This window comes from Oreochromis niloticus, linkage group LG23 (genome assembly GCF_001858045.2).
Source record: "Oreochromis niloticus isolate F11D_XX linkage group LG23, O_niloticus_UMD_NMBU, whole genome shotgun sequence".
NCBI lineage: Eukaryota > Metazoa > Chordata > Actinopteri > Cichliformes > Cichlidae > Oreochromis > Oreochromis niloticus.
Window position 1 is genome coordinate 28,768,268 of NC_031986.2, and position 144,179 is coordinate 28,912,446.

Below are 144,179 nucleotides of genomic sequence, written 5' to 3' on the forward strand. Positions count from 1 at the left end.
TTACTTCCTTTTTCCTTTCCTTCTTTAATTGTATGCTTTCTATTTGGACACAATCATGTATTTGTTCGTTTAGTAAAGTTCATTATCTGTACTTGTAACACTGTTACAAATCTGTAACACTTTTTTCTTCACTTATTTTTCAAAATCTTTTAAAATGTGTCAAAATTGAATGAAGTCGGTGGAAACGTCTCTACGTCAGGTTTTGGGGATGCTGTCCACGCTGTCGCTGGGCAGAGCCTCATCTCATCATTCTCCATGGAAACCGAGGCATCCGTAAGAGATGAAGCTATAGCCTATAACACAACAAGTAAGAGTATAAAGCAAAAAACAGCTGATTGACTTTGTTAAAGTTGTATCATTTATTAAGATTGAAATTTGGGAATTCTTTGTTTTGACTTTTAAACTAAATTTGACTCTGTGAACTTTTTGATTTAAAAGAGCAGATGAAAAGTGAAACTTATAAAAAGCTCTTTAATTCTGCTCATTTTGCTGTGAAACAAATGTTCAGAATACTGATAAATATGTTTTTATGGTTTTGGGCTTTAATGATAATGTGATGATAAACATGACTGAGAAATGACAGGTTCTTCCTTTCTGCTGATAATAATCAAAATCATAATAAATGTTGCTTTCCTCATCGGGACTCTAAGCAGGTCAATAATAAATGGACTTGCTAAGCTAAGCTTCCTGCTTTGATGAAAGATAAACATGAAGTTGGACTTGATGTTAAGGAGACTCTGAATGGGCCTTATGATCTATAATTGTCCTCAGTTTCTTTCAGACAGTCAAATTGTCTTTGTAATGAATATTATATATCTATACTTTGCTGCATCAGCTCACTGATGAGATAGCTGACTTTAAACACACATCCAGTTTGGCTTACCTGCTGCTTCTAGGCAGGGAGCAACCAGGATCCCCATATTTATCAACTAGAGTCATCTGGGCTGGGCCTTGGAATTAATGAATGAATGTTTTTGATACTATCAATTCTATTTATCCCAAGCAGACACACATATGTATGAAAGAAAACAATACACCATTACTATTATTGTAGCTGTGGACTGTGAAGACCATCAAAGTTAAAGTCACGGCAGCTTTGTTTGACAGTGTGTAGAACAAACCTGATGACACCTACTCCCAGAAAGCTTCAAGTCAACCAAACACATCCAAAGTCTGAGTTTTTTTTTTCCAAAGCTAGTGTGAAGCCCCAAAACAGCTGAAACCTTGTGTGCTGATCACAACAACCACAGCAGTGTTTTCTCACTAGATTTTAGACATGAGTCTGAATTACTGAATTACTGAGCAGCTGAAACAGCCTCAAGTGTGTAATCAGAGGGAGGAAAAAAGTATTTGCTGAAACACACTTTCTTCTCCCCAGAGTGTGCTATGAGCATTAAAGTCTCCACATCTTCTGCGCATCCGAGCGTCCTGCAATGTAATTAATTTGCATAATTTTTTGTAGACATTTTCCTTGTTGCCAGGTTTCAAAAATGTTTGTTTTGATTTTTGTGAATGAATTGCTTTCATGACTTATCCAGTGACGCTACTGACCAGCCATTCGGTGGCATGCAGAGGCAGACGCACCTGGACGGATGTCCACAATCATGCCTCGCCACCATAAAAAGTCTGGGGTGGTTGTTGGTATGTGCCCGGCCGTGAGCCGCAGAGCTATTGCCGAGTTGTGTGTAATAGCGACTGTAGTTACTAAAAGTATGCTCAAAAGCAAGAGTATGTAGACGGGTCTGTTGTGGATCTTTCACAAGGTACAATGACCTAATGGAAAACCGTGAAAATTGTGGCGACTGTGTCGAGTCAATCCAACTAGGTAATTGACAAGGGGCTATTAGCATCAAAATGATTCGGTCTCAGTATTTCATTCTGATAAATCAAATGTGTCAGGGTTTAAATCAAAGCAATCGAACTAAACTCATGTGATTAAACTGTAAGCTGTCTGAACCTTTTCATCTTTCAGTGAAAACTAGATGGAGTTCCAGGTCTCAGTATGGCCGCCTGTCAAAAAAGCTGAATAAATTCAATTCAAATTTAGATCTTTGAATTCATACATACTGTAAAATGAACCATCAACACAAAAGTAAGTAAGACCCACTACAGGAATGTTTAGTCATATCTGGAACTGTCCCCTTTAAACCACTGACGGGGAGCCTTGGCCTTCCCTGACACTCTGTGACAAACAAAAGGAAAAAGCAGAACCTTTCATCCGTACAGTAAGGAGATCTGGTGGCTCTGTTCTGCTGTTGCTGCAATAAAGACCGCCATAAACTGGTATTTTTAAAAAGCTTGGATTGAAATACAAACAGCAACATATGATAGAGATTAATGAAGTCATCAAAAATAGGAATTACATCAAACATCACCTGGTAAACTCAGTGATGTGTACTCCAGAAGGCAGAAGGTAGCTTAAAAGGCTCTTTAGAGGGGAAACTTTCCTTTATGGACAAAAAAACCGTCAGTCATCAATTCCTCTTCGTTTTCGATGCAATGTTTTATTACAACCCCCCACCCCACAAAAAAAACACTAATGTCTATCACCAAATTACACCAGATTCACCACCAGAACCCTTTGTATCAAACATGAAAACTATCACAAACTAAACAGATACACAACATATGCAATTCTATACAGGCATATTTATATATTTCTATAAATATCATAATCAAGCTGTTACCTACATAGTGTACCAAATTCTACCTCGATATGTCTCTGAGAAAAAGGCGAGACTAGTTTCAATAAGTTAATGAAGTCTTTGCAATGTATTAGATATGTTATTATAATGCATGCCTCTTAATACAAACATATTATGGTCAAAACCCCATTAAAAACTACTTAGCCAATATTTTCCCCTTATGCCTGAAACATTTTCAAAAATGATTGAAACAGTAAGACCACATGGACAGTGTGGGAAAAAAAAAAATCACACTCAGAAAGAGAAATCAAACATTTGGATTCATTTTCATGAGCTCAGACTTGTTGAAAATGCAGAGTTCACATTGTGAACTAAGCTTCAGAAACAAACATTATACTAATATTCACCGTAAAGACAGAAAAACAACATGTGGATCCTGGAATAATAGTAGCTTCCATCTTTAAAGGACTGAAGAGGAAGAAGTTTACAAGGAATCATTTAGAACAGTTTAAAACATCAACGGATTGAATCTGTGAATCTGAAAACATCTGAGTAAAAGAGACAGACATGTACACACTGAACTATCTGTTCAACAGTCAGAGCGTTTCTCTAACAGGAGGACACTCTTTACACTCAACTTGGCAAAGAGACACTGAAGCACCAGGCCAAACATAAAAACCAGGATAAAGAGGTTCAGTGAATGTGGTGTTGAAGGTGTGGAGGTGGATCAGAGTGTGAGAGGAGACTATGTAGTAGGACAGAGTGCCAGCAGGACAGTCCACATACACTCCTACTCTGTTAGAGACGGAGGGGGAGGAGGAGATGGACTTTGATTTGTTATTATGCCAGATATGACGAGGACCATCATCAGAGCACCTCAGACTCCAGGACTGATCATTAAATCCAAACAAACAATCTGTAGAGTCTCCTTTCCTTCCAATTCCTCTGTAACTCACTGATATATGAACGTTTCCTCTCCAGTCGACCTCCCAGTAACAGCGACCAGTCAAACCATTTTCACACAGCAACTCTGGGCGGATATCAAATCTGTCTGGATGATCCGGATATGAATGAACTTCATCCACACCTGTCACCTTCCTGTTGTTTTCAGACAGTTGGAGTTTTCTGTTTACTGTGTTTGTGTCGATTGTGAGTTGACAGGAATCTGATGGAGAGAACAAACACAATCCAGTTGCAGTTATTGATCCATCATCTGTTCATTGATTGACACTTTGATGATGACTCCTGACATCAGAGATGTGAATGAGTGATGTGACAGTTTGAAGATGGTTGAATGTGTGCTGCTTTGTTTTCATGAATTACATTAAAAACACACTTACACTTCCTCAGACCTGGTGTCAACCATCGGACTCCAGCAGGCTCCACCCTGAAAGGAGGAGGGGGGTCAGACCAGCACAGTCTCTTTCAGCATGCACACATGGACATTACATCGCTCTCATCCACGTACTGTTAGACACTGATAAAGGAACAGTCCAACATTTTCAGAAATACACTTCAATCCATATACGTGGATCAAATTCCTGATGATTTGGACTGATTCTGAATCTGTCGGTGCACCACTGTATTGAATAAAATATGACTGATTCAGACTGTGACCTTCATTATCTTTATATTCCTCTTCTGTTTAGCTGGAAAGGACACCTTCTGCCTTTGCTCTGATTCATGAACTTTAATCTGATTTAATTTATAGTGTTTAACAGGCCTTTTACAGTTGAGTAACAACAGTCACTACAATGCATCTAGAAAATACATTCCAATCAAAACTTTAAGACCACTTGAAAAATGGTAAAAAAAAATATCTTATTTTGCATGGTTGGATCTTAATAAGGTTCCAAGCAGAGCTTCAACATACAACAAGAAGAAATGGGAGTGATGGGAGTGAGACAAAACAATTTTTGCATGCAAGTTATTGAAAGAAAAAAAAAACTGAAATAAGCTGTTTTACAGCTGATCAAAAGTTTAGGACCACACCTCCAAAAAACCCGTAATGCCCAAAACAGAAATCAAAGTTCCAAATATGAACTCAGTAATGAGTAGCTCCACCGTTATTGTTGATCACTTCAAAAATTCATTGCGGCATGCTTGAGTTTCCATAAGGTCAGTGGGAACACTTCATTTTTTTCTTTTTTCTTTTTTTTTGCCTGTCCCGTTTGGCTCTTTTGCCATCAGAATTATTGTCTAAAGGCGAAGAAAGATGCCCAACGGATTTACTTTACCAAATGGACCATCCCAGCCTTGCCGTAATGGTCTATTTGATTCACCTTTTATTGTTTATTTTATTTTTTATTTTCACTTGCTAGATACGGGACAGACTTGAATGAGGAAAAGAAAAGGGAGAAAGAAAGAGGGAAAAAAAACAGCGGAGAAGAGGGACGGGGAAAAAGGGGCAAAAAACAAGAACCAACAAAATAAGCAGACAAAAAATACATATATCAATCACCTGGATCACCTGTTGAGAAAGAAAAAAGAAAACAAGCAGAAGAAAACGAGAGCAATAGAATAAACAACATCATGATGATCTATGGGAATATAACAGTAAATACTAAATGTTAAACATTATTGTGCAGCACGCAAGATTGACAGCGCACAGTGTGCTTTAAGGTAGGAGCCAAAAAGGGTGTCGTTTGTGTGTGTGAGCACCCGCGTGTACACCTGTGAGCATGAACGCGCTTGTTTTTAAAAGGTTCCTTCATGTAATGATCTGCTAGAGGGTGTGGGGGGCCACTGCCCCGTCCTCCAGTGCATGAAGCAGGTATGGAGGAGATCAAAACTCCAGACATCCAGAGGCCCTCAGAACACAAGAGACCAAGGAAGACCAACAGAGGGGCAGCCGCGCCACTATCCCCGAAAGAGCTGAGGAGAGTCCCAGATGAGGGGTCACTCAGCAGCCGCGGAGCATAAGCCAGGGGGGGGGGGTTGCAGTTACGTGCCCGGGAGCTCCGCCGGCAGCCAGCTGTGCCAGAGTGACCGAGCCCCAGGCCGAGAGGCATGAGGGCACCCCACCCCCGAAGTGGCCCGAGCAAGCCCCAGGCCCCAGGCCCTGATAAGCAGCCACCAAGGAGTGAGCCGGTGTGTACCTGGACGCCCATCCCTGGACACAAAGACCCACCAACACACCGATGTCTGAGGGCGTCTGCCACTGGCAGGGGAAGTGGTGGGGGGAAGTAGGCCTCCATACTCTGGAGGGTCTGAGATGTCCCCAGAGAGGTGGCGTCTGATACCCGACCTGACATATGGACACAAACAAACAGGCACACACAGATACAAACATCCATTCCCACCCTCATGCTCTCATAAGCAATTACTCAACACTCACCCAACGTGGAGACAGACGTAAAGAGACACTGTACACACAATCACAATCCCCAAGCGTACTCTAAGCCCTGGGTCTAGGAACCCTTGCCCGTGGAGGGGGAAACTGCACCCAGACCCAGGTGGTGTTACCCTTTTCCCTGCGGTGGGGAGATGCAGACCGCCCCAACTCCGCAGCAGCAGGGAGGCCCCACATTCCAGACCCCAGTCGGACGGCCAACTCCTCCTCCTAGCACCCCCGCTCCAGCAGGCCGCAGAGAACAGGGATGTAAGAAGACTCCAAACCTCCCTCCGCCCGCTCATATGTAGTGTTGATGCATGTGTGTTCTAAAGTGCCTTTAAAACCCAGGAGGGCATGGAGCTACCTGCCAGAGAGCAGCAGGTAAGCGCATAGCCCCTCCTGATAGCCCTCAATGTCTATGTGTATTTAAAATTGAGAGGTGGGCAGCGACACCAGGGGTGAGGTGTACACCCTGATGGTAATTTGGAGTCCGTGTAGCGTGCCCTATATATATGTGTTATGAGAGTGTGAGTAATGTGAATGTCTAAGTTGTGAGATAAAATTGAGGGACAGGCAGCGAGAAGGGGACAGAGGGGGGGGATGCCTCCCTTGCACCCTGGTGACACACCTTTACCCCAAGGCCCTGCATGTGTAGGTGATTGTGGTGGAGCGGGAAGAGGGAGGCAGCTGGAGATGGGGAGGGAAGGAAGGGAGGGGCAAGTGACCCCTCCCTGGGGCCAGCTCCCCCGCTGACCCCAGTAGGCACCCCCATACTCTGCAACCCGCCAGGGAAAGGGGGCCCAGGCCCATCCGGACCGGGGCCCAGTACAGCAGCGCCGCCTGGCCCCACAGAGCCCAGGACAGCCCACCCGACCCCACCACAGAGAAAACTGCACCCACCCCATCATCCACTCATCTTCCAGACTACACGAGACAATAGACTCCCAGGCTGAGGATCTTCCTCCACCTCTCCTGTATCTCCCCCTCCTGCAGAGTGAGTTCCTGAAGAGAGGAGAGCTCCTGCAAGATGTAACAACCTCCCCCACCAGTCGAAAAGCCCCCCAGGTGGCTTGATGCACTGGCGGCACCCTGCGCCAGGGCTGGGCCCCCATACACCCACCCGCCCACAACCCCGGCAACAAACCAACCAGGACCCAAGCCCCCGAGGCCCAGCCAGGGCCCCAGCTCGGAGACGGAGCACCCCCACAACCCCACGCCCGTCCCAGACCCACCCTGGGGCAGCCAGGCTACCAGGTCAGTGGTGAAGACGGCTGCACAAAGGGCATCTATTGCCTGGAACTGTTGTCCTTTTTTTTTTAAATAAACTTCCCTTGCCATCCATCCCGAAAGGTTTTCAGTTGGATTTAGATCAGGGGAATACACAGGGTAGTCCAAAAGAGAATGTTATTCTCCTGGAAGAAGAACCTTGTTCTGCAGGCATTGTGTACTGTAGCGTTGTCCTGTTGAAAAACCCAGTTGTTACCACACAGATTAGGGCCCTCAGTCATGAGGGATGCTCTCTGCAACATCTGGACATAGCCAGCGGCCGTTTGACGCCCCTGCAGCTCCTGAAGCTCCATTGTTTCACTCAAGAAAAAAAAAGCACCTCAGACCATTGGCACCCCCTCCACTGTGGCGTGTAGAAAACATCTTAGGTGGGATCTGTTAATCATGCCAGTTACGTTGGAAACCATCAGGACAAGATAAATTTTTTCTCATCAGAGAATAAAACTTTTTTTCCATCTTTGAATGTCCCATGTTTAGTGCCCTCTTGCAAAATCCAAATGGTCAGTTCTGTGGCGTTCAAGGAAACGAGGCCTTTGAAGACGTTTTCTGTTTTTGAAGCCCTTCACTCTCAGATGCCGTCTGATGGTTGAGGGGCTGCACCCGGCACCAACTGCCTTAATTTGGGTCAAGGATCTTCCGGTGTCTTTACGGACAGCCAATTGGATCATCCTTTTTCTTAAGCGATGATGAGTGCATTGGTTATTGTTTTTCTGTGAAACCATTGAACGTTCTGATTCGAAGTCTTTCTGTAGCTCTCCATAAGTGGTCCTTGGCTTTTAGACAACTATTCTGATCATTTTTTTCCCCCACTTTGTCTGAAATTTTGTGGGGAGCCACCTGTTCATAGTCAGTTTCTAGTGAAATGATGTTGTTTTCAACAATAAGATTGTAAAGGTCTTCAGAGAGCTTTTACCCATCATGAGATGTTTCTTTTGTGACACCTTAGCAATGAGACGCCATTTTATAGGCCATTAGTTGGGACTGAACCAGATGATATTAATTTGCATTAAGTGGTAGGACCGCTATGTTGTTATTGACAGATTTAGATTTCAGCTGGTGTCACAAATTTGCATGTCTTTTTGCACCTTCCTTTCTTCATGTGTTTCATACTTTTTCCCTCTGTAATTTCTCTTATTACATTTCGTCCATATTTACTGGCCTGTAAATAGACGTGGAGTCCTAGCCTGATGAGGTAGCTCTTCTGTGTTGTACCATCCATTTAGCCAGAGCAGTTTCATATTTTAATATTTATTTAATTTTGAACTTTGAATGTGTTCAGTTGTTTGTGTAGTTGTATATTAATATTGACATCATGATTTATTAACTCACTGATTACAGAGTAAATGACTTGCTAATGTGGAAATCATATCCACCAGAAGACGCTTATTTTTGTTTGAGCTCTGAGTTTACATAATGCCTAGTATGTACAGATAACAAAATTACATGGAAGCTGGTTTGACTGCAGTGAACTGCTGGTCTAGATCTTTCTGCTCCAAGTGAAAATTCTTTAATTTCACTCCATGGATTAAAATAACATTAAAAATATTTTAAATTCAAATCAAATAGTTTCCCCACAATGGAACCAGAGGAGGAACCACAGTGAGACAGTAAATAAAGCAAACATAAACCTTCTCAATCATCATGTTTTGATGAGAACAAAAAGTGGGATAACTGTACATAATAATGTAAAAAATCCTCAGCAGCACCAGAAGTTATGACTGTGCTAATACTAAGCTTAAATACTAAGCTAAGCTTAAAATGTGCCACAAACGCAGGTAAGGCTGCTATTAATACTAATCATTAACTATATTAAAGACAAGGAAAACTATAAAAATTTAACTACATTAAGATCTGTGTAGTATGAAAACTATTGTAGATAAATTCATTTATTTACACAGATCTGTCACCCTTTCAAACTGCTCATGAAGCACGTCATGACCTATTTGAAATCTGCATATATCATGTGGCGATGGTGCATTCTGAAACCCTATTTTTCTCTTACTTCTGAAAGGCTCTGGAATTAACAAAAGACAAATACAAATGCTTGAATTTGTTCCAGGAAACAGGTTTAGGAACATTTCAACTCATCTATGAAAGTGAAGAACAACAGCTGATTAAAGAATCAGTCATTGCTCTATATAATGCCATTGCTCTAACTAGAAAACTTAAAAACAGATAATTGATGACGGTCAGCAGACTTCCAAGATAACATGTTGTGGACATAACTGTGAAGTAGTTTGGGTAATTTGGGGTTGATTTTCTTCCCTACTGGTGGTGAGAGGATAAACTGCATGATACCTTTAATGTAAAGCCTAAATCTTTTAATGTGTATGAATTGGGTCCTGTTCCAGAAACGGGTTCAGTGAAAACTCACTCATTTTCTTTCGGACTCCTCCACTCCTCCTGCACCTGAACCAGCTTTGACTCTCGCATTCATTTTTTCATTTGTAAAGTCGCTATCAAAGCTGTGTGTCTGTGATTGTTCATGTCACATCTACAAAAAAATGTTTCCAGATCTTCCTCCTCTATCAGACATTCTCTCCATACCTGAGAGTGTCCAGTCTCCAGCGTGGATCCTTCAGTCCAACCGACAGCAGCTTCATTCCTGAGTCTCCTGGATGGTTGTAGCTCAGGTCAAGCTCTTTCAGATGGGAGGGGTTGGAGCTGAGAGCTGAAGCTAGTGAAGTACAGCCTTCCTCTGTGATCAGACAGCCTGACACACTACAGACACACAAAACAGCAAAACGCCTGTAAACACTTCACTGAATAATAACAATTATTATTATTATTATTATTATTATTACAACAATTATACTTTAATTACTGTTTTTTTTAATACAATAACATGTAGGCTGTAGAATGTTGTCGGCCATTAAGGACAGAAAGGAAAGAAATGCTAAGGCAAGGATTAAATGGTGAAAGTTGAGGAAGAAAGAATGTTGGAAAGGATTCAGGGGAGGAAATGAGTCCGGCTCTTGGTGGTAGGAAAGAGTTACCAGATAAGTATAAAAGCACAGCTGATGCTGTGAAGGAAACTCAGAAGAAGGTGGTTGGCGTATCCTCTGGACAGAAGAAATAAGACAAGAAGGCTTTATAATAGCTGATAAACAGTATCAGTATCAGTCCGATACTGACCTAAATTAGGCTACGTTCACACTGCAGGCGAAAGCGCATCAAATCCGATTTTTTTGACCCTATGCGACCCATATCTGATCATGGTATGACAGTGTGAACGGCACAAATCCGATATTTTCAAATCCGACCTGGGTCACTTTCGTATGTGGTACTGAATCCGATACATATCTGATGTTTTAGAAAGCGACTGCTGTTTGAATGGTCATGTCGCATTAAATCTGTCTTTTACGTCACTGACACAAGACAGACGCCAATTATCAGCGCCGGAGAAGTGCCCGATAAGACATCGCGAACGCTTCCTGGCCATCCAGTGAAACTGTTGGGAAGACAGCGTTGGAGAAACGTGAACATTTTATTTGTACTGTATAATCTGCAGATTCTGACAGAAATTTCCAACTATCCTTTGAAGCACCGCTCCTCTAAAACAGCAATAAGGATAATTATTAGGCCATATGTAAATAACAAAATAACTTTATAACTTAAAGCAAAATTGGGAAACGTGAAGTCCGAAACAAGTCTTTATATTAAGGGCCATCAGTCAAACAATACTGTTTGGTCTGGGTGTAAACAGAGCGTGCTGTGTGTGACGTCTTCTTTTGCGCATGCGGGGCGCTTTGAGGGTTCACACTAGAGCGCGTTTGCTGTCACATGTTATTTGTAGTGTGAACAAGCAGACAAAAAAAAATCGGATTTGATTAAAAAATCAGAATTGAGCATTAAGACCTGCAGTGTGAACGTAGCCTTACTGGATCGGATATGGGAGAGAAATAAAAAATGTAACGCAATCCATTAAATATCAGAAAAGCACCTCACAAAACTTGCGACATGGCGTAACCCAGGCAGTGACCTTAGCACGTCGGAGCAGTATTTGTCACATGATAGAGCGGCTGTTGAGTGCGAGACCTGTTGGCGGTGTGGAGTTACTTCACACTGAAAGCATTTGCAACCTCGCTACATGCTTTCAAACCGGCATTTCAGAAAGCTATCCAAGAGAAGTAAAGCAAGTGTGTAAGTTCATCTCTTAATGTTTGTGAAGCATTCCCACGTTAAGCTTAACAACCGATATGTGGAGCTCAGATATCTGTGCGTTGTGATTGACAATGGATAGACTCAAGTTTTACTTTGAAAATAACAGTGTTGCAGGTTAAACAGATTCGTGGTTTGAAAAAAAAAAAAAAACCTATGAAAAACACTTTTTTTCTCCCCATACTTGTGTTAAGTTTTGTATCGAACTTATATGTCTGTGAAGGTTCTCAGTCATCCAGGTCATCGTAGACTAAGGAGCTTGGAAAGAAAAGTGTCTGGACTTCTTTAAGTTGCTTGAAGACGTTTCACCTCTCATCCGAGAAGCTTCTTCAGTTCTAAGGTCAAATGGCAGAGAGTCACAGATTTAAACCCAGTGGGAGTTTCCCCCCCCGATACTGACCTAAATTACTGGATCGGATATTTAAACCCAGTGGGAGAATACCTACGAAGCCGTAAAGCGAGACCCCACAAGCAGCTACAAAAAGAAAGTTATAGCTTGCCTTCAAGACCTTGAAAGGGACAAAATCACTGACCGCCTCACATATCACCACCTTTACCCAGGGGATGCCATACCCTGCATTTACGGACTTCCTAAGATCCACAAGGAAGGTGTCCCACTCAGACCCATTGTCAGTAGCATAAACTCAGCCACTTACAACATCTCGAAACACCTTGCTACCGTCCTAGCACCTCTTGTGGGGAACACCCCACATCACATCAAGAACTCCACCGACTTCAGCGACAAGATCCAGAAACTTACCCTGGATCCAGAGGAAACCATGGTGTCCTTTGATGTAGTCTCCCTCTTCACTTGCATACCCACCACGGAGGCAGTGGAGACTGTCAGAAAACGACTACAAGAAGACAACTCCTTGGAAGACAGGACCAACTTCACACCCGACCAGATTTGCACACTGTTAGACCTCTGCCTCACCACTACATATTTCAAATACAACGAGGGTTTCTACAGACAAAAACATGGCTGTGCCATGGGCTCCCCCGTGTCACCTATTGTAGCCAACCTTTACATGGAGGAAGTGGAGAGAAAGGCTCTTGGCTCTTTTAAAGGGAGAGTACCCAGCCACTGGTACAGATATGTAGACGACACCTGGGTCAAAATCAAAAGACAAGAAGTGAAATCCTTCACTGCGCACATTAACGCCGTGGATAAAAACATCAAGTTCACCAGGGAAGACACAAAGGACAACTGTTTGCCTTTCCTGGACTGCGCTGTGCACATTGAAGAGAATGGCAACCTCAACATTGAAGTTTACCGGAAGCCCACACACACGGACCAGTACCTCCTCTTTGACTCCCATCACCCTCTGGAACACAAACTTGGGGTAATCAGGACCCTACACCACCGGGCAGAACATGTTCCCTCTAAGCCTGAAGGGAAAAAGAAGGAACACACACATGTAAAGGAAGTACTTAAAACATGTGGTTATCCTAATTGGGCGTTTATAAAGTCAGCAAAGATGCACAGATAAGAAGATCAGACACCAGCGAGGGAGGATAAGAAAGACAGACGCAACAACATTGTCATCCCCTATGTAGCCGGTGTATCAGAGAAACTCAGGAGAGTTTTCTCCAAGCACGACATCCCAGTGTACTTCAGACCCAGCAACACGCTCAGACAAAAACTGGTTCACCCGAAAGACAAAACTCCTAAACACAAACTTAACAATGTGGTGTATGCTGTACAGTGCAGCGAGGAATGCACAGACCTCTACATCGGAGAAACCAAACAGCCACTTCACAAGCGCATGGCACAACATAGAAGAGCCACCTCCACGGGACAAGACTCAGCAGTTCATCTGCATCTAAAGGACAAAGGTCACTCTTTCAAGGATGCCAACGTTCACATTTTGGACAGAGAGGACAGATGGTTTGAAAGAGGAGTGAAAGAAGCCATTTACGTCCACTGTGAGCAACCATCTTTGAACAGAGGCGGTGGTTTACGACACCAACTGTCTGCCATCTATAATCCAGTTTTGAGATCCCTTCCCAGACGCCTTAACGCCCACTCACATCCTGGGCCATCCGACCTCAGGAAATCACATGATAGGGTGGGGCCAGGTTTCACAATGAGCTCACCCAAAACCCTGGCTGATTAGGACCCCCACCCGCTTTCACACCTTGGCTCATGTGATTAGGTAGAGGATCACCAGGGGGTCCTTTGTCACTCTTTGGGGGGAAAACTCCCACTGGGTTTAAATCTGGGACTCTCTGCCATTTGACCTTAGAACTGAAGAAGCTTCTCGGATGAGAGGTGAAACGTCTTCAAGCAACTCAAAGTCCAGACGCTTTTCTTTCCAAGCTCCTTAGTCTATCAAAATTATACAAAATTCAATTTAAGGTTAAATGTGATAGAAGCAACTTACACTGACATTCATCTTGATAAAAGATGTCATGAAGCCGTGTTTGCATTGATTTGTACTGCTTTACACTCTGGATGTCTATTTATGTTAAACTTTAAGTATAGAAGGGTCCATTCTACAACTTCTTGTTTTTTTTTTAAGTTGTAAATTATAAACATTATTTTGTGCTGATATTGCACTTCTTTTTTTCAGAACCAAAGAATTTTTCAAATCTGCATAAAATTGCATTTTAAATTACTTTTTGAATATTACTTTAAATAGTTAGATTTAAAGTTCTGCTAAAGGTTTAAATGAAAAGATCAGTATTTCTGAACTGCGAAATATTTTGGGTGCAGTGTATTTTTTGCATACGAGTGTAATAGAATAGCTTTAGTGTTTTGTCTTTTTAAATTTGGGTATGAACTTATACAAAATGCAGCAAGATATAAAAAAAACCAAAACAGTTTTACTGATTATAAAATAGACTATCGGATTCATATCGGTATCGGCAGATATCCAAATTTATGATATCGGTATTGTATCGGACATTAAAAAGTGGTATCGTGCCATCTCTACTTCATAACGGAATTACAATATACACACAAATATTGAAAGAAAGAGGTTAACAAAGGAAAAGGGGGCTAGTTATAGAAATTAAGAAAGACAAAAGGTACAGGAAGGTGTACAGCAAAAAGAAAAATAGCAAAAGCAAAGGGAAAGACGTGTATGTGTGAGGAAGGATGAAAAAAAGGTTTTGTATCTTGATATAGTTTAGAATCAGGTAGTGCAGAGGATTAGTAAGGTAGAAGTGATGGCAACTAGAAAGAGGATCAAAGGCAGTCCAGATGACATACTCGTATCAGTATGGCGATATCTAGGAGACAGAGCAGTGAACTTTTTAACCAGACTATTTAAAACAATCTTACAGGGTTAGAGGTTGCTTGTTGAATGGAGTAGTAGTATACTGTACTATACTGAGTTGCGGGCGGTCTTTATCTTTCAATCTAAGGTACCCTACCAGAAGTAGCTTCAGTGTCCTGCACAGCATCTTTGCTGTTCCTAGAACTGTGCTCGTCTGGACAGAGATCTCGGATATTGTTCCTGGGATCTGCTGAAGCCAGCCGCCTAGCTCGCGAGTCACTTCATCAATTGCATTGAATACAACTGGGACCCCTGTTACCTTCACCCTACACATCTTCTCGAGCTCTTCTCCGAGCCCTTAGTATTTCACTAACTTCCTGTGTTCCTTCTTCCTGATGTTGCTGTCATTGGGTATTGCTATGTCTATCACAAGCTATCCTCTATCCTCGGCTTGTCTACCACTACTATGTCTGGTTGTTTAGACCTTACCATTTTTTCTGTCTGTATCTGGAAGTCCTGTTTTGATCTCGGGACTTCCAAGCCATACTCAGGACAGATGTTTCTGTATACTATGCCGGCCACTTGGTTATGGCGTTCCATGTCTGCCCTGCCTGCTAGCATCTTGCACCCTGCTGTTATGTGGTGGAATGTCTTAGGGGCATTTTTACACATTCTGCACCGGGGGTCTTGTCTGGTGCAGGTAGACCCCAGCCTCTATGGATTGTTCTGAGAGCTTGTTTTGTGCTGCCATGATTAGTACTTCCGTGCTGTCTTTCAATCCAGCCACTAGTAGAATTTCGGGATGTCAGCCTATTCCTCATCTGCCGGTGATACATACAGTGCCTATCCTTCAATGAGTGCTCCTCGTCTTGCTCCTCTTCCTTCTTGGGTTTTTGCTGCCTGAGGTATTCACTGAGCACATAGTTGGTTGGGGCCCATCTTCCTGATGTATTCATGGATGTTGACTGCCTCATCCTAGACTGTGGTGCTGACACTCACTAGTCCCCAGCCTCCTGGGTTCTGCTTAGCATACACCCTCAGGGTGCTGGGCTTGGTGTGAAACCCTCCATGCATGGTTGATGGAGCTTTCTTGTCTTGATGTCAGTGGCTTCTATCTCCTCCTTTGGCCAGCTTATTATCCTAGCAGGATACCTGATCATGGGCAGAGCATAGGTGTTGATAGCCTGAATCTTGTTCTTACCGTTCAGCTGACTCCTCAAGACTTGCCTGACCCTCTGCAGGTACTTGGTCGTTGCAGCTTTCCTAGCGGCCTCTTTGTGGTTCCCATTTGCCTGTGTGATTCGCAGGTACATGTAGCTCTCCTCATTGCCTGCGATGTTGCCTTCTGGTAGTTGGATCCCCTCAGTTCTGATTACCTGATGTCTCATTCACTCTTGGTATACAGCTTGATGTCATCCATGTTCAGAAGGTGGCTGACAACTGCTCCATTCCGTAGTCGGTATCCGTAGCCAGTCTTGATAATAAGCTCACTAAGGGGGTTCAGGCCTACGCAGAACAGCAGTGGGGAGAGAGCATCTCCTTGATGAGTTCCTGAAGAAGCTTAAAATGTACTAAGGGCTCAGAGAAGAGCTCATGAAGATGTGGAGGGTGAAGGCAATAGTGGTCCCAGTGGTAATTCGAGCACCTAGTGCAGTGACCCCCGAAGCTAGGCAAGTGGCTCAAGCAGATCTAAGTATCAACATCCAAGATCTCTGTCCAGAAGAGTGCAGTCCTAGAATTAGCAAAGATACTGCACAGGACCCTCAAGCTGCAGGCCTCTGGTAGAGGACCCAAGCTTGAAGGATAGAATGCCCGCAGGGGCGAGAAGAGAATTATTTATTTTTAAATTTTTTATATGCATAATGAAATCTGGATCATCATTTTACAATTTCTTCTCTTACTGGCCATATTATATTAGATTCAGTTTTTAGTTCAGTTTTAAAAAAATGCCTTCATAAACAAAAGGCGAATGAGGAATGGAAAGAATTTAACCAGGTGTGTTCACCTGGAGCTGAATTCGACAAAACACCCCAAAGCTGAGGCTGTTTAGTAGATGGTGATTAAAAGTCATAAAAGAATTCTTCACCCTCCTTACGCTAACACAGAGCAAAATCTGTTATGGTCTAGCACGTGGTCTCAGTTCTTGAGACTTTGAAATGCTGTGATAACTTTGTATATAAATCTCCTGATTTGTGAACATCAATTATTTTTCTCAAGTCTACACTGATTTCTTTTGGGGGAAATAATATTGACCATAATTTTTTTTCTGAAATAATAGTATGTGCAAATATAAATAATTTGTGCTTTTTAAACAACACTAGTATATTTAGAAATGCTATATTGAAAATTCCTTGCTCTGTTAACAAAAAGCAGTGAAAAGAAGGACAAAAACACCAAATGTAACTTTAACTGCCAATAGGTCACTAAACAATTCTATAATGGTTAGCTGTGAAACAATAAAAGTAACATTATAAACAATCCGTTAAAAATTCTGAATTCTGACCTGAGGGTTTCCAGTGTACATTGAGGACTATCCAGTCCAGCAGACAGAAGCTTCACTCCTGAATCCTGTAGGTCATTGTTACTCAGGTCCAGCTCTTTTAGAGAAGAGGAGTGGAAGTTGAGAACTGAGGACATAACTTCACAGCTTCTTTCCAAGAGGTTACAGCCACTCAGTCTGAAAAAAAAATCACTTTTATCATTAAAATATGGCAAGAATTGCTCTCTCTCTCTCTCTCTCTCTCTCTCTCTCTCTCATATGTGTGTGTCATTGTGCTCTAAAATTCATGGTTGACCAAAAACCTATAAATTCAAGCCTTGAGCAAAGTTAAACAAGCTCAATAAAAAGCTCAATAAAACAAAGTTGCTGAGTGAAGAGCATCATTCACTTCATTGTGTTGTTTGTACGCACACTCTCTGAGATTAAGTTTGTCTTTGACATCAGTCTCAGTCAGTGTAGAACAGGGGTTGACAACCCTAGGCACACGTGACACAGCTGGCATGCGAAGGGTTAACTGATGGCATAGCTGGACTGGCCATCGGGCATACCAGTGATGGAGATTTTTCGTTCTTATGGGCCGATGTTTTTGTTGTTGTTGTTGTTTTTGTAATGGTATAAACAATGATAGGTGTTGGATTGGCCAGATGCTGATCAATGTGTAAAAATAACTCAGTTGTTTGGTGGTGGCTGTGGTGGAGCTTTCACAGAGGCCAGCAGGTGGATGAGGGAAAGGGGAGGCAGTAGGAGGAGAGACCCGAGGCAGCCGCAGGTCCGAGTGTCAGGTGAACTGAACTTCAGGTAAGAAGTTATGACCTGCAGTCTATCTGGGTCAGATATAAACCAAGTTTAGGTGTAGTTTTTTTTCGTTGTGCTGACTTTTTACAGTCAGTTATAACAACTCATACTGTGCACTAGCTAGCATGATGGAGTTTCTATACAGCCAACGGCTGGGCGGGTGCTATGATGTTACTGATAGTGAACTTTATTTCATTCATAAGATTAGTTAGTAGAGTTGCCAACGGTCCTGTAAAAAGACGGAATCATCTCATATTCAGAGAAAATATTACATGTTTCGTATTGAGGTGAAAAGGAACGCACTTTGTCCCGTACTTCAGCTAGAATGGAAAAAGACACAAAGCTGAAGTTATTCTGTGTGTTTACGCTGCACAGCTGCCTCTTCTCTCATTCTCTCCTCCCTCTCCTGTTGCTACTTCCCCAAAGCTGAGGCTACTTGTTTGTTTATCGCCCACTTTGCACCAGAAACAGGAAACCAGCAGAGGTCGCGTTAAACAACAGCAGCACAAAAAAACAAAAGAAAAAAACAACAGCAGCACGTTTAAGCTTGATCAGCTGTTGTTAGAATTTATTTAATATTACTTTCTAGTATCAGCTGAGGTTTGCTGGAGCCACAACCGTAAGCTGCTGGCCATGATATAGGTTTGGATATGTGGTGAGAGCGAAACGGAGATGTCCTTAGTGAATTATCAGAGCTAAACAGGTGATGGGGAAACAGGTTTACCTTTTAGGTGACAAGAATGAGTTGAAGGGAAGTTATGAACTGTTTCTGAGAGACAAATAACACCAGGATCCTTTTCTAAGTAGCTGACAGCTGGTAACTGTGCAGGGGCGGGTCTAGCAAAGTTTTGCCAGGGGGCCAGATAGGGCATGAACAGGAAAAGGGGGGCACAAAGAAATACTTTTCTTTCTTATTCTCATTTAAAATTTCTAGCTTTTAATAAATAATTATCTGAATCTTATAACCAAAGTTTTTATCTGATGTAAAATGTATAGAAATCATACATATACCAACAAGACAGTGTACATCACTGTCACAACAGCGTTTGTTTTCATTCAAAGGCTTTATGGCTTTTCCTATAATATCTGGTGGGCCGGTCTCTAGTCAAAATGCCCCGGCTGATTTTTGTCCCAGTCCAGCCCTGGGCATGACACGCAGTAAATTAATCTGAGAAGGTGCATTACAAAAAAATAAATGGCCGGGCCAGCGGTGCACATCGCAAATTAACTCACATAGACACATTAGCTGTGCCGCTTCTTAATGACGGTATCTTAGCTAACAACCCCAACTGCCAGATTCAACTTGTAATTGGCTAAAAAAAAATTCAATATTCTGACACTTCAAATGCTTCAGGAGCTGTTCGCTCAGCGCAGCATCAACACCACGGAAATACAGGGATACATCCGTAGACTCGAGACAGAACTCGCACTCTGTGGGCGTCAAAGTTTGCAGAACTACGAACGCAGCTGGAATCCATAGCTGTGCGTGTTCATGGAGCTTGCATTTTCACCTGCTGGACATCACTGCCTGATAAGTTTAACTGTCTTCAGAACATTGCAGAGGCCTTATTGACAGTATTTGGCTCTACATATTTGTTTTAGCAGATTTTCTCTCACACGAAGAGAGTCCTCAGGTAACCATCTGAATGCTGGACACTTGGAGACCTGTGTCTCTGAGTGGGAGACCAGAGATCACATTAACATGTATATCTCTGTATTAACAAACATGCCATATTGGCCTAGTTTATTTTTCTTATCATTGTTGCGAGGAGACCATAAATAGCATTTGCATTTTCTGTTGTACAGTTCATTTGCTGTTATGGAGTTCTTGATATGGATAAAAAGTGTCCTTTTTTTTGCTTCAAAATACCTATACCTTATCTGATAGCTGCCAACATCAGCGAACAAATATAATTCTAGAAAGTTGGTCTATATAGTATGTAACTGTTAGTATAGAGCGTTATTAAATTTATTGCTAATGCAATCATATGGCACACTGACTTCTGAGGACATTTTAGATGGCACTCATCAGAAAGGTTGCCGACCCCTGGTGTAGAATCAGCCATTCCAAGGTTTTCATTCTATGTGATTTAAGGGCCACTGGTCTGTAGTCGTTTAGTTTATCTGGATACTTTATTTTTGGTACTGGCAAAACATGTATGTGTATGTAATACTGTTTTCCATAGTGCCTGCAGTAGTCCCCAGCTATATACTCGGGTTAAAGATCATATGGAGAAGCTGACATAGTTGGGCAGCTGTTTCTGTGATAGACCAGGTTGGAGGCATAGGTGTGAGAGAGGAAGTAGCTGCCACGTGGGAGATGCCAGATGCGAGTAGGGGAAGCTGTGGTGGAGAAGCACACTTGTGGAGGACAATTATGAGAAGCCAGCTGAGGAGAAGCAGTGGAAGTGGGTGTGGCCACGGAGTCAGAGGTGGTATAGAATCCTCTCCACACCTCACGGATGCTGCTGTATTGTAGATTCTATTCAATGTTCTTTTTGTATTCCACTTTTGCTATTTTTAATCTCTTTATCAGCTGATGTTGCACCTGTTTGAACCAATCTTTGTCACCACCTCTAAAAGTGACCTTTTCTGGTTGAGGATTTGTCTATATGTTACTTGTGTTCCAGGGTTTGTTATTGTGGAAACAGCATACACTCTTTGTTGGTACAATTGTGTCTCCACAGAAGTTGATGTACTCTGTTCTACAAAGTGGCGGCAAGGTAGTAACTTTGTCAGCTTTATTGACATTGGCATACTGCAGATTAAGGGTTTTATTTTCTCGTGTAGGACAGTCAACAAATGATGTATATCCAATCAGGTGGGACGAGAGGGAAACATGGTTGAAGTCTGTGATATTATGTTTAGTCTGTATCCTCGCAACAGTTTCAGGGTGGACTTCGCGTTACAATTCAGCTGTTGAGTTGGGTGAAACATAGGCAAATATTGGTATTGTATGACTGAATTTTCTTGGTATAATATAATCACATACCAACTGCCATCAAGATGTACATAGACGCCATTCCTAAAAGACTCGACAAAATTTAACCATTAATTAATGGTTAAATCTTAAAAATGATCAATTAACCTGCATCGATGGATAATGTACCAGACGCCTTTAAGATTTCCACAACTGAACCATTGCTGAAAAACCTTTTACTCGTCCCACCCGTCTAGGCTAATTCTAGGGCAATCTCAAACCTTTCATTTATTTCTAAAAGAGCAGTTAAACTGATCATCTTTATAAGAATGGTTTGTCTAAAGATTACAAATGGTCTTTTTATGAACTCTGACAGTAGACTCATCTTTATACTTGTCGTGTTTGACCCCAGTGCTGTGATATTTCACTATAGAAATTAGAATATGCCATAGGTATTGGACAGTGCTGCGCTGAAGGGGTTTGAATCACATCTATCTAATAAACTCAGATTTGTTCATGTGAAATTGGGAGTCTTCTTCACATTGAGTTCCACATGTTCTGTGCCGGGATCAGTTCTATTTACATTATTGGGCGATCGTGGCTCAAGAGTTGGGAGTTCGCCTTGTAATCGGAAGGTTGCCGGTTCGAGCCCCGTCTCGGACAGGCTCGGTCGTTGTGTCCTTGGGCAAGACACTTCACCCGTTGCCTACTGGTGGTGGTCAGAGGGCCCGGTGGCGCCAGTGTCCGGCAGCCTCGCCTCTGTCAGTGCGCCCCAGGGTGGCTGTGGCTACAACGTAGCTTGCCATCACCAGTGTGTGAATGTGTGTGTGAATGGGTGAATGACTGGATATGTAAAGCGCTTTGGGGTCCTTAGGGACTAGAAAGCGCTATATAAATACAGGCCATTTACCATTTACATTATCCATACCTTCCTTCGGCAGTATTATTATTAAAAAAAAAAAAAACATAAGATACATTTTTATTGTTATGCAGATGATATCCAGCTGTGTCTACTCATGAAGACAGAAGACACAAACCAATAAAGTTAAACTACATGAATGTCTTAAAGTCAAGTGTGTGAATTTAAAACCTGAGGCACAGGGGGCTGAGTGTTCAGACCTGTTCTTATTTTGGTAAAATGGCTTATGGAGGTGCTTGGTCTTGACAACTGAACTAATCTGAAGGAAATGTACCAAAGTGGTCTGGAGAAAGATAAAAATACTTCTCCAGGAGCACTATTGATAAAATTTCTTGATGACAGGGACAAAATTAATATATTGTATAATGAGTAGCTGGATAAATAGATTTTTTTTCCATGAATCAGTACATTTTTTTCTTAGATCCAACAACAGGAACCTTTAAATAGAAAAACAAATATGATTTTGTTCATCAGCCTGGGTGGGTCATATGGAGTACTTGCACTTTCTACTGTTATGAAACACTAGAACTAAAACTTACTTGACTGTGATTACATCATTATATTCAAACGTTTGAGATTTTTAACAGGATTAGATTTTGATTTGCATGACTTTCTTCTTAAATAGCTTTAACATTTTAGAAATAAAAAGAGGATATTTACTTACACAGCTTTGTTGGAGGCTTTGACCACTGGCAGCAGCCTTAGAAGAGCCTCCTCAGAGGCTGAGAATTTCTTTAAGTCAAATTCATCCAGATCTTTTTCTGATGACAGTAAGATGAAGACCAGAGCTGACCACTGAGCAGGAGACAGCTCATCTGTGGAGAGAAGTCCTGAACTCAGGGACTGTTGGATCTCCTCCACTAGAGAACTATCATTCAGTTCATTCAGACAGTGGAACAGATTGATGCTTTTCTCTGCAGACAGATTCTCATTGATCATCTTCTTGATGTACTGAACTGTTTCCTGATTGGTCTGTGAGCTGTTTTCTGTCTGTATCAGCAGGTCTCGCAGGAGACTTTGGTTGGTCTGGAGTGAAAAACCCAGGAGGAAGCGCAGGAACAAGTCCAGGTGTCCATTTGGACTATGTAAGGCCTTGTCCACAGCACTCTGGTATAAAAACGTCGGCTCGCTTGTTTCAGACTTCTGGGAGGTTGTTTGTTGTTTTTCCAGCAGATTTACTCCAGAGTTGATGAAGGTCAGTTGGACATGAAGAGCAGCCAGAAACTCCTGAACACTTAAATGAATGAAGCAAAACACCTTGTCTTGATACAGCCCTCTTTCCTCTTTAAATACTTGTGTGAACACTCCTGAGTACACCGAGGCTGCTCTGATATTGATGCCACACTCTGTCAGGTCTGATTCATAGAAGATCAGGTTTCCTTTCTGCAGCTGATCAAAAGCCAGTTTTCCCAGAGACTCAATCATCTTCCTGCTCTCTGGAGTCCAGTGTGGATCTGTCTCAGCTCCACCATCATATTTGACCTTCGTCACTTTGGTCTGAACCACCAGAAAGTGGATGTACATCTCAGTCAGGGTCTTGGGCAACCGTCCTCCCTCTCTGGTTTTCAGCACATCCTCCAGAACTGTAGCAGTGATCCAGCAGAAGACTGGGATGTGGCACATGATGTGGAGGCTTCGTGATGTCTTGATGTGTGAGATGATCCTTTTTCTCTGCTTCCTATCTCTAAATCTCTTCTTAAAGTACTCCTCCTTCTGTTGATCAGTGAACCCCCTGACATCTGTCACCATATCAACACACTGTGGAGGGATGAGATGGGCTGCTGCAGGTCGTGTGGTTATCCAGATGCGAGCAGAGGAAAAAAGGTTCCCCCTGATGAGATTTGCAAGCAGAACATTTACTGAAGTGTACTCTGTAATATCAGTCAGGGTTGCTGTGTTGTTGAAGTCCAAAGGAAGTCGACACTCATCCAAACCATCAAAGATGAACACAACCTGGTAGTCTTCAAACCTCCAGATTCCTGCTTCTTTGGTTTCAGTAAAGAAGTGATGAACAAGTTCCACCAAGCTAAACTTTTCCTCTTTCAGCACATTCAGCTCTCTGAAAGTGAATGGAAATATGAACTGGATGTCCTGGTTGGCTTTGCCTTCAGCCCAGTCTAGAGTAAACTTCTGTGTTAAGACTGTTTTCCCAATGCCAGCCACTCCCTTTGTCAGCACTGTTCTGATTGGTTTACCTCTTCCAGATGAAGGTTTAAAGATGTCTTCTTGTCTGACTGTTGTTTCTGGTCTGTCTGGTTTCCTGGATGCTGTTTCAATCTGTCTGACCTCATGTTCATCATTGACCTCTGCAGTCCCTCCCTCTGTGATGTAGAGCTCTGTGTAGATCTCATTCAGAAGGGTTGGGTTTCCTGCTTTAGCGATCCCCTCAAACACACACTGGAACTTCTTCTGCAGATTAGATTTAATTTCATGCTGGCTCCACTTATAATCCCTAGTGCAAGTTCCTGAAAGAAACAACAGATTAAAAAGAAAAAAAAATACACACACACACACACACACACACACACACACTCTTAAATAGAGGAATCTTCTTACGGCTCTGTAGATGATCAGCCAGCTTCTTATGTTTCATTTTCCTCAGGAAGTACATTGTGATCTCAACAAATGCCTTTCTGCTCGACTTCTGGTCATCATCTTCATCCTCCCTCTGACTCTCTAAGGCTTCCGTATAATCTGGACTCAGAACCTTCTGGATCTTCCCCAGCTCATTCTTCACAAAGCTGATGATGTTTTCCTCCAGAAGCTAGAAGAGAATGCTACATGAATCATCCAGTCACTCTGCAACCTCAATCAGGGTGAAGGGTAAGAGAAGAGAGACAACCCATAGAGACCCAGAAGCATCAAATCACATAAAACACAAACAGAAAAGATTAAAGGATTAAATTAAGTTAAGTGAGATGACATAGGTAGAGAAACACCTGTGGATTAAAAAGAAGGCAGTGAAGAACAAAAGCTCAGTGCATCAAATCCCCTTTCAGCCTGAGCTTATAGCAACACAATTAAGGGATAGTTTATGGTATCCATAAGTTGTCATGGTTGTGTGTTGGTTCACCTCTGCTGCATTTTTCCCCATTATTGTTCAGTGCAAACATTGGGCAAAACATCTTTAGATCACTGCAGTGCAGTGCAAGAACTAGAAACAACATGCAATACTCACAACTAACCAAAGAAAAAAAATACAGGTCCCTAACAGAAAAATAAAAATGAGTCATATTTCTATATGCCAGCTTCACAGTGTGAAGTTGGATGCCATCTCTCATAGGGATGGGTACTGATATCCGGTGCCATTATGGTTCTGACATAAACGGTAGTAACCAGACCGAAAAGCAGCGCACATTTCGGTGCTTTTTTTCCCTTGAGATGTCATACACTTGGATTCTAGCCAATCATTTTACCTTTCCAAGGATAGTAGGCGGGCCCAGGTGTACATTCTTTTAGAGCAGAGCTACAAATTAAAATTGCACAAGGCGAAGCGGTCAAAAGTCTGGCTGTACTTCACAGCAAAAGATGCAAACTCAGCAGCCTACAGCAAGTGCTTTAAGGTGATACTGTGATACTGTGCAAAGGAGGTAACACCTCAAATCTGATGAAACACCTGGCGACACATAGCGTTTTTTTAAAAGCCGAGAAATGCACCGTATTTGATAGCTTGCTGCAAGACCTCACACCGTGCACATCTACTGCGGGTGTGGTGCCTGTTATCGGACCCGGAGTTAGCAACATCCCCCAAGAACTTTCTGCTACCTGCCAGTGTAGCAGAAATGATGACGGACGATGATGGCAGCAGCAGCAGCCATTCTTCTCTGGGTGAGTAGCTTAAAGTTGTTCATTTGTAATTTGCGTTGAGTAGGCTAACCATGTTATTAAATTAATGCATGTAAGGTGAACTAGCAAACACCGTCGTAGTTACATGCGGCTGTCTTCTTGTTTGATGGCAGATACTCCCTTCACCCTGACTAAAAAGGCTAAAATGACCAAAGTGGAAAACAGCTAAACATGAGAGTTTTTTGGACAAAGTTTGTGTTTTTTCCATTGTTTAAGCACTGCTTCCAGCCAAGAGTGATACCATATATGCCCTATAGCTGCAGAAAAGGCTAACATTGTTATATTTTTACAAAAAAAAACAACTGGTAAACATGAGAGGTTTTAGGTATGTTGTATCAACAGAAAAGGCTAACTTGGTTATCATTTTGCAGAAAAAAAGTGCTAAAAAGTGCTAAAAATAAAAACATAAGAGGGTTTTGGACAAAGTTTGTGTTCTCCATTCTTTAAGCACCGGTTCGAGCACTGGTTCGAGCACCGTTTAAGCACCGGCACTCTTAAGCAAAACCAAACACTGACAGCTCTTCAAGTTTTAAAACATTTTATTTTCAAACAAGTAACAAGGTAAATATTGTGCTACTGGATCTGTTCCAGAGTTGCAGAGCAACAGATCTTGCCTGTTATCACTAACAGGCAAGATCTGTTAGTGATAAGGTGAATCTTGATGATCAAGGGGATCATTTTATTATTTATAAAGCACTTTAAAACAGCTCACCTGACACAAAGTGTTTTACATATAAATAAAAGCCAAATAAGAGAAAAAGCAAAATAATTAATAAAATAACTAATTTAATTACAAGTCTCAATGAGGTCAAAAGCTAAAGAATAAAAATGAGTTTTAAGACGTGTTTTAAAAGTGGAGAGTGAAGGGGTCTCTCTATTGTGCAAGGGCAAGTTATTCCATAATTTAGGAGCCACGATAGAAAAGGCCCTGTCCCCTCCAAGCTTCCTCCTGGATCTCGGTACTTCCAGGAGCAGCTGGTCAGCTGACCTAAGAGACTGACGGGGGGGGGGTGTCCAAATTCATGGACTGCATCCTCCTGAGGCCGCATTTGTAGGCCAATTACGTCACAGCGACGCGACAAAGGCTGTCCAAATTTGTAGATTCCTCCAGATGCGGTTGACAAATGCGTCCTCCTTTTCCCCAGATTTGAAAGATGGGTAGGGTGTATCCTTCATGGCCCACTATATCTCAGACTTCATAGCGCGGCCCAGGCAATTGCAGTTTCCAACAATGGCGGCAGCTAATTAGTTTTAATTTTACTCTTATTCTTTCTGGATCACAAATTACATTTTCAACATATTTTCAGGCGAGAGTGTAGCTGTGTAAACTTCAAATATCTGCTTGGTTTATCAAGACATCACATACTTGCAAAAGTGCTCCCAACATTTTGGAGACGTCTGTTACCCACTAGCTCCATAGCTAGCCAGCTCACTAAAGCCGGTGAAAACAGCGAGCTACCGGCACATCGTTTTCAAACCCCCCGCAATCTTTCGCTACTCAGCTTAAACATGATAAATATAGGTCATTTATAGAACTTAAAAATGTTATTGTTTGGCTTTTTTCAGTGTTTTATTTGTTTGTGAGTAAACCAGTTTGGCTGAGATTAAAAGTTCTAAAGTTTTCACACTGCTGAATAAAAGTCAAATGGAAAACTGATTAAACAGGGCACGATCGAGAATTTACGCCAGTGTCCTGTTGTATTTTAAATAGCAAAGAGCCGACGGCTGAGTTTCTTAAACTCCACCGAGACAGCTGGTGACGCGAATCTGAAGGCTAGACCGTCCAATTTCACAACTGCTCACTTCTGGCCAACCTGGCCTTCTGAGGACCCAGCCCACATAGACCGAAGGTTGGGTCCTTAGGAGGATGCACTCTATGAATTTGGACACCCCTAGGGTGTGTAGGGATTAGAGCAGGGCGATATGGCCAAAAATATTTATCACAATATATAATTGAAACTTTGCGATAACGATATAACTGACGACATAATTGATGCGAGACAAAATACGAAATACAACTTTACTAGCACAAAAAAACCCATCAATGTATTTTCCCTTATACAAGCAGCTGTTTTTTTATGTGCATTAAAGCTATCTAAAAATTTAACAGTGCAAATGCAAATTCTTTGCTCAAAGTTTAACCAAAAGGCATTTCCAGTGGAAATGGGCTGACATATCCTGAGCATAACCATATATAATATCCACTAAAGTTAAAAAGAGGTGCTTTGCAACATTAAACTGCAGTGCCAAATAAAAACGTCTAATACATATTTTTTTGGACCATAAGGTGCAAAGGATTATAAGGCAAATTAAGCAAAACAAAGCAGTCAGATAAGTCAAACTTTATTCAACTGAATCTTCTTGCTTCCTCCACTTCTGTACCATTAATTCCTTAATGCTGTATTCTATCACAGCTGCTCTATTCCCATGTTGCCGCAGTATATTTATGACAAACTTCGCATTGTGGATGGATTTTCTCAGTTGTTCTCCTGACTGAAGTTTGTTCTGTTTACAGCATCCTGCCATGCGATTGCATTTAGTTAAATTAGTTAACCATCAGGAACCCTCTCGTTAACTTTTATCGAGTGGAAAAAACTTAGTGTTCACCTTCCAGCTTCACTGTTTATGTTATGCTAAGATAGCTGTGTCGCTAGCGATCACATAGCAAATCAATATATACCAGCTAGCCCAACTTCAGTAACCCTACAAACGTCACTGCTGTTTAGTTTTCTGTCTTCATCTATGTTGGAAGTGATAGCAGAGCTGTACGTTTGAATTTTTTCAGAAATCTCTCAGTCAGAACAAGGTATATCATGCTTAGGTAACTAGCGAAACTAGCTTGCTAACTTCCGCTACCTTCTAACTCCATTAAATGTAATAAATTCTGTTTTCATGGATGCCTGGATGTTTAACTTAATTGTTACACCTGGTAAAGCAGCAATGCTGATCATTTTATCAAAGATAAAAGAATTTAGACAGTTTTTAACTCTCCGTGTGCAGCGGTGCTCGTTTGACTTCGGGACCTGAAGGGACGGAGTTTTGGACCCAGATTGCTCCGCGAGGCTCCTGACTATGGTAGCCGTAATGCTCAGACAATCCATCAAGCGGTGCTGCTTCATAGTTTACCAAAGTCGTACTAAAACATTTTTTGACAGATTTTTTAGCACTGTGTACCACATAAACTCGGCTCGAGGTCAGTAAACACAACCAGAATTCATACATAACACACACTAGATTATAAGGTGCACTGTCGAGTTTTGAGAAAATTGAAGGCTTTTACGAGCACCTGGTTCATTTTGAACCAGCTGCAGACGTGAGAGCAATAACTGACTGACCCGCACATAAAGTGAGTTACAGTAGTCCAGACGTGAAGAAATAAATGCATGGATCACTGTTTCAAGGTGCTGCCTAGAAAAATTTCACTCTTGCCAGTCGCCTTAAATGATAAAAGCTGGACTTCACTGCTCTAATTTGGCTGGCCAATTTAAAAAAAACAAAACAAAAACAACAACAACAACAACAAAACACTACTGTCCAACTTAAAACCTAGGTCAGAAACAACAGGCTTAAATTAATTAATTCTGTTGAAGAAAGATGTTGAATCTATTTAATTATTGTAGAAAAATAATTGATTTCTGTGCATTTGTTTTACACATGCATTAAAAAAAGTCGATTACATTGATTAAGCATCATGAGGCGGCGGGTGGGGAGGTGGTTCCCTATTTTCTTTGCTGGGAGTTTGCAACCCTATTAGTTAAGTTGTTTAGTATTTCTGCTAATCACTGTTTAGAATACCAGAACACAGAGGATGGTGTAGATTTAAGTTTATTAGATTGATCATTGATCATCATGCATTCAAGATGGCGTAGCGCACAGACGCAGCGGCTCTATGCTCTCCACTTAGGTGCCTTTCTTTTTCATTTCTCCTCTTTTTCTTCTTCTTTTGTTTTCCTTATTGTGAAGGCAAATTATCCTACAACCATCTGGAATTATACAAGATCGGATATAACAGACAGATCCCCATTACCAGTGATTATCAGAGGGTGCAAAACATTTCCCTGGAGATAGTGAGAACATCGGGTGCTCCGTGGATTGTTATCGGCTCTGCCAAGAAACGCAGGCGGCGGAAGGAACGCAAACAAAAGCGGGGATGCCGGTCGGGCCTGCTAGCCAGGCTAAAGAAGCAGCCTTTCAAACCACCGCTCCCGAGCATCTTTCTGACCAACGCACGGTTGGTCGACAACAAAATCGACGAACTGAACCTACTTCTCGCCACACAGCCAATCGTCCGCGACTGCTGTGTCCTGGTCGTCACAGAGACATGGCTACGAGAGGGAATTCCCGACGCCTCCATTCGGCTAGCGGGCCGCACAATGCACCGCAGCAACAGAAAGTCTACAGCGGGGAAAAGCAGAGGAGGAGGTTTGTGCATTTACACACATAACAACTGGTGCACAAACACTAAGATCATCACCACAGTCTGCTCCCCGGACATAGAGGCAATGTCTGTCATGTGCAGAGCTTTCTACTTGCCCAGAGAACTGCCTGCAGTTCTAATAACAGCAGTCTACATACCACCAGACGCTAATGCTAGCTCAGCCCTTGCATACCTGCACGACATGATCTCCGAACAGCAACGGACATACCCAGAGGGAGTACACATCATTGCAGGGGATTTCAACAGAGCATGCTTAAGAACTGTGCTGCCTAAATTTGTACAACATGTGAAATGCCCTACGAGAGGAAATAACACCTTGGATCATGTTTACTCAAATATTAAGCAAGCCTACAGATCTGTTCCCCTCCCCCACCTGAGCATGTCCGACCACCTCTCCCTACTCCTTGTCCCGGCATACACACCACTCAGGAAAAGGACAAAGCCCACCATCAGAACCATTAACACCTTTTCTGAGGAAGATCTCGCTAAATTGCAGAACTGTTTTGCTCTCACAGAGTGGAGTGTCTTTGAACAGGATGACCTAGAGACTCATACAACCGCAGTGCTGGGTTACATCAAACACTGCATGGACACTGTCACCACAGAAAAGCGTGTCTGGGTCTACCCCAACCGTAAACCCTGGATGACAAGCAAGGTTCAGGCACTGTTAAAGGCACGCAACTGTGCATACAAATCTGGGGACCAGGAGATGTACAGCAGAGCAAGAGCAGACCTTTAAAAAGGCATCAGAGCAGCAAAACTGGACTATTCAAACAAGCTATCAGATCACCTCTCTGATAACAACTCCAGGAAGGTATGGGAGGGCCTGAAACACATCACCAATTACAAAGCCAATGGGACAAATATAGATAACATGGACATCTCGTTAGCAGAGGAACTTAACCACGTTTTTGCCCGCTTCGAGAAAACCGCAGTCACCCCCACCATGCACACCGCCCTGCCCACAGCGTCCTCTGAGCACAGCCCCCACACATTTAGCCTTTAACAACATCAGGTCAGCAATGTGTTCAGAGCAGTAAATCAGAGGAAAGCTGCTAGCCCTGATGGATTCTACCTGGTAGAATGCTCAAAGCCTGTGCCGAACAGCTGGCTCCTGTGTTCGCCAGACTATTCAACCTCTCCCTGACACATGCCTCTGTCCCTCACTGCCTGAAATCATCAACAATAGTCCCAGTCCCCAAGTCCACCACCATTAGTAGCCTCAGTGACTACAGACCCATCGCACTGACTCCAGTGGATGCAATGTGCTTTGAGAAGGTCCTAAAACACATAAGGGACTGCCTCCCACCCAGCTTCGACCCCCACCAGTTTGCCTACAAGGCAAATAGGTCCACAGAGGATGCAATTTCCACCGCTCTCTAGGGCTGTGTGATATGACCAAAATCTCATATCCCGATATAAGAATTCTATCGTCGCGATAACGATATAAATGACAAAACATTTTCTGTAAATTCTGTGAATCTCGGGCAGCTCGACATGCGGGAAGAGTTTCCAGCTGCGTGTCATGTAGCTGGAGTCGGGTGTTTTAACCGATGCATGAAACGATAAATTTTTAGACATAAGTTGTAACGGCCACCGTTTTCTTTGTGAATATATATTACACGGCGTGCTGCGGGGAAAAGCCTGTTCTAACGTTTGAGTCTAAGGTTTATTTTTTAGCACCTGGCGGCTCTTTTTTACTTCTCATCCGTAAATAATCTGCTCTTTCATGTGATTCAGTTTATTTTGAAAAGTCTCAACAGGATCTTGAGCTTTATTGTGAAAGGTTTATGTGGAACATAAACAAGCGGACACGCAATGGTGTTACCGTCTTTGTTGCTAACGACAACGCATGAAAAACAGGCGCTTGTCCGTCTGTAGTGTGGTTATATGAAATATAAGAGAAAGAGAGAACTTTAAGACATTAATATAGCCACTACAGTGACCGTCAAAACGGTGAAAAAAAATATTGCCGTAAACAGTTTATTTTGCGACACCACGAAACAAACGATAGCGTAAAATGAAACGATAGACGTTTTTATATCGTCATCCGATATATATCGTTATATCGAACAGCCCTACCACTCTCCACTCCGCTCTGCATCACCTGGAGAATCCTGGGACATCAGTAAGGATGCTCATCGTTGATTTCAGCTTGGCCTTCAATACTATCATCCCAGACATTCTTATAGACAAGCTGGTAAACTTGGACTTCCCCTCCCCTCTACATGTGCATGGATCAAAAACTTCCTCACAGACCGTTCACAATCAGTCAAGGTTGGCAACCAGAGATCATCCACCCTGTCACTCAGCACTGGCTCACCACAGGGATGTGTGCTGAGTCCACTCTTATAGACCATCTACACCAGTGACTCCACCCCTACACACCCGTGCAACATCATCATCAAATTTGCAGATGACACCACTCTGATGGGGCTCATCACCAACGATGATGACACCCACCTACAGGGATGAGGTCCAGCGACTGTCAGAATGGTGTAACTACAATAACCTCACCCTAAACACCAAGAAAACAAAGGAAGTGGTCATGGACTTCCGCAAAACAAGAACTGATCCCCCTCCCCTATCCATAAAAGGTGACTATGTGGAGAGGGTGTCCTCCTTTAAGTTCCTCGGCACCCACATATCCGAGGACCTATCTTGGTCCACAAACACATCAGCCCTAGTAAAGAAAGCCCAGCAGCGCCTCCATTTCTTGAGGGTTCTGAGATGGAACAGGCTGCAGACTGAACTCCTAGTGTCCTTCTACCGTGCCACTATCGAGAGTGTGCTGATGCACGCCATCCCTGTGTGGTACACTGGTTGCACAACAGCTGACAAGAAGAGACTACAGAGGGTCATCAGAACTGCAGAGAAGGTGATCGGCTGTCCACTCCCCTCCCTGGACTTAACTGCCAGCTCAAGATGTCTCTCCAGAGCCAGGGCAATTATAAAGGACCACCTCCATCCTAACCACCACCTCTTCAACATCCTGCCCTCTGGCAAAAGGCTCAGATCCATCAGGTGCAAAACCGACTAAAGCACAGCCTCTTCCCGTGGGCTGTCAGAACTCTTAATGCAAACTAAGAGTGTGTAAAGACTTCCCCAAGACATATACTCTGACACTGCTGTTGATCATCTATGTGCAATATCTCAGTCTTTCCATGTTCTGTGCAATATTTTTGACTCGTGCAATTATTTTGGTCCCAGTCTGTTTCAATGCTCCTACACATACACCAATGTATATAGTTTCACTCACATATGTATACATATACACTGCTTTTTATTTTATTCTATTTACTTATTTATTTTTTCCCCCTTCGTTGTATATTGGTTTCTCTTCTTCTTACTTTAGCACCTTTGTGGTCCAGCTACCCAATTTCGCTGTGCAAGAAACTGCACAATGACAATAAAAAGCTCTAAGTCTAAGTCAGTATTGCTCAACTATGACATATTTTGGGTGCAGTGTTTTTTTGCATACAGGTATAAAGGTGCCATCTCTAGTCCTAACCAACCACTTCAGAAGCAAAAGGTGAGTGGAAAAGATATACCAAAGACCTGACAAGCCTGGGAACTACGAAACTTCTAATAACCAAAGTAAATCTATAGAGATGATTTCATTTATTATGGAAAAAAGTTCTGAAAGTTTCTAAGGCTGGTGACTCAGATGAATCTATCCTCAGGAGCAGAGGTGACTCGGTCTTCCTTTCCTGGGACGGTCCTCATGTGAGCCAGTCTTGTTGTAGCGCTTGATAATTTTTGCAACAGCTTCTTGGGGACACATTCAAAGTGTGAGTTCTTAAAGTAATGATGGACTGTTGTTCTCTATAATTAGAATTCATATTATGGCAAGAACTAATCAGCTATCAGTTTTCAAATAGGTTGGAACAATACCTGACAGCCTTAACTTCTACACAGCACAACTGATGGTCTCAACCCCATTAAGAAGGCAAGAAATTCCACAAATGAACCATGACAAGAAACAAGTGTAAGTGAAAACCTTACACAGGTGACTGAAGCTCACTGAGAAAAGACCAAGGGTTTATAGTGCCAAAGGGTGGACACTTTGACATATCTTTCTTCATATACAGTGGCTTGCAAAAGTATTCGGCCCCCTTGAACTTCCCCACATTTTGTCACATTACAGCCACAAACATGAATCAATTATATTGGAATTCCACGTGAAAGAACAATACAAAGTGATGTACATGTGAAAAGTGGAACGAAAATCATACATGATTCCAAATATTTTTTACAAATAAATAACTGCAAAGTGTCGTGTGCGTAATTATTCAGCCCCCTTTGGTCTGAGTGCAGTCAGTTGCCCATAGACATTGCCTGATGAGTGCTAATGACTAAATAGAGTGCACCTGTGTGTAATCTAATGTCAGTACAAATAAAGCTGCTCTGTGACGGCCTCAGAGGTTGTCAAAGAGAATATTGGGAGCAACAACACCATGAAGTCCAAAGAACACACCAGACAGGTCAGGGATAAAGTTATTGAGAAATTTAAAGCAGGCTTAGGCTACAAAAAGATTTCCCAAGCCTTGAACATCCCACGGAGCACTGTTCAAGCGACTATTCAGAAATGGAGGGAGTATGGCACAACTGTAAACCTACCAAGACAAGGCCGTCCACCTAAACTCACAGGCCGAACAAGGAGAGCGCTGATCAGAAATGCAGCCAAGAGGCCCATGGTGACTCTGGATGAGCTGCAGAGATCTACAGCTCAGGTGGGGGAATCTGTCCATAGAACAACTATTAGTCGTGCACTGCACAAGGTTGGCCTTTATGGAAGAGTGGCAAGAAGAAAGCCATTGTTAACAACTGGGGGTGCTTCTCTTCAGCAGGGACAGGGAAGCTGGTCAGAGTTGATGGAAAGATGCATGGAGCCAAATACAGGGCAATCTTGGAAGAAAACCTCTTGGAGTCTGCAAAAGACTTGAGACTGGGGCGGAGGTTCACCTTCCAGCAGGACAACGACCCTAAACATAAAGCCAGAGCAACAATGGGATGGTTTAAAACAAAACCTATCCATGTGTTAGAATGGTCCTGTCAAAGTCCAGATCTAAATCCAATCGAGAATCTGTGGCAAGATCTGAAAACTGCTGTTCACAAACGCTGTCCATCTAATCTGACTGAGCTGGAGCTGTTTTGCAAAGAAGAATGGGCAAGGATTTCAGTCTCTAGATGTGCAAAGCTGGTAGTGACACACCCTAAAAGACTGGCAGCTGTAATTGCAACAAAAGCTGGTTCTACAAAGTATTGACTCAGGGGGCTGAATAATTACGCACACTCCACTTTTCAGTTATTTATTTGTAAAAAATGTTTGGAATCATGTATGATTTTCGTTCCACTTCTCATGTGTACACCACTTTGTATTGGTCTTTCACGTGGAATTCCAATAAAAATGACTCGTGTTTGTGGCTGTATTGTGACAAAATGTGGAAAAGTTCAAGGGGGACGAATACTTTTGCAAGCCACTGTATTTGATGTCTTCAGTATATACCTGCAACGTAGAAAGTAGTAAAAATGAAGTAAAACCATTCAATGAGGTGTGTGTGTGTGTGTGTGTGGCTCTATAGGTCATGCCTGGTTGTTCATACAATTTTCTTCACCTCATCTCCACTACTGCAGACAACTAGGCAACTGGCTCTATCTCCTAAACCACAACACAATCCACACACCCAGCATAGAGATGACTAAACAGAAAAGAAGTTTAGTATTGTAGCAGTTGTACATGTACAGACCATAAATATGGAGTCCAGCTGTGTTTGATGCTGCTGGGCAGACTGATCACTGGGAACTTCTGAGCTCTGCTGGTCCAACCTGTGGAGGAATTGTAAAGAATGAATGACAAAACATAGAGCTGGCTATCCAGTATGCTAATGGTTCCCTGTGCCTTAAGAAAACATAAATAAATAAAAGCAACACAGCTGTCTCCTGCTAATGCTTGGGGCTCTAAAAGTGCCTTGTAGTATCTGATAGTTAAGTGAAGGTCAGTGGCTTTTTGCATTCTTTACAACTCGTGTTTTTCAAAACACTAACACAAAGTTCATGTCATGCTGTGCTGCCAAACATGGTATGGGTTGAGCAGCATAGTTGAGTATATGAGTGAAAAACTTACCAAGTCTTCTCTGCTAACTTCAAACAGGTTATTCTGCTATTGACTACCGTTTTGAGGTTTTGGTATCCCAGATACTGACAATCAGAAGCTGATTGGTGCCTGTGAGCATGGACCCTGCTACAGTGGTCAGTTGGGGTTGGCTAAAACCATGCCACGTTTGACTGATCTGGATTGGGCCCATGCCATAGGGCAACTTCAAAGGTCACCATAAAGTCAAGTTATCATTTTGACAAATTGATGGGAAATATTTTCTTTAGTAACAGCAGAAAGGCTGTTCTCTGTTGGCTCATTAACAGGAAACTGAATCAGAGTGAGTGACAACCCAAGAAAATCTACTAACTGATCTACCACAGAAACACATTCACAGAAATATAATTATCCGATAACTCGGGTAACCTGTGTAACTCATCGTTGGATATATTTACAGGTAACTATTCTAATTAGCCATTTCTTTTCTGTTAAAGCAGACAAACACATGAGTATCAACTTAGCTTCAGGGGATTAAGCTGCTAGAATAAAAGCCACTGAGGGGATGTACACGAAGGCTGGAAGTGAGGGACTTGCTGTACTATAGTACACCAGTTTCTAGACAAAACAAAGTCTAAACTTTTTTCTTCTGGTTTTAGATTAAAAGTTCTGTGCTCACAGTTCATGCTCTTGCTTGTATTTATTTTTTTTAAAAGCAGCTTAAGACTCATTTATTTAGATTGGCTTTTAATTAGATTTTTTGCTGTATGCTTGATTTTTGGTGTATTTTATGTATATCTGTTTTATATGACTGTGAAGCACTTTGTGGTTTTTATCCTGTGAAGAGTGCTATATAAATAAATTCAATTGAATTGCTCTTCATTTTATCCCTGCAAGAATCCACAAACCTCCATAAAAACAAACAAGTCAGCAGGACATCAAAGCAGCGCTCACTAAACTGTTTGTCCTCCTTTATCCAGCAACACCTGAAACACCTGAGTGGAAGCTCCTACCTACACTGTGTTTGAAGCAAAGCACAAAGGAGACACCTGCTGGAGCAGCTGGAGTCCTACAGACACTCAGCCTCTTCACTACAGAAACACCTCCTACAACATCCATTCTTTACACTCCGACTGCTGTGTTTGTGGAAACACTCCAACACACACCACTTCACATAAGATAGAAATGTGTGTAAGAAAGCGAGGAGCTGACATTAAACATGATGGAGGATTTATTCACAGACACCAACTCACCAAAAGCATTGAGACACACATTACCTCTCTGCATGAGAACAGCAGCCTTCTTTAAACTCAATATAAAAAGGCATCGACTGGTCACTCTTGAAGGAAAGACAGCTGGGTTCAGGTCCAGGTTGGTTCCTGTGAATAATGATGGAGCAGTGATGTGAGTGCTGATCTGTGACATGGAGAAGAGTCATGGACAGTTAGAGATGGTCATCTCACCTCTGAGCTTTGTCCTGGCTCTCTCTGTCTCTTTTAGAGGGAGGGACTCCCTCCTCTAGGTCCTCACACTGATCCATGCTGCTGAATTCACATCCACATCAGCTCACACACATTTTTTACCTTCACCTGCAGAGAAAACACAAATCATTCATGTGCACATCAATTGAAATCCTCCTTTTCATCGTGCGTGCTGTCCAAATACCAGCTGCTTCTTTTCTGCCACAGCTGGCCTTCTCAAGACAAGGAGGCCATTTACATGAAAAGGGAAAGTCCATCTCAAGGAGGGGGCCTAAGGGTACATCTTTCGCCATCTTACAATGTTGGGATTGCAGCCATTCCCCAACTCTCTGTGAATGGCACTCATGGCTATTTATCAATGGTCTTTGATCAATGATCATGACTGTTTGCATATTAATGATAGAGAAACTGACCTCACAGCCCATTGTTCATTCAGTGGGCTGGTTTCATTGTTTATGCAAATGTACTGTTTAAGGTTGGGGAAACCTGCGGTCACCTGAGACTTAAGAAGTCACTTGGTTGAAGTGACGAAACGTTTCTCCCAATGAAAACACTACGTCCAGATGAACAGAATCAAACTTTTAAATGTAGTGTTTAGGATCAGAAAAAATGAGGATTCATAAAACTGCTGATAGCAGCTCTGAGAACTTCTTCTGTAGAACTATTTATGATCAGAGATTAAGTCCTGATTTTGAACTGTTGTTAACTCCATGGACTCACGCGGAAAACTACAGTGACATTAATATTAGAGCACAGCCAAGAACTTATATGAGTATGTACGCATATAACGGAAGTCATACTCTAAATGCAGTAACACTTTAATTGAGTATTTCTAAAGTGTGGTGATATTTTAAACATTTTAAAACTTTTTGCAGCCTCAATGAAACATTTAGAGGATTTTATTGATCAACTTCAGTGGATTTATGATCAGACATAGAAGCTGTTTCTATTTGAGGTCTTCACCAAAACCATATTCAAATCATAGTTCAATTATAAACAAAGACTTGAAAGTGAGACACTCAGCTTTTGTTAAGCTGTGCACAAGTTGTTGGGGATATACTCTTACACTTACACTTTGACCTATGACATGTATGAGTGTGCATGTGTAATAAATTAAATTTAAAAAATCAAATTATGATGGCTGTGCCAACAGGTTATGGGTCCAGAAGGGAGCAGTTAACACAGATTATACATCTACAGAGATGATCAAAACTACGTGTTATGTGAGGCAAAGTTCCTGGGGCACCTCTAGAGCAGGGCTGGGGAACTCAAGGCCTCAAGGGCTGGTTTCCTGCAGGTTTTTCCCTGGGTCAAACAAATGATTAGCTCATTACAGGCCTCTGGAGAACTTCAAGACATGTTGAGGGAGTAATTTAGTCATTTAAATCAGCTGCGTTGGATCAAGGACACATCTAAAACCTGCAGGACACCGGCCCTTGAGGCTTGGAGTTCTCCACCCCTGTCTCTAAAGAATGAGAGAGGCCAATGAGGATTAAGACAATGAAAAAGATGACAAAAATGAAGAACACTATGGCAAAGTGTCCCAGTAAGAAGGACAGACAAAAAGAAGGACAGACTCCAAAGTAATGTTAACCTGATATAATTGTGGCCAAAAAAATAAATAAATAACCTGGCAAATCCAGAGGACAGAAATGGTGCTGCACTTTTTTTTCCTTCCACTCATAAAGATTCAAACTGGAGATGAAGAAAGAAAGCCAATGCAAAACAAACAACTGGCACTGAAGACAACACATTAGCATTCAAGACAGGTGAACTCTAAGTTTGCGGATTGAAACAAAGGACTTGTGGTTGATGTTAGGGCAATGTCACACATAATAACAGACATTGAGAAGTCTATAGACTTTAATGAGACCTAAACCATAACAGTATTTTCTGGAGTTTACTGGCAGAGTAAGAAGGACTGGCATTGCATTGAAGGGGGTGAATTGAAGGCATCAGGAGCTCTGAGACAAGTGGTGTACAATCATTGTTTTCATATCCACATCTTCTTGGTCAAAGCAGAAACAGCCATTGCAGCTTCAGTCACTCTCTGTGAGGGGTGCAATGAACGGGTGCATCCACAAGAACAAGTGTATGACAGACTTTACTATCTAAACACTATAAGTTTAGATATTAATGATGGGTATCATTCTTGCAATAAAAAATGTGTAGTACAAACGCCATACTATACACTAAGAGGGAGACAAGAAAAAAAAACAAGAAAAAGCTAGACTCGCAATGTGAAAAGTTTGTTTAATTTTTCTTAAAACAAGGTCTTCAAATCCTGAAGGTTTCGTGGAGCCTTTCCATGAACTCTGAGCTTTAGTTCTTTCCATAGATTTTGAGTTGGATTAAGGTAGGGCTGCACGATTAATCGTTAGAAAATCGCGATCTCGATTCATACTTATGTGCGATCTCATTTCCAAATGACAACGATTAAAAAAAAAAAAAAAAAGAAAAAAAAAAAAAAAAAGACGACGACGATTGTACCGCATTTTGATCCGGGACGTAATCTGCATGAAAACAAGCGCTCACCCTTCCTGCTCAACAAATGACATGGGCGGAGCCTTAGACCACGTGATACAGAAGCTGTGCCGTGATGCTCAAATTGGCAGGGAAAAAACAAGGGAGAGCACGTCAGGGATGACGAGAAAGTGACAGGAGAAAATTTGTGCCGGTCAACCACCCAAACATCAATAACGGGAACCTTATACAGCGCTTCCCTATACACGTCGAACTCCCGCAGGCTCAAAGAAATTACGGAGGCTATTACTTATCAGCTGACCAAAGATATATCAACACTGTGCAAAACGAGGGATTTAGGAAAATGATCAACACCCTAGACAAACGCTACACAGTGCCGTCCCGCAACTATTTTTCTATTGTTGCACTACCTGCTCTATACATGCAGTGTCGAGCAACGGTGGAGACAGAATTTCAAGCAGTACAACATTTTGCAGCAACCACAAAATGTGAGGCATTTATTGTTTTTATTTTTATTTATTGTTTTTATGTTCAGTTTCAACTGTTACGAAGTTGATGTGCAGTTAATAAGTGCAATAAATATTTATATTGGAAAAGAAAATCGTGAGAGAATCGTGATCTCAATTCTAGGCAAAAAAATCGTGCAGCCCTAGATTAAGGTCAGGTGATTGGCTGGTTTATTCTAGCAGCTTAATTTTCTGTCTCCAAAACCAAATGACAGTTTCCTTGAATCTCTTTTTGGGATCATTGTCCTGGTGAAATGTTCACACTGGTTTCATCTTCATTATCCTGGTAGGCGGCAGCAGATTTTTTATCAAGAATGTCTCAATACATTTTCCAGACTTTATTCTTCCAGCATTTCACAGGCTTGTCTAAATGTTGATCAGTAAACTTCAAAAACACACTTCAACATGCTGTTTCTTCCGCTATGGCATCTTGTGTGGTGAGCATTCATACAGGCGATGGTGGTTGAGTGCATTGAAACACTTACACATGCTGATTCCTTTCTATAACTCTCCACAAGTGCTCCTTGGCTCTTGGACAACTATTCTGATAATGGATTGGAGGGCGTGTTACCCATATAAATAAAGAAAAGCAGAGATATTAGATATAAAATAGAAATAATCAAATGTATTTTTATCCTTATATATGAAATAGAAATAAAAACAGATTATTTTTTGTGCATACTGCCCAGCATTCTCACACAGTAAATCCAGAGAGTTCAGCGTAACTCAGTGCAACCGTCCTTAAGATATGCAGCCACATCAAAACAAACCAGGTAATAGCATTTCTGTTAAACATTTGTGGTGAAAACAAGAGTGTATCTATTCTATTGTTTAAAAAGGGCAACTGAATATTTTAAGACCGTTAAAAGAAGAGAAAACAAGCTGTAATATTTACAAAAAAATAATAAGCTAAGCAAGAAAAAAGTAAAAATTCTATTTTGAATATGTTGCATCTCAACATCTGAATTCTTCCATTGAGCTGTAAACTGCGAGTCGTATGCAGTCTTCTTTAAATGGTCTCAGTATACTCAATAACCTGTTTTGTTACAGGCTTCGCTGTCTGAAGGCAGTGTAATGTTTACTGTACTGTAGGTATCCGCGGTGCATAGACTCATGCCCCTGTGAGAGCAGAGGAAGCTAATTAGTTAACTGATACAGGACTGATAAAGTCCTGTTGACTTCGTGTTATGTCTCTCTGCATTTCTAAACTGTGCCAAGCTGACAGGAAAGCTAAGAGCCAAGCTAAGTAAGGGCATGTAAGGTCTACCAGAGGTCTCTTTACTACAGTCAGCAGCCACGAACTGCTGTTTGAAACATCATCAGCCTGAATAACTTTCTGCACACAGCTAATGTTAGCCAGGAAAGCATTACAGACTGCTAACATTACCTTCACACGGACACGATCATCAGACAGTAACCCCAGGAAGAAGAAACTTTGAGCAGGAAGGAAACACCTAGAGCGATTGCTGTTAGCATTATCTCAGCTGCCAAGGAACCCGCCCCTCCTGATGATGCACCGGTGTACGGAGGCACACTCTCGGGGAATTTTCACACATGTAGTTCGTTTACTGTGGTCCGAATCACCCGACGAGTTTGTAAACTTATAGCTTTATCCTGCGGTTTTCACACGGAGAAAAATCGAAATGAACTCCAAGCGAACCTAAACGCGTCACTGCAAACCACGTGAGAATGTTCAGCTCGCTGATTGGATGATGTAAATACAGGACGCAGGTAATGTTTTCTGTGTTAATAGTATACAGATGTAAAAGAAGTTATAGAAGTAAAGGGGAAAATGATGTAATTTCAAGAGTAAGATTTGATCATACAGGTTTAAATTTCTATTTGTACTTATTGCTTTAATCTGTGTTTGTTGTTGTTAGTGTCAAACAGACAGGATAATTGGAGAGATTACTGTACCAGCTTTTCGCTTCAGATCCATGAAGTAGCACGACAAGCCTCATAGTGTAAAAATAGGGCAGCACTGGTAATCTGACTGAGATCGACTTGAAGTGTTCTGATAGTTTGCAGTTCAAGCTGTTCAGTTTGTGCAAAATATGGCTTGATCACAGTAAGACCCCAAGACACTTGGCGTGTTTGTGATTGTTTTTATTTACAATTTTGTATTTTATTTATTTAGTTTCTTATCCTGACAGCTTTCCAGCTGTCTCGACCTGTTCCTCCTTCTGCCTGGTGTCAAGGTAAGAGGGAGAGCATAATTATTGAATTGCTTTCAGCTGCCCTGCCAGCCTCCCTGGCACTGCCCCTCAAGCCACCACCCTGCACCAATGACTGAAAATCACCCATCCCCAGGTAGTCCTCCACAATGCAGTTCCTGTAATTATGATGATGTGCAGGTGCTCCTGTGTGGCTTGCACATGGCAACCATGCAGTTGTTTTGCTGTTCCAGACAGCCCACTTCTCCCAGCTCAGTGTGCCAGTGGTTCCTCCGGTTTACACCTGTACTTAATCAGAACAGCAATGGCACAAACCTCGGACAGATGTAAGTTTTAAAGTGGTGCACATGTGTATGCTTCTTACTGGCTAGTTAATTTAAATGCCTGTCATACAATAATAGCTAGCTCTGAGCTACGTTTATTATATTGACAGCCCTCAAGTATGACTACAATGTATTTGTAAAAAAAAAAAAAAAAAATTACATTGCACCTTACCTTTACTCTGGATCTATAGTTCTCAACTTCACAGGGTATAAAACCAGGTCCACATGCAAAGATGCTGGTAGTTAAGCTTGTACAGGGCCAAGTCTGTAGAGAAGGATTAGAGTAAATATTGTCAACACAGATACTTTCTGCTGTTTTACTGCCTCACACATTGTGGTGTCAATATAATACGCTTGTGTGATATGTTTTATTCAAAGGAACACTTTCTTCAGAAGAATGATTAGCCCTCTTCCTGACCTGTCAGTGCTTCAGGTAGCAGAGGCATACAGTGACTTTGACCTGCTACATATGTCACCAGTGAAAACAATGGGCATGAGTATGGAGAAGCCACTTGTCGGATCTAAATTTGGACTAGTGCAGACAGGAAACGTATTGTCCTACAAGCAGCCTGGCAGGTACAAGGCCAGCTTCATGTTACTGGTCTTCAGTGGTATGACTTCTTTGTGTAGAGCCTGGACTCAGACATGGAAGTTCAAAAAAAAAAAAGATTAAACAAAAGTGTGATCACTTCTATTTTAACACTTACATATCAAAATACCTCTCAAAGAGACATGCACAAAAAATGTGTGAGCCTATCCTTCTATAAGCATAAGTACGTGTTTCATGAAATGTTAAAAGAACATGCTAGCACATTTGCACACCTCAACTGAAATTATGTAAAGTAATCAGCCAGTTATTATTTGTGTTGAGTTATTTATCAAAGTGCATTTCAAGCCTATACAAGTCAATTTTTAACAGCATTCATGAAAAAAACCCAATAACATTCTGAATGTAGAAAAAAAGTTAGAAGAATATTTTGAAATTTACATAAATATTTCTTTCCAGTAAAATAACAAGTTATGTATATAAGGGAAACCAACCTGCACTTGTATCAGCCCTATCCCGTAATTAGGCAAGTCACTGTAAAAGATTCATTAATGCGTCCGGCAATTGATAAAGTAAAACAGCCTATTTCTTTAATCCTTCAGATTACACACTCCACATGCGCTCTCAGATGTGTGCTGGCATTTGGCTTTTTTTCCTCAGGAAAGGGGGACAGTAAAAACTTTTTTACCCCTATGAGGAGAAAAGGTGTGATAGCTGAATGTGAGCTGTTTCACTGGTTATCCCTCCCCTTCCCGATACACCTGTTAAACATTAAAATAGTACGTCAGCACATGACTCTCATGATCACACGACTTTGTCCATAAACAGGTGTGACACAGCTATGAGAGTCCAGTGTTTATGTGAGAGCAGCTTAAAGCAAACAGTCTCCCTCAGATGTGTTATTCTGACTCCATTCAGAAATATTTTCACAGTGTGGGTTATTCAAAGCTCTGTTTTTGTAGGAGACCAACACAGCACCACAGAGAAGACTGCTGTTTTTAACTTCTAAACTGAGTTTGTGTTAAACGCTGCTGCTGAACTACATTTGTCATTTTCTGCTTTCACTACCATCCACGTCAAAACACTGATGTGATCTTATCACTTTAATCCTCTTTTCTTTTTTTTTCCTGGTATGAAGTTGTCATTTTCACTTTAAATAAACACAGTTCAAATGTCTGCATTGTTGCTAATGTACTGGAAGATCCCCATCATAACTGTGATGCTGTCATGTCTCTGAAGGATGTTTCCAGCACCTCATCGAATCTGAGCCATGAAGATTTAAGGCAGCTCTGAACGCAAAGTAGGTCTGACCATTTACTAGCAAGATGTGCCTCTTAAAGTGGCCAGTAAGTGTATGCACTGTGTAAATGGCTCAGCAATCACAAGAGCCAGCAGGGAGCAGCAGAGGAGCTGACCTCTGAGGTCACAGGAGGAAGAAAGAGCAGATCTGAGGTCAGAAATGAAACCAGACTCCATCATCGAAGGGTAAAATCGTCTGGCCACAGCACAGCTCAGAAGCTTCCACAGCACAGAGCAGTGTGAGGTGTTCACAAGAAGTCTGAGCGTGTGCGGAAACGTCCAAGCAAATGAGAGAATGCAGCCTTGTATCAGACTTTTTGCCAAAAGCCTCACTTTACATGAAACAAAGCAAAAAATGAAAATGAAAGGAAATGAAATAAAAATCAACACTGAAGATGAAAGCAGAAACTACGATGAAACATCTGGCACTCAAAGCAATGAAAGTTTGATCCCTCAGAGATATCACTTAGTACTGCTCCATCTATTCAATTCAATTCAATTTTATTTATATAGCGCCAAATCACAACAAAGTCGCCTCAAGGCGCTTTATATTGTACAGTAGATAGCACAATAATGTACAGTAGATAGCACATCTACTTCCTGTTTACAGCACGATGACAGGAAAATATACCCAGTGCTGTGAAAAGTATCTGCCCACTCCTCACTTACATGTTTAAGCTAAAATCATGATTCGGGCAGAGTGTCAGGTCATGGAGTGTTTTTCCCCTTCCTGTCCCTGAGTCCAGGCTCCGCCCTCTGTGTTCCCACTCAGTCCATCTGACTTGCAGGTCATCGTCATCACTTAGCACCCACTCTTCTCCAGGTCATCTGCTACCTCACAGCAGTAAGTCAGCTCCCGTGTTATTGCAAAGTGTTCTTGTCCACGTTCTGGTTCAATACTCACCTGTCTCTCACCTGGGCTACAAACGATGGCCAGCTCAGTCTCCACTTTTTCCTCAATCCACTTTTTCCTCTCCTGCAGTGAACTCGTCCCTCTATGACCTTTGCTTCCTGCAAAAAACTTTCCATTTAGATTCCTTAGTGAAATTAAAGAACTACGTTCAAGCCTTCTGTGCCTTTGACAGTGATAGCTTTTTTTCTTGGTATTAAATCAACCAATCAGCTGCTATCAGACAGACACAGTTTTTCTTTTTTTTAAAGGGCCGTCATGTCGAGTAGCTCTTGCAGTCAGAATCAGGATCTGACTTTACTGAGCTCGGTAGACTCTCCATAAGCTCTTCTTCTTTGTTTTCTTTCTTATTCATTTCTATTATTATTCACGAGTGCATGTGGGATATGTCAATGCCAGAGTTGAGAGTCAGGAAGAAAAAGAGTAAGAAAAGGGGAAAAACAGGTGAAAGGATGAGAATCATGTGGAAAAACACAGTGGGTCTCCACCTGCTGCACCTCTAAGAGAAAAGAACAAACACGGATACTCAAACTAAAAACATTGTTGTGTCTCTGAGTGTGACATATACTTCTGAGTCAGAAGTCTTACCCACACTATCCACATCTCAGAGAAAACACTGAATGTGTTACATAGATCATGTTTTCCAACCTGTTTTCAGGAAATCACAGATGCAGAGCTTGTACAGGCGTATGAGTCGTGTATGAGCTCCACAGTTTGGCGAAATGTCCTCCTAAACATGTGTTGATGACTTTGAGCACCATACAACAAAATTCAAAGTGAACCCAGCAACACTGTTTTCATAAAGAGAGTGGTCTTCATGATTCAGAGCAATAGAAGCTGTAGACTCTCATTTTCATAGGGTAGCTGGACAGCAAGGGTTAAATATGTTACTCTGATTCACAAAATGTCTCCACATCCACCCAACAAAGTCTTCAGAAAGGGGTTGTGTGAATAATGTGGTACAAGCCAGACAATGATAACCTGTACATCAGAGACTGACACACTTTGTCAGAGCTGCCATGTCTGAACAGGGAAAGCACGATAGTTACACACTTCTGTGGGCCTCAGTCACACAAACAAATGCAACATGGTGTATACTGTAAATCGTGTGGTCAAAGCCACATGACTCACAGTATATACCATGTTATACTGTGTGACTTATTCATACACCATGTTACATCCTATGTGACTTATTCATTAAATGAGACATTGCTCCAACTCCGAACTTTAATTCCTGCTGTTTATTCAGACTTTCTGCTTTAATGTGACAAATAAAAGAGTTTAGACAGACTTGAAACCAATTAAGCTGCTGTGAAAAGTAAATATGCAAATTTGACTGAAATTCAAGCCAACAAATTAACCTTCATTAAGAGCAGATAAAGAGTGTGAGTGATAAGGAGGAAAATGAGGAAGATAATTGAAGATCTGATCTAATAAAAGCCAGCAGGTAGTGTAACTTTTGAGATACATTCCTCAGGCAGACATGTACAGATTAAACTACCTGTTCAAAACAGTTTCTCTAATAGGAGGACACTCTTTACACTCAACTCAGCACAGACACACTGAGGCACCAGACCAGACATAAAAACCAGGATAAAGAGGTTCAGTGAATGTGGTGTTGAAGGTGTGGAGGTGGATCAGAATGTCAGAGGAGACTCTGTAAAAGGACAGCGTGCCAGCAGGAAAGTCCACATACACTGCTACTCTGTTAGGGACAGAGGAGGACGAGAAGGAGGAGGAGATGGATGTTTCTTTGTTATTGTGCCAGACGGAACGAGGACCATCATCACAGCACCACAGATTCCATGATTGATCATTCCATCCAAACGCACAGTCATTACTCCCTCCTTTCCTTCTGATTCCTCTGTAACTCACTGATATATAAATGTCTCCTCTGCACTCGACCTCCCAGTAACAGCGACCAGTCAGACCATCTCTACACAGCAGCTGAGGATGAACATCAAATCTGTCTGGATGATCAGGATATGACTGCTCCTCTGTCACACGTGTCACCTTCCTGTTGTTGTCAGACAGTTTGAGGTTTGTGTGTACTGTGTTTGTGTCTATTGTGAGTTGACAGGAATCTGATGGAGAGAACAAACACAATCCAGCTGTAGTTATTGATCTATCATGAGTTCATTGATTGACACTTTGATGATGACTCCTGACATCACACATGTGAATGAGTGATGTGACAGTTTGAAGATGGTTGAATGTGTGCTGCTTTGTTTTCATGAATCACATTAAAAACACACTTACACTTCCTCAGACCTGGTGTCAACCACCGGACTCCAGCAGGCTTCACCCTGAAAGGAGGAGGGGGGTCAGACCAGCACAGTCTCTTTCAGCATGCACACATGGACATTGCATCGCTCTCATCCACATACTGTTAGATACTGATAAAGGAACAGTCCAACATTTTTACAAATACACTTCAATCCATATGTGGATCAAACTGCTTATGATTTGGACTGATCCTGGATCTATCAGTACACCACTGTATTGGATGAAATATGACTGATTCTAACTGTGACCTTCATTATCTTTATATTCCTCTTCTCCTGGAAAGGACACCTCCCTGCCTTTGCTGCCAGCTGTTTTTCTTCTCTTGGTGTCAGTGTGATTACTGTGCATGACCTCTGACCTCTGAGTGGGTGCAGCATCCCCATGCAGCATAGCATGTATTTATTTTATTTCCATGCAGAACAGACTGTATGTTATCAGCACAACGAAATCATATTAACTTGTGCATTAAAACATGATACTAGATTATCCACCAATAAATTAGTATATTTTGGACATGTTAACAGATGACAGATTGGGTATGTGATCCTGTTAGCAAACACAGAATATTAACCAGAAACAACTCATTCATTTCCAACATTTACGTTGGCTAATAAAAACCACACCTCATCTCCTAATGCATTTACCTGTCTACACAGGTGTATCTGACATTTTTTCCTCTAATAAACAATACTCTCCACTCTTCAGGTCTGTAGTATATATATCCTATATCCAAGAAACTACCCCCACTAATTCTTTATTCCCCTGAGCTTGCCTTATCTCTGATTCTAACAGACTGCTGTGTCCATGGTGTCCCTTCCGCTCCTAAAAAAGGTAAAATCAACTGCCTTCTTTCAGTCACATACATCAATCTGTCTACTGCCATTCTTCCCATGGCTTTCCCTAGATGAGAAGTTGGAGCTATAGGCCTACAACCTGTGGTCTTAGTGGGGTCTTTCCCTGGTTTCACAGCTGGAATTATTGGAGCTTCTTTCCAGCTTCCTGTCATATTCTATTTGTCCCACACGTCATCAGACTGTTTAACTCCTCACTGGACGGGGGAGGGGGGAAAACAGGAGGACAAAGGAGGGCTGGAACAACTGAGTTGTAGTGCTTTTTTTTCACTGTGCAATAATTGCAATATTTTTTCTTATATTCGACGGTGCAATAATCACTGTGCTATAGACTCACTGAAATGTGCAACCCACTGGTAGTCCTATTTATCCATATTATATATTCTGTATTTATATATGTGTATATTTGTATATATGGTATATTTATGCTTATATCCTTACTCTCATCCCCCTTTATTGTATCTGTAACATGTAACTTCTGTCGGTGCTGCGCTACTGGAAACTGAATTTCCTGGAGGAACCCACCCGAGGGATTAATAAAGTTTCATCTAATCTAATCTAAGAGCAGCAGAACATTCAGTCCTTCATCCCCTAACTGCTTTATCATAATTTAACACACTTGATCCTTCTAAGGGAAGTACGTTTTATGCATTTATGAGCTGCTTTGAATTCACACTTTGCAAAATGAACATTAGATCTATCATCTTCTCCAGGACTTTCCTGATTTAACATTTCAACATGATTTGTTTTTGTTCTCTCTCACACCAACCTTCATCACTTCAATTATTTCCACAAAGGATTTGATTAAATTCTTTAGTCAGGATCTCTGCTTTTTTGAATCCATACTTCCTATTGTTCCTTGACCTACTAATACTGGATTCTGCTGTTGTTTCCTGACTCCATTCATGTTCTTAACTGTACTCCACACATTCTTAATAGGTGTGCTTCTTCCTAAATTACTGCAGTATTCCTGCCAGTATGTTCTTTTAATTTTCTGTTTCCTCGTTACTGCTGAGCCTTCTTTATATTGTGTTTCTTTTAAGCTGCCTGAATGCTGTTTCTGTCCTTTTACATTACATTCTTGATCCCACCATGGTACCATAGTCTTCTGTACTGTTCCTTTACTCACTGGGACAGCTTCTTCAACTGCATTTATTCTAAGATCAGTCAGCTTTTTATGGATATCATCTCCGTCCTCCTCCATCCTAACATCATCTTGATAATTTTATTTTAAATTTTCAAAAATTAAAACAAAAACAAACCCAGAACAAAGACAGACACAAACAGGCTCAGATGCGTTACAGAAAAAAAAACAATTAATTCAAACAAACTTGCACTTCACAATACAGAAAAAAATACAAAAAGCTGAAGTTGATAAAAGTTTACAAATCTGAGTCTAGTTTAGCCCAATCTGGCTTTTGCGAAGTATTCCAAAAAGGGGTTCCAAACTTTCAGAAGAGAATCTTTTGAGTCTTTGCTGAACCTTTCCATTTGTATTATGGACATCATGTCTGTTACCCACAACTGAAAGGAAGGAGGGGTGGGGGACTTCCATTCCCTCAGTATTAATTTCTTGGCGACAATCAGACCTAGCTCCAGTGGCTCCTGCAGTTTAACCGGGAGTAGCTCTGACGTCGGAGAACATCCAAAAATTACAAGTTCAGGTTCGGGCTGTAGAGGTTTCATATATACCTTGGAGTACCAGTCAAATATTTTAAACCAAAAGCTTGTTAATGAGGGACAAGACCAAAATGCATGGAACAACGTACCTTCTGCCCGTCTACACCTGTCACATACTGGGGAGATAGAAGGATAAATCTTGTGCAGTCTGACCTTAGAATAGTGTAACCGGTGGAGGATTTTAAATTGAATTAATTGGTGTCTTCTCTTTATAGAGCAGGAGTGGATTTTGGACAGACACTTCAGGCACCTTCATCCCCGATTCTTTCTCCCAAGCCTGCCTAAGCCCAACGGTATGCACTACAATAGAGTCACCAAATAATTGTACAATTTTTGTGATAAGATGTCTGGAATCAGGTTGGCTCTTGAGTATTTCATAGATCCCATGCTCCGATGGTAGAGTTGCAAAGTCTTTAAACTTGGATTGGATGTAATGCCTGACCTGCAGATATCTTTAAAAGTTTGAATGTGGCAGATTATATTTCCCTTTTAGTTGACCAAATAAAAAAAATTATTATCAATGTACATATCCTTAATAGACACTAAACCCTTTTCTCTCCAGTCATGATAAGTCTTATCTTGCCAAGGAGGCATAAAATCATGATTAAAACATATTGGCATCTGTACAGATGTGTCTGGCAGTTCCAAAAAACGTCTAATCTGATTCAAGATTCTAATGGTTTGTTTTAATACAAAACCCAGACATTTATAAGAGTCCAATTTTTCAAACTTGGTAAATAACATAGCCGACAGGGAGGAATTGTTCACTGATTCAGCTTCCAGTCTAACCCACAATGGGGGTGTCGATGCCTGGTCATCAAGGGAGTCCTGCTGCCAGAACACTAACACTCTGATATTAGCAGCCCAGTAGTAATGTTTAAAACGGGTAGGCCCAGCCCTCCTTCTCTCTTGGTTTTCTGCATATGCACTTTAGAGATTCTAGCCCTTTTACCATTCCAAATATAGGACTGAATGACTGAGTCCAAATGTTTGAAAAAAGCCGCTGTAAGATAAATGGGGAGATTGTGACATAGATATAGAAATTTGGGAAGAGAAATCATCTTAATTGAATTAATGCATCCAATCATTGACAGAGGTAGTGTTTTCCAGTATTCAATGCTTTGCTTTAGACCACAGGTACTCAGTGAAATTCAATTTAAATATTAATTTGGGATCTCTAGGTATGATCAGGCCAAGGTAGCTTAGATGATTCCTAACTACTTTGAATGGAACTTGCTGCAGAAATTCTGGCGAGCTGTTGTTGGAAAGAGGTATAAACTCACTCTTTGACCAGTTGATGGTATATCGTGATAATTTACCAAAAGCTGTAATCAGGCTGAGGAGCAGAGGAACTGATTGTTCAGCATCCTGCAAGTACAGTATTAAATCATCAGCATACAGACTAATGATTCAACACCTCCACCCTGGAACCCCTTGATATCTGGATGCTCTCTTATAGCCACAGCGAGAGGCTCCAAAACGATGGCAAAGAGTGCTGGGGATAGTGGACAGCCCTGCTGCACCGAGCGCTGCAGAAGGAATGGGGCAGACCGGTTGTTATTTGTCAAAACAGAGCACATTGGTTCTGTGTAAATCAGTTTCACCCAAGAAATGAAAGATTCACCAAATCTGCGCAGTGACTCAAACATGTAAGGCCACTTGACCTGGTCAAAAGCTTTATGTGCATTCATGGCTAGAGCAGAGGCTCCCTTAGAATTTTTATTCTAATTTTTATTCTCCCTTAGAATTTTTTTATTCTAATGGTGATAGCGGACAAGCCGCTATCACCATTTAAGGAAACAAACAAAACTCAAACGTTGGTCAATAAACTGAAAAGTAAGTAAAAAAAAAAGAGTTTAGTCACCAAACACTGGCAGGAATAAACAGCCACCGAACGCAGCCCACTAACTGCAAACACACAGCTCACTAGCTGCAACGACTCACATGGCACTCTGGCCCAGAGCTTCTTCTTCTCCTACATTTTAATGGCGGTTGGCAAACAACTTTTAGGTACATATGTTAAGTCTCCGAGAACGGTCCTCCAAGTCTAATAGTTTGGGTTGAAGCTGATCGACAAGTTTTGCCAGGTCATCACATTTGGCTTCAAGCGCTCCCATTCGCTCATCCAGCGCGTTAACGGCTAATTCCTGACCTTCCATTGTAAGTCAGTCTGTACGAATAGCACCGACTGGAACTTGGCCTCGAAAGCATCAAACCGTTCATCAAGTTTCTCCAGGACTGATTCATATTGTCTGGCACATTTCCTGACATATCTTATACATTCTACTCTTGTCATCTGGAGTGACAACTTTAAGCTCAGCCAAGGCCCTGCTGGTACAGCTGTCATTAGCATCAAGCTCGCTAACATTGGTGTTGCTAATGTATCCGTTGATGGTCTTATTCTTGCCTAGGTTTGAAACTTTCTTCGGTGGTGACATTTTAGATATACAATGCAATAATTAATCCACAGGTACGAGTCAATTCCAAATCCTAACATCATCTAACTCTTGCTTTAGACTTAAATATACTCCACTGAGCCACGTCAAACTTGCGGCATCCATTTCTCCACACTCTTTGTTTATCAGCTTTCAGTTCTGTTTTCCAAGTAATGGGATAGTGATTTCATTCCATAGTTGATGTAAAGTTCCAGCCTGTAACCTCCAGTAACAATTCAAAAAGCCACCAATCCTCAAATATACACACCAGCCAATCAGCTCATTTCTCACTATCTTTGTGCTTCATCTCTGTCCTTCTCCTCCCAGCTTGCTTAATAAATCATTACAGGTTAAGAGCCTACCAATGCCATGTAGCTATCAATTAAAGGACAGTATTTAGATCCTTTCATAAAGGATGCTCCAGTGTCTCCCCTGCTAAAGGAGGCAATAAAAGAAGCATTGAAGCACCTTTCCTTAGTATTTGGAGAATTCGTGCAGCTCCTATTGTTTTTCATTCTTCCTGTGCCTGCATTGGATTTCTGTTTTATTGACAGTTTCATGATTTTGGAGTTTTGGCCACTAAATGCTCATTTTTGTCACTTCCTCACCTGTCTCTGCATCTTTCACCTGCCATTAGGATTCATTTTGAAATCATCACCCTTTCAGAGCATTTTACAGTCAGGCTCCAGTGAATGTAGTCCATCTCCACCACCACTCTTTATCTCACATAGTTAATTCAAACATGCCAAATTTACGGTCTATCCTCTTTTGCTCACATCTTAGCCCCTACCACCAGAGATGTGAGCAGAGGATGCAAGGAAGGGATACAAGGAGAGAGGAGTCAAGGCAACAGGGTGTGTTAGCACAACTACAACTGGATTGTATGGTCTCAGATTTACAAGTATTTTTTAGATTCTACTTTTAATAAAATTCTTAACAGGCAATGTCTCTGTGATTGTCAGGGCCTCTCACAATTCATTTTTATTTTTATTAACTTTAATTATTTTAATTAATTAATTAATTTTAATGAATTCATTTTGATCAACAGTTTTCACGGTTTCCAGTGTTTGTGGGACAATAGGATAAATATGTTCTAGCCCTGTCTCTGTATAGAGAATTATCTGACCTGAATGAGGTCAAAAGGGAGGAAGAGGATTTTTCTGAAAATGACTGCACCAGACATACAACTGCAAACATACAGAGATCTATCCAAATGGTGAATAAATTGTAAGCAAAAAACTGTTATCATTAATGTTCTGGCAAAAGGCCTCCTTGAAGACCCCTTACACTAATATCTGTCTTATAATAATATATTTATTAATGTATTTATTATCCAGCTGGATTAGTGTTTCTGCTCCTGAAAATGTTCCAGTATCTGTGATTTGCTCTCGCACTGCAGGCTTACTTGTTGTTCCTACAGTATTTAAGAGTAGAATGGGAGGGAGAGCCTTCAGTTTTCAGGCCCCTCTTCTGTGGAAACAGCTTCCAGTTTGGATTCGGGAGACAGACATTATCTCTACTTTCAAGATTAGGCTTAAAACTTTCCTATTTTTTAAAAGCGTATAGTTTTTCATCCTGTCTTCCTTCTCTCACCCCAACCGGTCGCAGCAGATGGCCGCCCCTCCCTGAGCCTGGTTCTGCCGGAGGTTTCTTCCTGTTAAAAGGCAGTTTTTCCTTCCCACTGTTGCCAAAGTGCTTGCTCATATGGGGTCATATGATTGTTGGGTTTTTTTCCCCTGTATGTATTATTGTATTATTACAATATAAAGCGCCTTGAGGTGACTGTTGTTGTGATTTGGCACTATATAAATAAAACTGAAGTGAAATTGAAAACAGTCAGATAAGTCAAACTTTACTTGACTCATTCTTCTTGCTTCCTCCACTTCCGTACCATTGATTCATTAATGTCAAATTCTCTTGCAGCTGCTCTATTCCCATGTTGTTGCAATATATTAATGACTAACCTTGTATTGTGGATGGATTATATCAGTTGTTCTCCTGACTGAAGTTTGGTACATTTACAGCATCCTGCCATGTGCAATTGCATTTGTCCCAAACCATCGGGAACCCTCACGTTAACTTTTATCGAGTGGAAAAAAGTTAGTGTTCATCCTCCAGCTTCACTGTGTTTATGTTATGCTAACATAGCTGTGTTGCTAGCGGTGACGTAGCACATCATTATATACCAGCTAGTCCAACTTCAGTAACCCTACAAATGTCACAGCTGTTTGGTTTTCTGTCTTCATTTGTGTTGGAAGTGATGGCAGAGTTGTACGTTTTAATTTTTTCAGAAATCTCTCAGTCAGAACATGGTATATCATGTTTAGGTGAAAACTAGTGAGCTAATTTCCTGCTAAGTTCTAACTCCATTAAAGTTAATAAATTCTGTTTTCATGGATGCCTGGATGTTAAACTTAATTGCTACACCTGGTAAAGCAGCGACACTGATCATTTTATTAAACAGGAAAGAATTTAGACAGTTTTTAATTCTCAGTGGTGCTGCAGTGTTCGTTTGACTTTGGGACCTAAAGCAGAGTTTGGACTCACATTACTCCAAGAGGCTGCTGACTACAGTAGCCGTTATGCTCCGACAATCCATAAAGCGTTAGCTTACCAAAGTCATACTAAAACATTTTTTGACAAATTTTTGAGACCCGTGCACCACATAAAATCGTTTCAAGGTCAGTAAGCACAACCAGAATTCATACATAAAGCGCACTGGATTAAAAGGTGCACTGTTGATTTTTGAGAAAATGAAAGGATTTTAAGTGTGCCTTATAGTCGGAAAAAGAAGAAAGTACACTATCAACCTAAGCTCAAGAAGGCCAATAAGGACAGCAAGAATGTGTCGAAAGTTTTAAACAATATGATGGGTAGAGATCTCGCTCCGGTGGTGTCACACATCAGCATGGATGGAATGTTTATAAGTAAAGCTAAGGACATAGCCAATTATTTTAAGAAATTACTACAGCAATAAGATAACAAATTTGAAATCTAATATGAGCAGAAGAGATCCCACTCTATCATGCTGTCCTATACAGGATGCTATCATGAATAATAAGCGATGCCAATTTAAGCTTGAGGCCGTGAATGTTAAGACGGTGGAGCGTTTATTAATATCCCTTCCTGTGAAACATTCTCAGGTTCTGATAATATAGATGGTGAACTGCTCAAAGTTGCAGCTTTGAGCAAAAGTTTGTGTCCCTTCCTACATGTCACATATTTAATAGATGTTTGGTGTGAAGCTTATTTCCACTGTAGTGGAAAGAATCGAAAATAATTCCTATTCCAAAAAATACGAATGTTGGTTTTAATGGTGTCTGTAGCAGACCTATTAGTCTACTCCCTGTTCTAAGTAAAGTTATGGAGAGAATTGATTATAAATAAATTCAACATTATTTAACAGAAAATAATCTACTCACTAAGTTTCAACATGCTTACAAACCTGGTCATTCCACCAGCTCAGGTCTCATTCATTTGACAGATAACTGGTATAAAGATCTAGATGATGGGAAAATGGTTGGGATGGTATTCTTGGACTTTAGTGCTGCATTTGATTTAATAAATCATGATTTTTCAATTGATAACCTAAAATGTTGTGGATTTTCATCAGATGCTCTGCGCTGGATGAAAGGTTTTTTGTCTGGAAGAAGGCAAAAGGTTTATTGTAATGGTCATTTCTCAGAGGGCTGCAACATGAACTGTGGTCTACCCCAAAGCACCTGCCTCAGTCCACTTCTCTATTCAGTTTTCACAAATGATCTGCCATGTATCTTGGGTAAATCTCATCTTTTAATGTATGCCAATGATTCTGCCATGTTTTATTTGGCCAGTGACAACTCTTAATTGACCAGCGTATTACAACAAGATTTGCTAAACATGTTTTACTGAAGTAAAAACAACAAGATTCTAAATGTATCCAAATCTAAATCTATGTTAATTGGAAGTAAAACACGTTTAGTCAACAGTCCACAACTGAATTTTTCCATATCCAGATCAGTATTAGAGCAGGTCACATAGGTTAAACTACTTGGTGTTACCATAAATCACCACCTTTCATGGTCTCAGCACATAGACTTTGTTATTAAGAAAATGGGACAGGACATAGCTATGGCTAGGAAATGGTCTTTCGATATCACTTTTTCAATCATGAAAGATGTCTCCAAAAGTTGATTCTGTTCATCTGGACGTAGTGTTTTTAGTGGGAAAAACATTTCGTCACTCATCCAAGGGACTTCTTCAGTCTCAGCTGACTGCAGGTTTCCCTAATCTTATAAACAGTAGATTTGCATAATGACTGAAACTAGCACCACTGAAGGAACAATCGGCTGGGAGGTCAGTTCCTTCATCATAATTATGCAAATTCTCATGACCATTGATCAACAACCACTGATCAAGGCCCACGGATAAAAGGCCACTGATCAAAGGCCATGAGTACCATTCACATAGAGTTAGGGAATGGCTGCAATCACAGCATTGTAAGATGGCGAAAGATGTACCCCTAGGCCCCCTCCTCGATTCAGAGATAGTCTTTCCCTTTTCACGTAAATGGCCTCTTTGAGTCCCTGCTCAAACCAGCGTTCCTCCCTGCCCAGGATGTGTACATCCGCATCATTGAAAGAGTGTCCACTGGCCTGTAGGTGTAAATAGACTGTGGAGTCCTGGCCTGACAAAGTAGCTCTTCTGTGTTGTGCCATCCGCTTCGCCAGAGGTTATTTGGTTTCCCCGATGTATAAATCCTGGCAATCCTCCTGGCACTTAACAGCGTACACTATGTTACTTTGTTTGTGTTGGGGGGGGGGGGGGGGGGGGGACACGATCCTTGGGGTGGACCAATTTTTGGTGCCATTTGGGGTCATCCTGTAATCTCTTATGAACTACCTCCAACGTGTCCGTGACTGGGATGCAAGTGAAGAGAGATGTAACATCGTACGAGACCATGGTTTCATCTGCCTCCATAATGACATCTCTCACCTTCTCAACAAAATCCAGGGTGTTTTGGATGTGGTGTTCAAAGCTGCCTACCAGCAGGTTGAGGATCAAAGCCAGAAACTTAGAGATGTTATAGGTTTCGGAGTTGATCATACAGACAATCGGTCTTAAAGGTGCACCCTGTTTATGTATCTTCAGCTAACCATAGTGACTTGGTGTAGATTCGCCTGAGTATAGCCTGTAGTATGAGGTCCAGTCATTAGCATTGTCTTGTTCTAACTGCTTCAGATAGTCTATCACCCTCTTCCTGTAACCACTTCCTGGGTCTTGTTTCATGGGCTCATAAATATTTTCGTCACTGAGCAGTGACAAAGTTTTCTCATGATAGTCTTTCTGGTTTAGCAATACTGTGCACCTACCCTTGTCTGCTGGAAGGACGATAATGTTGTTGTAATTACTAAGTTATGTGAGTGCCTTCCTTTCCTCCATGGTGATGTTGGATGCTGGGGGCTTTGCATTTCTGAGACAGCCGTAGTTGCTCAGCTTCCACTGCTGTAATATTGTTGTTTCAAATTGCTGTTTCTGTGGGTGTGATCAGTTCCTTCAGTTCCTTCATTTTTTTTCCTTCAGTGGTGCTAGTTTCAGTCATTGTGCAAATCTACTGTTTATACGATTGGGGAAACCTGCAGTCAGCTGAGACTGAAGAAGTCACTTGGATGAGTGACAAAACGTTTCTCCCTCTGAAAATGCTACGTCCAGATGAACATAATCAACTTTTGGAGATTTACTTGACTGATTTCCTGGATGGTTGAGCTGCATCAAGACATGAAAGATGTCATTAATGCACTAGTATTGTCTCATTTGGATTATTGTTCAAGCAGCTAATAAGACAGAGCTTAACAAACTTCAGTTAGTCCTGAATAAGGCGGCCAGATTAGTGTTGAGATGTTCATTCTATACCAGTATCAATCGAATGCATAATAAACGTTTTTGGCTTCCTGTACAAGCTAAATTACACTATGGCTTACTTTTATTTATCAAGAAAGCAATACCATTAAACGCATTTTCTTTCTGCTCAGCTGCAGTATCCAGGTGAAATACATAATCATGCTACACAATTTTTAACAAACTGCAATTTAGTAATTCCTCGAGTTAAAAGTAACTTTTTGAAAAACTGTTATATTTAGAGTATCTTTTAAGTGGAATAAATTGCCTCATGCAATTAGAGAATTAGCAACTATTCCTAAATTTAAGGAAACATTTAAAAGCCTGTTTACACTTTTAAATGTTTTTAATTATTGTAAATATTGTAATAAGGCAATGTTGTGATTTGTTTTGGATTTTTGTGTACTGTGCCTCAATGTTTGTGATATTTATATGCATATATTTTAACAATTGTAAAACCTCACTGTGGCTGTAAGAGCCAAATTATGTGGATATTTTTGCATCTACATTATTGTGTAATGTTTTATTAGATTGTATTTGATGGCTTGGGCCCCAGGAAGACTAGCAACCACTATTGTGGAAGCTAAAGGGGTTCCTTATAAATAAATAAAAATAAATAAAATAAATCTTGCAAAAGTACACCCCACCCCCACCCCCACCCCCCAGTGTTCCTTGCAAACTCTAAATGAAATAAACAGGGATTAAAGGACATAATATGTTTCCAGCTCTTCCTCCTCTATCAGACATTCTCTCCATACCTGAGAGTTTCCAGTCTCCAGTGTGGATCCTTCAGTCCAGCCGACAGCACATTAATTCCTGAGAATCCTGGATGATTGTAGCTCAGGTCCAGCTCTCTCAGATGGGAGGGGTTGGAGCTCAGAGCTGAAGCCAGAGAACTACAGCCTTCCTCTGTGATCAGACAGCCTGACAGACTGTACAGACACAAAATAAAAATTAATCTAAAAAGCTTTTCACTGAAGGTCTCTCTTTGCTGGACCCTCATTCATCCCATCCATTCAATTCAAGTTAGGATTTTAAAACAGTAACTGAACTGGACTGAGGCCTGGCCACCAGACGCTCACCCTTGGGCACCCTTCCCGGGCCTGACTCCAGGGCGGGGCCCTGGTAAACATATCCTGCGCAGGGTAAAATATTCCCTCGGTGATATTCAACAGGAATTAAAACAAGATAATATGGGAGAAATATATTCTCTGAATGGATATAGTCTCTCTTTACAGTCCTTGTTACTACTTGTCATGGTCTAGGGTCAGATGACTCCGCGTTTAAGTTTTGTTTATTCAGTGTTCTGGGATTTTGTGGGGTTTTCATAGTTTTGTCTTTTGTATTTCATGTTCCTTAAATTATCTTTAGATCACTGTGATTTTCCAGCTTTTAGGCTTTGTCTCTGTACCTCCCTAGTGTTCCTTGTTTCTTGTGTTTCTGGTTTGATATTTGTGTTATTTCATGTTCCCATTCCCTCATTACTTCATTGTTTATTTAAGCCCTGTATTTTCCTTTGCCCTTTGTTGCAGCATACCCTCTTATCTGTGTAAGTCTCTTCCTGTGTTTCTAGTTTCAGTGTTAGTTCCTTGTTTCTGGATTCCTGGTGTTTGAGTTGAAACAGTATTTTTAATTGTATCTTTAATGTCTGTATTAGAGAACATAACATGAACAAAAAGGACTTTGGGATTCATTGCAGTATTATAAAAAAAACCTTTACTGACAGTAATTTGAAATAATCCAGCCAAAGGTATATAAAAGGCTCCTGATAATACTATAACCTTCAGACATATATTCAGTAATACAATACAGATTCTAAATAATGCTGAGTGACAAAGACTGAATCCTGACCTCAGAGTTTCCAGTATACAATATGTACTGTTCAGTGCAACAGACAGAAGCTTAACTCCTGCATCCTCTATGTCGTTTTCACTCAGGTCCAGCTCTCTCAGTCTACAGGACTGGGAACTGAGAGCTGAGGACAGAGCTTCACAGCTTCTCTGTGAGAGGTTACAGACACTCAGTCTGAAAAATAATCAACACAAAGACAAAAAAATAAATTAATAAAAATAGAAAACTACTACACTGAAATTTAAATGCATTGATGGTGTAGTGATAAGTGACTATATCTGGCAATATTAAATGTTCCTCAAGGACTGGTTGGAATTGCTATTGTCTGATTTTAAACACATCAGGAATTCACTGTCATTTACAAATCATGAGAAATGATACACTACAATAACAAATGCATGTAACTGACCTTTATTAGCTAAAAGTTTAATTGGTTAATTATGTCATTTGACATAAATAAACATCCTTGATCTGACCTCAGAGTTGCCAGTTTACAATGTGGACTTTTCACTCCAGCAGACAGAAGCTTCACTCCTGAATCTTGTAGGTTGTTGTTACTTAGGCCCAGATCCCTAAGGCTAGAGGACTGGGAGCTGATAACTGAGGACAGAGATTCACAGCTTCTCTCAGAGAGAAAACACCCATATAGTCTAGAAATCAAGAACACACACACGCACGTGCACGCACACACACACACACACACACAAGCTGAAATTACAGTATATTGATTGTACAGTGATGAGTTACTTGATCTGGTAATGTCTCTTATGCTCCAGGACAAGGTGGGATTGCTATTTCCTTATATTAAACATCAGAAATGTGTCAATTTACTGTGATTTGAAAATGATGAAAAATACTAAGATGTAAGAACAAATAAATAATACTGCCCTTTAGTGGCAAAAAGTTTTAATTGATTAAATATGTTATTTGATGAAAAATAAATATTATTTGATCTGACCTCAGAGTTTCCAGTGTACAGTGTGCACTCTCCACTCCAGCAGATAGAAGCTTCACTCCTGAATCTTGTAGGTTGTTGTTACTCAGGTCCAACTCTCTCAGTCTTGAGGATTGGGAGCTGAGAACTGAGGAAATTGCGTAACCACTTCTCTCTGAGAGGAAACAGCTGCTTAGTCTACAAATAAAGAACACACACACACAACCACACACACACACAAACACACACACACACACACACACAAAAACTGAAATCAAAGTGTATTGATGGTACAGTTCTTACTAGATCTGGGAATATCTATTATGTTCCAGGACTGGAACAAATCAAGCATATGTGTGAATTCAATAAGGAAGAGCTATGGCCTCACATCTGTCTGCTTCCAGGTGCTGCCAGCTAAATCTAAGTTTCATCACTCCCACTTTCCCACGATGTCAAGTTCTTTGTATCATCACTGGTTTATTCCAATCACTTTCTACTGGCCTTCTCCAGGCCAATCAGTAGTCATGCCCCATACTTTAAATCTCACTGTGCATTTGTCATTCTCCTTTATAGAAGCATTTGTGGAACCCACCTCATCCCCATCTCCACCTCTCATTACTCAAGCTTGATTCAAGCCACCACCAGCGTTTAGGCTGCAAGGGGTCCTGCTCTAATCCCTTTCACAGCTGGGGTTCCATTCAGCTGAGACAGGCCATCGGACTCTAACCACCAAACACCAATCTATATTCTGTTCATCAATAAATCATATTCATTCTTTCTAATGATCCGTCCTTGTTGAAATGCATGAAGTTGCCCTCTAGTAATAAAAGGTTTTACATGGTCAGTTATGTTCTTTGATGAAAAATAAATAGTCCTTGATCTGACCTCAGAATTTCCAGTTTACAATTTGGAACCTTCAGTCCACAAGAGAGAAGCTTCAGTCCTAAATCTTGCAGGTTGTTGTTACTTAAGTCCAGCTCTCTCAGTTTACAGTACTGGGAGCTGAGAACTGAGGAGATTGCTTCGCCGCTTTTCTCCGAGAGGAAACAGCCAGTCAGTCTGAAAAAAAAAAATGTTCAAGCTAAAGTGAACAAATGTCAATTTGCAAAACAATTCATAATTCACATAACATTTAAGCTAAGACCAAAATGTAAAATTTTTAAATTGCTCAGTACAGTCACACTAATACCTCTTCATTGAAATGGACAAAGAGCTGGTACATTTAGTTACACTATCTTAGTGCTGACACAGGCACATAGGACTGCTGGTCACTCATCTTTAAATAATGTTGGTAGATACAGTTCAAATTAATCCTTATTTATTTCAAATACTTGACCCCAGTAGTATCCCTCAGTTGATCCTCAATCTTAAACAACCCATATTTGGTAATTTTCCTTTAACCCTGTAAAAGGCAGTTTTCTTGTGATGGGCCAGTTTCAGGAAATATAATGGCACTCACTCACTGTAAGCGCCATCTCAACCACCTTCATGTTGGTTTTCTTTCAAACAAAAAACTATAAACTTACTAAAAACATTATTTCTGATTATTTGATTGGAATGCACATTTTTCATATCTATCTTTACAATTTAATAGCAGGACATCTCTGTTTTCTAAATATTATACTGTTTCATTTCTTTTATATATTCAAACAGCTTTAAATTGTTGGAAAACAATCTGAAAAGTAATAGACAAAGAAACAAAAACAAACAAACTAACTTACTAAAACTAATTTTAAACTGCAAATATTCCCATTACATTTTCAAGTATCTTTCAAATTAAATAACCAAAAACAGAAAGGTTGATTTCTGATAATTGGTTGAAAACCCTTTGCTGGCAATGGCAGCCTAAAGTCTTGAACATATGCATATAACCAGATGCTGGGTTTCATCCTTTTGATGCACGTCCAGGGCTTCAGTGCAACAGCTTTCAGTTGTTATTTGTTTGTAGGCCTTTCTGTCTGGTTTAGTTTTCAACAAGTGAAACACATGCTCAACTGGGTTAGGATCAAGCAAGTGACTTGGCCATTCAAGAATATTCCACTCCTCTCCTTTAATAAACTCCTGGGTTGCTTTAACAGTATGTTTTGGGTCATTGTCCAGCTCTATTATGAAACACTGCCCAATCAATTTAACTGCATTTAGCTGGATCTGAGCAAACAGTATGTCTCTGAACACCTCAGAATTAATTCAGCTGCTTCTGTCCTGTGTCACATCATCAATAAACTCTAGTAAACTCTCAATAGTCATCTCAAGTTGTTTAACAGCGTAAGGTAACACCCTACAAAATTGGCAAGAAAGCCCGACCATCAGAAAATCCACTGTAAGCAGCACTGGTGATAATGGGAAGGAAGAACAGAAAGATACTCTAGATTAAATTAGGCCACAGGAAGACCATCTACCATGACTGGTTGCAGGATAAAGGGTAAGAGAAGGGGTAATCACAGACAGAACCTAAGAAAATACAAGGAGAAAGAAAAACCAGTAATTTGGAGTCAAATTTAGAATCCAATCAAATGTAAATAGAAGTTCACTTGACAACTCGATAAAGATTAATAATAATAATGGATTGGATTTCATATAGCGCTTTTCAAGGCACCCAAAGCACTTTACAATGCCACTATTCATTCACTCTCACATTCACACACTGGTGGAGGCAAGCTACTGTTGTAGCCACAGCTGCCCTGGGGCAGACTGACAGAGGCGAGGCTGCCATATCGCGCCATCGGCCCCTCTGGCCAACACCAGTAGGCGGTAGGGTAAAGTGTCTTGCCCAAGGACACAACGACCAGGACAGAGAGCCCAGGGATCGAACCGGCGACCTTCCGGTTGCAGATACGCTTCCCAACCCCCTGAGCCACGGTCGCCCCAGATTAGCTGTTTATGCTAAAAAATAAAATTAAAATTTTTAATGATCATCTGTAGAAAAGTTTGAATCCTGACCTCAGAGTCTCCAGTTTACAATTTGGATTCTTCAGTCCAGAAGATAGAAGCTTCATTCCAAAATCTTGCAAGATGTTGTTACTCAGGTCCAGCTCTCTCAGGCTAGAGGATTGGGAGCTGAGAACTGAGGACAGAGCTTCACTGCTTCTCTCTGAAAGGTTACAGGTGCTAAGTCTGAAACACACACACACACACACACACACACACACACACACACACACACACATATGTAATGGATTTGATTTAATATGTTTTTATATGTTGAACTGACCTGAAAGTATACAGAGTGCAAGAAAATTGAATGTGTCAGTGTACACTACAATTTATGATTAACTAAAAATAAATACAGTTAAAGTTTAGAAAAAACAACGCAGTTAAATTTGTGAAAACTCAATCCATCCCCTCCAAAATCGCTACCTTATTGTGGTGTAGCAGTTTGTTTGTCCCAAGGATCCCAGGGGCAGTGCGTCGTGTAGCTTTTGCCCCCTGGTAGGGTCACCCATTGCTAACTGGTCCTGGGTGAGGGACCAGACAGAGTGATTCGAAAGACCCCTATGAGTAGAACATCAACAGAACAGTTTACCCTGCCCAGGATAGGGTTACCGGGGCTCCACCCTAGAGCCAGGCCCTGGGAGGGTGCCCGAGGGCACAGTTTTAAAAAGGGACATGGGCTCATCACCCTGTGAGCCCACCAGCCGCAGAAGGCGGTGCAGTGGGCTCATCACCCTGTGAGCCCACCAGCCGCAGAAGGCGGTGAAGTGGTCAGGTGCAATGTGTGCCAGGCAGTGGCAGGAGTGGAGGCACATAAACACAATGGTGTCCAAAAGTGCACATGCAACCAAGACACCCTAGGCCACAGGTCAGTGATCGAGTTTGTAATCATCTCAGACCTGCAGCTATGTATTCTGGAAACTCAGGTAAAGGGAAGGGCTGTCCCCATGCTTTTTAATTCCTTTTTTTATCCAGTGTATCATAAAGCCAGCTACTGTTTGGTTAAGGTTGCCCTCCTCCATGAAGGTTCACCCTACATTTAATGTCTCTGAACTCAGGCCTGCCTCTTGCAGTTCTCTGTGCCCTCTTTCCAGACCCCTTCTGGCTGCCTGGGTGGTAGATAGTGCCCAAGCCTATACGGTGCCTGACCGTATAGGATGTCATTCATCATTCATGTCTTTCATTTTGGACCCTGATCTGACTAATGACTTTTACATGAGGCATCCCGACAAGCCAGGGAGGCTGCCTGGAGGAGTCCATTTGGGGAGGGGATTATTAGGAACCGGGATGGCGTGTGTTGTTGTTGTGTTGTCATTCCCATTTTTCTGAGCACTTCCTGACTTCCCGACACACCTGTAGAGCATCAGGCATTATCAGTCAGGGGTATAAAAGGAGCAGTGCAGCTGATGTCTGGCGTCAGCGTATTGTCTCACCCACAAGTGGTAAAGTGGCAGTTGTACTTAGCGGCTGATTTTGCGACTGAAAAAGTGCTTAACGGATTCTTGCCTGTCTTCCTTCCTCCAGCTTGTCTCTTTTCCCCCATCCGCCTGTGCTTCCAGCTCTACGCAACCGCATCCAAGCCGGTAAACAAACGTGTGACATTTTTGCTCTGTAACTCTATTTCTTCATGTAACTCTTGTCTTTCCTCTTGTCTGTTCGTTTTGATACTTTGGTGTCACGGTTCGATATTTTTTCGATACAAAAAAATGTTCATGCCTTTTTTAAGTTATTAAAATTATAAATATTTCTTTTAACTCAAAAGTACAGTTTTTAAATTAAATGTTGCTGAAATAACAAAACGATTAAAAAAATAAATGTATCTGATGGAGAAATCTCTCATCTGTGGAAAAGAGCGTTTATTACAGAGAAATGGCTCTTTCCAAAATAAAAGCTATTTTGTTGACAGCAATAAAAGTAGCAATTGCCCTGTCTATCTCTTTTGCCCTCTTAGAATCCTGTTCTAACGGCTGTCTAAATGACTTGGGTAAAGTTTGTAGCATGCGTGCTTGTTGTTGTTTTTGTCTGCTTCCACTTGTCTTTGCACTAGCGTGATGTCGGCGTAAATGTGCAGTCATATTCGCTGTGTTCCAACCGATGTAATTGAGCATTGCGTGGCACATCCGACATACTGTTGTACTTTTGTCCACAACGCGCTTAAGTAGGGTCATACTTGATACATACATGAAAACCAAAATAGTTCCAAACGCCAGATCTGAGTGATGGTAGATAAGGTTCAACTTCGGGTACTGTTGAGACAGTTGCCATGCTAACTTGAGTGAATGCATGTGGGTGGCGCTCAGTGGATCTGCACTTGACAGTGCAGCCTAGGCGAAGTAATCAAGCACAGATCCACTGAGCCGGCATCGTCAGAAGAAAAGTTGATCAAATAAATTAAAAATTTTGTATCGTTCAATACATATGCGTACCAAACCGAAAGTTCTGTATCGAACGGTTCGATATATATATATATATATATATGTATAGATAGATAGATAGATAGATAGATTAGTCAAATATTAAAAAAGTCTTATACTTGACTGAGTTACTGAGATACTTTTTGTTAAATAGGATCAACATTTATTGTTTAAAGAATGCATGACCACATATTTACTTACAGAGCTTTGTTTGAGGCTTTGACCACTGGCAGCAGCCTCAGAAGAGCCTCCTCTGAAGCAGAGAATTTCTTCAAGTCAAACACATCCAGATCTTTTTCTGACGACAGTAAGATGAAGACCAGAGCTGACCACTGAGCAGGAGACAGCTCATCTGTGGAGAAACTTCCTGATCTCAGAGATTGCTGGATCTCCTCCACTAGAGAACAATCATTCAGTTCATTCAGACAGTGGAGCAGATTGATGCTTTTCTCTGCAGACAAATTCTCACTGAGCTTCTCCTTTATGTACTGGACTGTTTCCCGATTGGTCTGTGAGCTACTTCCTGTCTGTGTTAGAAGACCTCTCAGGAGAGTCTGATTGGTCTGCAGTGAAAGACCCAGGAAGAAGCGGAGGAACAAGTCCAGGTGTCCATTTGGACTCTGTAAGGCCTTATCCACAGCACTCTGGATAAGAATGAGCATGTCGAAAGATTGACTTCTTTTGAACTTCTGGGAGGTTGTTTGTTGTTCTTCCAGCACATTGACCCCAGAGTTGATGAAGGTCAGATGGACATGAAGAGCAGCCAGAAACTCCTGAACACTCAGATGGGTGAAGCAGAACACCTTCTCCTGGTACAGTACTCTCTCCTCTCTAAAGATCTGTGTGAACACTCCTGAGTAAATTGAGGCTGCTATGATATCAATGCCACACTCTGTCAGGTCTGATTCATAGAAGATCAGGTTTCCTTTCTGCAGCTGATCAAAAGACAGTTTTCCCAGAGACTCAATCATCCTTCTGCTCTCTGGACTCCAGTGTGGATCATACTTTACCTTCCTCATTTTGGCCTGAACCACCAGGAAGTGAATGTACGTCTCAGTCAGGGTCTTGGGTAGCTGTCTTCCCTCTCTGGTTTCCAGCACATCCTCCAGAACTGTAGCAGTGATCCAGCAGAAGACTGGGATGTGGCACATTATGTAGAGGCTTTGTGATGTCTTGATGTGGGAGATGATTCTGCTGCCCTGCTCCTCATCTCTGGATCTCTTCCTGAAGTACTCCTCCATCTGTGGATCAGTGAACCCTCTGATCTCTGTCACCATATCAACACATTGTGGAGGGATCTGATTGGCTGCTGCAGGTCGTGTGGTTATCCAGATGCGAGCAGAAGGAAGCAGGTACCCCCTGATGAGGTTTGTCAGCAGCACATCCACTGAGGTTGGCTTTCTAGGGTCAGTTAGGATTTCATTTTTGTGGAAGTCCAGAGGAAGTCGACACTCATCCAGACCATCAAAGATGAACACAACCTGGAAGTCTTCAAAGCTGCAGATTCCTGCTTTTTTGGTTTCAGTAAAGAAGTGATGAACAAGTTCCACCAAGCTGAACTTTTCCTCTTTCAGCACATTCAGCTCTCTGAAAGGGAATGGAAATATGAACTGGATGTCCTGGTTGGCTTTGTCTTTAGCCCAGTCCAGAGTGAACTTCTGTGTCAACAGTGTTTTCCCAATGCCAGCCACTCCCTTTGTCAGCACTGTTCTGATTGGTTTATCTCTTCCAGGTGAGGCTTTAAAGATGTCTTCTTGTCTGATTGTTGTTTCTGGCCTGTCTGGTTTTCTGGATACTGTTTCAATCTGTCTGAGCTCATGTTCATCATTGACCTCTGCAGTCCCTCCCTCTGTGATGTAGAGCTCTGTGTAGATCTGATTCAGCAGGGTTGGGTTTCCTGCTTTAGCGATCCCCTCAAACACACACTGGAACTTCTTCTTCAGCTTAGATTTAAGTTTACGTGGACAAACTGTAACAAGATGTTCTAAATGAAAAAAAACAGTGGAATATGAGTCATTTTTTTAAGTAGTGCAAATTACAGTTTTATTTTCTAAAGCGTTACCCTTGAAAATATGTCTGTCCCTCTGCTGAGCCATAAATAAATACTCCATTTATCACCAGCAGTTTAACTCTTTAGATAAATCCTCTTACTTCTATGCAGACAGTCAGCCAGCTTCCCCTGCTTCTTCCTCCTCATGAAGTCCAGTGTGATCTTCACAACTGACACTCTGCTTCTGCTCCTCTGCTCATCATCCTCCACCTGACTCTCTAAGCCTTCTGGGTAATCTGAACTCAGAACCGTTTGAATCTTCTTCAGCTCGTTCTTCACAAAAGTGATGATGTCGTCCTCCAGCAGCTGGAACAGAATATTTTATGAATGACCCAATCAGACTGAAATCATGAGCCAAACATCAGATCCATATTGGACACACTGACAATCCACTGGTCTAGAAAGATCAGCATGGAGGTGCTGAACAGAATAGATGTGAAAGTTGTTGTTGTACATGTACAGACCATAAATATGGAGTCCAGGTGTGTTTCAGTCTGCTGGGAGACCTGACCACTGGGAACCTCTAAGCTCTCCTGGTCCACTCTGTGGAGGAATCATGAACAATTAGTTCAAGCACAAGATAACAGTCAAGACGTTATCTGCTTTGCACTGTTTATAAGAGAACTTCATCTTAAGTGTGTAAAGTTTTGTCTCTGATATATCAGGAAATATTATTTAGTGTAAATATTATTATGTTTGTTTTAAATCCTTATGGATGTCTGTCAGGTTGAGTTTTCTCTTGAATCTCGGTTCTCTGGGCCCGGGGCTCAGTCTGGTCTGGCGTAGCTGGCTGCCGGTGGAGCCTGCGGGCTTGTTGCTGCGGCAAACCATGGTTGCTGGGTGACCCCCATTCAGGGCACTCCTCAGCTATAGGTGGATGGTGAGATAGCCTTTGTAGTTGGCCTCCCTGGGCAGTCATGCTCTTGCGGGGCTTCTGGATCTGTGGGACCCGGATCTCCTCCTTGCCTGCTACATGGGAGCAGGGCTATGGCTCACACCCACAAGTAGACACTTATGTGGAGAAACCTGAAGAATACAAGCACGCTCACACACAGACAGGTGTGCACACAAGTGTACACACAGGTAGTCACAGACGCACACTATTTTGGTTTGCTGCTGCCTCTAAACATATCATGCAGTATTAGTACTGTATGCAGCTCAGCAACATTCAATATGTATTATTTACTGTTACTTATGCTTATGTTGGTTGTTCCTGTGGCTTCCCTACTGTGTTGTTTTCTTTTTGCAGTTTTTTTCAGCAGGTGATCAGATTTTCCATTTCTTTTCTCGCTATCTGTTGTTTCCTCTATTTTTTCCCTCTCATTCTGTTTACTCTCTTCCCAATTTCTCTTTCTTCCTTCTTTCTCTTTCCCATCTCCCGGTCTTTTCTGTTGTGATTGTAATAACTTTAAAAAAAAATCTAATAAACAATGAAATATAAACAATGAATATCAAAATATAAGAAAACTCAGAAACACTGGGTCACATGACCCAGGACTGTGACAGTAGCAGGAGAAAATCTAACCACGCAAGCAAACTGAAAGAGCTGAGTGTGTCTGAATGATGCAGCTGTTGGTCTGCAGTTAATATTTGGTTCCAGCTGTTGTTCATTAACAGGTTTCAGGTTTATGAGAGAGCTGATAGATCAATATGATTTCTGTTTGGTTATCTCCACACAGCAGATAAAAACTCTGTGTATAATATATCCTAACATGGAACACAGAGGAGGAGAAATGAAAAACTAACAAATGTATTTATCAATTTAATTAATAGTTAATCTCAAATTTATTTACATATTAGTAATTCTAAGATGCTTTTTTTTATCTTCTTTCCGAGGATTCTTTTATATTTTTTGATATGTATAGCATTAGCAAAAAAAAAAAAAAAAAAAAAATCCCCCAGGGGCATCTCAAACATTTTGTACTTACAGAATCTTCTTTGAATGTGAACAAATAATAAGATTTTCATTCCACTTTTTAGTATGTGTTGGAATACATTTTTTGAAGATAATTATAATATAATAATATATCAATGGGAAAACTCTCAGTATGTTCATCTTGGAATAATTGTGGGGTTTTTTTGTTGTTTTTTTAACTGCAGAGTTTTTTTCTTCACTGATGTTTGTTGAGACTGATCACTTCCTGTTTGCTAAAGTTGATTTTCACTTGTTTAGAAACCAAGGGTTTGTTTTCAAGAGATAGTTAAAATGGGATTGAGGGAATGACATGTTTGCACTGCACTTTATATCCAACAACATCAAGCAGTTCAATCAACTCTCAAAGAGTTCATGTTACTAATAACTCACCTGTCTGCAGCAGACGGTTGCTGGACTTTAAATTCAATGTAGCGATCATGTGACTGGTCACTCTTAAAGGACACACTGGAACCTGAATCTGAATCAGATTCAAATTCCGATTTAGGTTCAGTTTCAGGTTCAGGTCCAGGTTGGTTCCTGTGAATAATGATGGAGCAGTGATATGAGTGCTGAGCTGTGACATGTTGAAGAGTCATAGACAGTTAGAGATGGTCATCTCACCTCTGAGCTTTGGTCTGGCTCTCATGTTCCCCACACGGAGTGGTTTTAGAGGGAGGGACTCCCTCCTCTCTGTCCTCACACTGATCCATGCTGCTGAATTCACATCCACACCAGCTCACACACACTTTCTACCTTCACCTGCAGAGGAAACACAAATCATTAACGTGCACATCAACTGAGATGTGCACATCAGAGTTCATGTCTGATGTGTTGGATTAACATCCACTCCATCTGAGACAGCTTTCATCAGTTCAGTACAAAAAGTGTCACAGAGCCGATTTCCCTCCATTACTGTAGTCCTACAAAGCAGCAGATAAAACATGTCTTTAGAAATGACAGACAGCAGGTTTTATTTCAGTAACAATGCCCAGGACCAAGCTGACTGCTCACAGAGAGTGCATACTCTAACTGCTAGCTGCTCTGCTAGCTAAGCTAACTAAGTAACAGTTAATCTGACAGCAGTTACTGTGGACGCAGGACACATTTACTGTGTTTAGTCTGATTCCAGATGGTTCAGATTAAGTCGTGTCAGTCAAACAGAAATGTTGTAGATTTATTTTTCAGGAGCTTCTAGCAACAAACACAGAATTGAATCATATGAAGAGCATGAATTTACATCCTAATTTTACATTTGATTTTAAATCTAATCATTAAACTGTAAACTGAGATGAATGCTATGTAGGAGACAGAAAGTGACAAAAAAGTCAGAGAAACAGATCAGAGACTAAATAAAACAAAATAGAAGAGAAGAGAAATTTCCCTTATTGACTCTCATTGAGGGAAATTTGCAGGCTCCAGCAGCAAAGTGAAAGGCAGGTGGAGCATGCAGATTCAAACAAAAGTAAAAAACAAGAGATAAGAGACTGTACATGGTAAACTTACAACATCAGAAAGAAAAGTACAGTTGTACAGTTATTAAAAAGAGAGATACTTAGACTCAAAGAATTTTTTTTCAAAAAAGATGTGAATGACCCAGCAAACAAGCCACAGTGTATGCTTCACAAATACGCACCATCCTGGCAACAAATCTATACCAACCAAACCCAAAATGGCCACGAACAAATCAAATTTAAATGAATGAGCCCTGACTTGTCACAAACTGGGCCACACAGCGATGACAAAATCTCAGAGATGCATGCAAATGGTATCCAAACAACTATCTTATTTTAAGAAAATAAAACCAAAAAAGAAAGCTTACACAACCTATGGCTTATGGAGTCAGTACAATTAGTGGTGTAGAGGAGTGTATGGGTGAAAGAATGCAATCTTGTTTAATGCAAAACCAAACTAAACCAAAGGCCACCAAAATCCACATCCAAATCAAATGTTATCTCAGGGGAAAGCACCACCCAGAAGCTGAGCTGTGAAAGCTTTCATAGAGTAAAACTGTTCATATGTCACTAATTGGGAATGGGAACTCCACCCCTCCAATACCTGCAGATGAGACATGCAAACAGGCCAAAAGGAAGGCAGGGTGGAGTAGAATGTCACAGAGACTAACACAGAGACGCGTTTGTGTCCAGCTTCACTGTGTTCATGTTCCATGTGAGTGTTACTGTGAAGCAGTCTGATGGAGCGTTGATGAACAAACACAGCATTTGCTCTCTCACACAGTCTGGAGGACGCAGATTTTCAGATTTGATTGTGACAGTTTGTGTTGCCAGATATAAAGTGGATTTAAACTCGTCTCATTTCACAATGTTTTTCTAGAGCAGATTCGGCTTTTATTAAAATAAAATGACTTTTTTGTAAGTCAGCAAACTGTTATCTATCATTAAAAGTATTAATAATGTTTATTGTTTCATTGTAATAAGCAACATGAATGTGGTTCTAATAAAAGATAATAACAATCTCTTTTTAACTGCTTTCATTTCAAGTGTAAACTCCAAACTCTGGAGAACAATTGTCTATTCAGAGATTTCACCGTTGCTTCTCAACGCAGCACATGGAAATAATTTTACACTCTTCAATTTAACTGACTTAAATTAACTGAGTTTTTCTAAAGTGCAGGTTTGAGAGTGCAGAAATCATTTAGAGATTTTTAATGCAGCAAATTCAGTTCAAATATTTTTAGACGGGAAAGAAGTTTTTAATGCTTCAGCTGTTTAGCAAAAATATATTTATTTTATAGTTTTACAGTAAAAATGAGCTCAGTACAGACTCTCAGCTTTAATATTTGAACCAGCCCGGTTTTGCGGAAATGATATTAAATCATAACGGCACTGTTACATACAGTGAAAGCACCAGAATTTTTACAAATATATTTTTGTCCATACTGTCAGCATTATCTCAGCAGATCCAGATCATTCAGCACAACTTGTTCCAAAAATCTCTGAGCCAATCAGACATTAAAACAGAGCCTTCAGACAGAGCCATGTGTAGTTCAGACTAGACACAGAGGATCTGTTCTGTAATAAGTAAACATAAGAGCACGAGAGATTTATAAAAAAAATTCCTAAATGACTTGTCAGAATTTTTTTTTGTCCTTAAGTCATCAGTTATGACTTCCATCAGCACTATATAATTTTAGCTAAGAATATTTTATAAATACTATGGTCAACAAGAAAAAAAAATGCAAAAGTGTATTGTGAGTTCTATTGAAAAATAAAATTGATTACTGATGTGTAATTATCTTTGAATGGTTCGAGTGATTAAGCAACAACTAATTGAGCCCATCTGAGTGACATTTGAAATGTAAAACTTGTTCCACCATCAACAGTCTGTTGAAGCAGAGCCAACAGTTTGTGACGCAGTGATTTTAGGCAGAGTCAGACATGTTTAATCTATATTTGAATTACAAGTATGTGAAAAAAAATCCTAATTTTCCACTTTCTCTATCTGGCTGTTTACATGAATATAAAGAAACAGTTCACTTTCTATCTGAGCTCAAGACACATAGCTGCAAGTGTTAGCCAGGAAAACATAACAGACCAACTCTAATGAAGAGACGACAGTTTTGAAAATAAAAATGATTGTGGAAATGTAAAAAATGTAAAATGTTGTAAATGACTTGTTGGGATATAATCTCTCAAATATATGTCAAACATGAGCCAAAAATAATATTCCTATTGCAAGGCAGTAGCCACAATAAGTTTTTGGGAAATAACTATTATTTATCCAATTATCTGGGTAGAAAGTGTCATTGATATTAATAATGTCTTTTTTAAGAGAGAGCTGGCAAATATGGCACCAGATATTGTAACAAGTATAACATGACAACTCTATAATCTGGGTACAATGATGTAGAGTAATTAAGATGTTTGAACAGTTACTTAATTTCATATATAACCCATACATGCAGCCTTTTCACTATAGTGGATTTACCAAGTCAACATAAAAAAAAATAAATAATAGAAACATTCGAAATCACTTTTTGGCACAACACTAGAAGTAAAAACACACAGAGAAATGAAACATGAGCTGAACAAACAGTAAAGTTCCTAAAGACAAACTGTTGAAGGAGGAAATAAAGCAAACTTACAGTTTCTTCAAACACACACACGAACAACAACAACAAGCTCCACTCCAGACCTGGACACTAAACATGGACACACAGGTGAGCTGCTTTCTGGGAGGAGGCGGGACTCCACCTGATGGTTTCTAAATGTGATCCTGTCTTGACTTGTGTTATTCTAGCTCTAAACGTTGTTTGGGTGTGTTTCTTGCTCCACCCATAAGAATGCATTGAGAAGATTATTACCACAAGAGCAGAGATATCTTACATAATATCTTAAGAGTCAATATATCTTAAAATCTTTTCTGCTTGTTAAAACCTTTGTTCAAGTTCAAAATAAAATACTATTTATTATTCTACTCCCAGATTAGTGAGCAAGAAAGGAGACTCAAAAGCTGAGATGAGAAATAAAATAAAACAAATGTCTCCAGATTTAAAAAAGTTACAATCCCATATTTTTCATTTCCCAGATTCCACATGCTGGATTCTCCTGCTCAGCAGCAGGATTTACCAAAATAAGATGTCCTTCAGAGCTTGATTTTAAAGTGCTATCAATCAAATATGACATTTGAATCAATGGCATCATTAATAGTTTTGTTACACCATAACTGTTCTGTATTTATGATCTCAGATCTAACTGATCATGATTTTTTAATTAAATTAACAAACTGGCCTCAATAAAGGGCAGAAATCTCTTAATCATGCTAACTTTCTGAAAGAAGTTGCTTAACTTTTAATTACTTAATTTCATAAATTGTCACTAGTTAAATAAATGCTGACTTATTTCCAGCAGTGTGTGTTCAGTAGTTTGGATTTTAAGTTTGAATGTCTCCCCGAGTGCACACGAGAAGAATATTACACAGATTACCTCATTATAAAAGTTACATTAAAATATTCTTGTTGATGCAGTTTTCAGGTTTTAATTTCTGAACTTCTTTAGATTAAATTCATAATTATTCTATAAATGTTACTCTAAATAAATAGTTAAGAAAAGTGACCAAAGTGGATCCTGAGTGATTTAATGAAAAGAAAACACACAGAAACCTGTCCATGCAAACACAAGCTGTCTGCTATAATAAAATCTTTTTTGAACTCTGATCTGTGTTCATCTGCTCGCTGATACTGAAAAGGTTTCTGTTTCTCTGTGTTTGATGAGCTCTGACTTCTGTAAATATGTATACTGTATTTATGAAAAAGAAGATGGAGTTTGTGTCTCACTCATGTAGTGACTGTTGTTGTTAAACAGACACCATGACAGAGATCATAAAGGTCTCCTGATGTTAGAAATGAGAGCAAAGGGAGGAGATGTGTGGACTGTGTGTAGAAGCATTTGTGTGTTACTGAAATGTCTGAAGTGTGTTTATGAATGTTTAGCTCAATATAGTGATGTGCTGATCTTTACCATGTTGTTCTGTTGTTTTGATCACTCTGGATTCAAATGATGAAGTCCTATGTTTACAGTGACAGTGATGAGTGAAGACATTCATTACAACAAGTCCAAACTTGCTGCACTTGGTAATTAGAAAAATGTGAGCTGTTACCTGGGATCAGTCAGAGTTGCAAATCTGAAAAACTAGACTTCAAGCTATAACAGAGATGATGAACATCATTTACATTTTTATTACACAGAAGAAACTGTATAACACAGACTTAAGAGCTGCAGCTATAGGACACTGATTTTGCCCTGAGAAAATCTGTAGATAACAGAAATGTGCATGTGAGTGTTTGTGTGTGCACGCTGTATTTGCCTGGGAACGGCAATAACCCAACCCAACAGAAACTGACGGTTGGTTAAACCTGAGTACAGATGTGAACTGTACACTTCACTTTACAGTGTGTCTGACTCTATGGCTTTGAAAATTAAAGCTGAGGTTATGTTTCGCATAAAGTAACGTGAAAAACTATCATCATAAAGTTTGATGTGTTTTCATAGCAGCTGTTTACTCCTTGTCTCCACAGCCTATTTACTGTGGAGTCCTGGCCTGTCCTTATGTTTTCAGGTTTGTTTATTAGTTTTCCCAGTCTAGGTTTTATTTGCTGCCTTATCCCCTGTTTTTGTACTTTGCCATCACTTCAAAAAACGCTCACTCACACCCTAGCCAGTACCTGCATTTTGGGTCTTTTTCTCCCACGCACCACATGACTGCTACCCCAGCCGTGACAGACACTCTTTCAATGATGAGGACATACACATCATGGACAGGGAGGAACGCTGGTTTGAGCGGGCAGTCAAGGAGGCCATTTACGTGAAAAGGGAAAGACCATCTCTGAATCGAGGAGGGGGCTTAAGGGTACATCTTTCACCATCTTATAATGCTGAGATTGCAGCCATTCCCCAACCCATTTTGAATAGTGGGTCATTGATTAGTGTTTGTTGATCAGTGGTTGTTAAATGGTTGTGGCAATTTGCATATTAATGCTCAAGGAACTGACTCAGAGCCCAGTGTTCATTCAGTCATCTAGGCTACGTTCACACTGCAGGCGAAAGCGCATCAAATCCGATTTTTTTGACCCTATGCGACCCATATCCGATCATGGTATGACAGTGTGAACGGCACAAATCCGATATTTTCAAATCCGATCTGGGTCACTTTCGTATGTGGTACTGAATCCGATACTGTCAATGGAAAATTGTACTGGTAGTCAGTATAAGCTTTTAATGATATAAGTTTGCATATGATAGAATACTGTATGTTGACCTTTTGATGACTTAGACTGTTGTCCACTACAAGACTGTTTTATAAATTCTTTCTCACAGCTGAATAAGCTGTTATTATTTCACTCCTGCCAGGAAGAGGCGAACTGGACACTCTTATCTGACGCTCCCTAACAAGAAGAGAGGCCGCGTCTTTCTGTATCCCACAACACACATGCATACACTCTTATCTTCACTCCCTACGCACTAACTTTCCTCTGCCTATGAATAGACGTATTCACTGTTGTATTATTTTTGCATATAAATAAAGACAAGTGCAAGAACAGAGCGCTGATCACAGGGCCCCCACTCTGTTGTGAGCGTTCTGTGACCGCCCTTGCAAGTAAAGATCTACAGTGTGTGTCTCTTCACTCTTAGACTCTCAGCTGAAGAAGTGTCATTTAGAATAAATCTCTTGACATTTATTTTGGTCCTTCGAGCCGGATCAGAAATATCAGAACTGTTATCTGTGACTCTGTTCCAAGGATCCAGAACTGATTCCTGACGCCGTGGGAAGCCAGCACCGAAGTCTGTGCACAGCCCTCTTAGACGAGGCCGAAAGCCCTGGGACGTTTAAATTCGGGTCCAGGCCGGTGTTTTTAGTCTGGTCCACGGCGGTGGGATTCAGTCTGACGATCCGAATCACCAGTGAGACGTCTGAGGGTGAGAGAAACACTATTTTGTAAAACGGCCACGAAGGTTTTAAGAAACGCGTAAAATAAAATGATAAAATAGGTTAAGTTCGCCAAAAGGCCAAAAGAACTAAGTTTAGACCAGTTTCAGAGGTAGCCGAAATTATCTCGTGACAAATTATTAAAGAAACGCGTAAAATAGGTTAAGTTCGCCAAAAAGAACTAAGTTTAGACCAGTTTCAGAGGTAGCTGTTAAATACTTCGTGACAAATTAGCGCGCAAATGTCTATCTGTGTGTATGTGTGTATGTGTCTAGAAGTAAGTTGATTTTACGGCACAATACGCTGCTGAACTACTTCTATTTTATTTGTTTTCTTTGCTTGAGGCTCACGTACTGGTGACAAATGAGAACGGTTGAGTTTTATCTCGTAAAACTGATACCGCTTCATTTTTTAGAAGTGAAGTAGAAGGGCGTATCAGCAACCACTCTGAAGTCAAGCGTGCCAGTGACAGCCCAGCAAAATCTTTGACAATGGGGAATAAACAAGCAAAATTAACACCTGATGAGGAATATTTAGAAAAACAACAAACCAGAGCAGGTAGAATAAGTGCAAATAGGTGGAGAAATCCACGAAAAGCTAAAAACCGCAGCTGGGAAGGGAAATGCAATCCCTCAGCTGTCACCCAGCTGTAAGCTGTCCTGAAACAAGAAATTACATTAACAAAAGACCCAAAGGAAAAATTAAAATGTAAAGAAGAATATAAACTTTTCCAAGCATGGGAAACCGAAGCTGAAAGGAGAACTGAAAACAAGAAAAAGAAAGAGGAAAAGAAAAAACAATTTAAATGCGCTTCCATTAAAGGATTACTACCACCCATTAGGTCTCATGTAGAAAAGCATTGGGTAACGCAAGATACGGGCACAGCAGATGAGGCGTTTCAATATGCTAACCATGCACAGACAGTGGTGAAAAAGAAAGAGAAGGTCTCAGTTTTTGCCCTCGACGCTGACACTGTTCTCACAGCTTTCAGTGGAGGCTACAGGGGAGGTTTCAGAGGCCAAAAGAGAGGGAGAGGAATGCGTAGGGCAGGAGCAGGGGGTAGAGACAGGTTTAGACACACACCAAACAGTGACTTTAGTACTACATGCTGGAAGTGTGGAAAAGAGGGACATTTTGTACGTGACTGTAAGAAACAAAGAAGACAGTGACTCAGAACAGGATAGTAGCTCAGGTGAAGAGAACAGTTCAGACTAGGAAGAACATAATAATCCCTCACCAAGTAAAAATTAGAGATCTAAGTATAAGTTTAAAAAGGGCTGGAAACAGACCCAACTGAATACATATAAATGCAAGAGGAATAAAGTTAAATAAAACAACTGTAATGTATTCAAATTGATAAAAGCAAGGATAACAACCTGTAAACTGGTATGAACAATGAAACATAGCTGGGATGAAGACCATGCCCAGAATGAATAGAACGAAAGAAAATACATAACTCACACAAACACATATTAAATGAAATAGAGAGATGCATAAGGTATATTAAGGTTGTGTCATTGTTCAGCCAAGGAAAGTGTGTGAAAAGGAAAATGTCTCCAGCTTGGGAAGGGGTGAGACTGCAGCTCACCCTCAGCCCTTGGTGGACACAAATAAAATATAAATAAAATATTGTAATATACTGTTGCTGTTATATAAAAAGATAATAACATTAATAATAACATAATATTAATATGAAGAGGCACCTCAGTCAGCTATGATGTGAGGTGGATAATTGTTAAAAGTAGTCTGCATCAAGCTTAAGGTTGCTCAAATTCAGTATAATGACATATGAAATGAAGAAAATAAAGAAAATATGTACACTACTTAAGTACATAGAGGCACTTGACCTGCTCGAAAACCTGTCATCCTAGATGAGACATTGCTGAAATATAGAGCACACCTATATTAACAACTAAAAACCCTGTATACAACAGCTAAAGCTACACAATTGAGAAGCTGAATTAAATATGTGGTCACTGCTAAGCTGATGAGCAGGTTACACATTTTTTTAGAGCAGGAGCTGCATAGGAACACATCAGGGGGAGGGAAACAGCTATTAAAGCTCAAACATGAAGCTGTCTGTGGGCTCAGTTTTTTTTCCCTAACGCTTCTGATTTGTCTTTGGCAGCAGCCTTTTTGCATCCCGACTCGTGTGTAAAGCGTTCAAGCCATTGGTAACTTGTTTTTTGTTTTGTTTTGTTTTTTGTTTTGTGGGGTTGAAAAATGAATAAATTTGTGATCATACTTGTGGATCACAGTGGCACATAATGATTAGGCATATGATTTACTAATGCAGATGTAATAACTTTATTCTAAAATTCAGGGAGAACAAACAAGAACAACATCTTCAGTTGTGTCTTGTTGTTGTTCTCTGTGTAGTGTGCTGAGTTTTGTTTTTTGTTTCTTTTGTTTTTTGAAATGTTGCTTGAGTGATGAGCACTGTAACTTCTGAAGTAGCTCTCACCATGCGTCCTTGATGATGATAATTCCAGAGCCAGCTGAGAGCTGGGTTGTCAGTTTTGTGTTTTGAAATGTAATTTTTGTTTTGAAAAAAAAGGGGGGAGGTTTTGTGTTTCTCAGCAAAGAACAACTACAATTTCATTTTCTGTTTTTGAGAAAGGAGAATTCATAACAATAATAATAATAAAACAAAGAGTGATGTTTTGCTTAAGTGTTGAAGCAGGCTAATACTGCAACATATAAATAAACTCCAATTATGGAGACCTGAAGTCACATGCTTAGGGCACACCCTCAGGTGAAGGCAGAAAGCTACTAAACAAAGAAAAGAAGCTATACAAAATGCGCCACAGCCACAAAACTAAGTATTCACATTCTTTCTAACTCTTAGTGAGCCTGAGTTATGACCTTGGCTCCCTGTTTTTCTGCTTCCACCAAGGGTGGGGGTGACGCTCCCGTGGCATGTGCTCTGTTCTCTTTACTATCACAAAGAAAAAAAAAGAGAGAGAGGCCCCTACTGTCTGAATACAATATTCTTTTCATAACTCGGCAGTATGAAATGTCATGAAACAGTGTAACTCACTCACAATAAATCAGCAGCATAGGATAATACAAACCTATCTAATAAATCTAATGATTTTCACATTCTTTTAACTCAGAAGTATGATGTGGCCTACAGCAGTATCATGATTCACTCATTTTGATTATAGGTATAATGTAATATATAACAGCATAATAATCTCACAACTGCTACAAGCACATTTGCCTTTCTTAACACACGCGAGAGAAAGGCAACTGTTGAGAAAATGCTCTTTTGGGTGAGACAGGCCCAGAGGCCTTGCATGCAAGCTACTAATACACATACATGCAATGAAGAACAGCTTACACTACAGCACACATGCGCCTATATCCCTCATTAGTGTTAAAACAGGGAAAACTTAATAGTTTTGTTATCAAATGCTGAAGTTTACCCACTACTAACAAATAAACTCTCTGGGTTGCAGGACAACAACTTCAAAAAGAACGACACTGGTATGACCAACCAGTGATGAAACAACAAATTTAGTGGTTAAGAGTCAAATTGTGAGGCGTTTTCTGTTGATTGAATCATACAAGTGATTACTGAAGGAAGGAAAATTCCTTTTTTGTGCTTTTAAACATGATCTTACGAATTTTACCATGTACCTGTGTTGTCCTGTCAACTTGGTGGGTTATGAGTTGATTATATGGTGAGAAAAAAAAAAAAAAAGGGGGGGGGGAGAGAAGGCTGACACAGGGCCTGGCCCGGTGTTTCTCCCCTCTCTGAATAACACAGCCAATACAACATCATTTTCCTGTTCGTCTGTTTTTGTTTTGTTTTTGTTTTTTCTCTTTATGTTTAATTACAGGCTGCTTTGCCGGTCCCGAAAGCCGAAGCTGACCTGGACTCCTGCTCTCCCCTCTACCATCTCTGACCCTGACCAAATGCTGCAGCAGCTGGACCCATAACAACAATCTAAAAATGTCAACAGTGCTACAGGAAAGCGATCTCATGCAGCAGAGACGGAGAACGTTAAATCCAAGGCCCGTTTCACTACACGGGGGAAATTTCCAGACAGCTTCAGCTGACAGAGCTGTGACGAGACGCCCATTAAGCCCGAATGAAAAGTAAGGCCGAGCAAAAGAATGCTGACCTTGATAACTCTGCATTAACACTGTGCAGGACAGTGATGGACCAACACGGATGATCGGGCAGCAGAAGAAAGGGTGTGCCAGAGACAGGAGGAGCAACTGAGGTCAAAAGGCACCTCAGAATGGACAAAACACAGAAGAAGATGCAGGTTTCACCTGCGGTGAGCATGGACACTGGAGAAAGGACTGCCCCAATTGGGGCCAGGACCAGGACACACTGAACTTTGAGCAGCAGCAGCAATGGTCGCAACCGGACTGAAAAGGAGGAGGGCAGGACCCCAGGACACGCTTCAGGCCGTGGTTTACCCAAAACACCAGAACAGGAAAGTGATAAACACGCCAACATACACAAACATACACATCTACACACACTGACTCAAAATGAAGAGAAACACACACCTGAACAGACGTGCACTTGTTGATTGAGTGAGAAATGACACACACACACATCAGACAATGTACACTCATCAAACATGACTGATGCCCTGAACGCCTTGAGACAGATCCAGCAGGCCCAAAATCAGGACTATGTAAATAATACAAGTGACTGCTAAAAAGACTACTACTGCCTTTTCACTGTGCAATACTTTTTGTTAATAACCAACGGTGCAATAGACTTCAATACTTGAAATACTTGAAATACTTGCAATTCCTTTGTGTTCTTATTCTTATTTATTCTATTTATCCCTTTTTGTATTTTTACTTTTATTTTGTGTCTTTGTAACATGTATCCTGCCATGTCTAAAACTCATGATTAACCGTATAATTGTTTCCACTGTTGCTGCATACATAGCCGTGACAAATGATGATGATGACCCCGACCTGTTGGAACATGAAGACTTTGTGTGATTAATGATGATGTGACAGAAAATGTACAACAAGATGTTACATACTGATATCTCACTTCAAAGTTATACTGACAACAGGAGGGAATGTCAATGGAAAATTGTACTGGTAGTCAGTATAAGCTTTTAATGATATAAGTTTGCATATGATAGAATACTGTATGTTGACCTTTTGATGACTTAGACTGTTGTCCACTACAAGACTGTTTTATAAATTCTTTCTCACAGCTGAATAAGCTGTTATTATTTCACTCCTGCCAGGAAGAGGCGAACTGGACACTCTTATCTGACGCTAAGACCCTAACAAGAAGAGAGGCCGCGTCTTTCTGTATCCCACAACACACATGCATACACTCTTATCTTCACTCCCTACGCACTAACTTTCCTCTGCCTATGAATAGACGTATTCACTGTTGTATTATTTTTGCATATAAATAAAGACAAGTGCAAGAACAGAGCGCTGATCACAGGGCCCCCACTCTGTTGTGAGCGTTCTGTGACCTGTGTCCCTTGCAAGTAAAGATCTACAGTGTGTGTCTCTTCACTCTTAGACTCTCAGCTGAAGAAGTGTCATTTAGAATAAATCTCTTGACAGATACATATCCGATGTTTTAGAAAGCGACTGCTGTTTGAACGGTCATGTCGCATTAAATCCGTCTTTTACGTCACTGACACAAGACAGACGCCAATTATCAGCGCCGGAGAAGCGCCGGAGAAGACATCGCGAACGCTTCCTGGCCATCCCGTGTAGATGTCAGTGAAACTGTTGGGAAGACAACTGTTGGGATTCAGAGATTCTTTTATTGCTACCATATAATCTGCCTTATGATAAATGCATTAATAACATGTCTTACAGTATTATTTTATCAGTAATATTTCTTATAGGGTTCATATTGCATTGAATATGTTTGTCATCACATTCATTCTATTCACAGGTAGAGTTCATTTTATACACATTGCATATCTGTGCTTGTTTAGAGTTGATGTTCCATCCAAGAGGGTTCTAAGCTTCACTGGTGAGAGTGTCCAGGCGATACATGTTGAGGGAAGATGAGAACATAGCAGGTTAATTGCATGCATGCTTACAATACACATTAAATCTAGTAGCAGGCCTGAGCGAAGGCCCAAGTGTCTTCAGCTTCTTTTTGAGACTTGCTGCAATTCAGTCTACTTAGTGATTGGTGACGAGGGTCAATTATTAGCTCTTAACGATCCCGAAGCTTGAAGTTTATTACCTTAAAAGGCAGGTGTTATAGAAAAGAGAAGTTACATGTCTGTTTATAGTTATTAGAGATGTACATGATGTACCCTTGTCTGTAAACAATGTATTTTTGACCTGTATTGACGTGTATGTGTGGGCGTTAATTTTCTATGCTATAAAACCAGAACCCAGTGTATTTCTGTCAGAGCAAAACAGGCCATATGCTGATGGTTGTTTTCCTGTGTTAATAAACTCATCGTTTGATTGCACTTGTCTGGTGCCTCCGTCGTTTGTTGTCTGGTCTCCAGTTGATCGATCTCGCTTCACAACGTGAACATTTTATTTGTACTGTATAATCTCCAGATTCTGACAGAAATCTGCAACTATCCTTTGAAGCACCGCTCCTCTAAAACAGCAATAAGGATAATTTTTAATGTATTTACATTATTATGTAAATAACAAAATAACTTAAAGCAAAAATTGGGAAACGTAAAGTCCGAAGTCTTAATATTAAGGGCCATCAGTCAAACAATACTGTTGGTCTGGGTCTAAACAGAGCGCGTTGTGTGTGACATCTTCTTTTGCACATGCGGGCCGCTTTGAGCGTTCACACTAGAGCGCATTTGCTGTCGCATTTTATTTGTAGTGTGAACAAGCAGACAAAAAAATTGGATTTGATAAAAAAAATCGGAATTGAGCATTAAGACCTGCAGTGTGAACGTAGCCCTAGTTTCAGTCATTGTGCAAAGGTACTGTTTATTAGTTAGATCATGTTCAGCTGTGTTCCCTCCCGCAGTTCGCTCCCTTTTTTGCCCTTTTGTGTATTTATGTCTTCGTCTCCCTCTGTCCTGCATCATGATCTCGCTCATTTCCGTGCTGTTTGTTCTGCTTGCCCTGTTAGTTTGTGTGTTTTTTCCAGTTTGTTTTGTATTACTAGATACAAGCTAAGCTTTTTTGAGTTAAAGAACTGCCTTTGAGTCTGCGTTTGGGTCCAATCCTACCTGCTTCACGCAGCTAATTCATGCCACCTATCTCTTTCAGATAATGTAGTCCACTTGTGTGCACAGTCCTCCACTCTTATACATGGCCCTATGTTCCTACCTCTTCTTAAAGTCAATGTTTCTCACATTTGCATCCTTTTCATAAAATCCACCATCATCTGTCCTTCTACATTTCTCTCCTTAACACTGTACCTATTCAATACCTTGTCATCTCCTCTGTTCCCTTCACCTACATGTCCATTAAGGCAGCGGTCCCAAAAAGCCGGGCCATGGACTAGTGCTGGTCCATTCGTCATTTGGTACTGGCTGCGAAAGTTGAGACTCGGGTGTTAAATTTATGGCTTTCAGGGTTTTTATCGTTAAGTCGGTTTCCTTGGGTCTTTTCCCGTGTTGTGGTTGTGTGTCTTTTTTTGAAAGAAATATTTGCGCATTACCATAGCGACCAGAGAGCATTAAGGGGCAGAGAAGAGGATGTTACTCTCAGTGTTGTTGGCGCATTTCAGGAGGACACTGCTAATAAAGTTACACAATTACACAGTGAATTCGCGTTTATTATTGTATTTACAAAATACCAAAGTTTTTTTGTTGGTCGTATCATTTTATTTCATTGTATTTATCTGCGACACCTTATAGGCCGATCCATGAAAATATTGTCTGACATTAAACTGGTCCATGGTGCAAAAAAGTTTGGGGCCTCCTGCATAAAAGTACCCTCCAACCACCACTCTCTCCCTCAGTGGACATTCTCTACCACTTCATCCACTTTACACCAGAATACCTCTTTTTTCGTCTATCTGACTTCTGACCTGTGGGCCGTACACAGCGACAACATTTAGCATCACTCCTTTGATTTCCAGCTTCAGACTCGTGATCCTATCTGAGCCTCTCTTCACCTCCACAACATTGTTCACATACATTTAGAGTCCTGCTCTCACCTCCCTCCACTCTCCTGCCTTTCCTTCTCTACCATTGCCTCTTTCCTCCTCTCCTCTTCCTTTGTTTTCAGCCATCAGTAGCACAGTTTCCACTGGCACCCTGTTGACCAACAGCACCAGAAGCAGTTGTTGTTAACCCGGGGTCTGACCAGTCTGATGGGACATTCTGATTCTTTATGATCCACATGTTTGATGTGGCAAAGCTTTTATGCAGAATGCCCTTCCTGATGTAACACTCCCCATTTACCCCGGCTGGCACTTGGAGTACACCAGCTTGTGGCTCCCTTGTGCCAGCATTAGTGCTTTCCTCCTTTCTGCTGCTCACAAATCACCAATCACACTTTGAATCTTTCAATTAAAACACAACTCAGAAAATGTAGCAACAGAGCTGATGAGTTTTCATGTTCCCTTTAATATAGCAAGTGACATCATGTGCAGCGGAGAAAGACAAAGAGCTGCATTAGGTGTGGGAGCATATAGTTTTTCTACCGTGTGACGATGATGTCATTTTAATTCTTACAAAGTAAAAGTTTTCAAACTGAATCGCAACTCTTGTCATGCGCACCAGACTGAAGTTACTGTGCACGAAGCTCAGAAGTGTCTTATTTAGAGCTTTAAAAGAATACCACTACATGGAGGTTGGATAGTTTTAGTAACATTTGGCCAGTGGACCAATTTATTAACCACTTTGTGCTTAATTTTAGCTCTCATCTTGTTTAGTAAGCCGACTAATAACACAGACAATAACACAAACACGAAATGCTCCTTCTCTTGTGCTGTTTTTGTAGTAGTGTATATGTCAGTTTTGACCAGCGGTCATGGGTCACTTCCAATAAAATGGGAAGAGACTGGAATAAAATGTATCCATCAACTAGAAGACTTTATTAAAGAGAACACGAGTTTACACATCAACACACAGCAAAGAATCCAACCCCTCTAAAAGCAACTGGCTTCCTTTTATACTCTACCGGATTCAGGTGAGCATCTGAAATAGCACAAGTCTGGGGTAAGCAAACCAAATGAAAAGATAAACCTCCACATGAGCAAACATCCAACCATAATATAACACATGACAGACACATTCAGATTTCTAACAACACCTATAAATAACTCAATAACATATACAGATTTCAATCACTTCTATATAAATTTAAACACCTTAACCACACTCCCCAAGCCTGGAACATTGGTTTGCTCCAGGAGCTCATAAACAGGTGATTGAGCTGCTTTTACTCTTTGCTCCACATCCTGCAAAAGAAGCATCCAGGAAAGGTAAGTACTGTTAACACTTTTTACATACACAAGAATTTAGGTTACAGAAAAAAGATAATAATGTGATGTGAACACCTCTAACTCAGGTTCTTTTTCCTGACACAGGTAGGGTGGCCAGTCCCCCTGTCTCTTCACTTTTCACAAGCAGTCAAACTTAATTTGTTTGTCTTTTCATGTAAATCCTACTGCTAAGCAGTGTTGGTCAAGTTACTTGAAAAAAGTAATCAGTTACTAATTACTGATTACTTCCCCGAAAAAGTAATCCCGTTACTTTACTGATTACTTATTTTCAAAAGTAATTAATTACTTAGTTACTTAGTTACTTTTTAAAAAGACGATTTACAACCTGAATAGGTGATAAAGAGATAGATCTTTCAGCCCAATTCTACTTTTTCTGCATAATCCATCATACAAAATGTAATCAAATGGAAACGTCTCTTTTTAAAACTTTAAACTTTAAATCTTTTAACTTTATGCATCAAGCAAAAACTTAATTATATGCAACATTCTCTGACTGGAAGAAATTTGTTTAACAATTAAACCTATTTTCTGCACATTCCAGCATATAAAATAAAATATTTTTTTGTATTTACACTCACTCTTTCAAATAGATGAAAGTAAAACACAGCAGAAAATAAATAAAATCAAAGACTAGCGGTCCTGTTGCTCTATTTTCACCTGTAAAGCAGGACTGGGTTAGGCGGAGGTTTACCCTGGTGCAGGTGTGCCGCAGCGGTCAGTGGAAGAATCCGCGAGTTTCTCTGTGAGTTTCACATTACGTCGTAGCGCACTCGCTGCTTGCTTGGAAGTTTAGGGGGTTTTTTCGCTGTAAAAAGAAGTTTTCTTCCCACGCACAACGGACACTAATGTTTTTGTCACTTTTTATGGAATCAAACTCAACATAAGGTCAGTACTTCCACGCTTTGAACGCTGCATGCTCATACTCTCTCCCGCGCTTGATATATTATGATCTGCACACAGCTGTTGTCACGAACGTCGCACTCGCTTACGTCACTGTCATGAGACATTCTCGCAAAAAATCACGGTTTTAGTAACGCAGTAACGCAGCGTTCCTACGTGAAAGTAACGGTAATCTAATTACCGTTTTTGCAATAGTAATCCCTTACATTACTCGTTACTTGAAAAAAGTAATCAGATTACTGCCCATCTCTGCTGCTAAGATGAGTGATTGAAAAAGAAAAACAACTATTTTTATAGAGCAAAAAAAGATTTCTAAAGGGAACATTTATTTTATTTATTTTTATTTTATTTTATTAGTATTTTCCTCAAATGTGTCAAATATATATTTTCTCATCTAAATGTCCACTGAGCTGTGTGCCAGGGGGCAGTAATGCTCCTTAACATTGGCTGCCAACCAAGAAGAAGAAGCTGTGAGCCAGGAGGGAGGAGGTGAGTGAGTGATTTGTTTATGCTCCGATTCAGCACAGGAGGGAGGGGGTGAGTGAGTGAGTGATTCCTTTATGCTACGATTCAGCACAGGACGGGAGGGGGTGAGTAACTCAAATGTGCTGTTAGCATGTTAGCAGAGCGATGCTACTGTGAGCTGAGGAGATATTGTCTTGATGTGGGCTTTCTACTCAGGTTTTTTTCTACCAGTTCAGAGCAGAAATGTTTTTGTTAAGAAACTGGCTGTTGTTTTTTTCCACACAATTTTAATTATAAGCTAGATATATTTCTACTAATGAAATTAGTTTGCTAACAGCAACAAGGATGAGTCAGTGAGTCAGTTGGGCTTGTGAATCATGGTTCACGAGTCAGTAACAACACGTTCTCACTCCCAAAGCGTAACATTTTACGCTAGGTGACAAATCGTCAACATATTACGTTTTTGGGCAACCAACGCGTTCCTACGTGAAGACATCGGAAAACTGCGGACACATGAGAACCGTTTGGACTCAATCTACACATCTTCGCTTTTTCGCTTAAAATTGCTTGGGAAAAGACTATTTCACGTCATTAAAGTGCTGGTTAAGTTTAGGGTCCTCTATGGATATATTGAGATTTTTATAATGATTATACTGAGTTAGGAAATGCAAAGCCCATCATTCGTTTTGCAGTCTTTGTCATCAAGGAGTGTGTATTGGGACCAACATTCCAGGAAGTCTGTATAGCCCAGCTTTGCACACCCAATATCCAGATATGATAAATCAGATCTGTTGTTTAATTTCTGTCCACCAGATGGTGCATTTAAAGGACTTGGTGACTGTTGCGGGTTCCATTCTCTAGGGCAGGAAATACCGTGGTATCTCGTACTTCTCATGGAGGAATAAACCACATACACGTTGTTCGAGTTTTACATCCGAGGCACACGCCTTCCTTTGCGCCATCTTTTATTGACCACACACTTCCGTATTTATACCTTTCAGATTAAGAGCACATACATATTTGATAGGGCAACACCCCCACTTGCTCTTAACACTGTACATTACACATTTACATGATATACATACTTACATAACATTCACAGATTAACATTTATGTTCCAAACAAAACATGCGTAAACTTATCCATTTTCACTTTACTTACAGACTTAGTCATGATGTCTGCTACCATGTCTTCTGTTGCACAATATTTAACTTGTACTTCCTTCTCAGTTATAGCAGACCTAATAAAATGATACTTGACATCAATATGTTTACATCTTTGACGGTTTATAGGATTTTTGGACAATGCAATTGCACCTTGATTATCTGCAAAAACAGTAACTGGTGAATAGTGCCTTTTCATGTCCATGCCATTAAGTAGCTGTGAGAGGTATAAGCTTTCTTGTACTGTGGCGGCCATCGCCATGTAATCTGCCTCGCACGTTGACAAAGCTACTGTAGCTTGCTTCCTGGTTTTCCAGCAAATGACTGGCCCATTTTTGGATAGTACAAAACAATAACCCGTTGTACTTCTCCTGTCACTCAAATCTGTGGCCCAATCTGCATCGCTGTATGCTATAAGATTTAGGTTTCCTTCTGTCCTCTTATAGCACAGCTCTTTGTTTAGTGTCCCCTTAAGTTAACGTAACACATGTTTTGCTGCTGTCCAATGATGCTCTTTTGGCTCAGACAGAGATTGTGACAGTTTACTCACTATCCAACTCAAATCTGGTCTTGTACATGTCATTAAGTAAATCAAACTGCCCACTAATTCTCTATATTTTCCTGAATCAACTGATTCACCATGTGCATCAAAGTCATTTTTGAGTTCACAAGGAGTAAAACGTGGCTTACAGTCAGACATTTTAAACTTTTCCAGGACTTTTGTGACGTACCGTGTCTGGTTTAGTCTTATTTCATAGTTCTCTTGTATACAGTCAATACCCAAGAAATGTTTGAGCTCACCAAGATCCTTCATCTTAAATTTCTCATTCAACATTTGTTTCACGTTTCCAATAGCATCTTCACTGTTGGCAGCTATGATTACATCATCAACCCAAATGATAAGAATCACTGTCTCACTCACTGTCTGTCTGGAATATACACAATGGTCTACAGGATTTTGTTTATAACCTTTTTCACATAAATGGTCATGTAACATCTTATTCCAGTTCCTGCCAGATTGTTTCAAACCATATAGTGATTTGTTTAGTTTGCAGACCAGTTTTTCACCTGTGTCTGATTTTACTTCAAAACCTTCTGGTTGCTGCATATACACCTCACAATCGATTGGAGCGTGCAAATAAGCAGTCTTCACATCCATTTGATGGAGTTTAAAGTTGTACTGTACTGCTAATTGCATCAGAATACGCACCGATGTCATATCTGCAGTCGGCGAAAAGGTTTCTTTGTAATCAATGCCTTGAACTTGGCTATAGCCTTTAGCAACATATCTTGCTTTAAATGTTTTAGTCCGATTCGGGTTCTCTTTTATCACATACACCCATCTCCCTCCCACTGCATTTTTACCTTCTGGCAGCGTGGTTAGAGTGAATGTATTATTGTCTTTCAAAGATCTCATTTCATCTTCCATAGCGTCTGACCAACACTTAGAGTTCGATGACTGCATAGCTTCTTCAAATGTCTTTGGTATGTTATACATCACCCTGTAACAATAATCTACAGTCAGCGATGTTTGGTCATCTTCTGCAGTTTGGACATAGTCTTTCAGGTAATCTGGCCTTCTCCTGTTTCGTTTAGGATATCGTTCAGACTCTGTTCTGTCACTCTGTTTGTCTGAGTTTTGTGTGTCATTTATGCCATTGTCCTGAATACCACTTTCAGGTTCAAGGATCATACTTTCATTTGGTCTCTGGTCATTCCCTGTTTTGTCCATTCTAGCGGGGTACTGCAAAATGTCCCCTGGAGTCAAATCATTATCTCCATCGTCATCATCCTGAATAGTCTGGGTTTGGTGCTCAACTACACTTTTAGTGAGGAACTTGACCAACCTATGTCTAAGAACTTGTCCTGTTTTAGGGTAGTAGATTGGATACGACGGACTGTTTTTATCGTAACCCACAAAAACCCCTTCGTCACATCTCGCATCTAACTTCTTTTTGTTGTGCCCGTAACCATAGCAAACTGATCCAAAAATCCCCATCCTCGACATGTCTGGCTTCTTTCCTGTCAGCATGTAATAAGGGGTTTGCTTTGTGCGTCTGACGTAACACCTATTACGAATTACTGCGGCAGCCATAACAGCATAAGTCCATAATCTCTTTGGCAGGTTACTTTCAATCAACATACACCGTGCCATCTCAAAAAGTGTTCGCCACTGTCTCTCGGCAGTCCCATTCTGATGAGGCGAATACGGCGCTGATGTCTCATGCTTTATCATGTTTTTATTTAACAATGTCTGAAACTCTTTAGATGTAAATTCAGTTCCATTGTCTGATCTAATTCTCTTTACCTGCCCATAGGGGGCGACGTCTGCCAAAAATCTTTCAGTTGCTTTTACAGTGTCACTTTTAGCCTTTAAAAAGTACACAAACATTGTGCCTGAGTAATCATCAGTAAATGCTAACGTGTACCTGAACCCGTCTTTAGCTTCTGGTTCTATTGGTCCAGCCAAGTCAGTGTGCACTAGCTCTAATGCTTCTTCTGCTCTTTCATCAGGCTCTCTATTCCTGGTTTGGATAAATTTCCCTTTTATACACACTTCACAGTCTTGATAATGTTTAGCTTTACCTTTTATTTTCATACCCTCGGTAATGTTCTCTAGTTTAACCAAGTCTTCATAGTTACAGTGGCCGAGGATTTTGTGCCAAGTCTCTACATCATGACAGCCATTACATTCGTCGTTGTCAACATGATGATCAGATGTAACACTGTTCAAATAGTATAGGCGTTCATATTCACTTATCTGAAACCTTGTCCCGTTCTTATGGATAAGCTGGTTGCAGCCCTTCTTGAAGGTTACTGAGGCTCCTTTGGCCGTCGCCGCCTGGACCGAGAAGATATCTTGCGGGTAAGAGGGAATGTAAAGTGCCCCCTCCAGTGTCGCCTTCACCTTTCGTCCCTCGCTGTCTTGTAAATAGACCTCCACATCTCCCCTCTTCAGTGCGACCCCACTCGTCCTCGTCCCGTCAGCTAACTCCATGAAGTGTCTTCCAGGTGTGAACGTCTCATCAAAACTTTTGAATCTCTGAATGTCCGTAATAATGTGAGAAGTAGCCCCTGTGTCAACCATTAGGCCTCTCTGTTTCAGCCCTTGATTTACACAGTCTTTAGCTTTGAACACGAAACTATGATCTTCTGCATCAGTTACGTGTTTAGCAGTAATCCTCTTTCGTCGGCGACAGTCACTGTCCTTATGCGTTGAGCTTTTGCAGTAACCGCACCACTGCTTCTCTTTTTGTTCTTTCCTTTCGGCCTTTGTGTAACACTCACGTGCTATATGACCCTTTTTCTCACAGTTGTAACATGTGATTTCTGCATTGTCTCTCTCTTTCTTCTAGTTATTTGCCTTCATCACATTATCTTCAGAACATGTGGTCTTTTCGGTGCTCTCATAACTTCTTAATTTAGCTTTAAATTCACTAAATGTCATTTCTTTGTCACTGTGGGTTACGTGTATGGAGAACGGCTTGAAAGATTCAGGCAACCCTTTTAACACCATTGCAATAAGCAGTCCATCACTTAATGTCTCTTCTGCATTCCTCAGAGCTGTAATGGCAGTCTCAGCCCTTATCATATAGTCTGTGACGCTCTCACTGGGCATTTTCTGTAGCGACGTTAGCTCTGTGTACAGGCTAATCACACGTGGTGTCCCCTTACCAGCGTAGTGCTCTCTCAGAATCTTCAACGCTTTCCGTCCGTCATCCCTGGCATCTCTCATCACAAGTGAAAGACTTCTGTCATCCAATACCTGGATTAGCTCTGCATAAGCTACTTCATTTTTGTCATCCAAGTCCTTGTCGTCTTCATCCGACTCGCCGGGCTCGTCCAAAATGGCGGCCCTTAGCCCAAGTAGCCGCAGGTATCCCAGGAACTTTGTTTCCCACAATTCGTAGTTTCTCTCGTCTCCGTCGAAGCACAGACGGTTCCACCGGCTTCCCACATCCCTCCTGGGCCCATAACCTGTTGCGGGTTCCATTCTCTAGGGCAGGAAATACCGTGGTATCTCGTACTTCTCATGGAGGAATAAACCACATACACGTTGTTCGAGTTTTACATCCGAGGCACACGCCTTCCTTTGCGCCATCTTTTATTGACCACACACTTCCGTATTTATACCTTTCAGATTAAGAGCACATACATATTTGATAGGGCAACAGTGACCCATATTTCCATTAACGACCCAAAAGGTCAGAAAATTACCCTTACTTCACTAACTTCTGAGCCCCACAGTGATGACAATCATAAACCCACAACTTTTTAGGAAACAACCACATCGACACCATTAGATCCTTTCTACAGAAAAATATTTTTAGATCATGATTGTTCGCCAGCGGTACTCAGACCCCAGGGGCTCTCCAGATCCTGCCTGGTGTGTCATATGATTCCTTAACGGAACACACACACACACACACACACACACACACACACACAAACAAAAGATTTAAAATAAAAGTTACTTTAGGCTGGTGCCTAGTTGAGGATATTTTTTTCCTCCAGAGGCCCTACATAATGCATAATGACACAACTCCCTGTGGGACATGTGTCTACAGCTAGAATTGAAGGAATTTTTCCATGGAGACAAAAAAAAGTGTTATGAACATTTTTGGAGTACCATGGCATGCTGCAGATCAAGGTGCATGCTATATGGTATCTAGTTTCCTGATCAGTAGGGCCAGAACAAAAACAGTGCTTTGAAATTGACGAGTTTATTCAAAATACTTATAACTGAGCACCTTATTCCATCAGTGATGCATGGATAAATAATTTACATTCAATGTATTATTTAGCAGTGTTACCCAACTTAGTAATCTGTGTGGGAAACTGAATTGAGCCATGATGGTTTAGAAAAGGTGGTAAAATATTCTGAGATGGGGAGGTTGGTAATGCCGCAAGGTCAGTACTAGGGAGTGCACCCAAAAACACACTCAAGTGACCGTGACATTATAGTTTTAACAACACTGTATTGAATGCAGTGATTTGAATAGAATGTTAGATTTGTATTGTGATTGTCATTTATGCTTAGAAATATCTACTTATATATTCTTAGAGCTTTATAATTAGGTGTAGATTATTAAGGATCAAACCTCTACCAGTCTGCAAGCTTTGTGTGCATTCCAGAGCTCTCTGACTTTCACACCCACATTTTAGGAGCATGGGAGAGGTCGTACCTTGTCTTATTGTTTTATGGTAGGATAACCGTATCTATATCTGTTTTAGGCTAAGTGCCTTTTGTTTAGATGGACGGCAGTGTTACGGGGGAGCGGACGAGAGCAACTGGGGTCAAGCGAAGGAACGGCGTTTGTTCAGTTCTCTCCCGTGCACGTGAAACATAAAGAACTTTGCCTACTTCGTGTCTTGCTTGCTGTGTAATTACATTGCCTTCAACGTTCCAGCGAATAGGATTAAGCTATAAACCTATCATAGAAGATGTGGGAACATAGTGAGAATCTCTGGTGGGGATGCAAGTGGAACACAGGGTGAGGGTTGTTAATTCCACAGCTGAGGTAATTGGAAAAAATTGCGTGCATTGGAAATGTGGACCCAAATGAAATAACGGCAGTGGAGTAGAAACCCTGAAGACCAACTGCTATTGACTTAGCCTGATATATTTTCGTACATGAACTTTAGGCTTTCTCCCTCTTGAAAGTGATTAATTTCCTGCATTACATACTTTAGGTAAATTTTTTGCTGGCAGATTTAAAAAAAACAAACAAACAAACAAAAAAAACGAGGCAGATTTAGAATATAACATGCAGCGTTCTATAGATGGATACATAAAAAGATAAATTACATATATGTGCTGACTTGCTAAACACTTTATTTGCTACATTTATGATAAATGGATTTGAAAGTAGATAAAACACATGTGTGTTGGCCTTGGCTCATTAAAGTTCTTGTCTTTAAATGAACTTTGTCTGTGTATGTTTCAGGTACTGCACTTTCAAAGACTGAATGAACCAGCATTGCAGCCATGGGTCACTGTGAGTATCACGGGGAAGGTTGAAGGCGCCAACTGCACCTGTATGGCCAGAGTTGCGGAGACCTGCACCCATGTCACTGCTCTTCTGTTTAAAGTAGAAGCAACAGTGTTGATCCGTGGCACAAGTACTGTTACAGATGAACCTGCAAACTGGGTTTTGCTGGGTAATATGACCAAGATACAGCCAGAGGTTGGTCATAAGACAGACTTCTCTTTAGCTGCCCAAAAAAAGGCTCTCAATCAAAACATAAACAGACCATCCGTAGTTACAGGTAAAAGAAGCCATCCTCAGAAAAGAAAAATTCCACCTGCTACTGCAAAGGAGTTGTCTCAACTGATGGGAAAATATTTCTCCAAGCATAGTTCTGTTCTGAATAACCCATAATGTTTTACTTAGGGGGTCTACATTTGTGACTTGCCATGTAAATTTGCATTTACTGAATATGTACTTAACACTTTTCAAAAGGTTGAATAAAGAAAAAACAAATTTTTGCCTTTTAATTAAAACCACTTTGTAGAACATCACATCAGTTACAATGTAGAATCAATGTCATGTATAGTTTACAAATGACAAAATGTTCACATAAAATCATGACAAAATTCAAATAATATCACCCACTACTAGCATTCTGTAATTTACTGTCTCTTTTGAAAACGTATCACTACGTATACTGCACAAGACTTTTAAGATTATTTAACAGGAGCATTTTTCCCTGGTTTTACTACCACAATTGGGAAAATGTTCACCAAAACGCAGCAAACCTTCACCCTCTTATCCAGAAGGGTCACCTCTTCACCCTCACATGGAAGAAGTAATCTGATTGGCATGGTGGTATGTAGCACCATGCAGTGTCCCATGTGTAGCGTTGGATATCTGTGGATGGTACAAAACTGGATATCAGCTCGGGTCACAGCTGCTATTCAGGCTAGGCACCTTCTTTTAGTAACATCTGATACATAAGCTCCCTCACATTGCTTCCAGGTGGGGAAATAAAAGAGAGCCCATTTTCCAGCTTATTCCCTTCCCGATCGTACGATCTAACATTACAACTGACAACACAGCAAGGGCGTACCATTGCTGATGCTATCCGTGTGATTTCGCTCCTTTAGCCCTTTGTTTGGACTGCTAAAATGGCGTCTCGGCGGTCACACCCCCTCCCGTGGCATCACGCTCCAGTTGGTAAACAGCAAGATGGTGCATTATAGCCACCAACTGGTGTGGAGTGTGGACCGAAATGAAAAAAAAAAAAGAATCAAATCCTCCCAAACAAATGGGTCTGCCTTAAAACCCAAAATACAGCCGTATAACTTTCACTTATAGAGTTTGTACGAAATAAATCAATTAAGTCCAACTTCACTCTCATATCGTCCAGCTTTTTGATCACTTGTCTCCTTTCAATATCATACTTCTGACTAGAGCAGGGCGATATGGCCAAAAATATATATCACGATATATATTTGAAAATTTGCGATAACGATATAACTGACGATATAATTTCTCCAGTGCTGACTGAAGGTCGATCACTCTGTTAAATAGTCCAGTTAAGATGGCGGATGATTAGCAGCAGGTGCAAAGGCTTCGTCACGGGGATGCTCCCAGGAGCGCGCGCCCCCGACGGACGTAAACAAACAGAGAGAGAGGGGAGAGGGAGCGAGAACACAACATCACGGGCAGGCCGACCGGTGAGGACGGTCGGACCGTTGGACCTTGACACGGTGTGTTAAAGGCACTGTTCAGTTCATTTTTTATGTTTTTGTGCAATATGAAATAAAGACAGCATCTACATGGTGGTTCTTATTTATTATGATGTAAACCCACACTGCGGAGACTGTGTGACTCTACAATGTAACAGTGTCCTTGCTCTTTTCTGATGTTTTTTGTGCTATAACTGCTCTGCCTCCACAGACTGCCCCACCACTAATGTTGCTGAATTTGACCAATTCATCTTTTTAACTCTCACATCTTTTATAATCATGAGATATTAGGGAATTATAAGTGGATGTCTTTGACATTTGGGAGTAGAGCCATGAATACAGGGAGTGCAGAATTATTAGGCAAATGAGTATTTTGTCCACATCATCCTCTTCATGCATGTTGTCTTACTCCAAGCTGTATAGGCTCGAAAGCCTACTACCAATTAAGCATATTAGGTGATGTGCATCTCTGTAATGAGAAGGGGTGTGGTCTAATGACATCAACACCTTATATCAGGTGTGCATAATTATTAGGCAACTTCCTTTCCTTTGGCAAAATGGGTCAAAAGAAGGACTTGACAGGCTCAGAAAAGTCAAAAATAGTGAGATATCTTGCAGAGGGATGCAGCAGTCTTAAAATTGCAAAGCTTCTGAAGCGTGATCATCGAACAATCAAGCGTTTCATTCAAAATAGTCAACAGGGTCGCAAGAAGCGTGTGGAAAAACCAAGGCGCAAAATAACTGCCCATGAACTGAGAAAAGTCAAGCGTGCAGCTGCCAAGATGCCACTTGCCACCAGTTTGGCCATATTTCAGAGCTGCAACATCACCGGAGTGCCCAAAAGCACAAGGTGTGCAATACTCAGAGACATGGCCAAGGTAAGAAAGGCTGAAAGACGACCACCACTGAACAAGACACACAAGCTGAAACGTCAAGACTGGGCCAAGAAATATCTCAAGACTGATTTTTCTAAGGTTTTATGGACTGATGAAATGAGAGTGAGTCTTGATGGGCCAGATGGATGGGCCCGTGGCTGGATTGGTAAAGGGCAGAGAGCTCCAGTCCCACTCAGACGCCAGCAAGGTGGAGGTGGAGTACTGGTTTGGGCTGGTATCATCAAAGATGAGCTTGTGGGGCCTTTTCGGGTTGAGGATGGAGTCAAGCTCAACTCCCAGTCCTACTGCCAGTTTCTGGAAGACACCTTCTTCAAGCAGTGGTACAGGAAGAAGTCTGCATCCTTCAAGAAAAACATGATTTTCATGCAGGACAATGCTCCATCACACGCGTCCAAGTACTCCACAGCGTGGCTGGCAAGAAAGGGTATAAAAGAAGAAAAACTAATGACATGGCCTCCTTGTTCACCTGATCTGAACCCCATTGAGAACCTGTGGTCCATCATCAAATGTGAGATTTACAAGGAGGGAAAACAGTACACCTCTCTGAACAGTGTCTGGGAGGCTGTGGTTGCTGCTGCACGCAATGTTGATGGTGAACAGATCAAAACACTGACAGAATCCATGGATGGCAGGCTTTTGAGTGTCCTTGCAAAGAAAGGTGGCTATATTGGTCGCTGATTTGTTTTTGTTTTGTTTTTGAATGTCAGAAATGTATATTTGTGAATGTGGAGATGTTATATTGGTTTCACTGGTAAAAATAAATAATTGAAATGGGTATATATTTGTTTTTTGTTAAGTTGCCTAATAATTATGCACAGTAATAGTCACCTGCACACACAGATATCCCCCTAAAATAGCTAAAACTAAAAACAAACTAAAAACTACTTCCAAAAACATTCAGCTTTGATATTAATGAGTTTTTTGGGTTCATTGAGAACATGGTTGTTGTTCAATAATAAAATTATTCCTCAAAAATACAACTTGCCTAATAATTCTGCACTCCCTGTATGTACATGTAGCAAAGACACAGACCAGTTTGATTCAATTCAATTCACTTCAATTTTGATGCATGCTCAATCATCCAGATAAGTAAATCTCCAAAAGTTAAGTCAGTAAGGTCAGTTTTTTAATCTTAATTATGCAAATTCTCATGACCATTGACCAACAACCACTGACCAAAACCCACTGATCAAATCCGACTGATCAACGGCCATGAGTACCAGAACTGACTAGCTGACTGAAAGACTGAGTGGCTGGCTGAATAACTGAGCACTAACGGGAACGACAACATAACATCAATGACACAACAAAGACCAGGAGAGAACTGAGGACTTAAATATACTGGCTGAATAATGACTGATAGGTGACAGGTGAGTGAACAGCTGAACATAATGAACTACTGATAAATGGGAAGAGGGCTGAACATAATGCACACAGACCAAGGTTAACACAATAAAACAGGAAGTGGAACAGGCAGTAGATAAACAGTGAACATGAACTGAAAATACTGGGTCAACGACCCAGAAACCCTGACAGTACCCCCCCCCCCCCCCCCCCCCGTCAAAGGCCGGCACCCGACGGCCAAAAGAAAGAAAAACCAGGGCGGGCGGAGGGGGGCCAGGACGGAGGGACGGAGTCCAAAACAAAAACAGTCCTGGCGGGCGGCCACGTGGCCGGTGGCCGAGACGAAACAGTTCAGGTGGGCGGCCACGTGGCCGGCTGTGACACTGGATGCGATCTGGAGGGCGGCCGTGAGGAGGACGGCGGCGGCCACTGAGCAGGTCCGGTGGACGGCCGCGAGGAAGACGGCGGCGGCCACTGAGCAGGTCCGGTGGGCGCCCGCGAGGAAGACGGTGGCGGCCACTGAGCAGGTCCGGTGGGCGGCCGGGAGGAAGACAGCGGCGGCCACGGAGCAGGTCCGGTGTGCGGCCGCGCCGGCGATGACATGCAGAATGCGGCTTGGGTGATGGCGTGGCAGCCGCAGGACCAGGCGAGGCTGACGCAGAGGCAGAAGCCGGACCAGGCGAAGCAGAAGCTGAAGCCGAGGCCGGACTGGGCGGAGCAGAAGCTGAAGCCGAGGCCGGACCAGGCGGAGCAGAAGCTGAAGCTGAGGCCGGACTGGGCGGAGCAGAAGCTGGAGCCGAGGCCGGACCGGGCGAAGGCGAAGCTGAGGCTGGACCAGGCGACGGCATGGGAGCCGGCGGTGACGGAGCAACAGCTGTAGAGCCAGCAGGCGCGGAAACCCCTGGCTGGAGACAGGCAGGGCCAGCGGGCGTGGAAGCCCCTGGCTGGAGACAGGCCGGGCCAGCGGAGGCCCCTGGCTGGAGACAGGCCGGGCCAGCGGGCGCGGAAGCCCCTGGCTGAGGAGCAGGAGAGCTCACAGCTGGCTCTGGATGCTGTGGCTGCAGGTCCGGGAACTGAACAGGATGGTGGATGAGTGACTGGACCAGAGACTGATCAGGAAATTGGGCAACGGGCGACTGAACTACAGGGTGCTGGATGACAGACTGAACTGACTGGACTACAGAAGACTGCACAACAGACTGGACAGACAGGAGGACGGGCGACTGGGAGACAGGAGGCGACTGGACTACAGACTGGACAGAAGGCAACTGGACTACAGACTGGACAGGAAGCGACTGGACTGACTGGACAGGAGCAGACTGGACCGACTGGACAGGAGCAGACTGGACCGACTGGACAGGGGACTGGAGGGCAGTAGACTGCACTACAGGAGACTGGAGGGCAGGAGGAGACTGAACTACAGGGGACTGGAGGACAGGAGGAGACTGAACTACAGGGGACTGGAGGACAGGAGGAGACTGAACTACGGGAGAGTGAACTGACTGGGCTGGAGGCTGAACCACGGGAGAGTGAACTGACTGGGCTGGAGGCTGAACAGCAGGTGAGTGAACTGACTGGGCTGGAGGCTGAACAGCAGGTGAGTGAACTGACTGGGCTGGAGGCTGAACAGCAGGCGAGTGAACTGACTGGAGTGGAAGCTGAACAGCAGGCGTGTGAACTGACGGGAGTGGAAGCTGAACAGCAGGCGTGTGAACTGACTGGAGTGGAAGCTGAACAGCAGGCGTGTGAACTGACTGGAGTGGAGATGCTAAGGGATGAACAGAGGTGGGCGAGGCTGACGACGGAGCTGTGGTTGGTGTGCCTAATGGCTGAGCTACAGACTGAGCTAGTGAAGGAGATAGAGATACAGCCTGGGCTAGTAAAGCCGGTGCCTGAGCAGGGGACACTTCAGCTAGCCTAACCAGGGATAGAGCTAGTGTGTGAAAGGCTGGATCAGGCGGTGGATGAAGTGGTGGACTGATGGGTAAGCAGGCTAGCTCTTCCGCGCCTCTAGGAAGGTCAGGCTGGCTGCTAGCTGCCCTCAGCCTGGGCGCTGGGACAGGCACGGGAGGTGGCTGGACCTCAGTCACCCCCACCCAAGAAACAGGAGCGGGTGTGGAGGTAGACTGGGTCACAGCTGCCCTCGTCCTGGGAGATGGAACAGGAGTACTATCAATAACTCGCCGGTCTCCATTTCTTCCTCTGTGAAAAGTTTGGGTGTCATCCTCGACAGTACTCTATCTTTCAATTCACACATTAATAATGTCACTCGGTCTGCATATTTTCAATTGCGCAACATTAATCGTCTCCGTCCTTTTCTCACCTCACATGCCACTGCCATTCTTGTCCATAGCCTTGTTACTTCCCGGATTGATTATTGTAATTCACTTCTTTTTGGTCTTACTCAAAAATCCATCCATAAGCTTCAATGCATCCAGAATTCTGCTGCCTGTATCATCACCAGGACCCCTTCTATCCACCACATCACTCCTGTTCTGCAGCAGCTTCATTGGCTCCCGGTCAAGTATCGTATCAATTTGAAAATACTCTTGTACGCATTTAAAGCTATTCATCATCTCTCTCCTTCATATCTCTCTGATCTGGTTAACATCACCGCCCCATCTCGTTGTCTCAGATCTTCTTCTTCCCTTTCACTCTCCTTCCCCTCCCCCTGTCTTGTCACCATGGGGAGCAGGGCTTTCAGCTGCTCTGCTCCTCGACTCTGGAATTCCCTACCTCCTGATTTAAGAAATATCTCTACCTTCTCTCTCTTTAAGTCCCAACTCAAAACCCACTTGTTCAAAATAGCTTATCCCACATAACCTCTCCATTCAGCTATTTTAAATTTGTTTATGTTTTATGATTGTGTAAACTCTTTGCTTTTATGTTGCTCTTTGCTTTTATGTTGCTTTGCTTTTATGTTGCTTTTTACTCTACTGTGTACAGCGACCTTGAGTGCTTTGAAAGGCGCTCTCAAATAAAATGTATTATTATTAGTAGTAGTAGTTGCTGGCAGAGCCCTAGCCATCTGAGGTGGGGTTGTAGGGACAGGCTGAGCTTTAACTGTCTTCACCTGAGAAGGTGAAACGGTTGAGGAGGAAGGCCGAATCTGGGTTGCCGTGCTGGCAGGAAATGGCTGAGTGATGGGTGTGGAAATAGTGACTGGGTGTGTGATACTGACAGGTTTCTCCGGGGTTATTCTGGTTCTTCTGCCACCACTATTTACAGTCTTTGACTGAACAGTCTTTGGGGGAGCAGAGCAGAAAAAATCTTCCCAGTCTACATCATCATCTAGGAGGGAAACTCCCCATGAATTGGAGATGAGTCCGTTATGTGTTTTGAGTGAGGAATCAGTCGAAGAGTGCGAAAAACAGTCACTGGAACTCACCACCGGGAGTTGCTCAGAATGGTCCATATTATGGCGGCGTGAGCGCCACTTTCCCCTTGAAGAGGAAGCGGGCGGGGTACACAGCCGAGCCTCTGGCGCGGGAGCCTCCATTGAGCCGAGGTGGGAGGCGGAGCCGCTGTGCCATGGCGAGGTTGAAGGTCCAGTGAATGAGGCAGGTGGCGTGTCAGCGAAGAGCGGAGCCGCGAGAGAGGGAGCCGCTGAAGCGCAGCGAGAAAAGCGCACTCTCCGCGGCGGATGCTCCGGTGCAGGTGAGGCAGAAGGTGGAAGAAAGCGGCGTCTCCGAGGCCCGCCCAGAGTCAAATGAGTACCCTCGAAGACGTGCTCTTGCTCGGCGAAGAGCCGCTGTCTCTCCTTAAGCTTTTCCGCCCACAAGGAGAGCGCTGCCTCCTGCCGCTCAAAAAGGTCCGAGTCCGCTGGGTCAAAAGCGGGTCATGTCATTCTGTCAGGGGTTGTGTGTGGAGGTGTGGAAGAGATGACCCAAACGCAGGACTCACGGTGCAGAAATGAGGATTTATTGGAGCGGGTGAATGAACAAAGCAGGAACGGCAGAACTGACTAGCTGACTGAAAGACTGAGTGGCTGGCTGAATAACTGAGCACTAACGGGAACGACAACATAACATCAATGACACGACAAAGACCAGGAGAGAACTGAGGACTTAAATATACTGGCTGAATAATGATTGATAGGTGACAGGTGAGTGAACAGCTGAACATAATGAACTACTGATAAATGGGAAGAGGGCTGAACATAATGCACACAGACCAAGGTTAACACAATAAAACAGGAAGTGGAACAGGCAGTAGATAAACAGTGAACGTGAACTGAAAATACTGGGTCAACGACCCAGAAACCCTGACAATGGACAGATTTTGGTGTCATCTGCATAGCAGTGAAAATGTATGCTATGTCTTCTGATGATACTGCCTAAGGGAAGCGTGTATAATGTAAACAGAATTGGTCCTAGCACTGAACCCTGTGGAACACCATAGTTGACCTTAGTGTGTGAAGAGGACTCTCCATTTAAATGTACAAATTGGAGTCTGTTAGATAGATATGATACAAACCACTGCAGAACAGTACCTGTAATACCTACTGCATGTTCTAATCGCTCTAATAGGATATTATGGTCAACAGTATCGAACGCTGCACTAAGGTCGAGTAGGACAAGCACAGAGATGAGTCCACTGTCGGAGGCCATAAGAAGATCATTTGTAACCTTCACTAAAGCTGTTTCTGTGCTGTGATGAGCTCTGAAACCTGACTGAAACTCTTCGAATAAGCCATTCCTCTGCAGATGATCTGTTAGCTGTTTGACAACTACTCTTTCAAGGATTTTGGAAATGAAAGGAAGGTTGGAGATTGGCCTAAAATTTGCTAAGACTGCTGGGTCTAGAGATGGCTTTTTAAGTAAAGCTTTATCTACTGCCAGTTTGAAGGCCTGTGGTACATAGCCGATTATTAGAGATAAGTTGATCATATTTAAGATTGAAGAATTAATTAATTCTACAAAACTTCTTTGAGCAGTTTTGTAGGAATGGGGTCTAAAAGCCACGTTGATAGTTTGGAGGAAGTAATTATTGAAGTTAACTCAGAAAGATCAATTGGAGAAAAAGAGTCTAACTTAACATCAATGGTACTAAGAGTAGCTGTAGATATTATTACATCTTTGAGATGATTATGGGTAATTTTTTCTCTAATGATTAAAATTTTATTTGTGAAGAAGTTCATGAAGTCATTACTAGTTAACATTAAAGGAATGGTTGGCTCAACAGCGCTTTTTGTAGCCTGGCTACAGTGCTGAAGAGAAACCTAGGGTTGTTCTTGTTTTCTTCAATCAGTGATGAGTAGTAAGATGTTCTGCCTTTGCGGAGGACTTTCTTACAAAGCAACAAACTATTTCTCCAGGCTAAATGATGATCTTCTAAATTTGTGACACGCCATTTCCTCTCCAGCTTACGAGTTATCTGCTTTAGGCTACGTGTTTGAGAATTATACCATGGAGCCAAGTACTTCTTGTTTGAGGACTTGTTTTTCACAGGAGCTACAGTATCCAGAGTCGTACGTAGTGAGGAGGTAAAATTATTAACAAGATAATTAACCTCTGTTGGAGTAGCATTCAGGTAGCTGCTCTGCTCTATGGTGGTACAGGGCATTGAAGATGATAACAGTTGGTGGATTATATTCTTAAACTTAGTTACAGCACTTTCAGAAAGACATCTACTGTGATAAAGTCTACTCTCCACTGCTGTGTAATCAATTATTGTAAATGTAAACTGTTAAGGTTCAAAAATATTGAGAGAGGGAATCTAAAAATAACACAGATCCAGCCTGGTGTACTTAGACGGCATTTTAATAAACACATGTGTGAGCCCGACCGCTGTGCAGATTTCAGCGTCGAACTGAACTTACAATCATTAGACAAAGGTCTTATAAGGTAGGACAACAAAGCATACGTCACTCCAAAACCACAATGACTTTTAACATAGTTTTAAAAGGAACATTGTCTTCGGGTCGGTGCTTCCCCTCAGCTCGTCTTCGTTGTCGCTCGCCTCCTTATCTCCCCTCATCACTTCCTGTAACAGACTACCACGTACGCCTCGACTTTGCAGTTATAAACTCTTACCTAAATGAGTCTATCTGTGTGTGTGTGCGCACGTGCGGGGGCGCGTGCGTGCTGAGTACTGCGTACGTGTCGTGACCTCTCTATTTGTGTCTGTATGTGTGTGTATGTCTCGTCTGTCTGTGCGTGCACAGAGTGTGCATCTGCTCTCTGAACCTTAGTTGACCTCAACTTAAGCAACCCCAAGCAAAACAATTTGAACTTTCCCCTATCAGTGATCCCTCTAACTAAGTGTGTGTGTGGTTACGTGTATGTCCGAACCAAAACTATGTATGTGTACTCTACTGAATAAATGTTTTAATCAAAAGTCTCTACTAAAAGCTTAATACAGTTTCCTGTCCCACTCACAGTACTTGCATTCAGAGTCTGCTTTCAGTTTCACTTCTGCAAAAGCCTGCAACTTCAAACACATGTAACTTCCTGTCCCTGCAGTCTACCCAGAAACATTTAAGATTATCGAAGCATTAGAAAAGCATTTAAAATTATAGATTCAACTCAACAATTTAAAATGGTTCTTCTTGGACTTGTAATAAAGACTAATATAATACCCATATATTTGAACATCTGAATGCCTCTGAATGCAACATCACTATTAACATGAAACGATAATGATGATTATAAAAATAGCAGCAAATAATAGCAGTAAAATATTTCTATTCTCAATAAAACCTTATTAGGAAATGATCAGACAGGAGAGGGTTTTCATGAAGCCCTGTTAAATGTTCAGTTTCTATGCCATATGTTAAAACAAGATCTAGAGTGTGAATTGTGAGATTATTATATTATCTTATGCCACGTTATACCCCTAATTAAAGATTGTGAAATTATTATGTAGTTTTAGTTTGCATTATTCTCCTGACTTAGAAGAAGGGGATAACTATTACATTTATTAAACTGATTTGTATTACATTAGACTGCTGCTTTATGGTGAATGAATGATATTGTTTTATGATGCATGATACTGCTGCGTTATAAGAAATACTGTTTTCAGAGAATCATGGCCTTATTTTTCTGATTAGAAAAGAACAGAACATACTGCACAGGAAGCCAAGGTCATAACTGAGGCTCACTGAGAGAGAGAAAGAATGTGGATGTTTGGGTTTTATGATTAGGTGGGGGCCTCCTGAAGCTATAAGAATGTGAGAAATGGTCAGACACGTTGAGATCTGCAGTGACCCTCTTCGGCACATCTCCCATCCGGATGTATTGCGCAAAAGTGTTTGTATGGAATAATGAGAATTGTATGGTATAATGAGAATGGTATGGAATAAAGAGATTGTTGATTGAGTATTTTTGCACCAAGTGTTGTTCTTCCTTCAGCCCAAAGATTAAAGAATTGGAATATTTAACAGATTAAAGTGGTGGGTGGGTTCTTTTATATTTTGAGAGAAGCCAACTGAGTCTATTAATAGATTAAATGCCATGTTGTGGCTGTCATTTTTAGCATCTACATGGATGTTGAAATCTCACACAATAATTATTTTATCTGAGCTGAGCACTAAATCAGATAAAAAGTCTGAGAAATCAGACAGAAACTCTGTGTAAAGCCCAGGTGGACGATAGATGATAACAAATAAGACTGGTTTCTGAGTTTCACAGCTGGGGTGGACAAGGGTAAGCATCAGGCTTTCAAATGAATTAAAAGTCTGTCTTGATTGACTAATAGGCTGGTGTGAAAAAATGCTGCCACACCGCCCCCTCTGCCTTTGCTTCAAGGTTTCTGGTAGTTAGAATGACTCGGGGGTGTTGATTCATTTAAACTAACATAATCATCCTGCTGCAACCAGGTTTCTGTAAAGCAGAGTAAATTGATTTGCTAATCAATTATTAAGTCATGTACTAACAGAGACTGGGAGGAGAGACCTATTTATAATCTGCATTTCACTGTTCTACTCTTTGGTTCAGGTATGGATGCTGTATTGTTCTTTCTTTGTGATTTTTTATGTTTAAGTTGTTTGTTACTGGTTTTTAGTTTTTTTTTGTCTGTTTCGGAGCTGACACACTCTCTATGGAGATGGGGTTTTGGGGGGGGTAACAGGAGGAGAGAAGCTGCAGAAAGGCGTGTAAGACTGCCCGACATTGTTTTGGCAAAGTTACACACTGACTCAATATTGATTTTAGTGATCTCTGATTGGCGTAACCGGGTATCATTACTGCCGACGTGAATTATGATCTTACTGTATTTACGTTTACCCTTAGCCAGCAGTTTTAAATTTCCCTCAATGTTGCCTGCTCTGGCCCCTGGAAGACAATTGACTATGGTTGCTGATGTCTCTAGCGTCACATGTCTGAGAACAGAATCACCAATTACCAGAGTTTGACCCCCGGCGGGTGTGTCGCCGAGTGGGGAAAAACATTTAGACACATGAACAGGTTGGTGGTGTACCTGGGGCTTCTGTTTAAGACTATGCTTCCTCCTCACCGTCACCCAGTTGCCCTCTTTCCCCAGCTGCTTGGGGTCTGCCGGGGAACAGCTAGTGGGGCCTACGCTATCTTCGGCTACATAGGCCTGGCTAGCTATGGGTGTATCAAGGGTGCGAAGCCGATGCATGAAGTGCATGAAGTACAGGTGAAGACGCCATGCTGCTAGCGAGTTGGCTACGAGCTAAGCTAAGTTAGCGAAACAATAGAGACACAGCGAGTGAATACTTTGGCTTTAAATTAGGTAGTGAGTACACAGAGAGTGTGCTTTGGATGAAGCACGTGAAGATTATACTATGAAAAAAGAAGGTATCTAAAAGTTTTTAATTAGATTGCTATGCAGATAAGCTAATCAAAAACACCACTGTGTGTTGGAAAAGGAACAGGAAGTGATACTCTACCGCAAACAGAGCAAACAGCAAGTGACAGCGCCACCACGAAAATGAGGCTTGAGTAAGAACAGGTATGACAGTAGAAACTGTCAGAGATTCAATGTGTAAGATTTGAATAAGATGAGATAGAACAATTCTCGGAAATAAATGGTTCCAACTCCAGTTTATGTCGCTTGTAGCGTTACAGCAAAAGAAAGAAGTGAAGATGGGAAAGAGATTCTTTAGAGGGATATATGATGATTTGCTTCTTTTTCCGGTGTATCATGCCTTCATGTCAGAGCAGGAATCATCAGATCACTGATGGGTGTCAGGCGTGACAGGATATATCATTCATACACCTGCGTCCACTTCAAACCACCATTACAGACACACATACCCATATATAGTTTTGTATAATAGCTATAGCACCTGTCAGTATTAACTGTTCATATTATTATTAACAACACTATATAAATATATATTCAAAGTCATATAGAATACAGTCATCTGTTTTATTTACTAGAGTGAAAAGTACAGTTGTTGTCTGTGTTCAAAATCAAATATAGTGCTTGTAATGCTGTCCTGTTATTTATGTCATGTAGCATAATTTGGGAAACTGTGGATAATGTGATATTGGTAATGTTCAACATTCCACTTTCTTTGAAGGTTTACCTGTAAAGTTCATGTGTAGGCAGTGCTCTTTGTGGAGAGAGCTGTTGGGCTCTCCATGACAACAGTATGTACATGTGAAACCAGTTCCACACACCCAAAACCAGTAGCCCTCCTACATAACAGAACAAAATAGACAAAAACTCATTAGAAAGAAACAACAGCCTCAAATGATAAATATGGAGAACATAGACAGATTACTCTCCAAGTCCAGTGCTTGATGGGTAGATTCATCTTTAGAAGTGTCACAGCGTTTTGTAAAAAATAGACAGTTATTTTTTAATATTAGAAGGCTATTCAATATTATATATACACAGAATACTTATGATCAATCTGAATCTGAATCTGAAATACTACTCTCACTAGATGCAGAGAAGGCCTTTGACAGGGTTGAGTGGGATTTCCTCTTCTCGACCCTATCAAAGTATGGCATAGGCCCTAATTATATCTCCTTTGTTAAACTGCTCTACACAAAACCTCAAGCCTCGGTTAACACAAATAATATAATTTCTAGCCCTTTCCTCCTCCACCGCTCTACAAGACAAGGGTGCCCTTTGTCCCCATTGCTATTTGCACTTGTTATAGAACCTCTCGCCATTCAATTACGCTCTACAAAGGATTACAAAGGAATAAGGAGATTTGGTGTAGAACATAAGGTGTCTCTCTATGCAGATGATTTGTTGTTATATATCACTGACCCTACTAAATCACTGCCAAAAATTATGACAGTTTTAACTGAATTTGGGAAAATTTCAGGATACAAAATCAACTTAACAAAAAGCATATTGTTTCCTATTAGTTCTTTAGAAAAATTAGACAGTGCCACATTGACCTCGTTTCCTTTTACAATCTCAAATACCTTCAAATATCTCGGAATAACTGTAACCCGTGAATTCTCTGGCCTTTTCAAACATAATTTTATTAATTTATACCATCAAACTGAACAGAACCTGGAAAGACTGTCTAAACTGCCCACCTCGCTTGCTGGCCGAATAAATTAGGATGAGCACTTTACCCAAATTCTTATTTTGTATAAGAATTATGTCTTATTATGTATCCCAATATTGATCACAAAAACTTTTTTTAAGAAAATAGACCAGTTAATTTCTCAGTTTATCTGGAACAAGAAGACACCCAGAATAAAAAAGATTTTTCTCCAAAGATCCAAGATTACAGGAGGGATGGGGTTGCCTTGCTTTCAGTTTTATTACTGGGCCTGTAATATACGTTGTATGTCATTCTGGGGCGGGGAAAATAGACCTGATTGGGAACAGATGGAAAGTATGACTTTTTTCCCTAATACTCTTAAATCGTTGATTCATTCAAACTCAGATATGAGTAAGCATAAATATAAAAACTCGGTAGTATCTAACTCACTAAAAATTTGGTCTCAAATTAGAAGGTATTTCCATTGGCGTCAATGTTCAATCTTTACACCATTAATTCATAATCAAGCATATACATTGCTCTCAGGATCAACATTCCAGCTATGGACTTCCAAAGGGATACACACAATCAAGGATCTGTTTATTGATAATCTTTTTCCTTCGTTTCAACAACTTCAGAAAAAAATTTCCATAGAAAACAGAGATTTTTTCAAGTATTTACAAATACGTCATTTTATTAAAGAAACGTTTCCATCTTTTCCCAATGAACCACAAAAGCTAGTTTCAGATGATCTGTTCCTAATGAACCCGCTAAAGAAAGGAGCTATTTCTAAGATCTATAACCAACTTTTGCAAATAGACAGTACAACTACATTGGACCACTTGAGAAACGCTTGGAGTGATGAACTGGGTATTAACATCACTGAAGAACAATGGACTAAGGCACAAGAACTGGTTCACTCCACTTCTGTTTGCTGCAGGCACGGATTACTACAATTTAAGGTCCTACATAGGCTCCATCTATCTAAATTGAAGGTTTCAAGGATGTTTCCAGGAGCGGACTCAAGATGTGATCGATGTGGCCAAAATTCTGCCTCATTGTCACATATGTTTTGGACATGTCCTAACATTGCCATCTACTGGTCTAAAATATTTAAAACTTTGTCTGATATTTATAAAAAAAACAGCTCCCCCCAGACCCAGTAATGGCACTTTTTGGTGTAGCTACAGTTAAATACTTAAATAATAAACAAATCTGTGTTTTGAGTTTTATAACATTGCTTGCAAGACACCTTATACTTCTAAACTGGAAAAATAAAGCCCCCCCAACTCACTCTGCTTTGTTAAGAGACACAATGTATGATTTACAGTTGGAGAAAATTAAATTTTCATTGAGAGATAATGTTAAACAGTTTTACCTAATTTGGCAACCCTTTATAGGTTACTTTAATAAGTAAAACTGGGAGGGATGGCCTCCTCCCATATCGGCTCCAAGAATATATACATTGGTTTGGGCAGGTTTATTGTTCTTTCGGGGGGGGGTTGTTTGTTTGTTTGTTTTGCTTTTTTTGTTTGTTTGTTTGTTTTTTCCTTCTCTCCACTCCTTTGTATATACTTATTTAGGTATCTAAATGTGTATGTATAGACATAGATATATGATTGTTTATATAATGGTAATTATATTTTATGTAAAAAGGAGGGGGGAGATGAAGGAAGGGAAGGGGAAGGAGAAAAAGGAAAAAAAACTGTCACTGTAAATGAGAAATATACTTTGTTGCCTGATTTGAGATATGAATTGATCCTTTTTTTTATTTTAAAACATTTCATTTGTTCTACAGACAGGCATAATTAAATCCAATATTTAGCTTCGTCATTATTAGGATTTTTTATGTTTTATTATATAATTGTATGGAATTATACTAGGGGTGCAACGATACACAAAATTCACGGTTCGGTTCGGTTCGGTTCGATACTTTGGTGTCACGGTTCGATATTTTTTCGATACAAAAAAATGTTCATGCTTCTTTAATGTGTCATTTATTAAAATTATAAATATATATTTTAACTTTAAAGTACAGTTTTTAAATGTAATGTTGCTGAAACAACAAAGTAATAAAAAAATAAATCTGATGGAGAAATCCCTCATCTTTGGAAAAGAGAGTTTATTACAGAAAAATGGCTCTTTCCAAAATAAAAGCTATACTATACCCTTCTTCTGGGCTATATTCTCAGCAGCATATTAAACATATCAGGTCCCCATAAGGAGAATCATGTGCTAACAGCTGTCTAAATGACTCGGGTAAAGTTTGTAGCATGCGTGCTTGTTGTTTTTGTCTGCTTCCAATTGTCTTTGCACTAGGATGATGTCGGCGTAAATGTGCAGTCATATTCATTGTGTTCCCACGAGTGCTGTCAGCATTAATCTGAAATGACGTTAACGCCACAACACGGCGAATCTCCCTTAACGAGCTACCGCGGATCGACCCGTGCTTGGGGCTGGACGGAGTCAACACTTTAACGAGCTAACTGCGCTAACGCAGTAGTTCCCACCCATGTAATTGAGCATTGCGTGGCACATCCGACATACTGTTTTACTTTTGTCCATGACGCTTACCTTCAGGGTCATGCTTCACATGAAGACCAAAATAGTTCCAAAAGCCAGATCTGAATGCGGGCGGGGGAGGTTCAATTTGCCATGTTGCAACGAGCTTAGCTTCTGTCTTGCTAGCTTGCGCTGCGCTCAGTGGATCTGCGCTCGACAGTGCAGCCTAGGCGGAGTAGTCAAACGCAGATCCACTGAGCTCTCAACACAGACAGCATCGTCAGAAGAAAAGTTGATAAAATAAATTAAAAATGTTGTATTGTTCGATACACATGCGGACCGAACCGAAAGCACTGTATCGAACGGTTCAATATCGATACGAGTATCGTTGCACCCCTAAATTATACATGTATATTATATATTGAGGTAGGATCAAATGAGTTTACCTTTACCTTTAAGTCTGTTTGTATCAACCTTTTTTTGTCTCATTATTGTTTAAAATGTATTTTGTTGTTATTTTACTCATGTTCAAAATAAATCAATTATTCAGTGACAAAAAAAGAAGAAGTGTCACAGCTTTGATACAAACCTGTGGAGCATCAGTGCCCCCAATCCACATAGTTCCATATCTATAAGTGGCATGAATCATCTGCTACTCTCTGTGGTCATGTGCAGATGACAGGTTTGCATTCTTGGACTCACAGTATCTCTGTGGTGGAGAAAGACAGCAGCAATCCCAAAAGAAAGAAAAGATTTCAGGATGTGACTTTAGAAAGGATCCAACAGAGAAAGAATCAAAGGTCAATCTGAATCACTGTTCTTACCTGTTCTGTAAAGCACTTTGTCACTATGTTCACAAAGTTCTATACAAAGAGATGCATTTTCATCCTGTCTTGGTAAAAAAGGCTTTTTGTCACTGATTATCAAAGAAATCAAAGGAATATCATCTCAATATCAAGTTAACATCAATTTAAGATCCACACTGACTTCGCCACATGATGCCAGGCATTTGGCCACCATGCAGTACAGTAATGAAGTATATCCAGGTAAACGTGCTAATCTATATGTTCTTATGTTAAACCATTGAAATGAATAGGACTTGTGTATGTGGTCATGTAAAATGAGAAGTTCTTGTGACTTAAAGTATTTTACAGTAGAAAGATAATGAGTTGTTGAGTTAGTTACAAATATACTGTATTATCATTTTATATAATCAGCTCAAGCTGCTCATGTGCAGAGAATATGCCTAGCTCGAGCTCTGGATAATCAATAGTTGTTCTCCATCATTTACTCCTATGTCATATTTGCGTAATCAAAGGCTGTCATGCTGCCTTCATCTGGTTGTTATTGCCTACAAACTTCCTCAGTTATGTTTCAAAGAACTTAAACTGATGGGGGGGGTTCCCTCTCAGTATATTTGTGTAAATATCAGTCTGCACAGAAGACCAGAAGAGTCTGAGCAGCTCATAGAGCCAACAATTCCTCAGCCTCCTCAATCCTGAACTCCTTCAACTTTGTAAGAAAACCTTTCAGCCAATTGGATGTAAACTAAAGTTGGCCAGTATTACACCTGGATCAATAAAAGCATTATAAATATTTGTAATGATGTGACTGATGATTTTTTCTCAGATACTGTCTGTCAGCTAAACTTCATTAATGATGGACAGGAAGGATGAAGAGAAGCCTTCCTCCTCTTCCTCCCTTTGTGTGTTTCTGTGCTACTTTTACAGTGTTGGACGTGCTCAGTCATCTGCATTCCCTGAATGCAGTAAAAACTCTTGTTCTGTACTCTAAGTACATTAAACTAAACCATCTACTGATTTATATTTCACCACAAAAAACATATGTGATGAAGCCATGAAAGGACACAGGGCTGCAGCATTTTGAACCCTCTTACTTTTTGAAGTATAGAAGAAAAACACACAAGCTCCAGAGATGAAAACATTTATACGCTCTGTTCAGACCTGCAACCAACCGGTATGTAAGTGTGTCACTCGATGTGTTGTCTCCATTTCCAAGACGTGGGTATAACTCCTGTGAGGAGTTAAGATGTGGTGCCCAAATAGCCTGTGTGGGTTCACGAAGGTAGGTCCAGAACAAAAGGAGTCTCTCAGTCTGTCAGTGGGTGTGCAATGAAGGCACAAAAATTAGAAGCCAGACATATGTGGAACTAAGCTATAGATGAATACATGAAAATAGTAGCCCCCCATTATATTTTGATGCTTAATGTAACTTTCTTTTGGAAAAACTACTGTTAATCTCTATTTTGTTGATATTTAAGTTCTGCCAGCAGAGGGCGCTTGGTGTCTTAGGCTACATTCACACTGCAGGTGAAAGCGCATCAAATCCGATTTTTTTGACCCTATGCGACCCGTATCCGATCATGGTATGACAGTGTGAACGGCACAAATCCGATATTTTCAAATCCGATCTGGGTCACTTTCGTATGTGGTCCTGAATCTGATACATATCCGATGTTTTAGAAAGCGACTGCTGTTTGAACGGTCATGTCGCATTAAATCCGTCTTTTACGTCACTGACACAAGACAGACGCCAATTATCAGCGCCGGAGAAGCGCTCGAGAAGACATAGCGAATGCTTCCTGGCCATCCAGTGTAGATGTCAGTGAAACTGTTGGGAAGACAACTTCGGAGAAACGTGAACATTTTATTTGTACTGTATAATCTGCAGATTCTGACAGAAATCTGCAACTATCCTTTGAAGCACCGCTCCTCTCTAAAACAGCAATAAGGATAATTATTAGGTTATTTACATTATTATGTAAATAACAAAATAACTTAAAGCAAAAATTGGGAAACGTAAAGTCCGAAGTCTTTATATTAAGGGCCATCAGTCAAACAATATTGTTTGCTCTGGGTCTAAACAGAGCGCGTTGTGTGTGACGTCTTCTTTTGCGCATGCGGGCCGCTTTGAGCGTTCACACTAGCGCGTTTGCTGTTGCATTTTATTTGTAGTGTGAACAAGCAGACAAAAAAATCGTATTTGATCAAAAAATCGGAATTGAGCATTAAGACCTGCAGTGTGAATGTAGCCAAAGTGACCCAGATCGGATTTGAAAATATCGGATTTGTGCCGTTCACACTGTCATACCATGATCGGATATGGGTCGCATAGGGTCAAAAAAGTCGGATTTGATGCGCTTTTGCCTGCAGTGTGAACGTAGCCTTAGGCATCTCTAGCTGACATCTCGCTAGAAGAAGTGTAGTCAGTACGTGATGAAGCAGTGTACAGCCCATGCATAGAGTGGCTTCTGTTAACCTGCTGTTTCTCTGTTTTTGCAGTTTGTGAACAAACAAATCTGTTGCACGGGAGATGAGTTGGCCCATCCTTGATGGTGTAACAAACACGATGCAGGCTGATGGACTAACAGCATGCTAACTTCCATCCAAACACACAGCCAGTTCACTTCATGATGAGGTAAGAAAGCAGTGAGTCACGTACTAACCACAATAATCAGAGTAAGAGTGGCTCTGACTGTGCTTCTCTGTGAAATCAGCAACAGTTCACATCAATGAGAGGAGGCTGAAGGAGGATCAATGTGTTCCTGCTGATAGAAACTGCTGGTACTGTGTGAGGTCCTGAGGACTGAGACTCTTTCTGCTGTGTTTCAGTTAAATCCAGCACTACTGAGGAGCAGTAACACTCAGCGTGAGGACTGATGAAGAGTCTGAGGACAGAGAATTTGGGCTCATCACTCATTCTGATCTCCCCCTCTCATTCAATAAAGAAACACTGCTAGAAGATGCTATCACAGCCACATCAGGCCAAAAACAAGCTTTTCTTTGCTGTTAGATTTAGTGCACTTTACAGCACTTTCATGCTGCAAACATGAGGAATTCACATTTTGAAATGTTCTCCTCCTGAAAGAGAAACTCTTACAACTACATGTCCCACAAGGCCGGCCTCCAAAATCCCTGAACACGCAGTCCCAAAGCTGACCCTGCTCCTCTTTAGTAAATCCTGACAGCAGTGCATTGTGTCTGTGATGATGTCACAAACACACACCTGGAGAGTCCAGTGTTCTCTAAGCAGGAAACAACAATGAGGTCATGTGACTTTTAAATACAAAAACGCATGTAGGGGGAAATTATCTCTAGAGAACAAAGCAGTTTGTGTATCAGGGTGGAAACATGGGAGTAGGGCTCGGTATCATCACTGGTTTCTAGAATCGATTCAATTCCGATTCACAAGGTCCTGAATCAATTAGATCCACGATTCGATTCAATTCAATTTGATTCGATTTGAATTGGGGAAATTTTGCCTCAGACAGTCAGAAATATTCTAATTCAGATCACGCATCAGTACATTTCCATATTTTTATATCTATAAAAAGAAAGCTGACACTTGCGAGACTTTATCAAAGGTGTAAGCATCACAGCAGATGCCTTTGTGTCACAGTAACTGAGGATAAAACACAGAAAAACATGAAGGCGATTTTCCTGGCCTGGGATTTTATAAAAATATTCTGCAGTAGATCAAAAACAAAAACAAAAAAAACATTAATCAACATATGAACATTACCTGATGCTGCTGAAGTGAAGCAGAGCAAAGTTACAGATGTTTTATTAGAGACACAGCTAAGCGTTTTGCAATTTGGATAATTTTAAAAAGTTTAAATGTGTTCAGTAGCCTATTGAGCAGCAGAAATTAGGCTTTCTTTTTGGAAGTAAGTAAAAGCAAAAAAACAGCAGCCGACAGTGCTGTAAACAACAGTAGACTTGTGCGTAACAAGCAAGCGAATAATGCAGAAAACAGAGCTTTTTAGACAGGAGACTGTTCTTGAAGTACACTGAGAGAGAGAGAGAGAGAGAGAGAGAGCTGTGCATGAAGTGTGATTTTATCATGGTGGAAGCAAAACAGCAAAAGTAAGAAGGAATTTATGACGATGTTTATGTGAAGCGTAGTTTGGATCTCCTTTTGCTGCTGGTTCAGTCAATATTATTTGGAGAGAGATAAAACCTGCAGCATCAGAATCTAGCGCAAGAAGGACGTAAACACAAAGCACGGACCCGCCAAAACACCAGAATCAGTGAGCTGTCGGCTTTCAGCGTCGGGGCTGAAAGGTGTCATCTCACTGATTCTGATCTGTCGGCGTGTCTGCGCTTTGTGTTTACATCTTTGTGCAGAATCTGTTTACCTGCTCTCATTTACTGTTTTAGCTGTTTGGTGGTTGTTGAAATTTTGTGAGGTTTAACCTGAGATTCTGGCATTTCTGGCAAAATAAATTTATATTAAAAAATTAATTCAGGATTTTAATGAATCAATATCACGTTATCCAAGCTAGAATCAATTTTAATCGATAAATCGATAATCAAAACCCACCCCTACATGGGAGTCTATGGGGACTGACACACTGCTGCCTCTGCTGTACGTCAGAGGAACTGCATGGATTGGCTTTGTTTTTGCGCCTATTGTTTTTGTCTTCATCTGTTCACTGAGCTCATTGTGACTTATTTCACTTTTCAAGACATTTCTGATGTGTCTTAATGTCACACTAGCAGTGACAGGAAGTGAACTATACACCGCTCGTGAAAATAAAAGCTCTTGTTAATCAGAGTGCAGCATCGAGTCTGTGAAACTTCTGGAAGATTGATCTGCTCAGTGAATCAGTCACACGCTGTTTGTGATCTGAGGGTGGCACTGGAGGAAAGGTCACAGGGTCATGTAAAGGTCAAAGGTGAGTCTCCTGTGTTCAAAGCTGCATCACTGACCAGTTTAACAGCGAAGATTAAAAATGAGTCTGATTCAAAGGTTTCAGTCACAGACAAGAAGCTCATGTTATGTCTTTTCTCCCAGCTGTCCTTCATCTCATCTCACTTCTCCGATCTGTGTTTCCAGGTGTGTCTGAGGCTCCTTTAAAGGTGGAAAAAGTGATCTTTAATGGGAAAGCTGCTGTGCTGGGTGACTAATGTGAGGTGGAGGCCAGAAGGTGGAGGTCTGGATCAGATCCACATGAGAGAAAAGCAGGAACAGAGTCATTCCTTTGATTCCAATCAGCACATTTATTGATCATTAGTATCCACATTAAACATTAAGCACTGATTCATCCACTGAGGCTCAAACTTCAAACTGCACACAAACATGAAAACATGATATTTATCTTATAAAAACATTGTGTTTACTATTCAAAGGTGTTTGAAAGAATTTCAAGGTGAGTTTGATCCAGGAGGATCTGAAGCCAGTGTCAGACAGAGACTGTGCAGAGACTGTAGAAGGACAGAGCAGCAGCAGAGCAGTCCAAATGCACTGATTATCCTCTGTCAGATCCGGAGGGACACACAGGGATGATGCTGGACTCCACATTGTTTCTGACAGTGGAGCTCATCTGCACTTCTTCTCATCCCTCTGTCAGTGACTACTTGATGAAGCTCTCCTCTCCACTCCATCTCCCAATAACATGGCCCAGTCAGAGTGTCTCTACACACAAGCTGCTGCACCTTCAACCTCTCTAGATCATCAGGAAAAAGCTCATCCTTTCTCAGCACACACATCGTCCTGTTTACCAGTCATCATCCTTCCACCTGCAGAGAAAAGAATGAAGAGCAGAGGAGATAAACGGGTGTTTCCAGAGACTCTTCATCAGCTGTCAATCAGTGATGCAGCTCACCCAGTATAAAGAGCAACAGGGACTTCAGTGCTGGGACTGTACTAGTACTCATTGTTGTTTCACTTTTTCTAATCTTTACTTTGGATTTTTATTGAAATTGATGAAAATGTTTTTCAGTCCTAGTTGTAGTTTGAACTTTCATTTATTAGAATAACCTTGGTCTGTCCACTCGGAGTTCTTTAGGAACTCCAACAATAACCCCAGAAATCCAGATGGAATGGTTCCATCTGTTTACTGGAGGAATTCTATCCAAACATCTGGTCTCATTAAATTCTTCCTCATCTACAGATTGTGTTCTTCACTGCTTTAAAGTTGAAAATGTATGCAGTCATTGGTCTGCATGCTGCTTTGTTCAGAGACATGTTTGGCTGTTGATAATGTTTGATCAGAGTGCGTGAGCCATTACTATGCTGACCATAAAGGTCACAGAAAGGCAGAACAGCAAGTGTTTGTGTCCAATTCTGAAATCTGTCACCATTCTCCTCTCACAGCTTCACTGAGAAGGCTGCAGCTTTACAGGAAACATTGGATCTATGTTTTATATTCACTGTGTTTAGTACAATACTGCTGATAGCACCACACACTCACTCCAACACTCTACTTACTCCAGTTTCTGCAGTTTGCATTCTGGACTCTTCTTAAGAACACACAGCTGTTCCACATGTGGATACAGCAGGTAGTTTCCTGTCAGGTCCAGCTCTCTCAGATGGGAGGGGTTGGACTTCAGCGCTGCTGCCAGATAATCACAGCAGATCTCTGACAAATCACAGCTACACAAACTGTATAAAGAACGAACAAGTGTATTAGACAAAGTGTGTGCTTGAAATCATTCAGTGTTTCATAATCTCTTCAGAGCTGGTTCAGAATGTAGAAGTTTAGAAAATTGAAACTCGAAACAGCTGAAGCCAACAGGAAGCAGCTTCGAACAGGAAACTGTGCAGAGTTTTCAGACTATATGCCCCGATGCAGCCAGTTTGAATTTGGAGATTTGAATCTCTGTTCTGTGACTAAGTCCTTGAATCATTTCTTCCAGTTTGTCCAACAAGACAGACTAAGTATTGGACATGTGTTGTGGCACCTAAATGTAACGTGATGTCCCCTCTGAGTCTGTCAGATCACCGTACTGAAGAGAGCTCAAACTGAGCACACTGTTGTTCCAGTCTGGACCAAAGACTCTATAATGGAACTGGGGGACTGCTTTGACTGCACCCACTGGGACTTTTTAAAGGCTCATGTTCTCACTTAGATCATCTATTTCTACTTACATTTCTTTCTGGGAAAAATGGGGATTACTTTGAAAACAGGAACTATTTTCCCCCGTGACCAGACCTGGATTAGTAAATCACTCAAACATGTTCTCAGTCAGAAGAAGCTATCTTGTTATGAGGGAGATAAGAAAAAGATTGAGGCACATAAACTTCTTCAAAGAGAGATAAAGCAGCTAAAATCAGGTATAAAAGTAAAGCAGAGGATGAGCTGAATAAAGGACACTCAAGGCTGGCTTGGAAAGGAATGAAGTCCATGGTGGGGATGCTTCACAGTCTGGTTTATGAAACTCATTCTAACCCTGATTGCCAGTGTTCCTCCTTCTCTTTTCCCATCATTCATGCTGGAAATTTAGGAGATTTGGATGCTAGACTGTGTTTTGTGTGATGTGTGTAAGTTTTGTGTTGGACTGCTGTCTGTAAGAAAAACTGCCATTTTGGTTTGGATTTCAGTGTCAGATAAACTGTAAGGTGGAATGAAGAGTTTTAGACTTTCACAGTGATTTATCCAATGGAGGATTTTTCTTGTTCTTTGGAGATTTGAAATGTGAACATTGTTCTGCTACAGTCAATGGACTAAACCAGAGAAGAAGAAAGCAAACTTTACCATGGAGATCCTCAGTGTGGATCAGTATAATATCAGCCTTATGTCCGTAGTTTAGTTTCAGCACAACTTTCACATTATATTAATCTTACCACAACTAAAACATGGTGACTGACCTCAGAGTTTCAAGTCCACATCCTGGACTCTCCAGAAAACCACACAACTGCTTCACTCCTGAATCTGACAGGTTGTTTCCTGTCAGGTCCAGCTCTCTCAGATGGAAGGGGCTGGACTTCAGCGCTGCTGCCAGATAATCACAGCTGATCTCTGACAAATCACAGCTACACAATCTGTATAAAGAATGAAAGATGTAAGTTTATTAGACAAAGTGTCTGCTTGACCCCTCCATGAATCACTACCTTATCGTGGTGGAGGGGTTTGTGTGTCCCAGGGATCCCAGGGGCTATGTTGTCCAGGGGCTTCTGGCAAATTGGTCCTGGGAGAGGGACCAGACGAAGAGTGATTCAGAAGACCCCTGAAAAGCCCATCAAGCCAACAGTTCACCCTGCCCGGGATAGGGTGCCGGGCGACCCGCCCTGGAGCCAGGCTAGGGAGGGTGCCCGAGGGCAAGCGTCTGGTGGCCTGGCCTTAGTCCCTGGGGCCCGGCTGGGCAAAGCCTGAAAAAGGGACATGGTCCCATCTTCTTACAGGCCCACCACCCACTGAAGGAACCGTAGGGGTCAGGTGCATTGTGAGTCGGGACCTGGAGGGTGTGGTTGGGAGGAACGGCCTCCTAGAACTGAACCCGAGTGGTGCTTTGTTGCTGGACGTATGTGCAAACCACAGTTTGGCCATAGCAAACACAATGTTCGAACATAAGAGTGTCCATAAGTGCCCGTGGCACCAGGATACTCTAGGCCGCAGGTTGATGATCGATTTTGTAATCATATCACCAGACATATGGCCATATATTCTGGACACTCGGGTAAAGAGAGGGGCTGAGCTGTCAATTGATCACCACCTAGGGACATTGAGTCCGAATGGACTATGTTCACAACCTCCATTGCCGAAGCTGCTGCACTGAGCTGTGGCTGCAAGGTGGTTCGTGCCTGTCATGGTAGTAACCCCAGAACCAAATGGTGGACACCTGAGGTGAAGGGAGCCACCAAGCTGAAGAAGGAGTCCTATCAGACTTTGTTAGCCTGTGGGACTTTGGAGGTAGCTGATAGGTACCGACAGGCCACATGGAACGTGGCTCAGGCAGTGGCTGAAGCAAAAGCTAGGGTGTGGGAGGAGTTCGGAGAGGCAATGGAAAAAGACTTTCGGACTACCTTGAAGAGACTCTGGCAAACAGTCAGGCAACCCAGGAGGGGAAAGCGGTGCTCAACCCGCACTGTGCTAAATCTTTACCGTGATCAGGCTGTCAACAACCTGAGGCTCCTGCACTTCAGGCAAAGATCCACCAGTTGATATTTACACAGTGCTGGTTGTTGTTGTAGTACTACATTTGGCAAAGACTGAAACACCAAAATTTTCCGATCCTAAAGAGTGGGATGTTCGGGGGATCCTCCATCCTCTTGGTGGACTTCCATTCGTCAAATACAGAGGGTGCGTCCGTTTAATGTGGTGAAAGAATGAGTTACAAACTCTGAAATCTTGTTCACAGCCATCTATTCCACAATAAACCCCAAAATCCTGCCTTTGACCATGAGCTGCATTTATGTGGCTAAGGAGCACCTTCAGAGTTAAAGAAACAAAGATAAAACAGATCAGAAATGTCCAGAGCGCCATGGTGAACTGTTTTCCGCGCTGTAGCAATGTGGCTTTTATTTTTTTTTTATTTAGGACAGTGCATGTTAATGAACATACATGTAAAAAAAATTACATGAATGTAAACATACCAGATTATAGCCAAGGGCGAATTTCCATCTGTTGTCCATAAAACATAAAAAAAAATAGATATAATAATTCATAAACAATTCATAATTCATTCATAATAAAAACTCCATCACCAGACTCACACATACACACCATTCTATTCCCAAATAAAACATTAAAACTATACAACTTATACATGATCACACACTTGATTTGTCCATAACTAGTTTTTAACCTGTGCCTTAAACAAGTTGAATGTAGAGCAATTTCTAATGGATTGAGGAAGACTGTTCCACAGATGGCCACCCTGGACAGAAAGGACGTTCTGCCCAAATGCTGTCCGTCTGTGGGGTGTAAACAAGTGTCCTCGGGTTGTAGCTCAAGTGGTCCTGTCTAAGCTTTCTTTACGCCTGAACTCCTTTAGTGGTGGTGGAGCAAGGGAGTGTAAGACTTTATATATTAAACACACTCTTTTAAGTTTCACTAAGTTATTGAAGTTCAGTAATTTATGTTTTTTTAACACATATGACTTTGGTGGTGTGAAGTCGGTTTTTTGTCAAGTAGTTTTAAACTTCGTTTATAAATGTTTTCAATAGTCTTAAGTGTTGTTGGACAAACAAGTGACCAGGATGTCAAACAATAGTCTATATGAGAGATGATCATTGAGTAAAAATAAGTTTTTGCAACAGTCATATTTAAATTACTATGTATATGATTAAAATTTTGATTATTAAATTTAAGTACCTGGGACACTTTATTTATGTGACTCTTGAAGGATAATGTTGGGTCTAGAATGACCCCAAGATATTTAAATTCTGGAACTAATTCAAGCTCTACTCCATCCAGGAATATGTTTGATTGCTTCAAGTTTAAGGGGCATTGTGAAAAATACATGCAGACAGTTTTTGAGGTGTTCAACATTAGGCATGAGTCCTCCAACCAGCTATGCATTAATGCTAAAGCAGCTGTAAGATCTTTTGCCACCTGCTGGACACTTTTGGCTTGCGTATATATAACTGCATCATCCGCATACATTTGGGCAAATATATTTGGACAGACTTCAGGTAAGTTGTTGATAAAAAGAGAGAACAATAAGGGCCCAAGAACGGATCCTTGAGGAACCCCTGTATCACAGTCTAAATATGGCGATTTTACTCCGTCCAACACCACACACTGTTTCCTGTGTGAGAGATATGAGGCAAATCACTGAAGAGCCTGACTGGAGATATTAAATTGAGGAAATCTGTACAACAATATCTAATGGTTTACAGAGTCGAAAGCCTTCTTCAGATCTAAAAATGCAGCTCCAACACAGGGACTCTTGTCCAGCAAGCTCTTCAAGTTCTCCACTAACACACAGGGCAGTGTCTGTGGAGTGATGGGCCTGAAAGCCAAACTGCAATGGATGTAATGAGGGTTGGGTATTTTTTAGGTGAGCAGTGAGGAGTTTAACCACCCACTTCTCAGCTATTTTAGATATAACCGGGAGTATGCTTATGGGGCGATAATTAGCCATGTCAGTCTTCACACCTGCTTTGAAAATTGGTGTAACTGCAGCAATTTTCCAATCTGTTGGAACAATGGAATGTTCGAATGACATATTCAAAACATGAGTTGTTGGACGTACAAGCAAATCCATATGTTCCTTTAGGAAATTTGTGTTAATACCATATACATCAAGTCCTTTTGATTTTTTAAACCTGTAATTAGTTTAGCAACTTCAGTGTCTGAAATATGAGTGATGGTGAACAAATTTTGACCAGCATCATTCACATTATCAGAGCATAGGACTGAGTCAAAGCTCTGACTGATCTCCTTAACAGATGAAATAAAAAAGTGTTTAAGTTACTGGCAACAGATAGAGGCTCTCTTTATTTACATAAAGTTCAATTGTATTTTTGTTTTTGTTTGAATGACGGCCAAGTAATTTATTTAGGTGTTGCCAGATTTTACCATTACCTTTGGCTCTTTCAATTATATTTATAAAAAAAATTGCTTTTTTCTCAACCTTCTTGTTACTTTGTTCCGCATTGAAGTAAATCTCTGTCTATCCAGAGTTAGACCTGTTTTCAGGAACTGTTTTAGTAATTGATCTCTTGTTTTCATTAGATTCTTGCACTCTTTGTTTAACCAGGGCAGATTAGATGCTGTCTTTAGTTTCTGTCGACCTCTAATGGAGTATGTTGATATAACATCGTTGACAATGTCAGTGAAGTGACTGCTACAGAATTGTGGATCATCACTACACACTAAAGGCTCCCAGTTAACTGATGCTAATACTTTTGCTACATTTTGTCGCTGACTTCTTGGTATAAATTCATAAAAGGATCTCCTATTAGATGAATTATAAAAATGATTCTTAACCCGTGATTTTATAAGTTTTCTAGAAAATAATATAAAATTGTGGTCTGAAATACCAGTGATAAAATTATAAGATTTAATAATTCGCTCAGGCTTATTACTGAAAACCAGATCTATTTTAGTTTTAGAGTGTCTCGTTATTCTTGTGGGTTGTTCAATGTGTTGAGTAAAGTTTAAAGTCTCTATTATGTCCTTGAGTGTTTTTCTGTCCTTTCCACAGTCGCAGTTGACATTAAAATCTCCCATTACAATTATTTCATTAAACTTATTATTTATAGTATGATATTTAAGTAATGTCTGTAGTTGTTCATAAAAAATATTCTTTGCAGAAGGAGAGCGATATAAACAGATCAACGTAAATGACATTTCTGGGGAAAGAGTGATTTTAACAGAAATATGTTCTATTTCAACATCTATTGGTGAACTAAGTAAAGAGCTATCCAGGTGTTTTTTTACATACACAAGTATTCCTCCTCTTCTTGTTCCAATTCTATCCTTTCTGAATACTGTGTACTCTGGAAAGACAACCGCAAACTCAGTAGAAGAACTTGTGAGCCAAGATTCAGAGATACCCAAAATAGAAATATTGGAATTGCTTAGAATATGTTCCAGTTGCTCATGCTTTGGTAACATACTGCGAATGTTAACGTGTCCACATAGAAGCCCGTTTGGTTTATTTTTAATGTCCCAGATGGTGGCCGAAGCAAAGTAAGTATGGCTAATTAAAAATAAAAAGGGCCATTGCTATTTAACAGAGCAATCTCCATAGCAACTGGAAGACAAAAGGACTGGACTGGACTGCTTTATTTTACCGCTCTCCACTGAAGGCCACCGATGAGAGTGTGGGACCATGGGAAAGGTATGCAATTTTAAAAATATATGTATGCTTAATTATCCATTTTTTCAGGTTTAAATTACATCAGTTATATTTATTTTTAGGCAATAAGTGTTTAAGACTGAATCTATATTTTTATATATTTTTTTTACTTAAAAAATTAAATATAAATAATTTTCTGCATGCACATTCTCAGTTCCTGTCGTGACGTTACTTTTACGTGGGACAAAATCTTTTCCCCTGTTTTGTTAACCATCAGGACCGTTACGAAGATCAAAATTATTTATCAAAACAAAGCGAACAATAATTTAAGGTTGGTAACATTAAGTTCATTTGAAAAATACTATAGTACAACGGTGCTATTAAAATGAAGTTGTGTATTGTGAGGGCTGCTAGTTAGCAATCTAGCTAATGTGATAACTTTAGCTAAATGATCTTATTTAAGCTGTAGGATATTTCTTTGGAAACCGGCTTTGGAACCGAGTCAGAGGACTGCTGTCACGGCATGGACGAGTTTGGCGATGCCATACTGTCTGTGTTGCAGGGTAAGTCTTATTTTTCAGTTATTTTGGTTCGTTAGCTAAGCAGCCTTAGCATCTGTTAGTATCATTTCTGAAACTTGGAGCTAGGATTGTACTCTACTCTGAAATTTATCCACATTGTAGCCTTGAGCTGTTTTTGCCAAAATAGACTTGGAACATCATTCTTGAAGACAGCCAAAAAGTTTGACATTTTATCCTGTGATTATTACTTATTGCTAAAATACATTTATTGACAAAAAAAATGACCTCAATATGTAATAAGCCACGCCCAGGAAAAGAGAAATAAATATCACTTTTAAAGTTGTTTTTCTCTTTTACAGCTGCGAATATTGATGAGGAAGCTTTGAGAAGCTTTACCGGGATGACCTAAGGGATCTTTTTTCGGGACATGAAAATTTCTTCCGGAGAAAGAAGATTTGGGATTTTATCAGCCAAAAGGTAAATACACATTATACCACTAAGAAGATGATTACTGTCCATATTGTCTAGCATTAATTTGCCTAATTGTGCATTTTTGTTTATATCCCACAACTGTTATAGTTTAAGAGTACTGACCAAGATGCCAACACTTGCCATCAAAGCGAGAGTAACCCCTTAGGCTTTGATGTGTCACAATGTCAGCCTCAAACTTCCACTCCCATTTCCTACACTGCTGACAAAAAAATGAAAATGTCAGACCCACCAGAGTATGTGGTGTATACAGATTCAGAGTTTGGCATGGTGCGCAGTCAGTACTTTGCATTGCTCCACAGTGGAAAGGAAAAGGACTGTAAGATGCCGAAGGAGCTCTGTTGCAGACACAGAACACCAGCATGGTTGCAATCCTCCGTGCTAGTGCCATGGGGAAAGAAGTAAGATACCCCTCCAAACTCGAAATGAGAGCAATATCACAGAAGATTGTCGACTATTACCCTATGTTACGTCATGCTGACACACACGTCATACGTAAGTCATTCTTTACCCACTACAATATCTAAAATTGAGTGAGTTAATAAAAGGATGTACAAATATATATTATTTTACCACAGACCACTGACCATCTACACCAAACTGTACAAATGACTCCAAAATATGAAGTCTCCAAGGAAGAGGCAGGGTTCCATGCTGCAATGAGGCAGGCTCAGTAAGACTCTTTTCAACTCAGACGACACAGACAATGGGACTGAAGGTGAACTAAGTAGTGAAGCAAGTGGTTCAAGTGACTATACCATACTTCTTGAGAGCAATGATGACCTCAACGAGGACAAATCAAATGCAGGTGTGTACTTTGGTCTGCTGTACTAATGACTTTTGGACATATAAAACTTCAAAGAGACCACCTGCCCTCAGTTTTCTGTTCAGAGTGCATCACAAGATTTATACAGTGTTGAGTATTTTCCTTAACTTTCTAGCTATTCCCTGTTATTAAATTCAGTTCATCTTCTGTTTTTTCCTCAGAGAAAGAATCCCAATTGCCGCTACCCTTCACTGTACCAACTAAGTCAAACAATACTACCCTGGCTTTATCACTATTATCCAAGTCAGACTCATGCTCTGCACCCAGGGCTGATATAGGTCCATCAACTCCACCTCCAGATGATGTTGGTAAGTCCACCATCACCCTTATCTACCTCTCAGTCTGACTGTGGCTCCTCTTACAGCGCTTTCCAAAATATGGCTGCAGCAATGAACCCCGTTCTAAGTGTTTATTCCATAAACCATAGTGGTTTGGCATTAACTCAAGTTGGTCTGTAAAATCAACATATGATACATCCCTCATTCCAGTTTGCCAGTTAGCCATAGTAAGTATTTTAACACTGTGTTGTAGTGGGTGTTATTCAGTGCTGATTATTTACACATGTAAATCTTCATGCTGGTTACATCTATCATGCCTTATCACAGTGTTTCTGTCATAGATCAAATTACCTAAAAGATTTTTATCCGTCAGCTCATAATCACTGTCCACACTGATGTGAACGATATACACAGTAAACAACCTTTACCTTATTTTCACCACAGTTTTATTCACGGGCATCTTAAACTTTCGTTTTAATATTTGATTCTGTTCAAACTAACAATTAACATAAATTCATGATCATTATAAGATAAGGACACAAAGGGAAATGATCAGGACATATAGGGTCAGTTCATTATTCAAACATATTTAACCTAAACATTAATTCTCATAAATATTATACTGAAAACGGTAACTTAAAAACAACCATGCAACCTTATTAGAAATGACTGATTAGAAAAATCTGAATTTTGTGAAGTCTAGTTACACCATGTCTTACAATTGCTCTTTGCTTTCCCTAGCAGACCATGACAGCCTGAAGATGCAGGCGAGGCATTACAAAACCTTGAGCAACGTGTACAGGAAACCCAATGCAAAACCCGACCAAAGTGACATTGCTCAAATTTTGGACCTGGAGTTTGAGGCTAGACGAGCTTTTATTGACGCAGATGTTACAAGGGAAGAAGACAGGCCCAGAAAAATATTTGAAGCATACCTGTGCTTCAAAGACATACGAAATGTAAGTTCAACTACCTTCAGTTACATTCCTTGCTTTCTCTGGATAGGTTTAGTTAGTTCTTGACTAACTGAGCACAGCTTTGTCATAGGCAATGGATGAACTGCGTTGCATCGTTGGTGGCTCCAACTGCAAATACATAGATCAAATGAAGGGTCAATGGGCAAAGTTTTGCTCGAAGGTGCAGTTCTATGGCATTTGGAAGAAGTTCCTGAAACCACCTCTCCCTTTGGATGTACATGGAGGTAAGTGGCCTGTTCATACATTAAATCCATACATCAGATATGTTCAGATTACTTTATTAAGATACTTTTCTCTGTCCACAGTGGATTTTACCGTCACTCTCTTCAATGCACTTCCATCTCTTTTTCCTTCACCAACTACACCACCAAACCGGCTGGGAAGTGCCAGTGAGGCTCTCCTTCATATCCTCAAGGTGAGAACAGCTGTTAGCGATACCAGCCACTGTAACTTGTATTCCATTTACTTGTATTATTATTATTATTATTATCATTATTATTATTATTATTATTATTATTATTATTAATAATAATAATAATAATAATAATAATATTTTGCTTTTCATGCTTAATAAGAGTGGGTCAAAGTTCAGTTCAGCAGGGATTAAATTACAAAGTTCAAAGGCTTGAATGGCAAGATCAGGGCCTGGTTCTACTGGAGGTTTCTTCCTGTTAAAAGGAGTTTTTCCTTCCTACTGTTGCCTAAGTGTTTGCTCATAGGGGGTCATTGTTTGATTGTTGGGTTTTTCTCTGTCTATATTATTGTAGGATCTACCTTAGAATAAAAAGCTCCTTGAGGCAACTGCTGTTGATTTAGCGCTCTATAAATAAAATTGAATTGAACTGAATTGTGTCACAGAGTGTCACATAACATGACAGAAGCTGATTGGTCAGCTGCAGTGATGGTGGTGGAGCAGTATTAATGAAGATGCTGTAGAACAACTGGAACACGGATATATCAGACTGTTAGTGGGTTTAGTCATTCCTGCTGCAAGTGACCTGCTGAGAGCTTACACAGTTCTCTGTAGAAATTATGTTAGTGTGACTCATCACATGTTTGGAGGCATGTTTGATGTTTGATCTTCTGGAAACTCTCAGTATAAAATATAGAATATGCAAAGAAATGAAGACACGCTTCAGTCTTTATGGACCTGTTTCTGTACCTGCCACCTTCATTCTACATGTTTGTACATCAGTTTATGAAATCCTGTCTGCTGTTAAAGTCTTTATTTATTACTCTTCACCTGCTTCACTGTCATGGTTCGGCCTGTGCCCCGCCCACACAGATAGCTCCTCTCTGGAGCTAAACTTCTGCTTCATCTCTGCCTTTTTTTTTCCATTCTCCTTCTCTCTTTTCTCTTCTTCAGTTTTCTGCAGCTACAGAGCGACTCACAGCTGTAAACATACCGGTACCTGACCAGCTAGTATTACCCAGCATGCCGTGCAGCAGTGTCAGTTTGTAAATGTGCGATAATTCCTGCTCCAAACTGTTTCTGTTTCACAGATTGCTATGTGCCGTGACCTTTGACCTGTTAAAGAGAGTCAGCTGTGGATTATTCATTGTTGGGGAAGAATGGTACACAGTTAATCAGGGTCCCCTCTCTCTGAGTTAGGAAAGGTTGGCAGGCCGCTCAGCACCCTGTGAAGGGCCATATGTTCAGTATCACTGTTTGAAATGTGAACATTGTTCTTCTACAGTCAATGGACTAAATCAGAGAAGAAGAAAAGAAACTTTACCATGAAGATCCACAGTGTGGATCAGTATAATATCAGCCTTATGTATGCAGTTTACTGTCAACACAACTTTCACATCATATTCATCTCACCACAACTAAAACATGGTGACTGACCTCAGAGTTTCAAGTCCACATCCTGGACTTGCCAGAAAGCCACACAGCTGCTTCACTCCTGAATCTGGCAGGTTTTTTCCACTCAGGTCCAGCTCTCTCAGGTGGGAAGGGCTGGACTTCAGCGCTGCTGCCAGATAATCACAGCTGATCTCTGACAAACCACAGCTTCTCAATCTGTATAAAGAATGAATGATGTAAGTTTATTAGACAAAGTGTGTGCTTGAAATCATTCAGTGTTTCATAATCTGTTCAGAGCTGAAGAAGGTTCAGAATGTAGACGTTCAGAAAATGGACAGTCCTGACAACTGAAGCCAACAGGAAGCAGCTTCAAACAAACAGAACAAAAGAAAAAAAAATGAATTTTTCACATTAGAGTCGTACATTTATCATAAATGTCATGGGCTGCAGGGGGCAGACCGTAGGGGCGGGTGTTTGGTGAACCCAAGAGTAGACACAGGCGAGGAGACAAACCAACTAATGGGTCGACCTGGAGTGCAACAGCACAAGAGTCCATAATCACTTGGTCCCAGAGGGCGACCCGGAGGTCGGCAACACCAGACTTCAAAACAAAACAGTTCCAGAGGCCAGAGGCCGCGCGGAAGATGGCAGTAAAAGAGTTCAGGCGGCCATCCACGACACCAATGATGTCCAGCTGATGGTGTGGAAAGTGGCCGCCTGGGTCGAGTTGCTGACCGTGGCCACCCGGGTCAAGCTGCTGAACGTGGGCCAGACAGCGATGTGGCAGCCGCAGAACCAGACGAGGCAGGACCAGACAAAGTCATGGCAGCCACAGGCGACGGATCTGGTGGCGTTGATGATGGCACTGATGGCTGAACGAGCCCCTTGGACCCTCTAGCTGATGAGACAAGATGCTGGACAGTTTCTCCTGAACCCCAGCTGGCGAGACATGACGCTGGCTGGTTTCCCGTGAACCCCCAGCTGACGAGACATGAGGCTGGACAGGCTGCTCGTACCCTCCAGCTGACGAGGAATGGCGCTGGCTTGGTTCTCCTGAACGCCCAGCTGACGAGACATGAGGATGGCTGGGTTCTCATGAACCCCCAGCTGACGAGACATGAGGCTGGCTGGGTTTTCCTGAACCCCCAACTGACAAGACAAACAGCGGCGTGGATGCTGCGGGGTGCCGGATTGGGTGCCGGATTGGCTCACCTGAGCATCCAGCAGCAGCAGATGCAGGGTGAGCAGTTACGGAGAACCCTGGCAGAACGGAGAGCTGAACAGGAGGCTGAGCTGCTACTCCGGCAGAGGCAAGATGCTGCTGACTCTCTGAAAAACTTAATGTAATATCACACAATTCATCTCCCACCAGATTGCCCCTGAACACATTGTTCATTAGTTCATCGTCTGGTTTTGAACCCAGAATTGAAATGTACATGGCAGACTGAGAAATAGTAGCTTTGCAGTCACGTAGTAGGTGAGTGTTCCTTTCAGAGACCAGCCTGTCATAGCCCAAACTCATATTTTCATTTTCTTTCACAAACATAAATTCAGGGTCTTTATTCTCAGTCTTTGGTTCTTTTAACTCAGAAGCAGAAAAACACAAACTTAAACTGGCTGTCTCACAATCACCAAAATTACCTTGATGACTCTTGGGAACACAGACAGAATACTTATGACAGGCCCCAGAGTTACACAGAGTTTCTCTCTGATTTCTCAGACTTTTTATCTGATTTAGTGCTCAGCTCAGATAAAATAATTATTGTGGGTGATTTTAACATCCATGTAGATGCTAAAAATGACAGCCTCAACATGGCATTTAATCTGTTATTAGACTCAATTGGCTTCTCTCAAAATATAAAAGAACCCACCCACCACTTTAATCACACTCTAGATCTTGTTTTAACATATGGCATAGAAACTGAACATTTAACAGTGTTTCCTGAAAACCCTCTCCTGTCTGATCATTTCCTGATAACATTTACATTTACAATAATTGATTACACAGCAGTGGAGAGTAGACTTTATCACAGTAGATGTCATTCTGAAAGCGCTGTAACTAAGTTTAAGAATATAATCCACCCACTGTTATCATCTTCAATGCCCTGTACCAACATAGAGCAGAGCAGCTATCTGAACGCTACCCCAACAGAGGTCGATTATCTTGTTAATAATTTTACCTCCTCACTACGTATGACTCTAGATACTGTAGCTCCTTTGAAAACTAAGGTCTCAAATCAGAAGTACCTGACTTCGTGGTATAATTCTCAAACACATAGCCTAAAGCAGATAACTCGTAAGCTGGAGAGGAAATGGCATGTCACAAATTTAGAAGATCATCATTTAGCCTGGAGAAATAGTTTGCTGCTTTATAAGAAAGCCCTCCGCAAACCCGGAACATCTTACTATTCGTCACTGATTGAAGAAAATAAGAACAACCCCAGGTTTCTCTTCAGCACTGTAGCCAGGCTGACAAAAAATCAGAGCTCTTTTGAGCCAACCATCAATTTTACGTTTATTTTTATTTTTATTTTCACTTCCTAGATACGGGACAGACTTGAATGAGGAAAAGAAAGGGGAGAAAGAAAGAGGGGGGAAAAACAGTGGAGAAGAGGGACGGCGATAAAGGGCAAAAAACAAAAACCAACAAAATAAGCAGACAAAAAATACATATATCAATCACCTGAATCACCTGTTAAGAAAGAAAAAAGAAAACAAGCAGAAGAAAACGAAAGCAATAGAATAAACAACATCATGATGATCTATGGGAATATAACAGTAAATACTAAATGTTAAACATTATTGTGCAGCACATAAGATTGACAGCGCACAGTGTGCTTTAAGGTAGGAGCCAAAAAGTGCGTCGTTTGTGTGTGTGAGCACCCGTGTGTACACCTGTGAGCATGAACGCGCTTGTTTTTAAAAGGTTCCTTCATGTAATGATCTGCTAGAGGGTGTGGGGAGCTACAGCCCCGTCCACCAGGGCATGAAGCAGGTATGGAGGAGATCAAAACTCCAGACATCCAGAGGCCCTCAGGAACACAAGAGACCAAGGAAGACCAACAGAGGGGCAGCTGCGCCACTATCCCAGAAAGAGCTGAGGAGAGTCCCAGATGAGGGGTCACTCAGCAGCTGCAGAGCATAAGCCAGGGGGGGTTGCAGTGATGTGCCCGGGAGCTCCGCCAGCAGCCAGCTGTGCCAGAGTGACCGAGCCCCAGGCCGAGAGGCCGAGGGCACCCCACCCCCGAAGTGGCCCGAGCGAGCCCCAGGCTCCAGGCCCCGATAAGCAGCCACCAAGGAGTGAGCCGGTGTGTACCTGGACGCCCATCCCCGGACACAAAGACCCACCAATGCGCCGATGTCTGAGGGCGTCTGCCACTGGCAGGGGAAGTGGTGGGGGAGATAGGCCTCCATACCTTGGAGGGCCTGAGATGTCCCCAGAGAGGTGGCGTCTGATACCCGCCCTGACATATGGACACAGACATACAGGCACACACAGATACAAACATCCATTCCCACCCTCATGGTCTCATATGCAATTACTCAACACTCATCCAACGTGGAGACATAAAGAGACACTGTACACACAATCACACTCCCCAAGCGTACTCTAAGCCCTGGGTCTAGGTACCCTTGCCCCTGGAGGGGGAAACTGCACCCAGACCCAGGTGGTGTTACCCTTTTCCCTGCGGTGGGGAGATGCAGACCGCCCCGACTCCGCGGCAGCAGGGAGGCCCCATATTCCAGACCCCAGTCGGACGGCCAACCCCTCCTCCTAGCCCCCCCGCTCCAGCAAGCCGCAGAGAACGGGGATGTGAGAAGACTCCAAACCTCCCTCCGCCCGCTCATATGTTGTGTTGATGCATGCGTGTTCTAAGGTGCCTTTAAAACCCAGGAGGGCATGGAGCTACCTGCCAGAGAGCAGCAGGTAAGCGCATAGCCCCTCCTGATAGCCCTCAATGTCTACGTGTATTTAAAATTGAGAGGTGGGCAACGACGCCAGGGGTGAGGTGTATACCCTGATGGTAATTTGGAGTCCGTGTAGCGTGCCCACCCCGAAGATCCTATATGTATGTGTTATGAGAGTGTGGGTAATGTGAATGTCTAAGTTGTAAGATAAAATTGAGGCACAGGCAGCCAGAAGGGGACAGAGGGGGGGGGATACCTCCCCTGCACCCTGGTGACACATCTTTACCCCAAGGCCCTGCATGTGTGGGTGATTGTGGTGGAGCGGGAAGAGGGAGGCAGCTGGAGATGGGGAGGGAAGGAAGGGAGTGGCAAGTGACCCCTCCCTGGGGCCAGCTCCCCCGCTGACCCCAGTAGGCACCCCCATACTCTGCAACCTGCCAGGGAAAGGGGGCCCAGGGCCATCCGGACCGGGGCCCAGTACAGCAGGGCTGCCCGGCCCCACAGAGCCCGTGACAGCCCACCCGACCCCACCACAGAGAAAACTGCACCCACCCCGTCATCCACCCATCCTCCAGACCACACGAGACAATAGACGCCCAGGCTGAGATCCTCCTCCACCTCTCCTGTATCCCCCCCCCCGCAGAGCGAGTTCCTGAAGAGAGGAGAGCCCCTGCAAGATGGAACAACCTCCCCCACCAGTCGAAGAGCCCCCCAGGTGGCTCGATGCACTGGCGGCACCCTGCGCCAGGGCTGGGCCCCCATACACCCACCCACCTACCCACAACCCCGGCAACACACCAACCAGGACCCAAGCCCCTGAGGCCCAGCCAGGGCCCCAGCCCGGAGACGAAGCACCCCCACAACCCCACGCCCGTCCCGGACCCACCCTGGGGCAGCCAGGCTACCCGGTCAGTAACCCACGTCCGTCAGCACAGACCCTCCCCTAGCCCCGCTGCACGCAGCCATGAGGAAACCGTCACCTAAGAGCCAACAGAGCCCTTAATAGGCCATGAGCGCTACCCCGGGTTGAGCCCTCCAAGGAAGATGCTCCTGGGGAACCCCCCGACGCCCTAAGCCTGTCCCTACCCCCACACCAATCACAACAGCGAAGGTGGGACCAAACTATGACCCCCCACCCCCACTAGGTGATGGAGCTGATCAAAGGAGCCCAGAGCAATTGATCTGATGTGGTGGCAGAGGCTGTATCAAGACTAATATAATCTAATAGATAATTTCTATATTGGTTAGAATTAAGATTATTTTTATTTTTCCAGTTCATGAGGACTGTTTTCTTGGCAATGCATAGGGCAGTGAAAACCATATGGGCTATATTCTTTTCTGTAGTGACATTATCTAAGCTGCCCAACAAACACACTAAAGGGGAAATTGGATTGTTACATTTCAGACACTTTGATAAGTCCTCACATATCTCACGCCAAAACTTCTGAACTGGTGGACAGAACCAAAGAGCGTGGATATAATTGTCCGGTGAATTGGTTTGGCAGTGTGAGCAGTTGTTGGTAGACGTATAGCCCATCTTGAACATCCGATGACCTGTATAGTGCACTCTATGTAGTTTTTTGTATTGAATTAATTGAAGACTGGGATTTCTAATTAGATGAAAGGTTTTTAAGCGAATCTGAGACCAGAAGTTTTGGTCTAAGTTAACTGATAAATCCGCTTCCCATTTTGCAATAGGAAGTGATATTGATTCATCTGTTTTAGAAAGCATTCTGTAAATTTTGGAAAGTAATTTGGGGGTTTCAAGAGTAAGAAATTGAACCACACTTGGTGGTGTTTGTAGTTCAACTTGACCAGGTTTGAATTTCTTTTTTACTATGGATTTAATTTGTTGATATTCTAAAAATCTTTTCTTGTTGATCCCATATTGTGTAACTAGTCTGTCAAATGGAATAAATTCTGTTCCTTCTAATATATGTTCTAAGTATTTAATTCCTTTACCACTCCACTCTGAAAAGTTTATCATATTATTGTTTTGTAATATGTCAGGGTTGTTCCAGATAGGTGTACGTTTGCATGGGATTAATGAAGACTCCATCAATTTTAGAAACTCCCACCATGCTGTCAGAGAAGAGCTGATGTTGACGCTTTTGAAGCATTCATGTCGTTGGATGTTTGAGCTGATAAATGGTAGAACTGAAATATCTAGATTATTGCAAAGTGCTTGTTCTACATCTAGCCAAGGTTCATCTAAGAGGGTATGTTTTAGCCATCCTGAGATAAACTGAAGCCTGTTGGCTAAGAAGTAGTGCTGAAAGTTAGGTAGTTCTACTCCTCATTTATCCTTGGTCTTTTGTAGTGTTTTTAAGCTTATACGTGGAGGTTTATTTTTCCAAAGGAACTTGGACATGTATGAATCTAGAGATCTGAATCAATCTTGCGGCGGTTTAGTTGGGATCATTGAGAATAAATAATTTATTTTTGGTAAGACCATCATTTTTATAGCGGCAATCCTTCCCATGAGTGATATGGGTAGACATTTCCACCTAGTCAGATCACCTTCTACTTTCTTTAAAAGTGGGATATGGTTTAATTTAGTTAGATCTGCAAGCTTGGGAGAAACATTAATACCTAAATATTTTATATTTCCCGATTGCAGTGGTGTAGAAGAAGAATTATGGAAGGAGCAATTAATCGGAAGGACTGTAGATTTTGACCAGTTAATTGAGTAGTCTGATATTCTTGCAAAAGAGTTTATCAATTCAATCACCCCAGAGTTATTGGTTTGTGAGTTTTGGAGAAAAAGTAGCACATCATCCGCATAAAGGCTGATTTTATGTTCCACGTTCTTGCATTTTATGCCCTTAATTACTGAATTCTGTCTAATTGCTGCTGCTAGTGGTTCAATAAAAATTGCAAACAGTGAAGGGGAGAGTGGGCATCCCTGCCTGGTGCCCCTCAGGAGACAGAAGCTGGAGGATGATTGGTCATTTGTTTTGACACAAGCTGTTGGGGAATTGTATAATATTTTTAACCAGTCAATGAAAGAGGATCCAAAACCAAATTTGTGTAAAGTTGCAAATAGAAATTTCCAGTTAACTCTGTCAAATGCTTTTTCTGCATCTAAAGAAAATATTGTAGTTTCAAGGTTTTTACTGTATGAGTAGTCTATCAAATTAAGTAATCTGCGTGTATTTGTTGATGAGTGCCTGCCTTTTATGAAACCAGATTGGTTAGGATGAATTAAGAGGGGGGTTATTTTCTCTAGTCTCTTTGAGAGAGCTTTGCAGATTATTTTAAGGTCTACATTTATAAGGGATATTGGACGATAGCTTGAGGGATATACAGGGTTTTTGCCTGGTTTGCCTGGCAGGAGATTAATGTTTGCAGAATTCATATTTGATGGAAGTCTGCCCTTTTCTTTGATTTCCAACAACGTTCTGTAAAAAACTGGTGCTAGAATCGTCCAGAATTCTTTGTAGAATTCTGCAGGAAAGCCGTCTGGACCTGGAGCCTTATTATTGGGCATACTTATCAGGGCTTCCTGGAGTTCACCTGATGTCAGCGGCGAATCCAGTGCCATTGCTTGAGTGTCTAATAGTTTTGGAAGAGTTATGTTGTCTAAAAACTGATCAATTTCCTATTTAGATGGGTTTATTTGTGGTGAATACAATCTTTTATAGAAATCCCTGAAAATGTTGTTTATTTGTTTCGGGTCATATATTGTGTTCCCAGATGAATCTTGAACAGCACATATAGTTGTTCTTTCTTTATTTAATTTTAGCTGGTTTGCCAGAAATTGACCGGATTTATTACCATGTTCATAATTTTGTAAGCGTAGTCTTTGTACTAAGAATTTTGTTTTTTTATCAATTATCTCATTTAATTCTAGTTTTGTTTTGCGTATTTTGTTCAATGTTTCCTGATCTTGGTGGGACGCGTAGGCTTCTTCTAGGGATTTGATGGTTTTTTCTAATTCCTGGATCTTTTTGTTTTCTTCTTTCTTTTTATGTGATGAGAAAGAGATTATTTTACCTCTCATCACAGCTTCCCCTGCTTCCCATAGAACAGAAGCTGATGTTCCGGGAGTGTCATTATAGTCTAAATATGAAGTCCACTCTTTTTTAAAATATTTAATAAAGTCTTCATCTTTAAGCAGCGATGTATTAAATCTCCAGTTTTTACTTTGTGTAGTATTATTCTTGTGCATTAGTGTTAAAGATACAGGAGCATGATCGCTGACAGCTATAGGGTGAATCTCAGTGTCTGAAATGTCCCTCAGCAGTGAGCTACTGACCAAAAAATAATCCAGACGAGAGTAGGAGTGATGAACATGTGAGAAAAAAGTATATTCCTTACTGGTGGGGTGAAGGGAGCGCCATGCATCGCAAAGACCAAAGTTGCTCATATACTGTTTGACTTCATGAACTTCTTCACAAATACAATTCTTATCATTAGAGAAAAAATTACCAATAATCATCCCACAGATGTAATATCATCTACAGCTACTCTTAGTACCATTGATGTTAAGTTAGACTCTTATTCTCCAATGGATCTTTCTGAGTTAACTTCAATAATTACTTCCTCCAAACCATCAACGTGTCTTTTAGACCCCATTCCTACAAAACTGCTCAAAGAAGTCCTGCCATTAATTAATTCTTCAATTTTAAATATGATCAACCTATCTCTAATAATCGGCTATGTACCACAGGTGTTCAAGGTGGCTGTAGTTAAACCTTTACTCAAAAAGCCATCTCTAGACCCAGCAGTCTTAGCTAATTATAGGCCAATCTCCAACCTTCCTTTGATATCAAAAATCCTTGAAAGAGTAGTTGTCAAGCAGCTAACAGATCATCTGCAGAGGAATGGCTTATTTGAAGAGTTTCAGTCAGGTTTCAGAGCTCATCACAGCACAGAAACAGCTTTAGTGAAGGTTACAAATAATCTTCTTATGGCCTCCGACAGTGGACTCATCTCTGTGCTTGTCCTACTCGACCTTAGTGCAGCGTTCGATACTGTTGACCATAATATCCTATTAGAGCGATTAGAACATGCAGTAGGTATTACAGGTACTGTTCTGCAGTGGTTTGTATCATATCTATCTAATAGACTTCAATTTGTACATGTAAATGGAGAGTCCTCTTCACACACTAAGGTCAATTATGGTGTTCCACAGGGTTCGGTGCTAGGACCAATTCTGTTTACATTATACATGCTTCCCCTAGGCAGCATCATTAGAAGACATAGCATAAATTTTCACTGCTATGCAGATGACACGCAGCTCTATCTATCCATGAAGCCAGGTAACACACACCAATTAGTTAAACTGCAGGATTGTCTTAAAGACATAAAGACCTGGATGGCCGCTAACTTTCTGCATCTTAATTCAGATAAAACTGAGGTTATTGTACTCGGCCCCGAAAATCTTAGAAATGTGGTATCTAACCAGATTCTTACTCTGGATGGCATTACCTTGGCCTCCAGTAACACTGTGAGGAACCTTGGAGTCATTTTTGACCAGGACATGTCCTTCAACGCACATATTAATCAAATATGTAAGACTGTTTTCTTCGATTTGCGCAACATCTCTAAAGTTAGAAATATCCAGTCTCTTAGTGACGCTGAAAAACTAGTTCATGCATTTATTACTTCCAGGCTGGACTACTGTAGACAAGTTTATTAGAAAAGGTCTGTGCTTGAAATCATTGAGTGTTTAAAAATCTGTTGAGCTGAAGTTTCAGAATGTAGAAGTTTAGAATATGGAAAGTCCAAACAGCTGAAGCCAACACATTAAAGTCGTACATTTATCATAAAAACATGAAAAAGACTTGAAAAAGTCATGTTTTTCATTGAAGGGACTGCATGGCTTCACTTTTAAATGTGAAGTTGGAACGAAATGGACATATTTGTAGTCCAACTACACCTTTTTCAGTCACATTAATAAAAAAGAGAAAGTACAAGCTAATTTCCATCCCAACAAGTCATCTTCTGACCTTGACTTACAACACTGGTCTCTATGTACAGCTGGCTGTGAGACCAGTGCTCAGGGACCATCTACAAAGTGCAACACTGAAAAAACATCACACACAAATTTGCTTCCAGCACTTTCACACAAACATCTACTGTGATTATTTTCACCAAACTCTTTGGAGTCCTTTTTCTCATAAAGCAAACAAAATGATTCACAAACATGTTTATATAAACTCAGTGTTGGACTTTCATCAGCAGGATAACCCTGATGTTTAAAGGCATTTTCACGCTGTATGAGAGTCAAGTTATTACTCAATAACTTTGTAGACAGTCCCTGAGCACTCGTCTCACACCCAGCTGCACGCAGGGACCAGTGTTGTTAGTCCATGTGGGATTAATCCAGTCACACAGGATAAGAATAATCACAGAGGCACCCTTGGTAATGATGAAGCGCAAACTGGCGTTTGTCATGAATCAGCTGACAGAGCGTTTTGGGGGGATTTCCTGGTTTTATTGTTGTGTTGATGCAAATGTGTGCTGATAGCTGCGAGTTCGTTCTTCAACAGTTGATGGTACCTGAACAACGTGTGAACTTTGGACCCAGACGTGTAACACAATTCAACGCACCGAAGCATCCAACCTGAATGGTAAACAGAGACGGCTCACCTTCAAAGTAAAAGCAGCTCCTTTTGAACACAGTGTCAAAGAAAGGCTACAGTATAAAATAGAACACAGAAAAAAGATTTTGTTTGTTTTTAAATTGGGCAGAAATGAAACTACACTAAGCTCAAATATCTGACAGACATTTAATCCTATTTCAGTTTGGCCTCATCCTGGGCAGGATTATCCAGCACACACTCTGACCACAGGCCCAGGGGCCACGCACAGTTGGAGTCCATCCAAGAGACCGGAAAAAAAACCAACACAATAATATAGAGCGCCATTTGATTTTCTTACATTTTAGGTCTTCAAGCCAAACATAGTAAAAACATGAGCATATATATTTTTTCTGATAAAATGATATCACAGGTAGAATAGAGTAAAGTGGTGGTGTTACTCCACCGTTTCCCCCCTCTTCTGCCGAGGCTGTTAGTCTCTCCCAAACTCAGGGACAGGACTTCAAATGAATGAAAGCAGCAGAAGTGGCTTTACAAATGAAAGAGGGAGAGGAGAAGAAGAGGAGAGGGAGGCCACCCTGACCATCATTCCAGCTGAAAACATCACACTTCCATTAAAGTTGGTGAGAAAATGTTGAGCAGGATGAGCTGCTGGCTAATCTGGAGGCTGTAGCAGCAGCTCACAATCACAGTTGATTTCCACTCATGAAAAAGCTCTGGCTGCTTCATTTCTAATTTCATATCAGAGACTTTAAAGCTTCAGTGAAGCTGTACTGTGATGCTTCCTTTCCATATTCCATAGAGGCCTCCATAATGATTTCAGCTAATTTGTACATACACTGTATGTCTAATTATTGAAGAAGGGAAAGAAACCAAGCATTCATCCCCTGGCGAGGGTCCATCACACATTTGTGCCCAGGGGTGTGTAAGCTGAACATTCAGCCGTGGCCACATGGAGCCATCATGGATTTAGTATGAACAATAAAATAGGCAGTGATGTTTCCAGATCTGATTTATAACATAATGACATTAAAATGATGTGATTACATCAAACTGGCAGATCCTGGTTCAGGCTCCAGTCTGCAGTCATGTCAGCCATCGTGTCCCACCTTCACTGGAGGCTTTATTGGCTGTATCCCAGTTCAGGGTCTGCAGCCCTGAATGCCACATTTTAAGGCCGATTACGTCACAGCGATGCGACAAAGGCTGTCCCAATTCGAAGGCTGCTCAAAATGCGGCTGACAAGTGCGTCATATCGTAGCGGTGGGTGCAGATAATTTTGCTGAAAAAAATGGAGCAAGGCTGAGGTGGGGCGACCAAAGAGTGAACTTTTAAAAGTACTGAATATTATGTCACTTATTTATGTGCAAATGTTTAATAACGAAGAACATTAAAACATTACTGTTGGCCACATGTCAGCAAAGTTTTGTCACATAAGTGATGTTTGTACTTTCAGCGTTAACTTTTTTTAAAGCCTTTACTTTAAAATATACACCGTTCAATAGTTGACCTTAATCTTACAGAGAATGTGGTGATTTTATGGATAATTAAAGTCAGTAATATATCCACAAACACAACAAGCTGAAAATCAGTGAATGCTGCTCGGTTTACAGTTCGGAATATCACAACACAAGCAGGATCCACTGCACTGTTAATGTTAGCAATGTTATATGGCTGCCTCTGTTCGGTGGTGTCGAGCCAAACGGACTCGTTTGAACGAGCTGACGGTTCACTTGTTAAACTGAAAGAAAGATGGTTTAATCACAGGAGTCACACATGTGTCCACTGTACCATCTGGTAACTCTTCTTGTTTAGCACTTGTAATAACGCAAACACAAAATACTTCTTCTCTTGTGCTGTTCTGTAGCAGTGTATACACCTGAGACTGTCACCTGTCTGTCTGTCCTGCACTCTGTTGGAATGATCTTACCTGAAGTGCTTTATATTAACTGTGCCTTATATTAACGTCATATTAATCAAAACTGCCATTTAAT

At 41.3% G+C, this 144,179-nt stretch overlaps 2 protein-coding genes and 2 long non-coding RNA genes across 11 annotated transcripts; 1 reads left to right on the top strand and 3 right to left on the bottom strand.

The window, feature by feature from the left end:
* Positions 1 to 2,784: 2,784 nt before the first annotated feature.
* On the bottom strand, positions 2,785 to 42,309 carry LOC100702088 (NLR family CARD domain-containing protein 3). Of its 2 annotated transcripts, XM_019351666.2 has the most exons (6): positions 42,019 to 42,309; positions 37,624 to 37,749; positions 37,438 to 37,539; positions 35,817 to 35,895; positions 24,339 to 24,546; positions 22,443 to 24,247 (listed from the first exon to the last, which is right to left on the bottom strand). In XM_019351666.2, exons 2-6 carry the CDS (start codon positions 37,698 to 37,700, stop codon positions 22,443 to 22,445), a joined length of 2,271 nt encoding a protein of 756 aa, XP_019207211.1. In that variant the 5' UTR covers positions 37,701 to 37,749; positions 42,019 to 42,309. The 2 variants fall into 2 exon arrangements, with proteins under 2 accessions (XP_019207212.1, XP_019207211.1); XM_019351667.2 differs by lacking the exons at positions 24,339 to 24,546; positions 35,817 to 35,895; positions 37,438 to 37,539; positions 37,624 to 37,749; positions 42,019 to 42,309 and adding exons at positions 2,785 to 3,810; positions 3,986 to 4,032; positions 9,814 to 9,987; positions 17,152 to 17,325 and having other exon boundaries at positions 22,447 to 23,678.
* LOC106098156 (uncharacterized) lies at positions 42,227 to 45,446 on the top strand. Of its 4 annotated transcripts, none has more exons than XR_002058301.2 (5): positions 42,227 to 42,362; positions 42,785 to 42,941; positions 43,039 to 43,131; positions 43,507 to 43,704; positions 44,915 to 45,446. It is a non-coding gene; the product is annotated as an uncharacterized LOC106098156 (long non-coding RNA). The 4 variants fall into 4 exon arrangements; XR_003216333.1 differs by having other exon boundaries at positions 42,260 to 42,362; positions 42,769 to 42,941; XR_003216334.1 differs by lacking the exon at positions 44,915 to 45,446 and having other exon boundaries at positions 43,507 to 44,358.
* A 1,664-nt stretch (positions 45,447 to 47,110) lies between these two features.
* LOC100702622 (NACHT, LRR and PYD domains-containing protein 12) lies at positions 47,111 to 71,997 on the bottom strand. 4 transcript variants are annotated; one of them, XM_025902880.1, is made up of 10 exons: positions 71,730 to 71,997; positions 71,499 to 71,645; positions 69,658 to 69,736; positions 69,295 to 69,499; positions 67,345 to 69,127; positions 64,739 to 64,912; positions 62,684 to 62,857; positions 61,823 to 61,996; positions 61,341 to 61,514; positions 59,959 to 61,038 (listed from the first exon to the last, which is right to left on the bottom strand). In XM_025902880.1, exons 1-10 carry the CDS (start codon positions 71,816 to 71,818, stop codon positions 60,555 to 60,557), a joined length of 3,483 nt encoding a protein of 1,160 aa, XP_025758665.1. In that variant the 5' UTR covers positions 71,819 to 71,997; the 3' UTR covers positions 59,959 to 60,554. The 4 variants fall into 4 exon arrangements, with proteins under 4 accessions (XP_025758668.1, XP_025758665.1, XP_025758666.1 ...); XM_025902883.1 differs by lacking the exons at positions 59,959 to 61,038; positions 61,823 to 61,996; positions 64,739 to 64,912 and adding exons at positions 47,111 to 47,968; positions 48,144 to 48,190 and having other exon boundaries at positions 71,730 to 71,995; XM_025902881.1 differs by lacking the exon at positions 71,730 to 71,997 and having other exon boundaries at positions 69,658 to 70,219; positions 71,499 to 71,625.
* A 47,343-nt stretch (positions 71,998 to 119,340) lies between these two features.
* Positions 119,341 to 121,995, bottom strand: LOC106098151 (uncharacterized). The gene is made up of 3 exons (XR_003216337.1): positions 121,951 to 121,995; positions 120,571 to 120,744; positions 119,341 to 119,879 (listed from the first exon to the last, which is right to left on the bottom strand). It is a non-coding gene; the product is annotated as an uncharacterized LOC106098151 (long non-coding RNA).
* Positions 121,996 to 144,179: the final 22,184 nt, after the last annotated feature.

What these genes read in the sequence shown, in the direction of transcription:
- LOC100702088 (XM_019351666.2), bottom strand. Translation starts at nt 37,700, where the DNA reads ATGGATCAGTGTGAGGACCTAGAGGAGGGAGTCCCTCCCTCTAAAAGA. An exon ending in TGCTGTTCTCATGCAGAGAG is followed by an intron (nt 35,896 to 37,437) that starts GTAATGTGTGTC and finishes ATTCCTCCACAG; the next exon opens with GTTGGACCAGCAGAGCTCAG. An exon ending in GGCTGATCATCTACAGAGCC is followed by an intron (nt 24,248 to 24,338) that starts GTAAGAAGATTC and finishes TGTTTCTTTCAG; the next exon opens with GAACTTGCACTAGGGATTAT.
- LOC100702622 (XM_025902880.1), bottom strand. Translation starts at nt 71,818, where the DNA reads ATGGATCAGTGTGAGGACAGAGAGGAGGGAGTCCCTCCCTCTAAAACC. An exon ending in ACCTGGACTCCATATTTATG is followed by an intron (nt 69,500 to 69,657) that starts GTCTGTACATGT and finishes ATTCTGTTCCAG; the next exon opens with CTGCTGGAGGACGACATCAT. An exon ending in TGTAAACTGGCAACTCTGAG is followed by an intron (nt 61,039 to 61,340) that starts GTCAGATCAAGG and finishes ATTATTTTTCAG; the next exon opens with ACTGAGTGTCTGTAACCTCT.